Source organism: Antennarius striatus, chromosome 16 (assembly GCF_040054535.1).
Source record: "Antennarius striatus isolate MH-2024 chromosome 16, ASM4005453v1, whole genome shotgun sequence".
Taxonomy (NCBI): Eukaryota; Metazoa; Chordata; class Actinopteri; order Lophiiformes; family Antennariidae; genus Antennarius; species Antennarius striatus.
In genome coordinates this window covers 5,546,377-5,682,984 of record NC_090791.1, presented here as the reverse complement: position 1 = coordinate 5,682,984, position 136,608 = coordinate 5,546,377, and the positions used below count along the sequence as shown (strand labels likewise).

General features: G+C 39.4%; 19 protein-coding genes across 33 annotated transcripts in view; 9 read left to right on the top strand and 10 right to left on the bottom strand.

Annotated features, from left to right (window-relative positions):
• Positions 1-15,354, top strand: part of kank2 (KN motif and ankyrin repeat domains 2) — a 15,476-nt gene extending 122 nt beyond the window's left edge. Inside the window, exons 2-14 of one of the 4 annotated variants that reach the window (XM_068336416.1) lie at positions 4,212-4,314; positions 6,018-6,102; positions 8,612-8,690; positions 8,986-10,353; positions 10,491-10,700; positions 10,790-10,898; positions 11,037-11,642; positions 11,750-11,837; positions 12,234-12,453; positions 12,669-12,811; positions 13,008-13,208; positions 13,305-13,403; positions 13,822-15,354. In XM_068336416.1, the coding sequence (XP_068192517.1) occupies positions 8,654-8,690; positions 8,986-10,353; positions 10,491-10,700; positions 10,790-10,898; positions 11,037-11,642; positions 11,750-11,837; positions 12,234-12,453; positions 12,669-12,811; positions 13,008-13,208; positions 13,305-13,403; positions 13,822-13,878 (3,138 nt within the window). In that variant the 5' untranslated portion in view covers positions 4,212-4,314; positions 6,018-6,102; positions 8,612-8,653 and the 3' untranslated portion in view covers positions 13,879-15,354. Of the gene's footprint in view, positions 1-4,211; positions 4,315-4,393; positions 6,103-8,611; positions 8,691-8,985; positions 10,354-10,490; positions 10,701-10,789; positions 10,899-11,036; positions 11,643-11,749; positions 11,838-12,233; positions 12,454-12,668; positions 12,812-13,007; positions 13,209-13,304; positions 13,404-13,821 lie in introns of those variants that run through there. The other 3 variants (XM_068336414.1, XM_068336417.1, XM_068336415.1) reach the window with 3 other exon arrangements.
• A 1,428-nt stretch (positions 15,355-16,782) lies between these two features.
• On the bottom strand, positions 16,783-17,573 carry LOC137609412 (hemoglobin subunit beta-like). Its single transcript, XM_068336422.1, has 3 exons — positions 17,416-17,573; positions 17,092-17,314; positions 16,783-17,002 (listed from the first exon to the last, which is right to left on the bottom strand). Exons 1-3 carry the CDS (start codon positions 17,505-17,507, stop codon positions 16,874-16,876), a joined length of 444 nt encoding a protein of 147 aa, XP_068192523.1. The 5' UTR covers positions 17,508-17,573; the 3' UTR covers positions 16,783-16,873.
• Positions 17,574-23,134: 5,561 nt separating this feature from the next.
• Positions 23,135-24,143, top strand: LOC137609415 (hemoglobin embryonic subunit alpha-like). The gene is made up of 3 exons (XM_068336425.1): positions 23,135-23,293; positions 23,380-23,587; positions 23,853-24,143. Exons 1-3 carry the CDS (start codon positions 23,196-23,198, stop codon positions 23,979-23,981), a joined length of 435 nt encoding a protein of 144 aa, XP_068192526.1. The 5' UTR covers positions 23,135-23,195; the 3' UTR covers positions 23,982-24,143.
• Positions 24,144-25,736: 1,593 nt separating this feature from the next.
• Positions 25,737-26,544, bottom strand: LOC137609410 (hemoglobin subunit beta-like). Its single transcript, XM_068336418.1, has 3 exons — positions 26,386-26,544; positions 26,046-26,268; positions 25,737-25,956 (listed from the first exon to the last, which is right to left on the bottom strand). Exons 1-3 carry the CDS (start codon positions 26,475-26,477, stop codon positions 25,828-25,830), a joined length of 444 nt encoding a protein of 147 aa, XP_068192519.1. The 5' UTR covers positions 26,478-26,544; the 3' UTR covers positions 25,737-25,827.
• Positions 26,545-26,946: 402 nt separating this feature from the next.
• Positions 26,947-27,947, top strand: LOC137609413 (hemoglobin embryonic subunit alpha-like). Its single transcript, XM_068336423.1, has 3 exons — positions 26,947-27,105; positions 27,184-27,391; positions 27,657-27,947. The coding sequence occupies exons 1-3, from the start codon at positions 27,008-27,010 to the stop codon at positions 27,783-27,785; spliced, it is 435 nt and encodes a 144-aa protein (XP_068192524.1). The 5' UTR covers positions 26,947-27,007; the 3' UTR covers positions 27,786-27,947.
• A 1,591-nt stretch (positions 27,948-29,538) lies between these two features.
• Positions 29,539-30,370, bottom strand: LOC137609411 (hemoglobin subunit beta-like). The gene is made up of 3 exons (XM_068336419.1): positions 30,188-30,370; positions 29,848-30,070; positions 29,539-29,758 (listed from the first exon to the last, which is right to left on the bottom strand). The coding sequence occupies exons 1-3, from the start codon at positions 30,277-30,279 to the stop codon at positions 29,630-29,632; spliced, it is 444 nt and encodes a 147-aa protein (XP_068192520.1). The 5' UTR covers positions 30,280-30,370; the 3' UTR covers positions 29,539-29,629.
• A 378-nt stretch (positions 30,371-30,748) lies between these two features.
• LOC137609414 (hemoglobin embryonic subunit alpha-like) lies at positions 30,749-31,666 on the top strand. The gene is made up of 3 exons (XM_068336424.1): positions 30,749-30,907; positions 30,986-31,193; positions 31,459-31,666. The coding sequence occupies exons 1-3, from the start codon at positions 30,810-30,812 to the stop codon at positions 31,585-31,587; spliced, it is 435 nt and encodes a 144-aa protein (XP_068192525.1). The 5' UTR covers positions 30,749-30,809; the 3' UTR covers positions 31,588-31,666.
• Positions 31,667-39,031: 7,365 nt separating this feature from the next.
• Positions 39,032-39,835, bottom strand: LOC137609895 (hemoglobin subunit beta). Its single transcript, XM_068337243.1, has 3 exons — positions 39,678-39,835; positions 39,338-39,560; positions 39,032-39,249 (listed from the first exon to the last, which is right to left on the bottom strand). The coding sequence occupies exons 1-3, from the start codon at positions 39,767-39,769 to the stop codon at positions 39,121-39,123; spliced, it is 444 nt and encodes a 147-aa protein (XP_068193344.1). The 5' UTR covers positions 39,770-39,835; the 3' UTR covers positions 39,032-39,120.
• Positions 39,836-44,588: 4,753 nt separating this feature from the next.
• On the top strand, positions 44,589-45,519 carry LOC137609897 (hemoglobin embryonic subunit alpha-like). Its single transcript, XM_068337246.1, has 3 exons — positions 44,589-44,748; positions 44,835-45,042; positions 45,312-45,519. The coding sequence occupies exons 1-3, from the start codon at positions 44,651-44,653 to the stop codon at positions 45,438-45,440; spliced, it is 435 nt and encodes a 144-aa protein (XP_068193347.1). The 5' UTR covers positions 44,589-44,650; the 3' UTR covers positions 45,441-45,519.
• Positions 45,520-46,487: 968 nt separating this feature from the next.
• Positions 46,488-47,313, bottom strand: LOC137609896 (hemoglobin subunit beta-2-like). 2 transcript variants are annotated; one of them, XM_068337245.1, is made up of 3 exons: positions 47,156-47,313; positions 46,784-47,006; positions 46,488-46,699 (listed from the first exon to the last, which is right to left on the bottom strand). In XM_068337245.1, the coding sequence occupies exons 1-3, from the start codon at positions 47,245-47,247 to the stop codon at positions 46,571-46,573; spliced, it is 444 nt and encodes a 147-aa protein (XP_068193346.1). In that variant the 5' UTR covers positions 47,248-47,313; the 3' UTR covers positions 46,488-46,570. The 2 variants fall into 2 exon arrangements, with proteins under 2 accessions (XP_068193346.1, XP_068193345.1); XM_068337244.1 differs by having other exon boundaries at positions 46,488-47,006.
• A 2,090-nt stretch (positions 47,314-49,403) lies between these two features.
• nprl3 (NPR3-like, GATOR1 complex subunit) lies at positions 49,404-58,153 on the top strand. Of its 2 annotated transcripts, XM_068337890.1 has the most exons (14): positions 49,404-49,814; positions 50,199-50,268; positions 51,290-51,328; positions 52,014-52,146; positions 52,786-52,860; positions 53,535-53,688; positions 53,841-53,922; positions 54,216-54,353; positions 55,327-55,483; positions 55,682-55,788; positions 56,024-56,153; positions 56,739-56,928; positions 57,015-57,207; positions 57,806-58,153. In XM_068337890.1, the coding sequence occupies exons 1-14, from the start codon at positions 49,622-49,624 to the stop codon at positions 57,969-57,971; spliced, it is 1,827 nt and encodes a 608-aa protein (XP_068193991.1). In that variant the 5' UTR covers positions 49,404-49,621; the 3' UTR covers positions 57,972-58,153. The 2 variants fall into 2 exon arrangements, with proteins under 2 accessions (XP_068193991.1, XP_068193992.1); XM_068337891.1 differs by lacking the exon at positions 51,290-51,328 and having other exon boundaries at positions 57,806-58,152.
• A 300-nt stretch (positions 58,154-58,453) lies between these two features.
• mpg (N-methylpurine DNA glycosylase) lies at positions 58,454-60,517 on the bottom strand. The gene is made up of 3 exons (XM_068337892.1): positions 60,046-60,517; positions 59,429-59,633; positions 58,454-59,193 (listed from the first exon to the last, which is right to left on the bottom strand). The coding sequence occupies exons 1-3, from the start codon at positions 60,439-60,441 to the stop codon at positions 58,775-58,777; spliced, it is 1,020 nt and encodes a 339-aa protein (XP_068193993.1). The 5' UTR covers positions 60,442-60,517; the 3' UTR covers positions 58,454-58,774.
• A 6,559-nt stretch (positions 60,518-67,076) lies between these two features.
• On the top strand, positions 67,077-91,470 carry rhbdf1a (rhomboid 5 homolog 1a (Drosophila)). 4 transcript variants are annotated; one of them, XM_068336971.1, is made up of 19 exons: positions 67,077-67,452; positions 83,603-83,747; positions 83,833-83,972; positions 84,416-84,523; positions 85,813-86,026; positions 86,212-86,418; positions 86,559-86,681; positions 86,775-86,938; positions 87,025-87,276; positions 87,375-87,486; positions 87,597-87,671; positions 87,781-87,942; positions 88,050-88,150; positions 88,256-88,319; positions 88,868-88,962; positions 89,055-89,130; positions 89,371-89,471; positions 90,150-90,303; positions 90,428-91,470. In XM_068336971.1, exons 2-19 carry the CDS (start codon positions 83,631-83,633, stop codon positions 90,845-90,847), a joined length of 2,685 nt encoding a protein of 894 aa, XP_068193072.1. In that variant the 5' UTR covers positions 67,077-67,452; positions 83,603-83,630; the 3' UTR covers positions 90,848-91,470. The 4 variants fall into 4 exon arrangements, with proteins under 4 accessions (XP_068193072.1, XP_068193071.1, XP_068193070.1 ...); XM_068336970.1 differs by having other exon boundaries at positions 67,077-67,655; XM_068336969.1 differs by lacking the exon at positions 67,077-67,452 and adding an exon at positions 67,907-67,987.
• Positions 91,471-91,694: 224 nt separating this feature from the next.
• Positions 91,695-93,197, bottom strand: aanat2 (arylalkylamine N-acetyltransferase 2). Its single transcript, XM_068336974.1, has 3 exons — positions 93,041-93,197; positions 92,594-92,748; positions 91,695-92,474 (listed from the first exon to the last, which is right to left on the bottom strand). The coding sequence occupies exons 1-3, from the start codon at positions 93,195-93,197 to the stop codon at positions 92,169-92,171; spliced, it is 618 nt and encodes a 205-aa protein (XP_068193075.1). The 3' UTR covers positions 91,695-92,168.
• Positions 93,198-95,760: 2,563 nt separating this feature from the next.
• On the bottom strand, positions 95,761-103,292 carry mgrn1b (mahogunin, ring finger 1b). Of its 2 annotated transcripts, XM_068336328.1 has the most exons (17): positions 102,949-103,292; positions 102,056-102,174; positions 101,888-101,976; positions 101,629-101,775; positions 101,049-101,166; positions 100,800-100,866; positions 100,578-100,621; positions 100,432-100,479; positions 99,926-99,994; positions 99,673-99,832; positions 99,440-99,549; positions 99,009-99,223; positions 98,683-98,794; positions 98,254-98,299; positions 98,035-98,145; positions 97,665-97,708; positions 97,310-97,448 (listed from the first exon to the last, which is right to left on the bottom strand). In XM_068336328.1, exons 1-16 carry the CDS (start codon positions 103,034-103,036, stop codon positions 97,668-97,670), a joined length of 1,584 nt encoding a protein of 527 aa, XP_068192429.1. In that variant the 5' UTR covers positions 103,037-103,292; the 3' UTR covers positions 97,310-97,448; positions 97,665-97,667. The 2 variants fall into 2 exon arrangements, with proteins under 2 accessions (XP_068192428.1, XP_068192429.1); XM_068336327.1 differs by lacking the exon at positions 97,665-97,708 and having other exon boundaries at positions 95,761-97,448.
• A 1,528-nt stretch (positions 103,293-104,820) lies between these two features.
• cdip1 (cell death-inducing p53 target 1) lies at positions 104,821-108,409 on the top strand. Of its 2 annotated transcripts, none has more exons than XM_068335864.1 (5): positions 104,821-104,898; positions 106,196-106,331; positions 106,835-106,987; positions 107,242-107,518; positions 108,073-108,409. In XM_068335864.1, the coding sequence occupies exons 2-5, from the start codon at positions 106,256-106,258 to the stop codon at positions 108,182-108,184; spliced, it is 618 nt and encodes a 205-aa protein (XP_068191965.1). In that variant the 5' UTR covers positions 104,821-104,898; positions 106,196-106,255; the 3' UTR covers positions 108,185-108,409. The 2 variants fall into 2 exon arrangements, with proteins under 2 accessions (XP_068191965.1, XP_068191964.1); XM_068335863.1 differs by having other exon boundaries at positions 104,821-104,982.
• A 1,442-nt stretch (positions 108,410-109,851) lies between these two features.
• polr3k (polymerase (RNA) III (DNA directed) polypeptide K) lies at positions 109,852-111,430 on the bottom strand. Its single transcript, XM_068335866.1, has 3 exons — positions 111,201-111,430; positions 110,969-111,056; positions 109,852-110,236 (listed from the first exon to the last, which is right to left on the bottom strand). Exons 1-3 carry the CDS (start codon positions 111,309-111,311, stop codon positions 110,109-110,111), a joined length of 327 nt encoding a protein of 108 aa, XP_068191967.1. The 5' UTR covers positions 111,312-111,430; the 3' UTR covers positions 109,852-110,108.
• A 258-nt stretch (positions 111,431-111,688) lies between these two features.
• On the top strand, positions 111,689-116,608 carry snrnp25 (small nuclear ribonucleoprotein 25). Its single transcript, XM_068335865.1, has 5 exons — positions 111,689-112,092; positions 112,399-112,489; positions 112,686-112,791; positions 112,895-112,969; positions 113,070-116,608. Exons 1-5 carry the CDS (start codon positions 111,868-111,870, stop codon positions 113,125-113,127), a joined length of 555 nt encoding a protein of 184 aa, XP_068191966.1. The 5' UTR covers positions 111,689-111,867; the 3' UTR covers positions 113,128-116,608.
• Positions 116,609-116,747: 139 nt separating this feature from the next.
• mrtfbb (myocardin related transcription factor Bb) lies at positions 116,748-128,849 on the bottom strand. 5 transcript variants are annotated; one of them, XM_068335858.1, is made up of 14 exons: positions 128,631-128,849; positions 124,733-124,798; positions 123,386-123,441; positions 123,183-123,258; positions 122,776-122,925; positions 122,435-122,625; positions 121,860-121,991; positions 120,753-120,994; positions 120,279-120,414; positions 119,320-120,174; positions 118,642-118,731; positions 118,406-118,534; positions 118,260-118,320; positions 116,748-118,164 (listed from the first exon to the last, which is right to left on the bottom strand). In XM_068335858.1, exons 1-14 carry the CDS (start codon positions 128,728-128,730, stop codon positions 117,689-117,691), a joined length of 2,760 nt encoding a protein of 919 aa, XP_068191959.1. In that variant the 5' UTR covers positions 128,731-128,849; the 3' UTR covers positions 116,748-117,688. The 5 variants fall into 5 exon arrangements, with proteins under 5 accessions (XP_068191959.1, XP_068191958.1, XP_068191960.1 ...); XM_068335857.1 differs by having other exon boundaries at positions 121,860-121,994; positions 128,631-128,848; XM_068335859.1 differs by having other exon boundaries at positions 121,860-121,994; positions 128,646-128,848.
• Between the last annotated feature and the right edge of the window lie 7,759 nt (positions 128,850-136,608).

The window sequence follows — 136,608 nt, the reverse complement described above, 5'->3', positions numbered from 1 at the left end:
GCATTTTAAATCGCTTTCTCCGTGGCGCCTTTTTGAGAGTGTCACTTCTTTTGTAACGCGTCGGTCCTGCCCGTTCCCCTCCTCCGGTCCCTTCTCCCTTCGGTGTAACGGCGCCTTTATTCACCACAATCCCTCCACCTTCAGTCTGAATTTTATTACAGCCTAATTTTTTTTTAAATTATCACTAATTAGCTTCCTTTATTTCCAATCAGTGTTTCCTCACCTTGGGATGTGCGTCTCTCAGTCGCTCCCCTTTTTGTTCAGAGCATCATTGATCCACGCAGTGAGAAACACCGCGACCGAAAACCGTCTATAATTATTATTATTATTATCCTTATTATAATAAACCTCACGTTCCGACATTAACCGTAAAACATGTTTGCTGAGACCAAACGTGAATCAAATTGAAATGTAAATTTTCCGTGGGTACATCAGCAACATTAAAGGAAAATTTCCCCCGTTAAATCCATCACACCGTGATTTTCACTGAGGATTCATCGGGGGTGATTTTTTTTGCCACATGGCCTCAACTTTTGTGGTAATTGATTATTAAAGCACGACATGTCATTCCTAAACTAACACCACATTTGGGTGTGTTTATCTGTTTGGCTTCCATTATTAAACTTTCCCCCTCACGCCTCACACATGATCGTGTGGAACAATCGAGACACTTTAGAATTTCACCTAAAAAAAATTTTTTTTTGGGAAGAAAAAAAAAAAAAAACTCGGTGAAAACTCGCGGGAGAGGGTGGGTCCGAGCACTCTGCAAGTTTTCATGACTTCCAGATGTTCATCAGCTTTTGGTTGCCGCGTCTTGTCCTAAAATGTGCGCGTCTCGCCGCCTGAAGCTGGTCAGCGGCCAGTGGAGGGAGTGACCCCCGGACATCGGTCCTCAACAGACGGATGAGAGCTGATGGAGGCGCAGCAGGAGGGCAAACCACTCTAAAACTCTCTATATTAGACTTTTAATGAAATGTTAATTTACTTTCAAACTAATTTGATAGGTCTTGTGTTGAATCTGAATGTGTAACTGGGTTGTTGTTGTTTTTTAAATCAGACCTGGGTGTTGCTAGACATAAATCTGTGCAGAGGCACAGGCCCCCATGACTGACATCTTATTTTCCATCTTGAATACCTCCCAATGTGCAGATGTGCTGTGAAATCTAGCTGTTACCTCATAGAAAAGTGCTGCCAAAACTGAAATTACATGTTAAAAAAGTATTGATCCCTGTAAAAACATTATGATCAGAATGAATGTTACACTCTTTAAATGCCACTTTATTATCATTTTAAGTTAAATGGGTTAGTCCAATGAGTAACCATATGTTGGTTTAAAAATATCCAAATTTGTGTTGGTAACTTGAACAAAGCCTCGCCTTTTATATTCTCTAAACTTGCTTATAGGTTAGTTAAGGTTACGGTTATGCACTCTGGTTTGTTTCATCTCCAAATATGATCATCAGTAACACGCATTGATTTCAGGCTGAGCTACAGCAAGCATTCCTGTCCCATTACTATTGATATACATGAATCCACTGCCTTTTATAGGAGTTTGTTGAGTGTGACCTTTTACTGGGGTGGTGCCGCTCTATACTGGAGTCTATTGACAGCTGTGACATCTGGGATTGTTTCAAGATGAACTTTATGCATCGGGAAGTCAGTGAGGTTCACTGTACTGTTTCATCAGTAAACACATCATATGTTGTTTCGATGAGGGATGCGCGGAACTTAACAGGAAGTTGGGGTTTAGTCATCGGTCTGGTGGACTGTGTCACACAAGAAACCACTGTCCTGCTGTTGTGTAATGGGCTGCTGGCTGTATTAAATCACCGAAAAGTCAAAGTTTGCAGCAGCTGCCCGGCTGCAGATGGTCTCTGTCCTGTCAGTCATGTAGGTGCATATGCAGGTCTGTGGCTCCAGTGTTTTGTCTAACCCATAATGATGTGACACCGGTGGACAAATGAGAGTTTAAACAAAAAAACCTGTGAATCCTCACAAGGGTCTGGGTTACTAGAAGTCTTCGCTAGATTTTCACTTAGACACACATCTGAATCTGAATACCTCATAACATGATTACTTTGGGGAGCCCCTAGAGTCCTGTCAGAGATTCCTGGGGATCCCCAAGTTGGTAGCTGAGGAATTTTTCATCAGGTTTTTCAGCAGCTGGAGTTCCCTTTAGCCATTTTTAAGGGAGCTGGAATGTGATTGTCTCAAACCAGTGTTTGGACCGAGGGGTGCTTTGGTGGAATGCAGGGTTATAAACCCCATTTGCACACTAGGACACACGCAGGGCATTAAAATGGTTTAGCGGGGCTAATGAAATTACTGAGTCTTTATGAGACCGTCTAAGCTCTGACACTGATTAGATGGTTGTACTTCATAATGAATTAAGTGTTCTGTTAAAACCAATACAGAATATGATCATTTTTGCCACTTAAATGAAGATGTTTCCTGTTTTCTGCCATCTATAAATATTTATTTTTCACACCATCACACCCCTTTTTATGTTATCTCAAATTAATGTTATTTAGTTCTTAAAATAAAAATAAGATGCAGTGCAAAAGTAGCATCAGCCTACTTAACTCCATGGATTGAGCCAGAAATAATGTTTTTAGTGAACACATGGTTAATCTGGATTTGTAGGTAATTCTTTATGTGCTCAAGTAATCTCACTCAATCTCTTGTAATACATTGATACCCAGAAAAGCAAAATTGTCCAGTAAAGCACACTAACATTTTGGAGTTTCAGTGTTATGGATGTGTTCCCGGTCCCGTCTTATTGCCGAAAGAGTCCTTTGATCAGCAACAGGCACCGAATCAGGAAGTATTTAATAAGATTCCCTGGAGGGGCCTACTTTAACGATATTGTTGCTGCAGTGAGAATACTTCCTCTGCTCTGCCGTCCTGTCCCGATGGTACCACAGCATACGCTGACCTGAGCTTTTAACCCCAACCCTGCTCTGACCGTCTTGCAGCCGTCTGGACCTCGTCTTCTTCCTCTCCAGCACCACCCCCCCCCCAAGGCCTCCTCAAAGCACCGTGGCCTCTCTGTTCGGCATCATTTTTAATCCCCACCTCCGCAACAGCTCAGGAATTTTCTCCCAAAAGCCTCGTTTTTTTGTTCTTTTTTTTTTTTTTCCGGTGCTGCTCCTTACAGCTCAGCCCCACCCTTGCTTAGTTTCCTGTTGGAGGTTAGCACAGTGACCAATAGCAGACTGGCGGGTGTTTACTCTGCTCCTGCTCCAGGAGTAATGGGAGATGGCCGGCACCTCCCCTTGGCCATACTCTTGCCTGTACCATAGCACTAAGTCCAACACCATATGCTCCTCCACACCACCACCCAATGTAAAAAACTTTTTTTTTGAGTTCCAGAATGGACATCACACTGGGTTATGATTCCCCTATAAAGCACCAGCAGTAAGAGCAAACTGTATAGCCATTGTGCGATCACATGACCTATGGCGTTGTGATCTGTCAGGCAGTGATATCCAACATTTAGCCACTCAACGTAAGGCAACAAAAGACCATTTGCTGCGTCTGCATCAGTCATCATTTGGCTGCTGTGAAGAGAGGTCTGATACAGCTTTTATTAATTATTCATTGAGCACCAGTTGGCTGAATGAAGCCATCTGTGCTGCAGAGGAAGAACACGACGATTTAACAGACAGACCAACAACTGTGTCTTCTGTTCTGTCTATCTTTATGTAAGATTTAAAACTCATCTATATGTATATATATACATATATATTCAAATGTACTCTCAGGAAAAAAAAACAATAAGTTGTTTTCAGTCAGACCAAGTGCATCTTCTCATCAGCATTGTCTATTGTCAGCCTATTTTTAGGTGCGGAACGCACAATTCATGGTAATCTTTGAGGTGAAGTCATTTAAGATCAAGAGGAAAAGTCTTTTTGAAACTTTACGAACTCATTGTGTGATTGTTCTTGTGTTGTTTCTGCTGTGACGGCAGCAAATTACACTTTGGTGTCAGCATGAGTTTTTGCTGTGATTCATACTACTGGAGTCCAAAATCTTAAAACCAGTCATGGTCTTTTCATATTTGAGAATTTTCCATCTAAAACCATTATAACCATTTGAGTTTTCCTCCCTGCTCCTCTGGAACTTTTGCCTTCCATTCTCTCTTACCCTCCATCACATACTTCACCGCTCTCCTCAACATTCTCACTTTCTTATTCTTTTTTTTTTTTAAGGTTACTCTCTCCCTCTACTTGTTACTCTTTCTCCCGGGCTTGGAGGAAGTGACTGAGCTGTTTCTGGATCCTTTGGGAAAAGAAAGATGGAGCTCCCTTTCCTGTAACCCTTTCTTCATCAGACCACAGATTACTGCACCAGTTTGTCTGTTCTTCATCACATTAATTGTGCATGTGCTACCAAAATCTCACTGCTTATTTAGAGAATAGTAAATCAGAAATTTATCATCAGACTGTCAGATTAATCATCAGGAATACAGACAAATTAAAATCTCTTAAATCACTTAGGTGTCAAAACATTGCTGAATGAATTAATCAGTGAGTGGCTATAGCTGTCTGTGGAGCTGTGGGAGTTTTCAGGCGTTAGCCAGTGTTGATGTGTTGGGAGATGTGTGTTTTCATCTCTATCATGTGGGAGTCGATGGGAGTTTGAGTTGACTCTCGTAAAGTTTGGTATTACTCTTGCAAAAATATTTTCCATCTGCACCAACGCAGGGTTATAAGTACAATCTCCACATAGTTCACTGTCTTTAATCCTATCGTTGACAGTAGTTTTTGGCATTGATATATGTTCATAATATTGCGTTATCTTTCACTGTTAGAATCACAACCATCTTTGGACTCGTAGACACTCCTCGGTTTAGATGTTAATTACTTGGCCCGGCCCCTTTGTAATCCCAGGATCTGCCAGTGTGTGAGTCCATAACGGCATCTCATCTACTGTTTGTTTGTTTTGAGGTAAAAGTTTCTTGCTGCACCCGTTTGTCTCCATCTCCCTCTCTGAGACGCCCCTCCTCGCTTTATATTAGAACCAGCTGTGGAACTAGAGGCCGAATGAATGGCTCTTTGTGATTTGGCTGTCGTTCCAGTCTAAAAGGTCTGCTTCTCCTCCTACCCCTCCCATGACGAGGAGAGAGGGTATGGGGGGGGGGGGGTGACAACATGACAACAATTGACAACGATGTAAAACAATGGACAGAACAGAAAGTCTTATCGTGAAATTATGCAAAGGTCAACCACCGGTGTTTTCTGGGCCGTGAGATCCTTCTGACAAAATGTGGAGCAGGCTTTCAACAGCCTGAGCCAAGAATCAGCGCAGGCCGGGCAGCTTATCTGGTGGACGCACATGCAGTAGCTACAGCGAACCATTCAAATCCGTGTTGTCCATGAAAGGAGCACTTTATAAGACTCATGAAATCAGTCTTGGTTCAGGTCTTCAAAGCTGATCTGTGCAGATGACGGCTGTTCCCACAGAGTCTGGGGGGCGTGTGTCTGCCAGTGGATTTGGGAGTGTTAGTCACAGAAGCAAGAAAACAGAAAACATTGCCCAATCACATGACAGGGAGGCTCCAAACCTTGGATTGATTAGTGCCCTAAATTTGGGGGAGGAATGGGTTGGGGGAAGTCTTCCTTGACATCTGTGCGAGCAGCTATTCATGGCTGAGACTGGATTCAGGCTGTTCTACAAGGAGGTCAGGGTACGATTGCCGTTTAATGTCGGTATATCGTTCACAGCCGGCATGTCAGTCGAAACCACTGGATGTTTTGAAATGTTTTTTAACTGCCTGTTTAACCTGTGTTTACAAAAGAGTGGTCTAGTGTGGGAGACCACTCTTTTGTAACCTGTCAGAAGCCTGTGTTTGTCTCAGTCTGCAGAATTACATGCTTTGCAATGTTTACTGACGTCACCTGATGACTACTTGTCTGAATGTTTCCATTTATTTTTATGCAGTTTTTTCTGGGCTATGAAGTGCTACGACCAAATGCTGGGACCTCTAAAACTTTCATAGTTCTTGTGTCCCACAGGTGCTGTCTGTATAAGTAGAAGAAAGAGAAGGGACCATAACAAGCCCGGGGAGGAGAGAGCCCATCCTTGCAGCGCAAGCAGCTGGTATGAAGTGGAAAATAAATCCCCCTTTTCCTAATTCACAAACCATACCCAAGCTTGAACAGAATAGTAATCATGGACTGTCACAGCCTGTGAGGCAGTGGAAAAATCCATGAAGATCTTCTCTGGGAGGTGGGAAGTTTCTGAATGAGCAATATGGAGCTCTAATCCTTTGTAATAACAATAATAGAGATGTTTCTCAATGGATGGAAACAATAAATTTGATAAAGTTGGGAGAGCTGACCTCCAAATGAAGCATCAGATCTTCAAAGACTTCTCAGGGTGGTCCCAATCCTCCAAGATAGAGAGAGAAATCTGAGTTCATGCTGTATATTCAGATTTTAATCTTCCAGATTCTGGCATAGAAATTAATAAACCTTATGCTTCCTTGCATGTAGAGAAACCAAACATTTCATCAGTTGCTGTTGGAAGCCAAAGAACGAGTGTATTTTTCTCGTGACGTCTTACAGGACATACCACAGACATGCAATTTGTGCTGGATGACCTGAATCTTATCCCCAGAGGGTTGTCTTAATCCTAATGGCAGGGAATGGAGGGAGTAGACCAGGCAATGGTAACTTCCGTTGACATGGCGTGCAGCTGTTTACAGAGGTAGGGCGATAGTAACGGGGGCAAGGCATTTGTCCTCGATGAAGCCATCCCAGAGAAATTATCAGAAGAATGGCAGTGTGGCGCTGAGGAAAGGGCGCACACTGGCTTCTGTTCAGATGTCATCTGAAAGGAACTCTGTTTGAGAACTGGGCGAGAGGGAAGAAGGTCAACCGCACCACAGCCGCATGGATATACACACTCAGGGAGAGTATATTCACACCCAATGAGCCGCTGCTGGAGAGGCAGATGTGGAGAATCGTGACACGAGCATCTTGAGGGGATGATGTGGGAGGAAAGGCACCAATAACAGAAAAAGAGATAATTCAGGAACAGGGTATAGTGAGTTTTTGTGTGTTTGAGTATCACATGGAATATAAAAGGTAATCAGTTGGAAGGTGTTAGCCTTCCGGCCTGCAGGGCTTAGATGTTGAGTCGCCAAAGTGCAGATTCTAATTATATCTCATCAACTGTTCCCTGTCAGCACTGTCCTTCACCAGCCTGCACTAATACACCACTGAGTGGTTCTCACTTTCTCATGTATGCTGGCTGCCTGAGCAAAATGTAGCATATAATCAATGTGACACTTAGTTTTCACACTAGAGAAACATGATTACAACATTTGATGTCATTATTGTGGATCATTTACGGAACTTTAATGTGAGGAAGACTTAAAACTTACTCTTCAATGACATCTGGTAGATTCTTCAGCTGTATGCTGAAAAAAAATAAGTTGGCTTGGTGTCTGTGGCTCATAAATTTTTCATGTTTTAGTGTATTTAATTTTGACAGTGTGAGAATCCACATACAGTATTTCCTTCCCAGCGTGTCTGATGTGGGTATGAGGGGGTGATGAAGGGGCACAGATAAGGGGAATCGCTCCAGGACATTAAATTATCTACAGGACTTGGAAACACTGACTAACTTGACTTGGAATTTTTTTCAAGTGTCCTACTTTTCACAAATGAGCAAGCGCTGTGTAGAGTCACAAGACAGAGAGAAAGGGCTTGACTTAAAGAAGAGAGACACCGTGATTTCGGAAGAAACATTGAACAGCCTTGAAATCAGCTGAATGCACCAAAGAGAAACAGACAGGTTTCATCGTCTTTTGGCTAATACGCAAAGTTTCAATGACAAGTACCGAGGAAGGCTTAACCATTACATCCCCAGTTCCCACAAAGTGATGACCTAGAAAGTTAATCTTTTGCAGGAATACACTAACTGAAAGACAGCGGTGTTGTCGTCTCCCTGGGACTAAAACTCATCATTTAGTCACCGTCAGCAGTTCACTACGCTTTCTGTGTTGACGTAATGACAAGAAGATGGGGGGGAATGAGAGAGCCAGTGAACGCCTTAAATCTCGTGATTGTCAGCTGATGATGAAATGGTAGAGAGAGCATCAGAAAAACATTAGAAGAGGTCAAATAGAGCAGAAGCAGGAGGGGAAGGTGTGGAGAAAGTGAGGGAGAGAAAGAGGAGAGTATCTCCAAACCCCAAATCGAGAGGCAAAGCTAGTGCGCACATATGATTCCTAATAAGGTTGTAACTGGCAGTCTCAAACCTCTGTCCTAGAATTGGCTGCCAGGAAACTTTCCCCTGTAACTCCTCTGAATGCTAGGAACAGAAACAAACACACAATCCACTGTGACCCTACGCACTCTGAAAAAAAAAAGGAACAGATAAAATTAGAAAGGAGTGCAGGAGGGTGAAGTAGTGAAAGAAAAAGTAAAACTATTTCAGACCATACAAAAGAAACAATACAGTCACATTCATCATTTATTCTTAGCATACCAACTGTATATAAATTTATAGTATGTTGTTGGCTTATGAGTTGTCCGTATGATTTTGTCAGGGTCTTATATTTATGTTCATTTATAACTTTAACACATCTCTATCTATGTAGGTCCAAATTAGAGGGGGACTCGGTAGCCGCCAAAGGATCATCATGGCTCAGGTGCTGCACATGGACCCCAGCTTCCCAGGTGCAACTTCATTGTTTGCCTTATATTGCTCTTCATTATATTTAAGTTGTTTTATTATTATTATTAGTATTTTTATTGATTGATTTTATTCTGTTCTTGTAGTAATTTAATAGTTGTGTTATGCAGACACTTTGCATTGTTATGGTAGAATAACAGCACAGTTCTTTTTTGTTGCTAATTTGGCATTTGTTTGACAAATATGTTAAGCACAAAATTTAAACTTTTTTTCTAAAGTCTGAGCCCAAGATTAGATGCAGATTTCCGTTTGTTTACTTTTGAATTCCTTCCCTCTCAGGGAAACTCAATGTGCCTGTTCCCCCTTCCCTCCACGTGAAAGAAAAGGAGGCACCCTACTCTGTTGAGACCCCCTATGGCTACCGTCTGGACCTCGACTTCCTCAAATATGTCAACGACATTGAGAAGGGAAACACTATCAAGAAGGTGCCTATCCAGCGCCGGCCTCGCTATGGTTCCCTTCCCCGTGGCTACGGCTATGCTGGCTCCTGGTGGACTTCCACAGAGTCTCTCTGCTCCAATGCCAGCATGGACAGCCGGCACTCCTCCTTCTCCTACTGCGCCCCAGGGTACCACACGATGCAGAGGCCCAGCTTCAGCACCGCCCGGGTGGAGAAGACCCTGTTGGATGCACGCAGGAAGCTGGAAGAGGAGAAAGAGGGGCGGAGATTTTCCAACCTGGGAAGCATGCACAGCAGCGTAGCGGGGTCTAACACCTCTCTCAGCAGTGCACATAGCTTCAACAGAGCCCAGGGTGGAAGTGGATCCTTCACACCAATTAATTCTGGCCTGTCCACTCCAGTTACCCCAACACCAGCGCATCTGCAGCACGTCAGAGAGCAAATGGCTGCAGCCCTCAGGAAAATAAAGGAGCTGGAGGAGCAGGTGAAGACTATCCCTGTGCTGCAGGTAAAAATCTCCGTACTACAGGAAGAGAAACGGCAACTGAGTGTCCAGCTGAAGAGCCAGAAGTTTTTGGGCCACACGCTGGGTTTTAACCGAGGTCGTTCCAGAGGAGAACTTTACATCGACATTCCTGAAGAAGAGGGAAGCAATGGAGGAAAGAGTAGCGTCAAGCCAGCAGGGCCATTATCTCCCACAACACCTGAGGGCCTAAAGCAAGATTCAGGGTGTGAGATTGAGGACAGAGTGATTGTGAGTGGAGCACGACCAGATGCAAAGCTGGAAGTCCGCACTGTGGGAGTGGGACCGGAGGAGTCGAGGGGCAGTCGTCAGGTGGGAGTCGGGGTTCGGGAGGAAGATCTGGGTCTACTTCCTGAAACGGAGGCTCTCAAGAATCAAGTGGGTCAGCTTGAGGGCCAGCTAAAGAGGACGATGCAGGAGCTGCAGGCTGCACAGCACCAGGTTACCGCAGTCCAAAACAGCCCCCGGGCAGAGCATCCAGTTATGGCCACCAGCATGGGTTGGAAAGAGCCACAAGGCTGCAGCCTGCACACTCTGGTCAGCTTCACACAGCTGCCCCAACAGAAAGAACAGAGAACTGTGGGAATACAGGTATACACACTAGAGCAACCTACCGTCGTAGAGGTGGGCACTCTCCTCCGCGCAGAGACTTGCAGCTCCCTTCGACCGGTTGGATTGGTGGAGGAAGACCACAGAGGGCAACCTGAAGGTCTGTTTCCAGATGGTAATGGAGCCTGAAAATGTACAACGCTAAATCAGCTTTTCTGTGAAACTAAAGTATTACTTATATCTCAGGAAACCTTCATTTCTTAACAAGATATTGGATTCGTTGATGCTGAAAATGATATTTTTGTCTCACAGATGCCACTGTTGGGTTGCCGATTGCAATTAGCTCAAAGCAAGTACGTGATGTCCTGAAGAGTGAGCTGTCAACGTCAGAACCTGTAACTACTCCTATTGTCACTGTCGGCGTGTCTGGTAAGCAGGTCGGTCTGCTGCATTGTAAAGATGGAGAGTTACACCTGCCTACATCTACAGTGGTTGTCCAATCACACGAAGGCTTTAAGAAAGGTAAACGGACTGAACAAAACACGCCACATCCATCGAACTTTGTTCAAAGCGCTTCATGTTTCTATTGTATCCTTGATTGTGTTTTCTAGCCTCATCTCCACAGTCTTCTCTGAGATCCATCATGAAGCGAAAAGCAGAGGGTGAACCAGGATCTCCCTCCACAAAGAAAAACCTTCAGTTTGTTGGAGTCAATGGGGGGTAGGTTCCACTCCTCTGTCATTACTGCCCACTAATCAATCATTTCCTTTGGCAAATAAACTCATGGAAATGAAAAAATAGGCATGAGTCGCAGAGGCTTGGAGCTGTGACGTGGTGAGACATGTTCTTGTCTTTCAGCTATGAGTCTGAATCATCAGACGACAGCAGCACCGAAAGCTCAGAAGAGGGCAGCGACTCCAGTGAATATCATGAAGCCAGGGAAAAGCTACCAGAAGCAGCTATCCAGCACCAGCGAGTAACCCACTGCCAGGCTTCACAGCCTGCAGACCACAACATCATACCTCAGCAGACTGGTGCCAAACTACCAGCCGTCACTCCAGATGTGCAGCAGAGTTTGAACCGTTCCGGTACTGCGGACACGAGACGTCCAGACGTACCCCTCCATTCACCAGAGACGGACATTGTTGTGGGAAATTGTGCTTCGCAGCCGTCGGCCTCCACTCTTTGTCCAGCAAATGACTCTGCCTCTAAAGGAACTGTAAATCAGCCATCAGAAAAACACACAGTTACCCAGGAGATCATTGACATATCATCAAGCACTGATTCCACTCCTGAACAAAGCTTCATTAAGTCCTCTGTTACTTCATCACTGTGTGTCACTAAAACCTCAGAGGTTGCCAAGCAGCAACATGCCGTCCAGGCAGAAACAACTGCCCTGTCCAGCCAGTCAGAGTTAAAACCAGCAGCAAGTGAAATTGCCACAGCATCTGCCAAACAAATCAGGTAAACGTGATGTGTACTGGTGTAGTTGGTGCTATATAACATATATCATAACACTATGTAACATCTGTTTATGAACATCTGTGACTGATGTTGACTCACTGTCTCAGACTGGAGCTGAGTGACAGCCTGATGTCGGCACTTCATGCGCTACAGAACGCCCTCGGGGAACCCAATGCCTTCAGTCAACAAGGAGCAGTAGGTGTTCAGTTAGTTCACTTTATTTATGGCACTTTGTTTTAATTGTGGATCCCAGGAAATTAAAACAAAGAGCAGAAGCACAACCAAGCAGGAATGCGCCTTCATTCCTTATTTAGTTGATAAAACAGAGATTTTGGAATAAAAAAAGAGAAGTGTTTTCTTTGGTAAGAGTTAGACAATTTTTCTTGCATTTATTTCACCATTTTATCAGAAAGATAGACAGCATAGTTCCCTGTATTTCTGCAGAGATTTAGTTTCCAACACACCCGGGTCTCATTTTGTATTTTTTAAATGTGTGTCATGACAAGACTGAGTGCCAATGAAGTTCTATTTCTCCAGCAGTCTGTCAAACATTTGTGTATTTCTAATCACCTCCATTGTGTCTGATCTCAGAGAGCAGCTTACACCACCGTGCTACAGGAGTGGCTGCGTGTGTCCTGTCATAAAGCAGCGGACACGGCTGTGGTCAAGGCCTACATGAGTGCCTTCGCCTCCATCTCCCCTCAGCTCCTGGAGTTTGTGATCAACATGGCAGATGGCAACGGGAACACGGCGCTTCACTACACCGTCTCCCACTCCAACTTCCCTGTGGTGAAACTGCTGCTGGATACTGGTGAGCTTTTAGTTAAAGATAGTGACCAAAGAATTGAAAATCATTTATGTTAAAATTAAGCTCATCCAACTGAGTCACATGTTGAAGTCTTACCCTGTATACTGCCATCTATCACACAGTCTAAAAAATTCACTTCCCTCATGTCATGCGTCCGTGTCTTTGTGTATGATGCTGCTACATCACCTGTCAAACTGATTGCCCTATTTACCCTACAGGTCTGTGTAATGCTGACAAGCAGAACAAGGCGGGCTACACAGCCATTATGTTGACAGCTCTTGCTGCCTTCCACTCAGACAGCGACCTTCAAACTGTCCTGCAGCTGCTGCGTACTGGGGACGTGAATGCCAAGGCCAGCCAGGTGCGCCCTCTACTGCTCATTCATTTATCTGCACGACGATACACCATCAAGCCAATAATCGACCTTCACTAACAGAGTATTTACAGAGATGGAAAGATGTACGCCACAGCTTGTGGTCTGCCTGGCAGCAGTTTAGATTTGAAATTAAGATCTACACGATTTTTAATTTTTTTACACACGCAATTGATGTTCCTAGGCTGGCCAAACGGCACTGATGTTGGCTGTCAGCCATGGTCGAGGGGACATGGTACGGGCGCTGCTGTCATGTGGGGCACAGGTCAACATCCGTGATGATGATGGCTCCACAGCGCTTATGTGTGCCTGTGAACATGGCCACGTGGACATTGTGCGTCAGCTATTGTCTGTGCCAGGCTGTGATGCCACTCTCACTGATAATGTGAGTATAGGTTTCTCTGTCTTTCCTTCCTTCCTTTTTTATTTCCACAATTATTTTTAAACCCAGTGATCCAAATATTGTCCATTTTTCTTATAGGATGGTAGCACTGCTCTGTCCATTGCTCTGGAGGCCAGTCAGAATGACATTGCTGTGTTGCTTTATGCTCACCTGAACTTTGCAAAGCCTCCTTCCCCTGTGAGTACACCGATACACTACAAACACACATTAATTGTTCTAATAAGGGCCTTGTTTTTAGAGTAATCCTTTTCCACCAACATTCATCTTTCATACGTGGAAAAATCTGCAGCAGAGATTATTTAATAACATAGAGGCAGTTAATGCGAACCGAAGGTTTCAAAAGAAAATCAACACAATCAAAACTGCATTAAAATGGTGAAGCATCATAAATATTCATATAACTTTTATGAAACAATCATTCATACCTCTGAACTTTAAATTTTCTCCTATAAAATCTCACACATCAGATGTCCTTCTTTCCTGACAGCAGAGAATGGAACAATACCAATGTTTGCTTATGCTTACTCCCATTTTAACCTGAGCCTGCAATATTTTGCCTGTGGTTCGTAAACTAATACATTTTAACTTTTTATAGGTCTCACCGAAGTCTCCACTGTTGGGTTCTTCGCCCCCTGCCAGTGAAACAAGATAAAACCTGCAGACAACAGCAACCTGACAACCAAGTCACAGAAAAAATGTATCTTTCTAGTTTTCTTGAATGCAAACAATGAGTTTAAGTATAATTTTCACCGTCCACTACATTATAATTTGCAGATGATTATATGACAGCTTACACATCGTTGGTCACTACTTCTTTTTTTTCCTGAGACCATGGTCTAATTTTATTACAGTGGTGGTGGAAAACACAGATTTTTGTTGTGGTACCATGTGGCAAACTGAATATCTACTGCCTGTTTAAAGATCAGTCCAGTCTGTCACGATTATTTGCTCATACCTGTTTTTATTTACACTTTCAAGTCAAATCTGTATGCTCAATTTCATTATACAGTTACCGTAATTATTCTGCACATTTTTAATTTCATGTCTATTTGTTGTTGTTGTTGTTGTTTTTAGAGCATAGTGTTATCGTAATGTGTACAAAAGCTTTTACATACTATCACCATAATGTATCTGACCATCACATCCATTTTGTTTGGTATAACAAAACCCACTCCATTCATGCATAAGTGTCCTTGCACCAACTGGCTCACTGGTGCTAGAAAAATGTAATACAGAAATGCCCACTTAACTTTATATCAATATTTATACACAAATTGTATTTACTTAGAATATTTTTGATATTTTCATTTTTATTCCAACTAAATTCAGGGCCTCTGCTGATCAACATTTTTATTTCCCATGCAAATTAAACTCATTGTACCATTTTAATTGCAGAGAGAAAAAAGTACATGTATGTGTCAACCACAACTCCCAAAATAATCCCAAAGATGTATTTCTCCTTTCGACTCTGTGACACTGTATGATGTGGTGACTATCTTAACACGGGAATATCGTCGGTGTGAAGGGACAAAGATATTTGCAATACACCTTGAAGGCCATGTTTGCTATGATCTTTGTATTTTTATACATGAAGGCGTTTTGTTTGGTACTCTGGAAAGATTGGGGTGTATCTGTGTAATATTCTGTACTTTCAAGATTTTACAGGACTTAGTTGAATGACTGAAATGAAGTGACTTAAAGCACTGGTGAAGCCACTGGCGCTGTGGACATGTCAGTAGGATTTGTCAGGGAACCAGAAAGTGACTGACTGGAGTCTATTAAGGATGTGCCATGTAAGATGTGAATATCAAAATAATATATGTCAATATAAAGTGGTAGATATTATGCCTATAGTCCAATTCCTTGACAAAATGTGTGTAGGCTATTGATGTCAAAATTTCTATTTCTTTCTAAAGATTTTTTTCCACAATTTTCTTATTCACTTTTTAGCAATTAAATTTTTTATAAACATTGAAAGTTTTAATTTAAGTAACTATCTTTTTATACATTTAGGATTTTAAACCCTCACCTATGTAATCGCACAACTCTGTAGTTAACGGTTTTATTAAGATTTATGCAATTCTTTTGATTGTGTTTCTTAACTGATTAATAAATGTTGACCACACTGGTTCCGTTGCATTTATTCGGTGTTGCTGTAGAATGCAGTTGGAGTTGTTGGTTTTTTTTGTTTTTTGTAATTCTTTACAAATTTCAATATTACATATCACTACAGGTAATTCAATGGACCGGTAAGTAATGTCTCCTTAAGACAGTCCATGTGACCCCTGTAACCAGTCACTAAAAACTGTTTCAATCCGGTAAGTCTTCGCAATTCATTGTTTCTGTGTCTGCTTTATGTTGCATGCTGTACGTTGTCACCTATGTTACTGCCCTGTGCTTTTGTCTGCTTCTTGATGGTATAAATTGTAGATGACATGATGACTGCTTTGGTATTCTGACAGATTAATGGCAGATAACGTTAAAAATGTTGACAACATGCCTAAACTGTGTAATATGAAGCGAAGACTTGGATTTATATGTTTGCCGTCCCATTCGTGTCTGTAATGGTTTGGTTTCTTCAGTTTTACAAATGTTTGGTGGATTTGAATTGCGTGCTGTACTTCCTGGATTGCCGCTGGGCATCATGGGACCTGTAGTTTCTATTGTTGAAAGGTTGAATACTGCACACCCCTTGCAGTGACTTGTTGATGAATAATTATTTATATTTATATTATTTATATATTTTTGTTATATCCATCCACCCATAATAATAGTAGTATTTAATAATAATTTTGTATTTTCAAGATTATGAATAATATTGGTAGAGAATAAATCCAATCTATAACCAAATAATTGATTTCTTTAATTGTTTTTCTGTCCATGCTCAATGAAAATAGTCACATGATGAACTTTGGATGGTGAAGTCACATAATCTGTATGTACTTCTTTACCATTTGGGTTTTCCCTTCAGGGGTCGCCACAGCTTATCAGTTGCCTCCATCTGTATCCTCTTCTCTCACACCAACTACCTTCATGTCCTCTTTCACTATAAACCTCCTCTTTGGTCTTCCTCTAGGCCTCCTGTCTGGCAGTTCAAAACTCAGGATCCTTCTACCAATATATTCACCATCTCACCATATGTACTTCCAAACCATTAATCTATTAATGTGACTGTATTGGTGTCATTGTTTAATATCATTAGAAATTATTGTTTTTATTTCTATTACATTAAGTCAAATCATTACATTTTTCATCTGGAGTAACTTGTTTTAGATAATAAACCCATTTTTTTCACATTTGAGCATTATTGTTCCTCATCGTGTATCAAAACATCATTCCTGGGGACCAATTAATCAATATATTTTTTAATGCCCATTTCTATTAATTTTCATGATCTTTATGGTTAATCTATTGTTTTTAATCTGGAGAATATTTGTACATTTGTATATATTTCAGCAGCACTTTTAAATTATGTCTGAACATCACTCTAAAATATTGTTTTCATCTCAAACACATTATTTCCACCTTCTTTTGGTAATTAAGGACAAATAACTGGTTGAATTTGTTGATCCTTTTATTTACTTTAGAGACCAAGACAAAAAGCCTTTAATGAGATACTCTTCGTATAAAGGTTCTCTGTTGAAACTCTAGTGGTATTGTTTTCCCAGGGAGGACACCACCACACCCATGAACTTCTGAAAAGCTGCCTGCACATCACCAGTGAATGCTCTACCCAGCCGTGCAGCAAGCACAATGGTCAGACAGTCAGACAGCAGCTGCAACACAAGAGTCGGAAAACATTTAACATTTAGAGAGTTCCAGTACAATCATTAAATATTACAATGACACAGATCATCCAATTTACCCTAAAATTGTCGGGATCCACATGCAGTTTCTCGGAATGCAGCACACTCAGCTCAGCATAGGTGTCCTTGATGTTGTCCATGTTCTTCAAAGCCCGGTCCAGACCGTGGAGGATAGTAATTCCATGCTTTGCAATTAACGGATTTGTTGTGATGGCAATGGCATTGTAGAGGTTTCCAAAGTTGCCAAAATATCTCTGAGTCCATGGGTAGACGACCAGACACCTGAGGGAAACGTGGAAACAAACATGCTTCAAAGTCAGATGAAGCGACAAAATTCCCCCATAGAGTAATGATAATAATTATTAAGGGAATGCATGTCTCACCTGGACAGAGCCGCAGGTCCCACTTCCTCATAGTTCATGTTGTCAAAGAGCTTTTGGATGGTGTTGCGCTCAAAATCTGTCCATTCAACCATTTTGCTGGCTTTTGACTTTCCTGTGCAAGTTGGGAAATGTGTTCACTGACACCAGACGCAACTTTTAAAGCAGGGCCGTTCTCCTTCCAGAAGCATGTGACGAGCTTGGGTGGTGACTGAAGTCCATCTGCAGCATCAAGATAGTTTTTGAGACACACCTAAATACATTTTTATACATTTTTATTATTATGAAGTCCAATAAAACATCTGTTCAATAAGTGATAGCATAACCATAATAAGACTTTGATTTTAGAGATAGTATGAATATGATTACTGAAAAGTGAAATGTAATGGGGTTATGTGGGCTGCAGGCAATTGCAGAGATGGATGTCAAGTGTAGAAGCTTCATGAGGTAAATAGTGTGTTAATCTTTGTGTATCAGATTATTTTCTCACAATTGAGGAATGGAACATCTGTAAAAATGGAGCATATTAGGATAGAAACTGGTTTAAACGGAAGGCTACAATTTTATACACAAGTGGAAGAAAAATTATCATGACCTATGAAATTTTAGGTTTATCATCAAAATATTGTACTTAGCAGCTGTTTGTAATGAACAAATCACATGAGAAAATTTTGAAAAGCTTGGCAGATTCAACACAAAATGTGACAATGAATGATTGCACTCAAAATTATTTAACCTCCATCCTATGTGGTGTCCCTCATAAGAGCATATCTATTTAAAACGGGTGTGAAAATACTGTGCCAGCCTACACAGTGCTACTTTAGCAGGATGTTTCTTAGGTTCCATCTCTAAAAGATTTACATAAAGGCTCCATGCTTGAGCTTTAAGATGCACACCACTTCTGACCAAATATAGCTAAGAAACAGACATATTTAGGATACTGGTCTGTGGAGTGATGAAACCGTACCTTTTTGTGTCTGAGGAAGGAAGACCAAGGCATAGCAAAAAACAAAACAACTCACCATGCCTTCACTGAAGCATGATGTGGTCTTTGCTTCCTTAGGCACTGAACCCCTGCAGTAAATGGAGGGTAAGATGAATTCCATAAAGCATCAGGAAATTCATCCATCCATCCCTTTTCTGCCACTTCATCCGCCACAGCGGGTTACGGGGAGATAGCGCCTATCCCAGCTGGCATAAGGCATGAGGTGGGAGGATAATCTCTTGTCATCTGTGGGGTAACAAGGTTATACATCACTGGTCATTCTAAGGAAACAATTATTCTAAACATGTCCCAAGTCTGCTGAGACTTGGTTTCAGGACAATTCCGGGAAGAATCTAAAGTTACGTGACCTGAATCTCATAGAACATAGTTGTCGGGATTTGATGAACATGGTTGAAACATGGAAACTAAGGAATATTGTACAAATGGAGGCCATGGGGAATAGACCAAGATTCCCCAGGAACCGTACCAGAAGCTGGTACCTGGTAATGCATCACATTGACACATGCAGGTCGTAACAGCAGAAACCATCTCCCTAGTGCCAGATATATAGGACTTTACAGGTCGAATAAATTTAATTACAATAAAGTTAATTTTTCTTGTAGTCAAAACTTCAAAACAAAAGTTTTTTGGGTTTTTTTGGGAGAGGGGGTATTGGAAAAAACCTCCAAACAAAATCAGAATTGTATCTGAGTTTGTGCTGAAGTGACAGAAGTGGTAACAATCAGATAAGTGCTGATGTGTCTTTAAATTAAAAAATTCTCATTATTTGTCATCATTGGACAGGGAGACAGCTGGTTTGCATGGTTCTCTGATGAGGCCACCATTGCTCAACTTGGATTCTCACAAATGTCATTTTACATTGAATGAGTCAGCAGTTTGGAGTTGGATATCAGCACACACTTCTAATCTACATGTTCTTTTGTGCGGCTCCACCCTCACATCTGCAAGCTGCAGTGTAGTAGGGCAGATAAGGTTTGAGAACAAATCATAACATGAGTTGGCTGGAAACCTAGACTTAGGTAATAACCTTCAGGGGTCGCCACAGCGAATCAGTTGCCTCCATCTAACCGTGTCTTTTGCATCCTCTTCTCTCACACCAACTACCTTCATGTCCTCTTTCACTACATCCATAAACCTTCTCTTTGATCTTCCTCTAGGCCTCCTGCCTGGCAGTTCAAAACTCAGCATCCTTCTACCAATATATTCACTATCTCTCCTCTGGACATGTCCAAACCATCTCAGTCTGGCCTCTCTGACTTTATCTCCAAAACCTCTAACATGTGCTGTCCCTCTGATGTACTCATTCCTGATCCTATCCTTCCTGGTCACTCCCAGAGAGAACCTCAGCATCTTCATCTCTGCTACCTCCAGCTCTGTCTCCTGTCTTTTCTTCAGTGACACTGTCTCTAGACCAAACAACATCGCTGGTCTCACCACAGTTTTGTACACCTTTCCTTTCATTTTAGCTGAAACTCTTCTATCACACATCACACCTGACACTTTCCTCCATCCGTTCCATCCTGCCTGTACACGCTTCTTCACCTCTTTTCCACACTCTCCATTGCTGTGGACTGTTGATCCTAAGTACTTAAAATCCTCCACCTTCTTGATCTCTTCTCCCTGTAACCTCACTCTTCCACTTGGGTCCCTCTCATTCACACACATGTACTCTGTCTTACTGCGGCTAACCTTCATTCCTCTCCTTTCCAGGACAAACCTCCACCTCTCTAGCTTCTCCTCCACCTGTTCCCTGCTCTCATTGCAGATCACAATGTCATCTGCAAACATCATAGTCCATGGAGATTCCTGTCTAACCTCGTCTGTCATCCTGTCCATCACCATAACAAACAAGACGGGACTCAGAGCTGATCTCTGATGCAGTCCCACCTCCACCTTGAACTCCTCTGTCACACCTACAGCACACCTCACCACTGTCTTACAGTCCTCATACATGTCCTGCACCGCTCTAACATACTTCTCTGCCACTCCAGACTTCCTCATACAATACCACAGTTCCTCTCTGGGCACCCTGTCATAAGCTTTCTCCAGATCTACAAAAACACAATGCAGCTCCCTCTGTCCTTCTCTGTACTTCTCTATCAACATCCTCAAAGCAAATACTGCATCTGTAGTACTCTTCCATCTGTAGACTTGCGTAATAACATTATATCAAATTACTTTTAAAACTGTTAATATTACTTGATTGTAGACCTCAATTCCATTTTATCTTTAATGCATATGTTACATATAAACATATTGAACAGAGGAGAAACATATGCTTTATACTATGAGATTTCAATAACTGCATACTCTGAAAATGACTTTGAATTATGTAAGTCACCATATTTCTTTTCATCCAAACTATGAAAATGGTCAGAAATGGCACTTTCTCAAAGTGATCAAAATGAAATGTGAGGCTTTCCCCGCTGCAAAATTCTACCGTTTAGGCCAGTGGTGCCCAATACATATATCATGGTTAACTGGTCAATCACATACTGTATGTCATTGGTGGTTAGATCGCATGGCGTTAAAAAAATAGCTATTAGCCCATCATCTATCCCTGCTGTATTTGCTATTTGATTGATATAAGCCAAAGATCTCTCTTTTCTAACACGTGGGTTCATCACAAATGCATGGCTAAACCACATGCTTTATTTGTCTGACAAAATTACCTTATTAGCGACTCCTAATTTATTTCTTCCAAAAAAAGGATCTAAATATGCAACATCTCTTCTCAAAGCTGCAGCACTATGATTTGAGAAACTTCCAAAACCTCGCATCCGAACTGGCGACGCAACAGAAGTCATGTGCGCAAGTCGAGGTGAATTCTACACACAACAGGTTAACAATTGTCTGTCAGAGTTCGATGGACGCTTTCAAGACTCGGGCCAGTTGATACGTTCATGTGCAATCCATTTTGGGAAGATGATGAAGTTGATTCACTCACATCACAAATTTCACCACTGTTTCATCTGACCCCTTTTAGAGTGGAGAAGGAGATTTGGACTCTCCAGACTGACACTGAGCTGAGGTCCAGAGTTTATGCACAGTTTTGGAACTTGCTTACTGGGGAAAACAACCCAAACATGAGGACCTTCATGACTGTACCATTTTTTCATTTATGTGAATTATTCTTTTCCCACATAAAGAATATTAATCCCAAATACCATTACACCACGACTAATGATCATTTGGAAGTCTGTTTGAGGCCGGTATGAGCAGCCTCTGTCCGGCCTATGCATCCCTAGCTAATTCCTTTCAGTGCAAGTCATCAGATGGCGAAAAATGTACATAAATCTATTGCACCATATGGGTTCATGCTGGAATACAAGGTACACCAAAATATATTGTTAATATAAGTTATACTCTGTACATACATAAAAATATTTAATAATATTAAATATTAATATTTTTGCGTTAGTAGGTCATTTTTAAAGTGGCTCTCAAGCCAAAAAACTGGGCACCACTCATTTAGATAAAAATAATTGAACAATCTGTATTTTATGCTGACATCAGAACCACATTGTTGCCTTTTATTGGTGATAATTAAATCATACATGTTTGCTGTTCTAAGACTATAGTATGTTAGTGTATCCCAATGCTCTGTGTTTTCCACATGGGCATGAACAGGTGTTGTACATTTCTGTTTGTGTTAAAATTGTTAAATTATTTAAATTAAAGATTATCGTTGTTACAGTGCTTATTTTAGATATTATGTTGAAACTTTTTTCATTTTTCTTTCCCTTCTTTCTTTTATATCATCATGAAAATTAGGGTAGAGTTCATTTCGAATCATCAGGCTTCCTTATGACGAAAGCTATGTCCTATTCCTGTGCTTTTTAAAGTATCCAGCAGACCAACCAATGTACAGCTCACTGTGACACTCACTGGTAATGAAGGGATTTGTTATATGATTAAAATGTGGACTGCTGTTCCTTGTTTACAAAATGTAAGTTTTACTAAACTGGGCAGCAGGCTTGTTTTAATGGAAAAACAAATTGATTATTGAAATGTATTTGTCGTTTATGGAACATTAAAGGGTAATCTGAATGTTTGTGCTCTGCATCCTTTTCTAATTGTGAAGTGACACACAGGAGTAAATAAGCAAAAGAAGTAACAGAAAGAGTCAAAAAGAAGACAATAAACAATGTGTGTAGTGCAATTATCTGCAGCTACCTCAAGTACTTCATCTGGTGCTTGTCTGATATTTCCCAATTTGAGACAGCAACTGATCAAATACTGCAGACACTGTCATTTACATTAAAAATTTTCAGTTTCCCGAGGTAAGAAAAACGAGAACTTTTTCTTTGTTGATATCATAAACACTGAAAATGTCAGTAATCTGCTTTATATGCTGTAAATATAAAGCAGTTTACTGATAACAGTGTCATCAGTGTTATATTGCAAATTTGTGATAATGAAGTTTATATTTATTTCTAATTACATTCCAAATTACATTTAAAAAACAAGTACATTACTCTGTTTAAAATTGCAGCCAATTAATTAGGGTAAATTCAGAACTTTTGCAGCATTTTGACCTCCTATAGACATTTGTAAATAAGTAATTTTTGAAATGTGTTAATATATGCCTTTCTATTATAATTTGCAGTTTAATTCTAATTTTGTTTATCTCATATCAACTGTGTCGGATCTTTGGGCACGCCCTCTGCAGCTTGTAGTTTGTAGGTTGCTCAGGGTGTACCCATTTTCTGGTCGAACTATAAAAACCCACAGCTTTCTGCTCATCTCTGCATTTAGTCAAACACTCAATGACAAGATGACCAGTCTCACTGAAAAAGACAAGGCTAGAGTCAGGGCTTTCTGGAGCAAGATTGCCCCGAAGTCGGAAGACATCGGTGCTGAGGCAATTTGCAGGTAATTCTGAGAAAATACATCAGATGTTGGCCAAATCTGGTTTGACACAGATGAATTTATGAATTTTATGTTGTTTATTTTTTCAGGATGCTGACTGTGTACCCTCAAACCAAGACTTATTTTGACCACTGGACAGACAAGACCCCCAACTCTCCCCAGGCAAGGAAGCATGGAATTACTGTGATGGGTGGAGTTGCAGAGGCTGTGTCCAAAATCGATGACTTGAAAGGAGGTCTCCTGAGTCTCAGTGAGCTTCATGCCTTCACTCTGCGTGTGGACCCCGCCAACTTCAAGGTACTGAACCAGTGAGATGGAAGAATGTGAACGAATGATGTTTCTCCAGAGTCTCACCTGCTGGTGTCATTTAGAGTTTAAAGGTCTGATTTATAAATGGGACTTTTAAAACTTTAACTGGCTTCCAGGTTTATCTGTAAACATGCGAGCCGAAAGTTTCCCACCTTGTGGAGCGGACTATGAATTTTTAAGGAAACGTCTGACAGATTGATAGATGGAAAGTAAAAACTCCCTTGATATACCATCTGTTTGTCTTATTTCACAGATCGCCTCTCACTGCATCCTCGTGGTCATGGCCATCATGTTCCCCAACGACTTCACCCCTCAGGTCCATGTGGCCATGGACAAGTTCCTGGCTTCTCTGGCTCTGGCTCTGGCCGAGAAATACAGATAAACTACATCAGATGATGGAAACTGCAGCATTCACGAAAGAACTGCAGAATGATTAATAAATGCACGAAAGCTAAAATGTGTATTTGTTTTGATCTTTTCTTGTTGCTTTGATTATTTTGTCAAAAGTTACAATTTAGATATAATTAAAGAGAATTCCAGATAACTGGGTCATTTTTTAAATACTTTTCATTACCTGCTTTTATTTGATTAGAATTAAAGGGTTTCATAACAAATACACGCAAACTCAGCTGTTGAAAAACCAATAATAATAATATATCCAAGCCTTTGATCTAACAGGGATCTACGCGACTTGTCGCCTTAGTCCACTCCACTGCAGTGTAGCAGCCCAGGATGAATCGGTTTCACTATAAACTGGTTTCACTATAAACTGTTTCAATGCAGCCAATGGGTACCGGGTAGTCTTTGCAAATTAGTTGTTTCCGTGTCTGCTTTATGTTGCATGCTGTACGTTGTCTCTTATGTTACTGCACTGTGCTTTCGTCTGTGTCGGATGGCCGGTGCCTCACCGCAGGTCTCTCCTCCATATTTCAGCGGTAAGTGTAGAAAATTCAGCGATTTTCAGTAAAAAATAACCTAGAAATGGTGACGTCAAACAGAAAATAACTTTATAATACACAACACTGGATAAATAAAACCATTTAATTTATTTCTTCCATTTTCTTTTTTTTTCTTTTTTGTCATGACCGAACGTCACTGATTCTGACAGATTAGTGGCTGATAAAGTTAAAAATGTCGGCAACATGCCGTCCCATTCGTGTCTGTCATGGTTTGGTTTCTTCAGTTTTACAAATGTTTGTTGGATTTGAATTGCGTACTTTACTTCCTGAATTGCCGCCGGGCATCATGGGATCTGTAGTTTCTATTGTTGAAAGGTTGAATCCATTGACTTGTTGATAAATCATTACTGTATTTATATTTATATTATTTATATATTTTTGTAATATTCATTCATCCATAAAAGTAATATAAAATAATAATATAATTTTATATTTTCAAGATTATGAATAATGTGGGAAGAGAATAAATCCAATCAATAACCAAATAATTGATTTATTTAATTGTTTTTCTCTTCATGCGCAATGAAAATAGTCACATCATGAACTTTGGATGGTAAAATCATATATATGTACCGGTACTTCTTTTCCCTTCAGCTTTTCCCTTCAGGGGTCGCCACAGCGACTCGGTTGCCTCCATCTAACCCTGTCTTCTGCATCCTCTTCTCTCACACCAACTACCTTCATGTGCTCTTTCACTACATCCATAAACCTCCTCTTTGGTCTTCCTCTAGGCCTCCAGCCTGGCAGTTCAAAACTCAGCATCCTTCTACCAATATATTCACTATCTCATTATATGTACTTCCAAACCATTAATCTATTAATGTGACTGTATTGGTATCATTGTTCAATATCATTAGTATTTATTCTGTTTATATCACATTAAGTCACATTATTAGATTTTTCATCTGGAGTAACTTGTTTTAGATAATAAAACCATTGTTTAACATTTTAGCATTACTGTTCCTCATCATGTATCTAAAGATCGTTCCTGGGGACCACTTAATCGATATATTTTTTAATACCCATTTCTATCAATTTTCATAATATTTAAAAACAGTTAATCTACTGTTTTTAACCTGGAGAATATCTGTACATTTGTATGTACAGTATTTCAGCAGCACTTTCATCTCAAAGACATTATTTCCATCTTCTTTTGGTAATTAAGGACAAATAACTGGTTGAATTTGTTGATCCTTTTATTTACTTTAGAGACCAAGACAAAAAGCCTTTAATGAGATAATCTTCATATAAAGGTTCTCTGTTGAAACTCTAGTGGTATTGTTTTCCCAGGGAGGACACCACCACACCCACAAACTTCTGGAAAGCTGCCTGCACATCACCAGTGAATGCTCTACCCAGCCGTGCAGCAAGCACAATGGTCAGACAGTCAGACAGCAGCTGCAACACAAGAGTTGGAAAATATTTAACATTTAGAGAGTTCCAGTACAATCGTTAAATATTACAATGACACAGATCATCCAATTTACCCTAAAATTGTCGGGATCCACATGCAGTTTCTCGGAATGCAGCACACTCAGCTCAGCATAGGTGTCCTTGATGTTGTCCATGTTCTTCACAGCCCGGTCCAGACCGTGGAGGATAGTGATTCCATGCTTTGCAATTAACGGATTTGTTGTGATGGCAATGGCATTGTAGAGGTTTCCAAAGTTGCCAAAATATCTCTGAGTCCATGGGTAGACGACCAGACACCTGAGGGAAACGTGGAAACAAACATGCTGCCTAGTCAGATGAAGCGACAAAAGTCCCCCATAGACTAATGATAATAATAATTTGCTATTAATGCAACAAAGGGAATGCATGTCTCACCTGGACAGAGCCGCAGGTCCCACTTCCTCATAGTTCATGTTGTCAAAGAGCTTCTGGATGGTGTCGCGCTCAAAATCTGTCCATTCAACCATTTTGCTGGCTTTTGACTTTCCTGTGCAAGTCGGGAAATGTGTTCACTGACACCAGACGCAACTTTTAAAGCAGGGCCGTTCTCCTTCCAGAAGCATGTGACGAGCTTGGGTGGTGACTGAAGTCCATCTGCAGCATCAAGATAGTTTTTGAGACACACCTAAACACCTGATTATGAAGTCCAACAAAACATCTGTTCAATGAGTGATAGCATAAAGATAATTAGACTGCCCCAAATACTTTGATGTTAGAAACAGTACGAATAAGATTACTGATACGTGAAATGTAATTGGCTTTTATTTTAATGTGGGACGCAGGCAATTGCAGAGATGGATGTCAAGTATAGGACCTTCATGAGGTCATGCAGTTTAATTCTAATTTTGTTTATCTCATATCAACTGTGTCGGATCTTTGGGCACGCCCTCTGCAGCTTATCATGTAGGTTGCTCAGGGTGTACCCATTATCTGGTCAAACTATAAAACCCACAGCTTTCTGCTCATCTCTGCATTTAGTCAAACACTCAACGACAAGATGACCAGTCTCACTGAAAAAGACAAGGCTAGAGTCAGGGCTTTCTGGAGCAAGATTGCCCCAAAGTCGGAAGACATCGGTGCTGAGGCAATTTGCAGGTAATTCTGAGAAAATACATCCGATGTTGGCCAAATCTGGTTTGACACAGATGAATTTTATGTTGTTTATTTTTTCAGGATGCTGACTGTGTACCCTCAAACCAAGACTTACTTCGACCACTGGACAGACAAGACCCCCAACTCTCCCCAGGCAAGGAAGCATGGAATTACTGTGATGGGTGGAGTTGCAGAGGCTGTGTCCAAAATCGATGACTTGAAAGGAGGTCTCCTGAATCTCAGTGAGCTGCATGCCTTCACTCTGCGTGTGGACCCCGCTAACTTCAAGGTACTGAACCAGTGAGACGGAAGAATGTGAACGAATGATGTTTCTCCAGAGTCTCACCTGCTGGTGTCATTTAGAGTTTAAAGGTCTGATTTATAAATGGGACTTTTTAAACTTTAACTGGCTTCCAGGTTTATCTGTAAACATGCGAGCCGAAAGTTTCCCAACTTGTGGAGCGGACTATGAATTTTTAAGGAAACGTCTGACAGATTGATAGATGGAAAGTAAAAACTCCCTTGATATACCATCTGTTTGTCTTATTTCACAGATCGCCTCTCACTGCATCCTCGTGGTCATGGCCATCATGTTCCCCAACGACTTCACCCCTCAGGTCCATGTGGCCATGGACAAGTTCCTGGCTTCTCTGGCTCTGGCTCTGGCCGAGAAATACAGATAAACTACATCAGATGATGGAAACTGCAGCATTCACGAAAGAACTGCAGAATGATTAATAAATGCACGAAAGCTAAAATGTGTATTTGTTTTGATCTTTTCTTGTTGCTTTGATTATTTTGTCAAAAGTTACAATTTAGATATAATTAAAGAGAATTCCAGATAACTGGGTCATTTTTTATACTTTTCATTACCTGCTTTTATCTGATTAGAATTAAAGGGTTTCATAACAAATACACGCAAACTCGGCTGTTGGAAAACTAATAATAATAATATATCCAAGCCTTTAATCTAACAGGGATCTACGCGACTTGTCGCCTTAGTCCACTCCACTGCAGTGTAGCAGCCCAGGATGAATCGGTTTCACTATAAACTGGTTTCACTATAAATTGTTTCAATGCAGCCAATGGGTACCGGGTAGTCTTTGCAAATTAGTTGTTTCCGTGTCTGCTTTATGTTGCATGCTGTACGTTGTCTCTTATGTTACTGCACTGTGCTTTCGTCTGTGTCGGATGGCCGGTGCCTCACCGCAGGTCTCTCCTCCATATTTCAGCGGTAAGTGTAGAAAATTCAGCGATTTTCAGTAAAAAATAACCTAGAATTGGTGACGTCAAACAGAAAATAACTTTATAATACACAACACTGGATAAATAAAACCATTTAATTTATTTCTTCCATTTTCTTTTTTTTTCTTTTTTGTCATGACCGAACGTCACTGATTCTGACAGATTAGTGGCTGATAAAGTTAAAAATGTCGGCAACATGCCGTCCCATTCGTGTCTGTCATGGTTTGGTTTCTTCAGTTTTACAAATGTTTGTTGGATTTGAATTGCGTACTTTACTTCCTGAATTGCCGCCGGGCATCATGGGATCTGTAGTTTCTATTGTTGAAAGGTTGAATCCATTGACTTGTTGATAAATCATTACTGTATTTATATTTATATTATTTATATATTTTTGTAATATTCATTCATCCATAAAAGTAATATAAAATAATAATATAATTTTATATTTTCAAGATTATGAATAATGTGGGAAGAGAATAAATCCAATCAATAACCAAATAATTGATTTATTTAATTGTTTTTCTCTTCATGCGCAATGAAAATAGTCACATCATGAACTTTGGATGGTAAAATCATATATATGTACCGGTACTTCTTTTCCCTTCAGCTTTTCCCTTCAGGGGTCGCCACAGCGACTCGGTTGCCTCCATCTAACCCTGTCTTCTGCATCCTCTTCTCTCACACCAACTACCTTCATGTGCTCTTTCACTACATCCATAAACCTCCTCTTTGGTCTTCCTCTAGGCCTCCAGCCTGGCAGTTCAAAACTCAGCATCCTTCTACCAATATATTCACTATCTCATTATATGTACTTCCAAACCATTAATCTATTAATGTGACTGTATTGGTATCATTGTTCAATATCATTAGTATTTATTCTGTTTATATCACATTAAGTCACATTATTAGATTTTTCATCTGGAGTAACTTGTTTTAGATAATAAAACCATTGTTTAACATTTTAGCATTACTGTTTCTCATCATGTATCTAAAGATCGTTCCTGGGGACCACTTAATCGATATATTTTTTAATACCCATTTCTATCGATTTTCATGATATTTAAAAACAGTTAATCTACTGTTTTTAACCTGGAGAATATCTGTACATTTGTATGTACAGTATTTCAGCAGCACTTTCATCTCAAACACATTATTTCCATCTTCTTTTGGTAATTAAGGACAAATAACTGGTTGAATTTGTTGATCCTTTTATTTACTTTAGAGACCAAGACAAAAAGCCTTTAATGAGATAATCTTCATATAAAGGTTCTCTGTTGAAACTCTAGTGGTATTGTTTTCCCAGGGAGGACACCACCACACCCACAAACTTCTGGAAAGCTGCCTGCACATCACCAGTGAATGCTCTACCCAGCCGTGCAGCAAGCACAATGGTCAGACAGTCAGACAGCAGCTGCAACACACGAGTCGGAAAATATTTAACATTTAGAGAGTTCCAGTACAATCGTTAAATATTACAATGACACAGATCAACCAATTTACCCTAAAATTGTCGGGATCCACATGCAGTTTCTCGGAATGCAGCACACTCAGCTCAGCATAGGTCTCCTTGATGTTGTCCATGTTCTTCACAGCCCGGTCCAGACCGTGGAGGATAGTGATTCCATGCTTTGCAATTAACGGATTTGTTGTGATGGCAATGGCATTGTAGAGGTTTCCAAAGTTGCCAAAATATCTCTGAGTCCATGGGTAGACGACCAGACACCTGAGGGAAACGTGGAAACAAACATGCTGCCTAGTCAGATGAAGCGACAAAAGTCCCCCATAGACTAATGATAATAATTATTTGCTATTAATGCAACAAAGGGAATGCATGTCTCACCTGGACAGAGCCGCAGGTCCCACTTCCTCATAGTTCATGTTGTCAAAGAGCTTCTGGATGGTGTCGCGCTCAAAATCTGTCCATTCAACCATTTTGCTGGCTTTTGACTTTCCTGTGCAAGTCGGGAAATGTGTTCACTGACACCAGACGCAACTTTTAAAGCAGGGCCGTTCTCCTTCCAGAAGCATGTGACGAGCTTGGGTGGTGACTGAAGTCCATCTGCAGCATCAAGATTGTTTTTGAGACACACCTAAACACCTGATTATGAAGTCCAACAAAACATCTGTTCAATGAGTGATAGCATAAAGATAATTAGACTGCCCCAAATACTTTGATGTTAGAAACAGTACGAATAAGATTACTGATACGTGAAATGTAATTGGCTTTTATTTTAATGTGGGATGCAGGCAATTGCAGAGATGGATGTCAAGTATAGGACCTTCATGAGGTCATGCAGTTTAATTCTAATTTTGTTTATCTCATATCAACTGTGTCGGATCTTTGGGCACGCCCTCTGCAGCTTATCATGTAGGTTGCTCAGGGTGTACCCATTATCTGGTCAAACTATAAAACCCACAGCTTTCTGCTCATCTCTGCATTTAGTCAAACACTCAACGACAAGATGACCAGTCTCACTGAAAAAGACAAGGCTAGAGTCAGGGCTTTCTGGAGCAAGATTGCCCCAAAGTCGGAAGACATCGGTGCTGAGGCAATTTGCAGGTAATTCTGAGAAAATACATCCGATGTTGGCCAAATCTGGTTTGACACAGATGAATTTTATGTTGTTTATTTTTTCAGGATGCTGACTGTGTACCCTCAAACCAAGACTTACTTCGACCACTGGACAGACAAGACCCCCAACTCTCCCCAGGCAAGGAAGCATGGAATTACTGTGATGGGTGGAGTTGCAGAGGCTGTGTCCAAAATCGATGACTTGAAAGGAGGTCTCCTGAATCTCAGTGAGCTGCATGCCTTCACTCTGCGTGTGGACCCCGCTAACTTCAAGGTACTGAACCAGTGAGACGGAAGAATGTGAACGAATGATGTTTCTCCAGAGTCTCACCTGCTGGTGTCATTTAGAGTTTAAAGGTCTGATTTATAAATGGGACTTTTTAAACTTTAACTGGCTTCCAGGTTTATCTGTAAACATGCGAGCCGAAAGTTTCCCAACTTGTGGAGCGGACTATGAATTTTTAAGGAAACGTCTGACAGATTGATAGATGGAAAGTAAAAACTCCCTTGATATACCATCTGTTTGTCTTATTTCACAGATCGCCTCTCACTGCATCCTCGTGGTCATGGCCATCATGTTCCCCAACGACTTCACCCCTCAGGTCCATGTGGCCATGGACAAGTTCCTGGCTTCTCTGGCTCTGGCTCTGGCCGAGAAATACAGATAAACTACATCAGATGATGGAAACTGCAGCATTCACGAAAGAACTGCAGAATGATTAATAAATGCACGAAAGCTAAAATGTGTATTTGTTTTGATCTTTTCTTGTTGCTTTGATCATTCTTGTCAAAAGTTACAAGCCTTCTGTCTCTCCTCACATCTGTAATAGATTGTCTTCAGACACTTTTAATATACACTCTTAATTTTTCAAAGTCAGGCTAATGTATTGTTGTTACAGATTTAGTTTGTTGATTGCATAAAACCGCAATAACAACAGCACGAGGTTAGGAAGACTACACTTCCTTACCGAAGGGGGCGTAGAAGAGCACAACATTTCACGTTCCTGCCGTTCTTCTCCGAAGAGAAGTAGCGCTGCTGTTTCAAAATAAAGCGCGCAACTACAGTCTGTTCATTTAAAAATGTTGCTCTATATGAATGCCAAACATGGAAGATATGATACTTAAGAATTTCTGAGGTTATCTGGAAATTTCCCAGAATTTCTATCCATCCATCCATCCATTCATCCATCCATCACAAAAATACCATTACTTCCAAACTGCCACTTTCTAATAATTTAAAAATAAGTCAGCTCATGTTCATTGTTCATGTACATTGCACCACATTATTCAAGTAACACAAGTCATTAGAAAACATGAAACAGGTACGCACGCTGACTTTTTTAAACAAATTCAAATATTGAAATAACTCAATTTCAAAAATAAATGACAAATTAATATCATTATATTGGCTCTCTTATTATCCATTCATTTTCTCGAATCATTTCATCCACTTGCACGGGTCATGGGGAGCTGGAGCCTATCCCAGCTGACTAAGGGCGTGAGGCGGGGAGACTCCAGGCGCGAAGCCAGTGTGCCGCGACTTATATTATTATTATTATTATTATTATTATTATTATTATTATTAATGTAGCCACAAGGGGACACAAGCCAGTGTCTTATTGTGCCGGTCCCAAGCCCGGATAAATACAGTGGGTTGTGTATGGAAGGGCATTCGACGTAAAACTTTTGCCAAATCAACATGCAAATCAAACCTATGACTTCCATACCGGATTGGTCGAGGTCCGGGTTAACAACTACCACCACCGGTGCTGTTCACCTACAGGGTACCGGTGGAAATTAGACAACTGTTGGTCAATGAAGGAGAGGAGGAAAGTGTGTCCGTAGGAAGAGACAGAAGAGGAACACCAATAGTATAGGATTGAGAGTAGGGACTGTGAATGTTGGAACTATGAGAGGAAAAGGTAGAGAGTTGGTTGACATGATGCAGAGGTGGAAGTTAGACATACTGTGTGTCCAGGAGACCAGGTGGAAAGGTAGCAAGGTTAGAAGTTTAGGAGCAGGGTTCAAGTTGTTCTATCATGGTGTAGATAGGACAAGAAATGGAGTAGGAGTTATCTTGAAGGAGGAGTTTGTTAGGAATGTCCTTGTCAGATAGAGTGACTTTGATGAAGTGATGCAGAGCATGAGAGAATTGTCATTGGTGCAGACTTCAATGGACATGTTGGTGCAGGAAACAGGTGAAGAGGAGGTGATGGGCAGGTTTGGTATCCAGGAGAGGAATGCAGAAGGACAGTCGGTGGTTGACTTTGCACATTGGATGGAAATGGCTATAGTGAATGCTTTTGTTCCAGAAGAGGCAGGAACATAGGGTGACCTATTTTATTATTTTTAGTATTATTTATTCAGTTCTTTTTACTTCTTTCCAGACATGTTATTACAACATATTTAATTTTCATCAGTGCTGACACATCATCAACAACATCCGAAAAGGAAAAAAAAGGGTTAACGGGTAGAAGCCATTGGCTTGTAAGATTCCCGTCCCCTAAATCACCAACAAACATCTCTCTCATTAGAAATAAGCTATAACCTATAAGAGTGGACGTAGAAGCACACAGGTAGGCTACATCTTGTGTAGACGGTGTAATCTGAAGGAGATCAGTGACTGCAAAGTAGTGGTAGGCGATAGTCTAGCCAGACAGCAAAGGATGGTGGTGTGTAGGATGACTCTTGTGGTGAGGAAGATGAAGAAGACAAAGACAGAGCAGAGGACGAAATGGTGGAAGCTGAAAAAGGAAGAGTGTTGCATGACTTTTAGGAAGGAGTTAAGACAGGCTCTGGGTGGTCAGGAGGTGCTTCCAGATGATTGGACAACTACAGCTAATGTGATCAGGGAGACAGGTAGCAGAGTACTTGGTGTGTCATCTGGAAGGAAAGTAGATAAGGAGACTTGGTGGTGGAATGAGGAGGTACAGGAGTGTATACAGAGAAAGAGGTTAGCTAAGAAGAAGTGGGACACTGAGAGGACTGAGGAGAATAGACAGGAGTACAGAGAGATGCAGCGTAAGGTGAAAGTAGTGGTAGCAAAGGCCAAACAAGGGGCTTATGATGACTTGTATGCTAGGTTGGACATTAAGGAGGGAGAGACTGATCTATACAGGTTTGCAAGACAGAGAGACAGAGATGGGAAGGACGTGCAGCAGGTTAGGGTGATTAAGCATAGGGATGGAAGTCTATTGACAGGTGCCAGTAGTGTGATGGGAAGATGGAAAGAGTACTTTGAAGTGCTGATGAACGAGGAAAATGAGAGAGAGTAAAGACTAGAAGAGGTGACTGGTGTGGACCAGGATGTAGCAAAGATTAGTCAGGATGAAGTGAGGAGGGCAGGAATAGACAGGAATCTCCATGGACTATGATGTTTGCAGATGACATTGTGTTCTGCAGTGAGAGCAGGGGACAGGTGGAGGAGAAGCTAGAGAGGTGGAGGTTTGTCCTGGAAAGGAGAGGAATGAAGGTTAGCCTCAGTAAGACAGAGTACATGTGTGTGAATGAGATCACTGTGAATGAGATCACTGTCATCTAAGGCAGTGATTCTTAACCATAGGGCCGTGACCCAAACTTGGGCCGCGAGCGCCACCTAGAGGGCCGCAAAAAAATCTATTTTGTACGTGTGGGCCGCGGGACTGCATAGCAACTCCCAACTATGTGGTGGCACTAATGCATTAGTTGTTACTTTAACCAGCTCCGTAAATAAGGAGAAAAAGACAAAGCTAAAAAAAGTATTTTAAACAAAGAATGAAGACGACACCCTGCGCAAGTACAATCCTGACTTTATCATGTACGGCTTCGTAAACGGAGGTAGCGAGGCAGTCCTGAGAGCCCAACGTGTGGAGTGTGGGTTAACTCTTTCCAACGAAGCACTTAAGCCCTCAAAACTACAGCGGCACCTAGAGACCAAGCATCTGACGCGTGTAGGAAAGCTGGTGGAATTTTTTAAGGGAAAAGAAGATGGGCTGCAGAAAAGATCTATCGTTTCACTGAGTGTAAACTCTAAATGCGCATTGAAAGCAAGCTACCTTGTAGCTAGACGTGTGGCACAGAGTAAGAAAGCATTCATCATCGCCGAGGAGTTGGTTCTGCCTGCTGCTGTTGATATGTGCCGTGAGATGGTCGGAGCGGCCGCTGCAAAGAAGCTGGTGACCATCCCGCTCTCAAACGACACTGTGAGTCACCTTATCACTGACATGGCCTTGGACATACAGCAACTACTCATTGAAAGAGTAAGAAGTAGCCCATCATTTTCTTTGCAACTTGACGAGTCCACCGATGTAACGAATGCTGCACTGCTGTTGGTATTTGTTCGCTATCGCTGGGACAGTAGTTTGCACAAAGACATACTGTTTTGCGGAGAGCTACTAACAAGAGCTACGGCTCAGGAATGTTTCTGCTGTTTGGATAACTACTTCAGTGAGAATGGTGTCATCAGACATACTCGATCATGCACCAGAAGCTAAAGGGACACACTGTTTTCTCCACAGCGAAAGCCATGCAGTAAAAATTATGTCACCAGAGTTCCACGAGGTGACATCTGGATGTAAGTGTAAAAACCACAAAGAAGATTATTATAAACAATGCTGTGAACTCCAGATGTTTAGCAACTCTGGAGACTACTCTGAGAGTGAGCCTATCCCCCATTCCACTCAGACTGGATCTGATTGTGTCTCAGAGGCAGGCCCAAGTGTCTCATTAAGTGGTGAAGATAAAAAGGAAGTTACATAATTTTTATTATTGTTGTTATTGTTCGTATGTTACAGATATAACAATTCTTCTGGTTCTGCCATGCACAAATATAGTTTCATTTGCACTTTATTTCAATTTTATTTACAGTTTATTTTATTGAAAAACAACATTATTTTGAATGTATTTATTTAATCACCAGCTTTTTTATTGATTGATTTATATGCTTTTATTACATTTTATTCTGAATCCTTCCTTTTGTAAGTAAAATTGAATTATTGGTCTTTTTTATTAACAATTTTATCTTTTATTAACTGAAGTGTGTGCACACACACACTTAAGGCTTGATGTGTGATTTGAAGTGCTGAGATATATTCTGTTATTGTTACATTGACATGTTTAACATTGACATTGTTAATATTCACATGACATGTTCAATAAAAGTCTTTGTGAGGACCATATTTTATTGTCATTTTATTTGACAAGGTTGGTTTATTATTTAATACAAATCAAACCAAGAGTGAGATCATTTTAAACCTATACAGTTTTAATATTTAATGGGCCCTGTGCCACTTTGTACTGAAAAAAATGGGCCTCAACATCAAAAAGGTTAAGAACCCCTGGTCTAGAGACAGTGTCACTGAGGAAAAGACAGGAGACAGAGCTGGAGGTAGCAGAGATGAAGATGCTGAGGTTCTCTCTGAGAGTGACCAGGAAGGATAGGATCAGGAATGACTACATCAGAGGGACAAAACATGTTAGAGGTTTTGGAGATAAAGTCAGAGAAGCCAGACTGAGATGGTTTGGACATATCCAGAGGAGAGATAGTGAATATATTGGTAGAAGGATGCTGAGTTTTGAACTGCCAGGCAGGAGGCCTAGAGGACGACCAAAGAGGAGGCTTATGGATGTAGAGAAATAGGACATGAAGGTAGTTGGTGTGAGAGAAGAGGATGCAGAAGACAGGGTTAGAAGGGAAAAGCCAAAAGGAAAACAAGAGGAAGAAGATTATTATAGGAAAAGAAGATTATGATTATTATTATGATTATTATTACTATGATTATGATTACTATGATTATGATTAGTCGTACCTCAACAGAGCACCTCTGCTGAATGACTTTTATTCTCGAGAGGTCAATAATTCAATAAATAACAGCCAGGGTGTGACAGTTTTATTACAGGTATATCTGTATTCTACATTGCTGGCACCAACTTTCAACCTGACCCGAATTGTCGGCAGTCTCGATGTCCGTGAATGTCCACAACTGAACATTCTTCTTTTCATTGCAGTTTAATGGGCCAAACGTGCGTTCGTTCCCTGCTCAGAAGCTCGCAGAGATGTCTGTCTGCCTGTCTGTCTGTCCGTCCTAAATCCTCTTGCCATGTTCACGTGATCGGCCCTTATCCATTGTTTTGAAGCCTAATTGGAACATCTTTCACATCGTGGATGGCGCAGGAAATTACATTTTCCTCACCTTCGTAAATTTGTATAAATTATGAAGGTTCAGCGTTTTAGGCTCATAGGGCATAACATTAACTTAAAAATAATTAGGCCTGTTGATTGCTTATTTTTTTATGATTAAATAAAAACAAAACACTGCCCCCCCCCCGTTTTTTAGACAAAACTCACCTTTATTATTATTAGTAGTAGTAGTAGGAGTAGGAGTAGTAGCAATAGTAGTAGCAGTAATAGTAGTAGCTGTAATAATAGTAGTAATAGCAGTAGTAGTAGCAGCAGTAGTATTTGACTATACTGTATTTCGGCTGATAAATAACGACGGAGCCCACACCTTCACGCAGATAGAATGCATAACTTGCCCATAGATTAATATCAGTCAGATAAATATAATTATCAATGATGAATACCTCACCTGGCCGAAGTGCTTCAGCATTGTGCAGCGTTCCAATTCCTTACTTCCACTATATCGCCACAATGAATGTGTTCACAGGCCCCAGATGTCGTTTTTAAAGCAGTTCTACGCTCCTCCCAGAAGCACGTGACAGGTATGGGCGGTGACTGAGCCTCGACTTCACCTGTTCTGAGACGCACCTAAACACTTATTTCAGCGTGAAGTTCCAAAAAACACATCTGTTTCCTGATTTTCAGCATACAGGTATTATATCCTAAATAATTTAATGGTAGAATTTGTATGAATACAACTATTGATATAAAAAAGCAATTGCCTTTATTTAATGTGACCCGTAGTCAAATGCAGAGACAGTTATAATGAAACACAAACCTCAATTCACCAGCAGAGGACGCTTCAGACCATGACTGGGCCGAGCGTATTTCTTGTCATTCATTTACACTACGATGAACGACAAGAAATACAGTAGTAAGAAATAAGAACGTAATACTAAAATCAGAAATAATAGACTGCACGAAATAGGCGTGTTATTATTATTTTTATTATTATTTGAAATAGTATTTCTCATTTGATATATAGGACGCCAACGCACAGTATAGCCTACAATTTATAATACAGTAATAGATAAAAAATTATACCTTCAATTATTTTTCTCTCCGTGTTTAGTATAAATACATCATGACCACTGGATGGTAAAATCATGTACACTACCAAGATCCTAATGTACAGTTATGGTGACATATTTTAATACCATTGATAACTGTTGTGTTCATTTATTTCTATCACATTAAGACACATTTTTATATTTTTCATCTGGGGGAATTTTTTCCAGATAATACATCCACTTTTACCACATTTTAGCATTGTTGTTCCTTATCTTCTATCTAAAGATCATTCCTGGGAATTTCCTAACCCTTTTTTTTCTCCAAAATTCAATCAATTGATTGAATTTGGGCGGCAGTGGCTCAGCGGTAGAGTAGATGTCTTGAAGACGGATTGCCCGGCCATCGGTGGATCGATTCCGGCTCCCGCCATGACATCCCTTGGAGTGTGAGCTGACAATGGGAAGTGTCAGCTCACCTTCCAGCCACTGCCGAGGCGCCCTTGAGCAAGGCGCCGTCCCCACCGCACGCTGCTCATTTGGGGTTGCGACCTCCATGCGCGACCCGTCACTCTTCCTCCCCTGGACTAACAGCATGATTACAGGCCCCTAGTGTGCTGTGTTTCAGGGGCCTTGTTCACAACACTGTGTGATGTGCTAAAAACTAACACAAAAATATGCATGTACTGAGAGTGAAAAGAAAATTTCCCCTCTGGGAATCAATAAAGTTTGAATTATCGTTATCATTATCAATTATCAATTATCATGTTATTTCTGGTTAGTGTCTACTGTTTTTCACCTGGGGACTATATTTCAGCAGCAGTTTCAGATTATGTGTCTGAACATCACTCTAGAATACAGTACTGTACTGTATTCTCAAATACACCGTGTCCATCTTCTTTTGGTGATAAATGACAAACATCCGATTGAATAAATTACAACCAACTGTTGGGTGTGCTGATGATTTTATTTGCTTTAAAGACAGATAACGAGCTTTTAAGAAATCGAGAAACATGTGATGGTTCTCTGTTGAAACTCTAGTGGTATTGTCTTCCCAGAGAAGACACCACCACACCCAGGAACTTCTGGAAAGCTGCCTGCACATCACCAGTGAACGCTTTACCCAGCCTGGAAGCGAGCACGATGGTCAGACAGTCAGACAGCAGCTGCAACACAAGAGTCGGAAAACATTAACATCTAGAGATATCCAAAACAATTGGGAAATACTGCAATGACACAGATCATCCAATTTACCTTGAAATTGTCTGGATCCACATGCAGTTTCTCGGAATGCAGCATACTCAGCTCAGCATAGGTCTCCTTGATGTTGTCCATGTTCTTCACAGCCCGGTCCAGACCGTGGAGGATAGTAATGCCGTGCTGTGCAATCTTTGGATTTGTTGCGATGGCAACGGCATTGTAGAGGTTTCCAAAGTTGCCAAAATATCTCTGAGTCCATGGGTAGACGACCAGACACCTGAGGGAAACGTGGAAACAAACATGCTGCAAAGTCAGATGAAGCGACAAAATTCCCCCATAGACTAATGATAATAATTATTTGCTATTAATGCAACAAAGGGAATGCATGTCTCACCTGGCCAGAGCTGCAGGTCCCACGTCCTCATAGTTCATGTTTGCGAAGAGTTTCTGGATGGTGTCGCGCTCGAAATCGGTCCATTCAACCATCTTGCCGGCTTTAGACGTTCCTGTGTCGTGACTGCATCCACTGGCACCAGACGCGAAAGTTAAAGCGCTCCTGCGCTCCTCCCAGTACCACGTGACCGGCTTGGGTGGTTCTGGGACGACAACCGCCCAGGTACAGATGTGTTTCTGAGTTAAAACCAGAAGCTTTTCCTCGTTTTTATTTTTAATTCAACACGGAGATGTAATTACTCTTTGATTTAATTGTGAAGTTCCACAAAAACTTCTGTGTCCTGAAATCACTGAGCTCTATAAATCGTTCATATGTGATTTGATGATCGTCCTTTTCCATGCATTTTAGTACCGGTTTCAGCTTTTCTTCCAGCTTTTTATCAAAGTCAGTCCTTACCTTATCAAAGTCTCTCTTTAACAACTCGCTCTTCAAATCCTCCACAGAAGAGACCATCCAGTCTAGAGTATCTTTCATATTTTTGTTCTCATACTCCTCCGATTTTCCTCTTCCTCTCGTCATTTTGCAGACAATCAGTGAGAACCAGAGAATCAGCGAGAGTCAGTATGAGTATGAGTCATACTCTCTCGCTGATGGGTGGTTAGGAAACTTTTGGCAAATTTCTATCTATATTTGTCAATTCCACCATAATTATTCAACATGGAGGAATTGGGTGGCAATGTATTTCTTGCATATAGCTTCCATTCAACCCTCACACAAAATGTAGGATGATGAAAAAACATCACACTAGTAAAATGAAGCCATACATGCTTTTCTCCTACTGTCCGTTTTTTTTTTCATATGTGACCCAGCGACACTCAAATAGACCACTATCCTAAATCCGATATGCATCTGATTTATGCTCATGTGACAGAAGTATAAACAATCGCAAGAATTGATGTGACTTCAAATTGAATCAGTACTGATCAATTGCCATTAATGGCGAAACAAGTCAAATATGGATGATCTTAAAGACAGCTGGGAGAAAAAGAATTTATCAAAAAATAGTGCAGACTATAGTCTCAGTGTAAAATTCCTTATAAGATCAAATGCAGTGAATGATTGAAGTTTTTACTTTGACTATAGACTGTTGTAATTACAGTGTTTTCTATTATTCCTAAACTTGCTCATGAATGTGACGTCACTTTGTGGATCTCAAGGACACATAATTTCTTTTCTTTTTAAAAAGCTGAACTAAACTGACAAGGTCTGCGTGAGATGTACAAATATTTTGTGTGCTTTATATCAATATTGCTGTACTTTCGAAAATACAGTATATCTTGTTCCCCTTTGAGCATATCCACCCTGCAGGCACCAGACCTCCCCTCTGATAAGCACAAAATTGTTACAGGAAACTTCACCTTAAATGACTCCTGCCTTCACATAATTGTCAATTGAAAGATAATAATTTCCAATAATTGCGCATGCAGCCTAAATTTTGGATCAGAATGCCTACCTGTCAGACCGCAGGTCAGAGGTTAAGGGACTTGAATTTACTTTTAATCAAAATGTGAAGGAAAAAACATCTATAATGAAGCTTCAAAAATCTTTCATTTCAGTTTGTCATTGCTGATGAGTCAGGAATGGTTCAAACTGATCAGATATTTGACTACAAAGTTTCAAGTGGCATCATACTTATACAGTCAAATATTATAACAAGAATCATTTAATTTGTAATCTTAAATGCAATATCCTAATACACACTGAATTTATATCCCTTTTTGAAATTTATGTGTGAAGATTGCTCCACTTATGATGTCTTTGACTCTGTTTTCCCATTCAAACTTTTAAGGTCATCATGTGTCCTTTATCTCATGCAAGCTGTAGTGTAAAAGCTGGTACCCCCCAAAGATAGGCCACTAAGCCTATCTTGGGGGGCTGTTCGGGTGTGTCCACATAATGTCAGATTTAGATTGAGACTTCAGGATCTTGACGACTCCAATAGGGTAAATATCACAAACTCCTCACCTGCTGTTCAGAACTAAAAAAGTCTCTTGGATGAGAGGCAAAATGCCTTCATGTATTTCCTACAAGTCCAGTTGTTTTTATTGAACACAGAACTGTTAATTTAATTAAATATGAACACATTTTTTATGAAAGCTCAACTTAACGTTGTCCTTAACATTTGTAGTACTGGGATTTTTACAAGCATCAGATTCAGATCATCATTGTCATCCTAAAGACAAACTTAATGAATTTTTATCTTCTTTTTTTTTTAATGCCGAAGTGGGAAAAATTGTTTTGTTTTTTTAATGAAATGATCAGAATGTGATTTTCAGCTTCATCTCTCTACTGTCCTCCCAGCAAACATAACAATATGACCAGGAATTTCGGAAAACTGCCCAGACTTCATCAGTTAAGGATGTACACATTGTTTAAGCAACCATGATGGTCAGGAAATCACACAAAAGCTGCAAAAAAAGATCCACATAATATAAATGTAACAGAACTTTATGAAGAGATTGTTGAATAGACTTGAAATATTGCTTTGCTTTTAATTTGTCTGAGGTTTTTTTGTTTGTTTATTTGTTTTGTTTATTTGTATTTGTTTTGTTGTTGTTTCTTTTTAACTTGTCATGTTCAGAAGCTCATTGCTGGAGAATTCCAGCTGAGTTAGAAAGGGGTTTGGGCATTTCTGGGAGTTATGTCTTTCCCCAAAATTCTTCAAATTACTCTTTTAGAGCCTCAGTGTATAGGTAATCCGTTCCATTACGAAAATTTCAGCAGCTGGCCGAGCTTGAGTGGTGGCACTTCTGAACAGGCGTAATAAAATATCTGCAAACTGTCTTTCAATCAAATGCTCTCCATTGGGATGAACTTAATATCCATCATTTAAATTCACACAGTCTAAACCAAACTTCTTGTGTAATACTGCTATTTGCTTCCTGTTCCCATTTTTGCTTAATATAGCTGCTGTTTGCTTCCTCCAATCCCAGAAGTCCTTCGTATATTCTTGATATTATTTTACGGCCTGGGTCTGCCCCATAAGCAGTAAAAAAGACTTTCAGTAAATTATTTTTAAATACTTTTTGACCTTTTGGCAGTTCATCATTTATATAGTGGCACAGCTGAAGGAATCTGTATTATTTAGCCAATGTAATCTTTTCAGTATCGAAATCATTTGGTGTCCCGTGTCTAATAAAAGCACTGTATGAGTAGAGACCCTGTTTAGCCCATCCCTCATAACTTGCATCCAACTTATGTGGAGTGAAATCAATATCACAGGGGCATCATCTCAAATTTCATCCATCAAATTGTATTTAGTGATGGTATAGTCAACCATGTTTTCAATTATAAATTAATCAATTTACTACCCTTTTCCATGATGTTTTTAATACGTTTTAATAAGTTATCAATAAGTATTTTATCCCCTAACCTTGCCTGAATTGGGATTGGCCTATATTCATTTCCATATCTTTCCATCTAGCTTGGTACTTACACCGACACAATAAAATCATCAGATGCAATGAAAAATATAATAGTTCTTCAGGCATGGGAGTGCATATCCTCCCTCTTTTTTAGCCTATTGAAGAGTTTGAAATCTGATCCTTGGTTTTTTCCTTTGCCGGATAAAGCGTGAAATCAATGTATCCCATTCCTTGAATTGTCTATTCAACTTCAATTGGGAGAGTTTGAAACAAATATAACATTCTGGGCAAGATGTTCACTGACACTGTATCAATCCTTGAGTTTAATATGGGTAATACATTCCATCTCTATTTAATGCCTTAAAATTTAGTGCATATAATTTTATTAGGTCTTTTGGAATATTGACCCCTAGATATTTTATATAATCCAGATTCCAATTCAGGTCAAAGCCAGTTTTTAGGATTTGGCTAGGTATTTAATTGAAGCTTAAAATTTAAGTCTTTGAAATGTTTAATTTATATTCTGAGACGCAGCCAAAAGCATTAAGGAATGACATTACAGTAGTTTTAAAAAGAACCTTTCTGGGTTTGACAAAGTAATTAGGTCGTTGTCCGCAAATAAAGAGGTTTTATGTTGTTGAGCTAATATTTCTATACCTACAATATTTTTTATCTTGAGTAATACCTTGGCTTAGTCCTTCAATGAACAGAGCAAACAGTAAAGGACTCATATGACAGTGTTTTCTGGTGCCGCTCTCCAGGTCAAATGAGTTTGATATGGCTCCATTTATTCTTGCTGTTATACAAAGGTTTAATAATTTTAATGAAGGTCTGACTTACAAAAATATTTTATTCGTACGAGGAAAAAAGTCAGACATGGATCAGCGCACCATCCTGCAAATTTATTCAACCATAACAATTGCGAAAATTCAGGTTGTGATAATGAACAGGGCAAATCTTCTTTTCCTTTCGGCTTTTCCCGTCAGGGGTCGCCTCAGCGAATCAATTGCCTCCATCTAACCCTGTCTTCTGCATCCTCTTTTCTCACACCAACTACCTTCATGTCCTCTTTCTCTACATCCATAAACCTCCTCTTTGGTCTTCCTCTAGGCCTCCTGCCTGGCAGTTCAAAACTCAGCATCCTTCTACCAATATATTCACTATCTCTACCAATATATTCACTATTCACACTTTGCCCTGTTCAAATACTGCTCTGTATTTGAACAGGGCAGTATTTTTACAGAGCAGTAAAAGAGGAGGACAAGTTTTCATTTCAGTTTGGATAGAGCCCCGAAACTTCGCCCGTCCCGACCTGACTATCACACACATATTAATTTTGAATTTCTCAGATATTTATCTAATTGCACCAATGTCGAGAAATTTCTTTCTCTACATCCCACCCAAGCAAAGTTGACCATGTCTGATCTCTTGGCACACCCTCTACAGCTTATCTTGTAGGTTGGTCGGGGTGTGCCCATGATCGGTTTAAACCATAAAAACCACGGGTTCCTGTTGATTTCTGCATTCAGTCGAACACTCAACAACAAGATGACCAGTCTCACTCAAAAAGACAAGGCTATAGTCAGAGCTTTCTGGAGCAAGATCGCTCCGAAGTCGGAAGACATCGGTGCCGAGGCACTGTGCAGGTAATGCTGAGAAAATACATCCGATGTTGGCCAAATCTTGTCTGGCACTGATTAATTTAGAAATTTTATGTTGCTGTTTTTTTCAGGATGCTGACTGTGTACCCTCAAACCAAGACTTACTTCGACCACTGGACAGACAAGACCCCCAACTCTCCCCAGGCGAAGAAGCATGGAATTACTGTGATGGGTGGAGTTGCAGAGGCTGTGTCCAAAATCGATGACATGAAAGGAGGTCTCCTGAGTCTCAGTGAGCTGCATGCCTTCACTCTGCGTGTGGACCCCGCTAACTTCAAGGTACTGAACCAGTGAGATGGAAGAATGTAAATTGATTATGCTTCCTCACAGTCCCACTTGCTGGTGTCATTTGGAATTTAAAGGTCTGATTTATAAATGGGACCTTTTAAATTTTAACTGGTTTCCAGGTTTATCTATAAACATGCAAGCCGAAAGATTCCCATCTTGTGGAGCGGACTACGAATTTTTAAGTAAAAGTCTGAGAGATTGATGGATTGAGGGAGAGTAAAAAGTCGTTAAATATAACATCTGTTTGTCTTCTTTCACAGATCCTCTCTCACTGCATCCTCGTGGTCATGGCCGTCATGTACCCCAACGACTTCACCCCTCAGGTCCATGTGGCCATGGACAAGTTTCTGGCTTCTGTGGCTCTGGCTCTGGCCGAGAAATACAGATAAACTACATCAGAAGAGGATGGAACCTGCAGCATTCACTCGAAATGCAGAATGATTAATAAATGCATGACAGCAAAATTGAGCAGTTGGTGGTTGTTTTTTTTTGCCTTCTTACTTCTTTACGACATGTGTCAAAAGATACAATCTTGAGATGAACGGAATTTCAGTTAACTGGGTCCAATTTTGCACTTAACATTACATTTGTATATAGCATTTTTGTGATCATCAAATGTAACCCATTTGAAAGATTTTTATAAATGTGAGTGTCAGGTCATTTTGAATTATCAACATTTTCTAAGACACATTACATTTTAGAAAGAATAGAGACTAAATAATTGACTGATTAATTTTCAAGACAATCAGCGCAGTAACCGCAAGACAAAATTCTCACTAGTTGCAAACTGCCTCTTTCCAGTGAAACGAAAATAAATTACAGACAATAGAAAACATGAAATGAATCACACACCGTCTCTTTCTTACAAACTTAAATTATTTTTAAAAATTTAATAATTAATAAATGTCATTATTGTATTAAGCCCTATAATATTCTTCATTATTGCATTATTAATTACTCAGTTAAGATAAACATATAAAATTAATAACCTTTAACAGCATTATTTTTTTTTAAATTTCATTTTCTCAATATTCAGTGAAAATAGTCATATCATGAACGATGGATGATAAAATAATGTGTCTATTAATGTGACTGTTATGGTGACACTGTTATCCAAAGCTGTTTAAGTCAATCCACTGGACGTTAAGAGAGTTTTTGAAGACGTTTCGTCTCTCATCCAAGAGACTTTTTCAGTTCTGACAACCTACACAGACATCTGGTGACACTGTTTGGCAATATGTATATAAAGTTCATTCCAGGGGATTTCTTGACCCTTATATATTAAACCAAATTCTGTCAGTTTTCATGTTATTTCTAGTTACTCGTCTATTTCAACGACCCTTTCAGATCATGTATTGGAACATCACTCTAAAATATTCTTTTCATCTCAAAAACACTAATTCAATCTCCTTTGATAACTAATGACAAACAACACGTTTGAATTTGCTGATCGTTTTATTTGCTTTAAAGACCAGGATAACGAACTTTTAAGGAATACAGATGGTTCTCTGTTGCAGCTCTAGTGGTACTGTCTCCCCAGGGCGGACACCACCACACCCATGAACTTCTGGAAAGCTGCCTGCACATCACCAGTGAACGCTGAACCCAGCCTGGAAGCGAGCACGATGGTCAGACAGTCAGACAGCAGCTGCAACACAAGAGTCGGAAAACATTTAACATTAACGTTAAAACAATCGATAAATATTATAATGACACAGTCAATCCAATTTACCCTGAAATTGTCTGGATCCACATGCAGTTTCTCGGAATGCAGCTCACTCAGCTCAGTATAGGTGTCCTTGATGTTGTCCATGTTCTTCACAGCCCGGTCCAGACCGTGGAGGATAGTAATTCCGTGCTTTGCAATGTTTGGATTTGTTGCGATGGCAACGGCATTGTAGAGGTTTCCAAAGTTGCCAAAATATCTCTGAGTCCATGGGTAGACGACCAGACACCTGAGGGAAACGTGGAAACAAATATGCTGCAAAGTCAGATGAAACAGTGAGATATGGCCACAGATCATTATTATTTGATAATGGATAAGTCGATATAGCGGAAAAATATAACCGCTCATTAGTTAAGCAACAAAACATTCATGTCTCACCTGGACAGAGCCGCAGGTCCCACTTCCTCATAGTTCATGTTTGCGAAGAGTTTCTGGATGGTGTCGCGCTCGAAATCGGTCCATTCAACCATCTTGCCGGCTTTAGACTTTCCTGTGCGGTAAATGTGTTCATTGACGCCAGACGCGACATTTAAAGCGGTCCTGCGCTCCTCCCAGAACCACGTGACCGGCTTGGGTGGCGGCTGAACCTGATGGTTTCGGAGACAACCCCTGACGCTTCAATGTGTTTGAATTGAACAAGCTTCTTGCATGAAAGAGGAAAACACTCTTCAAGCTTTTCCTACAAATCCAGTTGATTTCTTTCAGAGATCAGTTTACATAATAATTTAATTGTGAAGTTCCGCATGAACTTCACTGAAATTCAGCATCAGAATGTCACATGTAATGGGAAGGGGGAAAAAAGCCTATAATGAAGCTTTAAAAATAATTCATTTTCGTCTGTCATTGCTGATGAGTCTGGGAATGGTTCACACTGATCAGATGTTTGACTACACTGCTTCAAATGTCATCATACATGCAGGTACAGCAGCCAAATACAGTATTATGTTCATTTAATTTAGAATATTAAATGCCACTAGGCCTATCTCAGGGGCTGCCCGGGTGTGTCCATGTTAAGTCAGAGTTAGATTGAGACTTGACGATCTCGACGACTCCCACCAGACATTCAGAACTGAAGAAGCCTCTTCAATCAATACGCTTTAACATTTATTCCATGTTCAGTGACACATTGCTTGGGAATTTTAGTAGAAATCCACTTCTTTGTGTGAGTGCGCCTTTTACCACAGTGGCTTCGAATTCACCAGAAAAATTTAACATGAATTCACCGCTCAGTCAGTTAAATCGCTAAGAATTTATGTTAAACTCAACTAAATGCACATATAAGACCTTCTGCTCACTCTCAATCACAACCACTACCTGCTGTGGAAACGCAAGCTTCATTGCCAGTGAAAGTCTGACAAATCCAGTATGCTTCTGGAAATCAGGAGTCTTTGAGGTCGTTGCATCACTGAGATGAAGCATGACTGTCTCGATAAAATAAACTGTTTTCTTGCTTTTATAGCCATAAAATTTTGTTTTCTTACTTTTATAGCCATTCGTGTCACCTACACGAATGACAACGGGTAAATGAGTACGTACCCAAAGAAACATCCGCAAATCTCAACGTTCACTTCATTAATTTCTATTTCATTATTAGATTTAGTAAATGTATACAGTCATTCAAAATCTTTTCATCATTCTTTCTCTTTTGTGCAGCAATTTTTTTTTGTAAATTTATACTAGATTTTGCATGTAAAAAAGAAACGTGTTTTTACATTTTTTAAGATTTAAAAATTGGCATGAATGTTTGCATTGATAGAACAATTGAACATTTAAAAAAAATTGAGCAGCAAGTACAAAAGATATTGCAGTCCAACGGTAGGCAAGTCACTCGTCAATCAAGTGGGCTACGAGCGCACTGTTGAGCAAGTTTAAATAAATAATTATTACGAAATAAGAGTGTTGCGTTTTGATTTCCATATTTCTCTTCACCCATAATTAAACACCCGTAACTTGTATTTGGGTAGTCTTCTCAGCTGCAGCGGCATACACTCTCAGCAAAGGTACAACACACCTGCCAAAAGTCACGTATCCCATCTGATGTAAGCAAACAAAGGGCAACATAAAGTCCATAAAACTAAAACATAAATACAGCAGCTAATGAGAGCTTCCCCCAATATTATAATATAAATGTAAATAAAGATTAATGAGATCACATATCTTAACAAATAGCTTGTGGTGATTCTGTTAGTAACTGCATCACAGCAAACAGATGTAATGATTTTTTTTCCGTTAGTCCATGACAGAGTTCTGATGACTTTTTAATTGTTTTGTTTTTTTTTATTTCTTCTTCGTTGTTGACAAACACGTTTGTCGTGCGCTGATTTGATTCTAATGTAGTTTCACTGCCACTATAACTTCCGGTGGTGTTGCGGTGTTTCAAGATGAACTAGAAAGCTGCCCCCTCCTGTTGTTGCACTGGGCTCTTTTTGTTCATTCTCCACGTATTGATATTGAAAGTGTCGTTTATTTATTAAGTTGGACCAAGTCTAGAAATAACTTTTATTGACTTTAGCAACGTCAACTAAATACATGTTATTGCCTTGCATTGCGGCCTCTATTTGAATCAATAGGAATCTTATATACGTCTCTAGTTTCCAACCGAACAGATTTCTAAGTGGCACAAAACAATCGCATGGATGGAAAATGATGCTATAGCTACGACTGTCTAGGCCTCAGTTCATAAAGTGTGGGACTATTTTTTGGTCAGTTGACGGGTTTTAGTTTATGGCGTACATTAATATTAGCTTTACGTTTAATCATCTAACTTTATCTGCCAGGACATTTTGCTCGCGACCGACTTCATTGTGTCGCAGCTAACGCAAAGTTAGCGAGAATGCTAATATTATGTTCAACCCATTAGCCGGGTTACCTGACGACCAACAATCAATGTACAGTCGTTCTCAAAATAGCGTGTTTAAATGTGGCGATAAAACAAGCCCCATAAGCGTCATACTGGTTAGTTCTGGGAGTCGAGGAAACAAACTACTTTTTAGATACCCTTTTCAAAGAGTGTCAGAATGTCCCTCATCTCATTCAGGTAAGGCACTAGTTAAGATTTGTTTGTGCTTCCACCAGTGAATCGCAGTGAAAGTTTGTCGATTCTCGGAATTCCACGATTTGAGATCTCTCTGTTAGTTTAAAACATCAGTTATTCAAACAGTTGAAAAAATGAGCAGCGTACCTGAGATATAAATATACTGTATATCATTTATAAGTTTCGTGGTAATGTGATTAGTGAAAATTAACAGAGACCTTAATTGGGTTTATAAAATTAGTGCCAGACACTACAAATCAAAGATACACCTGACGCGTTGTACATTTTAGATGGTGCTTAATATCTTCTTTGTCGTGAGCTTCAGGGATATCTTCTATTAATTTCAAGAATCGTGTGAGCTAATGCTATTTCTTGTGTTCATAAAAGCAAAACAACGGAGTCCTTATGCGCTGAACACAACCGGGGAGGGTCTTGGAGATCAAGATGGTGATTCAAGGTATTTTCATTCCACATTTCTGGGCTTGGAAACTCATGACAGAGATATTAACAGAGCTGCACTATGGGCCACTTGCTTGCAAGTGTTTACTCCCTATTGTACTGGATTTTATTTTAATTTTTCAAATTCTTCAAAAGGAATGAAGGAAAAACAAGTGTTCTAACCAGTGTAACTTAGCTGTGTAAAGGGTTTCTCAATTAATGTATGTATAGTGCTCAATAAAATGCTCTCCATGTCCCTCCAAACTTGTTCATTGTCCCAACTGCAGTTTGCTTGACTCAGCAATGAACATGAACTTGTAAACCTTTAGATTAGGTTTTAGTGACCTACATTATTGATAAAATTAGCACTATATTCATAAATAAAGCTCACTTAACATATGATTAAACTACATCAGACGTTCTCTAAGCTCATCCTGCATGTTTTGTCCAGAAGTCACCAATCTTTGCATACTTTAGGTCATAAATTGGTCATACATTTAAAAATGGGATAGTGCCTGTTGGCATCATTTCATGGTTTTGCTCATGCTGAGAAAATAATAGAGAGGGGATAGCTTGTTTATCCACTGAGTCAAAGAAATTAGAGGCAATGTTGGATGGAGCTGGATGAAACAACAACTTTTTTCAATTTTAATATGGATGCCAATTTTGATCAGTTTTAAAGACGTTGATGCTATTTTTTAAAAAATACAAAATTTTGAGGGATTAAACTGGGCCATGGATCTATAAACAATACAAGAGAATATACGTGGTTATTACTCAATAAGCTAGTTTTATTTCTTTTGATGAAAACATTACTAATATTTAAATGCATATATTGTCATTAATTACAAAAGGTTGGCTTACTCAGGTTTAAGTGATAACGCACTTTATGTAGCAAACAGACCAGGGTTTTTCACATGGCACTCCCGGCTGTTTGTTCAGGTTGTTTTGATGTCTATTTTATGCGTTCAGCCCAACTGTGTGTTGTATTTTTCTTTTGTTTGCTTTTTCCTTCTGTTTACGGCCCATTCCCATTTCAGAGAACATTCTCCACTAACTGATGAACAGTTGGTAGCAGGGTAAGACCAAATCATTCTAAACCACCTTTCCTTTGCTTAGATCACCAATGTCCATTTTCAATACCTTTCTTTCCTATTTTGTGTCCTGTATGGAACTCCACCCCCAATCTCGGTGAAGTCCTTTTTAATTATAGGGAATGGATCCAGCCAGTGCGTTGGTTAATTCTGGGTTTCATTTTTACTTAGCTCTTTACTGTATATTTTTTATGGCAAAAATCACAGTTTGAATTCAAACCATAATTATTTTTAATTGACATTGATTATATTGCTGCTGACATGAAGAAAAATGCTGATCACTACTAAAACAACTTCTATTTGTGGGAGTAATCTATTGTGTGTTTAGTGTCAAAAAATTTTGGAAGACAATGGCTTAATTTTCATCTAATCTTACTGAAATAAAAGTAGCATGAGTCGGTGACATTCTTTATTCAAACGGTGATCTCACTGTGTCAGCACAAAGGTCTCTTCCTCTTTTTTCTATTGTAGCCACACAAGCTTTTTTTGTGTGTTTAATAATATTGCAGGCAGATGCATCTGATTGATGTAACTACTGTTATAAGCAGGAATGTCAAAAAGAAAATTTCAGCTAATTTGAACACCATTTACTTGCGTCAGGTATCTATTCTGTCGCTTTATATCTCATCTAGTGCACTTTTCTTATTGAGTCTGTTCTTCCTTCTTAAAGGTTCTCTGACATTGTCCTCTCCACCATCCTGGCCACCAAATCTGACATGTGTGGAAAGAAGTTTGAACTGAAGATAGACAATGTTCGATTTGTGGGTCACCCGACTCTGCTCCAGCATCCCCCTATTATTCAGGCATGTAGAAAAATGGCTGGTGCTGAAAACGTCTCAAGTCATGCTTGGTTTGAAATGAAGTGAATTCTTGAAGTCATGTCCCACATGTCCCACATGTTATCCGAGGAGTAACAACGTACCTCATGAGTGCTTGTGACTTTTGTGTTGCTTTTCTTTATCATTGTTTACATATATATAATTAACTATGCACGGATAAACTATGCATGTCTACTGCTTTATGAAGTTTTTTTAAATAATTTAGGGAGTTTGGGGCTTTTTTTTACAAGGCTGTAATGGATTAAAAGGATTTAAGTTAATTGGGGAAATTTATTTTGAGTTCAGAGCAGATCGACTAATGAGCTCAGTCACGAAACAAGGTACTACTGTATAAATCAATTTTTAGTCAGTGTATATAATATAGTGTATATAAAATATTTTTCAAGATTTTAAACATTGACAGATTTTTTCTAAATATCAGCAATGTTTGCTTTGTTTTCACAGTGAGGGAAAATACATGAAATAGAATGCAATTCAACATAATATATTTTAAAAACATTTTAACATAGCATTATGATAGTTTTTACGTAATAATTATTTAACAAAACAGTTAAGGGTAAAAGATCATATTAAAAAGTCACTGAAAAAATCTTCTTTTTCTAGGTTTCAAAGACTGATCCTTCACCTAAGAGAGAAATGCCCACGATGATCTTGTTTAATGTGGTGTTTGCTCTAAGGGTATGAAAAAAACAAAACTTTTTAACTGTTTAATCTTTTTTTATTTTATTTTGTGCTGTATGCTCTCTTGCTGATTTAAGAAAAAAATATATTTTGTTATCAATATGTTATCCAATATTTGTCATTTAGATAGCTCAACTAAGTCAGATGACTGTGGGTGAGGCACAGTTCCTGTTAATCTGTTTCATGATAATATTCCAATATACACTATCAGTGAGTACATTAAAACTTTTGGAGGGTGGAGAGGCAAATTTATAATGCTTAGTCATGCTATGAATTCTGTGCCCATGCTGAGTCACACTACCAAGTTTTTATCTAAGTACAGTTGAGATGTGGCAAGAAATCCTCACTCATGTTTTGTTAATGTTTGCCAAGCAACTGAGGCATCGATTGGTTTGACATTACATTTGAATGGATTCCCAATTTATCTTTGTACACCAGTATACTATTTTAGATTGCTCTAGTGTGTATGCAAATATATTTGATTTTTAGTTAATTTTTTTGTTTTTAAATTGTCAAACAGTGTCAACGCATTATTGATTAATTTTGTGTGACGGGAATATTAAGACTCCCTCCAAGTAAAGCACATATTTGGTAATATATGAGTTTAATAAGTATCAATAACAATTGTTGCTAAAAGACAAATCTTGACCTGTTGTTTTTGGTCTCTACAGGCAAATGCTGATTCGTCTGTTATCAGCTGCATGCATAACCTCTCACGCCGCATCGCAATAGCCCTGCAACACGAGGAGCGGCGCTGCCAGTACCTGACTAGGGAGGCAAAACTGATGTTAGCTGTTCAGGAGGAAATTACTACCATGACTGAAAGTAAGATACGAGTTTGTCACACTTCCTGTTGATGACAATACTGTATACAGCTCTGTTACATTCTCTATTATGAGCACACAACATTGTGATTTTGCACTGTAGTTAAGATCTTAAAATACAATATATTATGTTTCTGTTTTTCCTGATGGAAGCTGATGGAAGCCCCCAGTCCCCATTTAGACAAATTCTACCCAAATGCAAACTGGCCAAAGACCTGACGGAAGCGTATGACAGGTGTGTGATAAAAGCACATGTTTATCTGTCTGTGCTTAACCATGGAATGTATATTGCAAGCTACAAACACAAATTTTACCAGTTTCTGCACATATTTTAATCACTATATCTAATTGTTCCTTTCAAAGTTTTTTGAAAGCAAACTTTTTTGAATTTGTCATGCACTCTATAAGATAAAACCAAAACAATACACATCACACAACCAAAAAGAAGAAGGATATGTTGTCTTCAGATGATTTGTGTTTTGCTATGCACACTGGATCATGTTCTTTCCACCAATATTGTTCTTGCAGCCTTTGTACAACTGGTGTAGTACGACTCCATATTAACAACTGGCTTGAGGTGAGCTTCTGTTTACCACACAAGATTCACAGGATTGGTGGCAACTATATTCCCTTAGAGGCATTAGAGCGCAGCCTCAAAGCTATAAGGTGAGTTTTTTCTTTTAAGTAAGGTTTTTTTGTATGTTTTGCACTCATATATTATAGGCAGAATCTCTGGACATTCATACTTACTGTATGAAGAAATACAGAACATTTACTTTATGTCATCATCATTATTTTTTGTGTGAGTGTGGGCGTGGAATGTATGGGGTTGTTGCACACAGGTGTGTGAAGCTATTGGGGCCTTTATTTTCTGATTATTCTTGTATGTTTTCGCTGCTTTGTTTGTTCTCTGTATTTTATTATTATTGTGACCTGCCAAGGGACTACAGATGTGAAATAGCTTAAAACTATAATCTGGTGCAGTGCATCAAATGGCAACATTTATGTTTGAACTGTACGCCGTGCCTTTCAAATAAATTAACATCAGAAATTGAAATTGACTATCGATAATAGAACATTTATTTTTATTTGAACTGAATGTAAGAAATGTTAAGTTTGTTAATCTAATTAGGCTGCAAGTCATACAAAATGTAGCGGAATACTTAAAGTCCACCTGGGTGAGGAATAAGAACTGCAAAGTGTGATAAACCAACACTTATGCATGTACATCAGACTGCTTTTTAAAATAAATAAATACAGATAATATGTTAAACGTATTGTTTGTCTTATCGTCTCTCATTCATATCAAGTCATGAAAAGGTTTCCGTGGACCACACTGCCACCTGCTGGTAAATCAGCAAACATACATCTTCTGTCATTTCTATCTTTCGGGCATAATCAACATATGCAAATGTAAAAATTAGTGCAAGAGTATTTAAATTATAAAACTAAACATAGCTATATAGTGAAATATTTTAATTTTAGTTACTCAGGGATCCGTTTCAGTGTGAAGCACAGTTCAGACTGAAACATGCAAATTGTTGTGCTGGTACTAAAGCAGATGTCTTTTAGCATCTGTTAAAGTGGTTTGATGAGTTCTACTGATTCACACACTGTCATATGTTTCTTCATCCTCCAGACCCTATCATGCTCTACTACTGCTAGAAAGTGAAAAATCACTGCTGAGCCAGCTACCTCTGGACTGTTCGCCTGCCATGGTGCGGCTCATCAAGACCTGCTCAGCAGTAAAAAATTTGCAGCAACTTGCACAAGATGCTGACCTGGCCCTACTTCAGGTGCTTACTAAAGATTTTAGTTCTTTATTTACTGAATATCAATTTAAAATTGCATACAACTGTTAAAGTAATGTGAAAACAAATCTGACTACACAAGTCTGAGAAGTTCTTCGTCTCTCTAATGGGATTTTTAATTGCAAAACATTTTGTACAGTGTAATTTCATGAAATGTATTTTATTTATAAAAAAAACTCCCAGATCTTTCAAATTGCTGCTCATTTGGTGTACTGGGGCAAAGCAATCATCATCTATCCCCTGTGTGAGAACAACGTGTATATGCTGTCTCCACATGCCAACATCAGCCTGTGAGTGTTAATATATGGATGTTACTTTGCTATACTTGCTAGTTTGGTAATAATGAACTATAATAATTAAAGAACACCCTTCTATACGTTGCATCATATATACAAGCCTCAAAAATATCCTCATTTTTATTTTCGTTCAATTCAGATTTTAATCACACTGAAATTTATCTTGATAGAATTGGCAACGCATATCATAGCCTTTTCATCACAATGCATCCCATGTCATTTTGGATAGATACGCACCTTTGGCTGAGCAGTTTGCTCAACAGTTTCCTGGTAACGACCTGCCTTCCATACTAGCAAAGTTCTCACTGCCCGTGTCATTGGCTGAGTTCAGAAACCCCCTGGAAGCCCCCGCACAGGAGGTAAATGACCTTACTCTTCCACCATAAACACTACATATATATGTACCTGTGGTAATAAAGTCCTTAAATACGAATAATGATATTAAGCAGAAAATAAAGTACTGTTGGGACTGTGAAAACCCTTCGTCCAAACAACTTGCAAAACACTTATCGCTCACCCCAGGTGATATCTGACTCATCTAGAACACTGGTCTCTGGAAATGTTCTCAAATTTTTAGAAAATACAGAATAAAAAAAAAGCCTTGATCAGGAAAAGAATATTTTAATGAATTCCGGTACCTAACTGTTGCATTTTTAAGGCATTAGTGTACAATTCATAAGCAAGGGAAATTTTTTAGCTTTCTGGCAAAATTTTAACACAGATAGTTATTACTGTAAATGTAAGAACAGGTTTGTAAAAGCAGAACAATCTGATGTTCTGTTCTTAAATGTTTTGTTCCAACAGATGCTTGAGTGTTGATTTATAAATAATAAAGGGACATCAGCTCCACTATCTGCAGTTCTCATTTTTCATGAGAATAAGACCAGTTTTGTATGCTATCTACAACATGTATGACCGTTGTATGTTGCTCTGCTCCTGACCAGATCCAACTGATCCAGATGGTGGTGTGGATGCTCCAGCGCCGCCTGCTGATCCAGTTGCACACTTATGTCTGCTTGTTGGTACCACCCAGTGAGGAGGAGCCTGGTTTGAGGGATGAAGACCCTCCTTTGGCTGCCCGAGTAGGAGGCCGGAGTCTGAGCACTCCTAGCGCTCTCAGTTTCGGTTCCCCAAGTATATATCCTCACTTACTCCTCTAACTAACAAATAACAACAGTAACAAATAATATATCATCATATGTCTGCTTGTTTTGATACAGCCAGCAGTGATGACATGACCCTCACCAGCCCCAGCATGGATAACTCCAGTGCAGAACTGCTGCCCGGTGGGGATTCTCCACTCAATAAAAGGATGACAGAGACATTACTTGCCAGCCTGTCAGAGCATGAGAGACAGGTTATTCTTAACATCCCTTCTGCACAAAATCAAGAAGATCTGCGGATGTTTGCCAGGTAATTAACCCCCCCTATGACAGGATCCTAGTTAATCTGGCTCTTTTAGGGCATTAAATATTTCTCAGCTTTCTATTATTTCAAGAGACTTCAAGAGATGAATATTGAAATGTGTCAAAATATGCAGCCATCAATTCCCAACATTGATACTATACTAGATCATGTCGTGAGACAGTACCCCCGATTGCCTATTTGGAGCTATGGTGACCAAATACAGGCAGTGTCAGAGAGTTCTCACCACCATGATATACTCATACAAACTCAACCAATTGGAATGTAACATGTATACATTATTACAATTATTACAATTGTATTACAATTGTTCGCACAATAAGAAATGCCTCAAAATTATACTGTACATCCTGGATGAGAAAGAAGGAAACTTCAAATGTAATTAATAATCACAATTATTTAGATTTAGTAAGTTTATGCAATAAATCTATTTTTTTTGTATCCACATTACTTTAATCGTATGAAAACAGGAAATTTTATGGAAAAGTTAGTCCGTAGAGTTTATACAAGCAGCAGATATCCAGATTTTCTCAGCTAATGATTCATTATAACTCAAGCCATTTTCCATCATGTTGACTGTCTCCAGGCTACTTCATTATTTCCAAGGACATCACCACCTGGAAGAAATTATGTACAATGAGAACATGAGGCGCTCCCAGCTAAAGACACTGTTTGACAAGTTCCGCAGCGTTCTTGTGGTGACAAACCATGAGGATCCTATTATTTCAATCTTTCAATCACCCATGGAGTAATGGCAAAGAAACTGGATCAGCTATCTGTGAGTTGACAAGATGCCAGTTTGAGAGCATTTAATAGACTACTGTGCTCACAGCTAAGTGCTGCATCTAACAACTTCGTTTTAAAATGAACTATTTTGCATGAATGTACACAAGTGCTTTTCCTCTTAATGAGCCAATGCGTGTTTACAATATTAAATTATTTTGGACATAATGCCTCAGGTATTTATTGAAGGACTTGGGTGGCTGTAACATCATCTGCACTGACCATAGAGGGGCACATGGAGAAATGATCATTCCAGATGTCCAGCTACCTCCCCTCAGGAATCCCAGAAGTGGGAAAAGAAAGACAGCATGACTCCAAACATCAGACAGGCTGTTTTTGCTTTGAGGAAAGACAAAAACCATTCCAAACATCTGTGAAATCACTGAACACATTTCTCAAGTGTCTTTATTAAAAAACACAGATGGGAAACCTAAAAAAAGGTATTAAAATCATTTTTAATACTTTTTTCATAACTTATGTCTCATTCTAGCCTTGAGCTATTAGTTTTTGAGCAGCTTTTGTATCAGTGTCATAGATGATGCTCAAGCACGGAATAATTTAGCCCTTCAACATAAGAGGTTATTGTATTATACTACTGTAAAACATTGGAATTATTTCAAGTAGTTATAATTTCAAATACATAAAAAGATTATCTGAACAGAGAAAACTTGTTTTTATGCTGCATAAATGGTGGAGTTGACAAAGGAAACAGATGGCAGAATAGTTTCAGGAATATTCCTTTCAAGTCCTTTTGACTTTGTGCTTTTCCCTGTCAGACTGCATCTGAGGTACTGAAATCGTTTATCTCATTTCCAGACAGAGACTGTCTTTCGGCCACTTTATTCACTACGCTAACACAGGGGTGTCCACAAAGATAAAACCGCCATGGCTTCTTGGCCCATTCACCATGGGACTCAATTCCTATTCTGGTTGCTGAGACTATGTTATAGGGTTCTTCTGAATTTGCATTGGGGTCATTTTCCAACCACATGTCTGGGTCTGAGGCTAGGTCTCGACGGTCAAAATAACGTGATACATCCAGAGCCTGGCACAGCTTTGAAGGTCCGTTGCAAAGGTCTTTGTCCTTCACCCGACAAGCTCCCTCTTTGCGTCTTGCTGCTCTCAGCTCCCTCATGACGGGCAGACCCTGTAGGGGTTCAAGGGCACGCAGCAGGACGGCAGCACCCTCCCCTGTGGAACACAATATGCATCTGTCACCAAGGTTCCACTCAATCTCCTTCCTTTTACCAGCTATCCAATGATGATAGAAAACACTACTGTGTAGTTAAAATGTTAAATGCTATGCAATTGGTGTAAAGAAACTTCAACACATAGGCTTCATTATATTTTCTCTCTTTGCATGTATTTTTAGGCAGAATGTACACCTTAGCACATTTATTCCTGTTCTATTATTTTATTATCTCACCTTCACTAGACACGTTCATACAGAGGTAGATACCATAGATTGGATACACATAAATTGTGCCAGCTTTCATGAACATAGCGGTATTCCTTTTGGTTCTTTTGCCTCCTGCTGAGTGTGAAGCCTTGTCCTCAGCCCCAGGGTAGGCTTCGGTTTCAATAATCTTCCCTCGCAGCTCAGTACCATCTGCACATCTGCGGGTCAGCACCTGCAGGAATGAGGAAAAATACCGATCACATTTCATAAACTTAGACTGAGTAGTTTGAGGAAGAACTGTCAGAAATTCACTGGTAAATGTCGTAAAATGTCAATTCAAACCTGAGCATGTGCCCTGGGAATATGAGCACATTTTGTTATTTGTTCATAATTATTACAAATGAATAATCTATAGCTGTAATTCTATAGTTAGGTAGATTGATGTGTTCTAATTAAGGGTAAATAACTTGAAATAGTATACAGTGACTGAATGAACTATGTAAATGACCCAGTCACCAGAAAATACAAGATTTTCAGATAAGTCCATATAGCACTTTTCAAACCTACTGATTACATGATCACACATGATAAATTATCTTAACAACATACACGGATAGTGAGATAGAAGTACAGTACAGTATTACCTTGCCCAGGAGTGCTTTAGCCAAACTGATACAAGGCTGGTTGAAAAACTGTTCTCCCAGTCTTTGCTGATTATCCATGAAGTAATGGCTTCTGTCTGACCCGACGCCTTTTTCACACCCGCTGGCTTTAGTGAGCTTGATCGGTGTTCCTTGTGGTTTCAAATCTGACACGCTGTTACGTTTGTTTACATTTTCAGGCGCTCCAGCGACGGCTAATGCTAGCATCTTTCGTTTTGTTCCAGCCATAATGTCCCCGCGAGGAACTAAAAAGCAAAACCAATCACTAAAACACCACTGTCCCGTCACTGACACCACTATTTTAAGCACAGTATGCAGTATATTTTTAAAAATCGTAAACACATGGATCTCATGCTGTATGGACATTAATGCTAACATACAGGAAATACGGGTATCTCTTAAAGGGACAGTACATCAGAGTGACGGATACGTCACTTCCGCCAATGACAGCCGGAGGAGATCAATGCTGTTCTTTTATAATGTTCTTTACATTTCAGTGTGCTTTCTTGTAAGTGTTAATAACGAAAATAAATGTATTTTGCATTCGTCACGTTTTATTCACAACAGGATTGGCAGAAGCATGTAATCAATAAGTGCCATTGTTGTAATAATTATTATCTTTTAAATTATTCTTTACTGCTTAAGCAAGGGGAAAGGTTTTCACAAAACAATAGCAATAAGTTTACCTATACAGTTAAAATAAAGTCTCATAAACAGTGGCCTTTTCTTGCTGCTGTCTTTATCTTTTCAGCCTCATTTGAAAACAGTTCTGTCTAATAAGAGTTTATAAATAGAACTGATGTGCATGCCTGCTTGTGCCCAGGAAGTAGATGGCGCCAGTTTGGCTCGATGCACTGTGAGTGCATTTGGATTTCGAGAAGAAAACAATCTGTGACATGGTACCAATCTAAAGACCACAGCTTTATCAGCTAAGAGCAGGTTTTCTATGTAGTGTTCTGGAAGCACTACACTAATCCTAAAACCTATGTCTACATACACTAACCAATAATTGATAGACAAATGGATGGAGTTGAAACATGTACATTTGATAAATGGATATTTTAAAATGTATTATATGAGGTCTTAAGTTCCTTAGATTTTTTTTGCTTTCGTTTCAAAGCAAGAAGGTTCCAGGTTTGAGTCCTTTCTGAGCGTAGTTGGTATGTTCTCCACATGTCTGTGTGGGTTCTGTCTGGGTTCTCCGGCTTCCTCCCATCTGCAAAAACCTTTAATTTAGGTGAATTGATAAATCTAAATTAACTGTAGGTGTGACTGTGTGTATTTAGTGGTTGTTTGTCTTTCATGTGACTCCAAAATGCGCTGGCAGCACGTCCGGAGTATTCCCTGCCTCTTGCCCACAGTCAGCTGGGATAGGCTCCAGCAACACCCATGACATTTATGACATTGTTCTACACAGATCTGCCTAATGACAAATTAAGCCATGCCAATTCCCTGGTCCCGATTATCAACTCCTAGCATTTATAATTGGTTTACCATTAGTAGTTTATGACTCTGTGACTCAAGAATGAATGATTTTGCACAATCTTTTTCCGCCACAATCCTATTCATAAAAATACATAAATAGCAACATTGCTATAAACAGAAATAAATAAAAGACAAAACTTTTTCTCTCTCAGAGGCCTCTCTCCTTTAGTTGGTCAGATATTTGGAGAGGTGCCAGAGAGAGCAGCATACTTGTGAAGTGACAGACTTATGTATGCAGTACAGTTCTATGTGTGTGGCATAACAGAAATAGATGGAGGGTATACATCATTGGATTTAGGGTAAGTCTATATATTGCAGCAACATAAAGAGTGCAATAAAAATTGTTTGAATATCTCGATATTCATTAGATGCCAAGGTCTCTGTGTTATTGCTTGCCTTGTATTTAGATGGAACAGCAAAATTTTTAATAGTCAACAATGTGTAAATTTAAAATAATGAAAATATTTATCATAGCTCAAAGCAATTGCTTATTTTCAAATAGCAAGTAACATGTTACAGCAGTATCAGTTCTAATGGAAACCAGTTGTCCTGTAATCATGGACATAATGACCAAGTAGTGATTTATAGAGCTGGAATCCTGACGGAAATCTGCTGAGCGTAGTCAGTAAAATAGTCCTGGAATGAGTTGTTGACTTTGTCATGCCTGGTGGATAGCTGAAGGCCCTTGTTTGCTTTGACTATGTTTCCACTGCCTATCAGCAGTGATGGTGAAGTCTGGGCTGAGCTGCTTTCATTGTCGCTGCCACTGATAATCTTAGTAGCTACAGCTTGGGAGCAGCATTGCAATCTGGATCTCTTTCAACTCCAGCAGTCCCTGGAGCGATAGTGGAGTTGAATAGGGATGCCACAGACTGTGTGCAGATGGGCTAGAGGAACACAGACTGAAAATATCTTACTTCAGAATGAGTCAGAAAATCCTACGAAGAATAAGGGTTGATTTGCTCAGTGCTGCATCGTCTCATCATCTAGTGTTTCGAAAGGAAGAAGAAAGTTATTGATTTATTTTGTTGATGTAGATATACAGTATATATATAAACAAGTTGAGGCATATGAAAATATATATATTTTTACTTTAGGTTAGATTCACTGCAGGGCATTGATGCACAGTACACCATTAAAATGAATTGACCAAAATAATCTTAATTATTTGTCTTGCCATAGTTAAAATATATTTGGAATGAATGTCCCATTATTGCAAATATGAAAATGGTCGTCTGTTGAAACAAATTTTTACGTTACTATTTTTAATATGTATTTGTTTGCTTTTCCCTTGATGATTTATTCTGTTGTCACAAATTATACAATAACACAAAAAACAAAATAATAAATTTATATATAAAAATTATTACATCACTGCTTCTTTAAGCAGGAACTGTATTCCTCTACATTATTTTCTTATTTATAATCCTATGAAAATCCAGTCCATCCATCCATCCATCCATCCATCCATCCATCCATCCATCCATCCATCCATCTTCAACTGCTTCTCTGAGGCCCGGGTCATGGGGGCAACAGTCTCAGCAGGGATGCCCATACTTCCCTCTCCCCAGACACCTCTTCCAGGTCTTTCCAAAGGGATCCCGGAGCATTGCCAGGCCAGCCGAGATACACATTCTCTCCAGGTCTTCCCCAAGGTTTCCTTCCGGTTGGACATGCTCGGAACACCTCCCCAGGGAGGCCTCCAGGAGGCATCAAGAAAAGATGCCTGAGCCAGTGTACACCCTGTGCACATCCAGAAAAATCACATTGATTAGAAAATTAAATACTACAATATTGAGATGTTCATAAGAAACCAAATGTTTTTCTCAACAGATTCCACAATGATTTCTGGGGAACCTTTCCAGGAGCATTTTCATCCAAGATTTTTTGTGACTGCTTCTCTAATTGAGACGATGAATAATTGAGCCTGGTAGTCATCTGCTTCATCATCGTTGATAAGATAAACTATAAATAGATGACAATTAAATATTTATGAGTCTCTTAGTAGCTTCACATGTGTGATGTTTACAGCTTAGTTGGGGTGAGGAAGTAGGAGGATCACTCTCAATGAGATCCTGCTCCCACACCTGCATAACAAATATGTTCATATAGTGAAACAGTCTTTTTGCACCTCTGGGTATTACAAGAACAAAATACAGTTTAGGGAATATGCATGAATGTGGCTAATGTGCTTGTTTTTCATGCATGTTTTTAGACCGCATTAATAATTTTCATGAGAAACTACCATATAAACTAACCCATTGTAGTTTTTTTTTTTAATACTATAAAGCGATTCCCTACACGAGAGTCCAAAAACTATGTGAGGACTGTTTAATTAGTTCATTAAAAAAGAAAAAAAATGATTTTCTAGCTGTTTGGTTTACTGATTGAGCCATCTGTAAACTTTTGCTGGTCTGCTCTGATAATAGTTTCCTTGTGTTGGCTAATACCTGTGGGTCTCGCAGAGAGCAACTGCTAAGTCAGACAGGAAGACTGTATGCTGGATTTACTGCTCGTATCACAAAAACGAGGGAGGACAAATCTGTTCCACAAAGCAAAACTTTGTTGACCCTGTTTGAATTCTTCTCTCTTTTTGCTGTGGTGTGCAGGCGTGGGTTGTTTTTTCTCAGTGAGGTGGTTTATAATTGAGTAAAAAAAACATGCTGTTTTATAAATATTTGAATTTATTGCTACTTCATTGATTGTCTGATCAGTGCTAAGTTAACACCCTACACAATGGATTAAAAAGTCTTATTAAATACGATCAGCTCTGACACAATATAGACATTTCTTGTTGAAGGCAAGGCGAATAATCCATTAAAGCCTCCTTATAAAGTGAGTTTCTGGCTTCTGTGGTGTTATCCGTGGATGAATAAAAACCTGTCTGAGGTCTCCTCTGAATCTCTGTTTGTCTGAAGAAGGAGGAAACCATTTACGGACCCACTGACACTGATCTTTTGGTTTATATTGCCCTTGCACTCAACCCTTTTATCTGTCCCTGATTGATGGGCCTCTGGTGGGCTTTCAGTGCTCCTGCAGGTTCTGCCTTGCTTAGCAATTGGTGCCTTGCCCATGTCTTAACCCTACACTATCCCAGGAGAAAATTTGCCGTTAATTACTAGGATTACTTGTTCTACCTTCTGCCTACATCAGGAGTATGTCTCTAAATCAACTTGAATTGCAGTGCGGCAATCAGTCATGCTAGCAGGGATGACACCCATGGGTGAAAGATGGAGAGGAGACATGACCTAGAAGGAAGCTCCAGCCTTCTGTGTTGTGAGATACATGCAAGATTGACTGCTGTGTGTCTGTTGTGTTTTGTTTTAGCCTTCCATTTGATCTGACAAAAGTCAGCATAATTGAACAGATCAGTTGAAAATAAAACAGGATGTTTTCTAGGTATTTTAATGACCCACAGGCAGGAGAGGTGCTGAATGGCATTCAGCTGTGGAGGAGGTGTTAAAGGTATCTCAAAACACCACTTTTAACACTTGTTATATTTTCTGCAGTAAGAATTGTGCTAGTTGTGATAATAGTATGGCAAAATTAAAATAAAGGATGAAATGAGATTGTATTATGTCTTCAATTTTGCTAATCAAAATGTACTGTCTGCATTATTTAAATGGAAAGTATGCTAATCAAGAAGCACATTAAAGCAGCCATGAAGGAGACTATTCCAGGAACCTGAGCTGTTTGTGCCCCAAAATGTTATCTGGGAAAACTTACAACTTGGTGCCTCCTGTCAGCACCTCAGAAACCTCCTGCTTCCTAACATTCATCTCTTTACAGGAGGATATTCCCAGATGGACATGAATTTCTCTGCAACCATGACGGAATGCACAGAAACAGCTTGTTGTTAGATTGGCCAGCAGCATATTCTACTTGATGTAGTAGAAACATTCGTGATATTGCGAAAGTCTTTGCTTTACCACCACAAAGCAAAGTACAGTATTAAAATTTTAGTTCCTGCTGTTTATGAAACTTAATGTATGACACTTATTTGTCCCATATGCAACTGAAGAAGTAAAGACTTGTGGTTTCACAGATGCTTTGAAAATGCATCTGAAGCAGTTTCTTTAAAGAATCAATTGATTGATCAATTGATCCTACACACCTACTTACTCACTGACAACAACTGACCTAGTTCTTGTTATTAACTAACCTGAAAAGCCTGTGGAATGATGTTGGACATGTACAAAGAAAGTGGTCAGGCTCAACTTATCCAATATGCGTCATCACTGACATTAACATCCACAGACCCAAACCTCAGGCTCATATGACACTGGGGAAGTAATAGATCATCAGTTCTTTATTTGACTGAGTAATAAAGCAGGCTAGTATGATTTAAATGAAAAATGAAATTGTGTAAGAAGAGGGTACTTGATTTGTTGCTGAGTGAAATCATGTGATGCCACAATCGTCATTCTGTCATGTAGCAAAATTGCATGGTTTGTCAAAAAGTGGCTGAAGTCTGAAAATTTTCCATGCCATCTGTACCTGTTCACACAATGTATTTATTATAACTTTTGCAGTCATAATGAAATATGTTTCTGAAACCAATGAAAAGCACCACTTGTTTTGTCATGGGATGTCATCATGACTATGTCATGAGAGAAGCCATCCCACTTTGAAGGGATTGGTGAAATAGTATTTTTCTTGACTGATCATAAAACAATAATGATATCAATATGACTACAGGGTTAGTTTTCATATTCGGTAACTGATATTATGAAGGTCAATCTATCATGGGACTATTGCCTTTAGGTGTAGCGACATAATGGGAAAACAGCAGCTTTAGCAGAAGCTTTAGCTCACAGAGTGTTTGTCTAATTTGACACAGCCTATCCAGTGTGTCTTTGCAGTGTTCTGATATAGATATTCATTCATTCATTCATTCATTCATTCATTCATCGTCTACCACTTTATCCCCTGTGGTGGGTGAGAGGAGCCAGAACCTATCCCAGCTGACTTAGGGCGTGAGGCGGGGGAAACTCTGGGCGTGACGCCAGTGCACCGCGGAGCCACACAGAGACACAGACAACCATGCACGCACACACTCACATTTGGAACAGCCAATTAAACCTGAAGAGCATGTTTTCTTTCTTTCATTCATTCATGCATTCATTCATTCATTCATTTCAAATAAAAATAAAATCTCTGGCATTTCAGAGAAATCACTGACAGCAATCACTACAGTATTTTTCTACAAAAATGTTAGCAGTTAAAAGTGATTTGCAACCAATTAATATGAAGTGATTTTCTTCAAATGCATTTCCTTATGTTGTCATTATTATTTTTACTTTTATCATTATTATCACTAATTCAACTAGCATGGCCTCTTGTGCAATGTAGCAAGGAATAAAAAAAAAAATTACTGGAAATTACTGTAATGAAGGCAATGAATGAAGACTAGTGCTGAGCAGTTTAGGTGAGACAAAAACAAACAATACAAAAATACGTACAGTAGTTCCATTGTGGAGACGTTACTGAATTGTTTCTATTACATGTGACATTAAATGAATGAAAGAATGTGCGGGATTAATCATCTAACACTGATTTAAAGAGCCAGACTGGAGTGGCTCCGGGTTGGACCCCGGGCCGCTCTGAGGATATCGCTTAGTCACCGCTGTTACCCAGGCGCAGCAGCGCCTCCCTGTGTGCGCAGCCATTGGCTGGCGATCTTGACGGCCTTGCCTTCCTCACAAGCCCGTCTCCAGTCCAGGGCGGGGCTGCCTCTCCGTCAAACTGAATTAGGGTTCAGCCGGCAGAAGAAAACTTAGCCCGGGTTGATCTATGGAGCAGTGTGGGAATGCTGTATCCGTAGGTGGGAAGCGGAGAACCGGACGGGCAGCCACGTTTCCTCCACATCACCCCGGTCGGCCACTGCTGCTGGTGTGATCAGAAGTGAGCAGATCTAACCCCACGGCACCGAGCTGGGCTCTAATACATCTGCTGGGTGGGGAAAAGACGCGCGTTTATTCCTGCGCTGCTCGTAAGGAGGATGTGAAAAGAATAACTTATCCGCTGCCTGGGGGGAAGAGAAAAAAAAAAAAATCAGTGAAACCACAGATTTCACCAGTGGGGGACATCTGAGCTTGGCTATAAGGGTGAGTTGTTGGTGTTTCCTGATCGTGTCCTCTGGTCGCCCATACGGGAAGGTGGAGGAAGCGCTCGCGCGTCGTGATCAAGGAGTGCTCACGAGCTCGAACGCGACTGGTGGATTCAAGCGCGAGTGGGTTGATTGTCCGACATTGGAATCATTAACGTAGTGCAGCGCATCAGTCAGGACGCGGATCGGCAGCCCTGTCACTCCGCTTGGAGGAGTTTTGATGGTAAATGTAGAGGATTGGAAGTAGAATAACTATCTGACTCACTTTTAGGGCCTTGTTACATCATTAATAATGGACACTCAATTTCATAAACTTGGAATTACTCAACGGTGAGTATGAAGTGTCAGACACATTATCATCATCGTCATCCTCCTTGTTCCTCTTTTTCCCACCCTCTTCTGGTCACCAGCATCATCATCTTTCTCAAAATCAGTCGTTCATGCGAGTTTCTGTGATTCAGCATCACACCTTTGCTGTGTCACAAGTTTTGAAAAAAACAAGCAACTAGTTCTTTTACCTGTTTGTATCATCACAATGCAATCCACCACTTTGAATCTGAATGCATTGTTCATCCTGCCATCTCTGAGTTTGTGGATTTCATGAACTAAACCCACAGTGACTCAAGGTGACTCATAGCAAGCAAACAAAGAAGGACACAAATTCCACAAAATGCATGGAAGTGCCACTGAATGTGTAGGTTTGACTCATCAAAGCTTAAAAGCTCCAGGACAGTAGCTGACATATTCGCAAACTGCATGTTGACACCAGAAAGGCTGCATGCGTTAGTGCCCCACAATACCTGGACACCCTGGAGTGAAACTACAGACATACTGTATTAGAAATTGCTGAGTTATTTTGGCACTGCTGAGTTATTTTGGCAGACAGGACATGAGAGCACATGGCCTGATTTGTGTGCCCAGTGTTCCTGAAACCTTATCACATGGAGGGAGGAGGGATCATGGTTGTGGGTGATGTAATCGCACCGAAAAGGAAGGACCCTGATGTGTGACAGTCTCAGTCGTGCTCATCCACCGCATCGTCTCCACCTCTACCCACGAGAGAGTATTCCCGGTGTGTGTGTGGGTTTGCAAATGTATGTGGGTACATGTGGGTACGTGATACTAGGGAGCCTGGAGTAGCTCTGCTGAGGCAGGTGGACTGTCCAGGCTGGCCTGTGTTGACTAGCTGGTATGCAAGTTTTTAATGGGGCTGCTGCTGAGGGGGCCATACTGTAGCCATGGCCGCATGACTCACGTCGCGGTATCTGTCTGTCTGTCTGGCCAAGTGAACAGTCCTGTACAAGTGCTTCATAATGTTGCCCTCAAAAGAACCATAGCACAGGGTTTTATGTAATTGGCCTATCTTTCTGCATTGCCATTCCATAGAAAATTATAGCCATTCATTTAAAATTATGAAAGAGAGAAATCAACTTTATCAGTTCAAACAGGGAAAATTATTTGTTCATTCTCATGTTATTGCTAATCGCACACACACACACACACACACACACACACACACACACACACACACACACACACACAAACAGTAAGAGAGGTAGGGCGGCGGGCAGCTCCTTTGGAAGCGGACAATGCCTTGCTCAACAGGCACCTCTCCACTGCCAGTTCACACTCCTAAACTTTTAGTCCACCTGGACCTCGAACTGGCCACCCTCTGGTCCCCAGCCCAAGACCTAGTGGACTGAGCTACTGCTGCCTTTATAATGCATCACTGTCCAATAGCACAATGCTTTTCATGTGTCCTAGTTAGTTTAAGATGATGCATTCGCCAAAAGGACACAGCTTTTAAGTTCAGAATGGACTATTTTTGATGATTGTATGCTTTGCTGATATGATTATAGAGTCTTCAAATCAGACTACAAAGAAGGGTTTGAATTCCAGGAAGAAGCTGCTTTAAATCTGTTTTTTCTCGAAAATCGGTGGGCTCTTTTCAGCAACATTTTCCTCAAGCTTTAGATAGAGCCCTGACTATACAGTACGTTAAAATTACTAGACTAGATATAACCAGGTATGCAGAACATAAGCGTCTATAAATAACCTTGGGTCATTTCACTAGCTAACATACAGTATCTATGTGACAAGTTGAAAATTTTGTTCATTTTAGATTACTGTTTCCCAAGTGAGGTAAAGGTCACATGTTACTGACTGTACTGTAAAGGAGTAATTCCAAAATAATGAAGATGTATAATACCATATTAAGTTTCATTTTCTTAGAGCCTACTAAATCAGTATCTATCCTTTAGGATATTGTAACAACTGCATGCTTGTCATTTCACATGCCCATTAAACACAAGACACTGATTTTCCCATACACTTTCTTTTCTTGCATAAAAATGCCACATAATTCCATATTCTGCAATTGCTGTGTCAAATGATCCCATCACGTGGTATTATTATAGGAGGTTTGTGCAATTCTATGTTGCCTTTGCAAAAATCTTGCTTGAGATACGGTATTTGGTTTTCTTTGTAACTTTTGGTTTTTGAATTGAAGTCATTATTACTGTACAATTGAAATGTATTACGTATTTGTCTTAGACTTTAAAGGTGTCTGTTTTGTGTCAAAATATTCTCTGGGTTGATTGGAGAATGTGGGGCATGGCAGCATTATCTACAGAGGTTAAACATGTTAACCAACTCGTTCTACTACTTTAGAAACAATGAGGACTTGACTTGCTGCTAAATATATTAGTTACAAATGCTTCCACTACTGAACTCTGTCAGGGATTAGCACAAAAAACTTGTCAGTTTTGTGTTACAGGGGACTGATGGTGACAGAGCCCACAGGCGGTGATTGCTGTAGTCCTTGCTGGTACTCGCTAGGCTAGTACCTGTTCCACTTTGATGTGGCTACGGTTTTGAGTAAGTTGTCAGGAATCGGAAACTGGATTTTTGTCACACGTCAAACGATGTGGTATTTGTGGGGAAAACAGAAACCAAGCTGTGTCTCAATCGTCTGGCATGTATTGCAGTGTAAGCAGGTATTGTTTGTGTTATTATGGGAGGAGAAGACAAAGAATCAAAATATGTATTGGTTGCACTGCTTTGGTTTAGCTTGAGGTTTGTTACGTGTACTGACTATGCCATAACTATTTGTTTGTCAGTATGAAACTAAAGCACACAGAGTATTACAGGACCTCATGGTGTTTCCCCTGTTCACAGCTCGGTTTGTGTGACTCACTGACATAACATTCAATTGTTCAGGTCCCATGACATCTCAGTGGTGGATGATGCAGCGGGAGCTATGTCAGTGAAGTCAGTTGTGATGTAATGCTGTAATGCAGAAGCAGGGCTATTTCAGGTCTACCTCTGAGCCTCCAAGGAGTCCTTCTGCCAGCATACATGCTGGCAGACCCTGTCCCTCTCTCAGTCAGCAACACATCTGTCATGAGCCAGATAGCCATACGTGGACTGGTATTCTTACAATTTACTAGAAAACTAAATTGTAAATACAAGTTAACATGAATTATATTCCCGTTAATTTAGTTTTGACAAAAATGAAAGAAAAAGTAATCCATAATCAGTATATTAGGGTGTTTTTGGTCATATAGCTTGTGTTATCAATGTCACAGTGTCTGGGACTGTTTAACCACTAGACAAACCTTATTTTCAGCCCCGTGGGAATGCTGTGTGTGTTTTCCTGTGAGGCTGGTGCTAACAGGCGTGCAATGACTCCTTGAACTTTGATCTTCTTCTTTTAGTGCGAAGAGGTCTCAGAGGGAGTGCCTGAAGATAAACCGATCAATGTGTTTCTTTTTACCAGGTGCTTCAAGGCAGAAATGTATACGTCAGATACAATTGCCTGTTTTTACATCACAGAGGATTTTGTTTCAAAGCTTACACATGCTTGCACTATGAGAAGTAAAACGTGATTTTTGACTTATTAAAAATCAGTGCATTTTTTATTATTATTATGAGAAAACTTACAGCCTTTTTTGAAGATGTGATTTATTTTTGTATTTGTACTTTTATTAGAAGCACGCAAAAAATAATTGATGGACTTTCCTGAAACTTTGTAGGATAGTTGGGCATGTAGCCAGGCAGATTCCTTTAAATTTCCAAGTAGATGAAATAAAGAAGAGGTTTCAGTTCAGATCACAAATCTATGGAAAGCCATTTTAATGGTACACATGTCTAGACTGGTGTGCTTTCTAGTATTCAAAATGCATTCATTGAATTTTTTGCATGTTGCTAATCTTTGTCGTAGATTGCGGTGCAAGGTTTTGACTGCATTAATGACAGCAATGTGTTTTGCCTAATTTACATTTACCTCAGATAACCCTTACATTAGTGATAAGATTGCAGTTTTGAATAAAATAGCATTCCCCCTGGTCCCTTCCTCTATTTTTGGCATAATTGGTCATCATACCCAGAGGCTGTGAATCATAATTGTGTATCAGACTGTTAAACTCAAGCTGACTGTTCCCTGAATGGAGCTGCAGTTATATCTGGACAGTTTCAAGAGTCCCACCAACATTACATACCATGCACCAAACTCACTCCAGCAGTCTTCCCAGAAATGAGGGTGTGTTTTGGAATCCTCTGTGACTTCTCTTTTACTGGCTTTTTTTCAGAGGAGGTGGATTTCACTGACTTTGGATGTTATTTTCTTTTGACTAAGCATTTTTAAAAATCCCAGTATTGGGAGTATGCCCATAGCTGATCTGAAATCCTGTTTTATTGTTGAGTTAAAAATTTTTTTTTGTACAAACAGATTTGGCTTAATCTGTTGGACTGTATAAAGTTAATCATACCAAGCCCTGTTGGCATATTTGAACAACTACCTGGTCCTAGAGCTTTCAATTTTCCTTTTCTAATGCCACTACATTTCTTCACATCAGTGCCAACTTTCCCTTCCATTTGCTGGTGGAGCTTGTAATGCTGTGTGCCAAGGAAAATGATGTAAAGCCTTTCATTTATGTTGCCCAGTCACGCCTGAATTGAAGGCATTGCTCCTGAAGTCTAATATGTGGTGAACCATATTTACTTAGAACTAGGCAAAAGTAAACAAGAACAGTAATACAACTCAAAAATAATTTTCTCGAGGCTTATACTCCTAGTAGTTTCACTTTTAGTTAGACACTGTGTCTCACCTTCAATAATTAGCTTTCTCAGGGATTTTTTTTTGTCTCTTGCATGTTATGTATGCTTGTTCACAAATCATTAGCAGAGAAAGGAAGTGTTCCTACATGTGATCTCGGTGACACAGAGGGAAAATCTGACTTTTTTCCATATACAAAGACTCTGTGTGTTTTCTTAAGTCATGACTGAGAAGCCCTCCCCCTCGCTGGGGCTGTGACTGTCCCAGAGGACCTGACCCACCTTTGTCGGGAGTTTTCCATAGATCTCTGAGCCCAGCTGCATGGCTTCATTCTTCCTTCTTCCTCCCCGTCAACCTTGCTTTCATTTCTGTGTCACCAAGCTCAGATACCCCAGCTTCCCCCTGGGTATTTCCCTGAATTTGCCTTTGCTTCCTCCATGTCTATGTCATGGTATAGATTATTATTTAATATGCATGCAGCTATCATATCAAGGGTAATACATCTATGCGGACAAGTGTCTTGTACATGAGGTTAATCTGCTGTTATCACTAGAGTAGCATCTTTGAATAATAACACTTAAAAAGTGAACATGGACGCAATATGACAGCAGTTGTCCACAGATTCAGTCTCCTTTGATGTTGACAGAAGAAGTACACAAGAGTTTGGCTTTGGGCCGAAACAATTCTCATTGCAGAGAATGCTGAAATAGACACTGTATGTTAAGGGTTAGGGTTAGGGTTAGGAACTTCTCGTTTCTGTTTTGCTCTTCTTGATTTACCGAGACCTTAATTTTCTTTTAATTACTTTTTTTTTTTTTTTTTAATTTTTTTTTTTTTTAAATGAGAACCTAAATAGATATATAGATATTTTTATTGATCTGGAGGCCTCGGGGTATTTGGGGAATGTTTTTCTGAGTGTTTTTTTTAATGATTTGTCATGGAAATTTGCTTCCTGTCATTGAAACACCATCGTCTTGATTCTTAATGTACGGAACCTTTGCTAAACTGTATTGTGACCTACATTTGTGTCCCAGCCCTGTGACAGAGTAACCCTCAGACAGGTCTCCCCAAACGTCAGAGACTCTACACAATCTTTGCAATGTTTTATCTTTTCCTTTTTTCAACAAGGCATGAGGCTAAATTGTTTTTCTGGGATTGATGTATGCTCTTCCCACCAAATGCAGTGCTGGGAAGTAGAACACATACTTAAGCTGTGAATTATCTGTAGGTCAAACCACTTTATCTTCATGCCCAACCTGATAAACATTATAAACAAGAGACTCATTTTTTAAATAACTCTCTGCCCTTTCTTTACCTGCATTTGTCTGTGTAAGGAAGGACCAATATTCAGTCATTTAAAAGTGTTTTTTAATTATTGGGTTATTCTGTATAAATCACATCAGTTCCATCTCCCTCCAATCTAGTGAAAATTACTTCAGTTAATAATGTCAACATTGGGCTGTTGTAGATTTGCAAATCTTTCAGGCATTCTCCGAAGCTGCCTGTGAAGGTTTCATCTATCAGAGGCATGTGAATAATTTAATCAAGTGCAAAAAACTAAATGTTTGAAAGATTTAAAGGTAAAGACCTTAATTAGACCTTGTTATGAAGGTTACACTCATCTATGATATTATCTTACAGGGTTTGATTTAAAATACTTCAACAGTTGTGGATAATTTGTGAATCATGCAGAAAATATTGTGATAGTGAATATCCTAACATTATATTAAATGAGTGATCTGCTGTGTTCATGACTAGTGAATCTAAACTGCCCCTAACAATATTTTTAATGCAGTGTTTTTACCGTGATTTTAAAAATGTTTGTGCGTTTGAAATCACACAATGTTTTTATCTTACATCCTTCATATGTCTGATCCTCCTCGCCCACTGATACAATTTCACTTTGGCGTACTTTCTGAAAGGTTTAGCAACATGGAAAACCACTTTCTGCTGCCAACAAAAGAAGAACTGAGGGGTTTTCCAACCTGCTCAGTTCTATTTGACAAATTCACAGAAAGAAATACATTTTATTGTTAATTATTGTTTTTCAAACTGTTGGCCTGATTTTAATCAAAAGTATAATGAGTGAGCATGTTTTGGAAAATCCCTTTAAATAATTTTATTACCTCTGAAGTCCTGTCTTTGTGCTACTGATTACTTGACATTTTAACAAGCACCATTATTTAAGTAAGAAGTCGCTTTATTCAATAATTTCATATTGCCTTTGAAACATTCTTCCCAAGACAAATCATATATCTATGACATGAAATACTAGATAGTATTTCATTTAATCTGTCAGCTTCGGTGTCACACTACATTGAGATCTTCTCTCTGACTGCTCTACGCCGTGCCAGACTGGGACGGCAGGCCCGACTCAAAGAGGGCCTATTACTTTCTGCACTCTGGGACGTGCGCTTCGTCATGTCGATGGTCGGGATGCGTATGTTTACTCGTGCTGTGTGGATGTGATCCTGCGCATGCAAGTAAATGTATGTTGTTTCCGTGGTTTTATGAACAGGACGTGGATATTGCTCCTGGTCGTCAGTGTGTTTCCTGCTTCAGCATAGACATCTCCTCATACTCTGGTTTGCACTTCCTTCCCTCCAGCACTGTTTGGTAAAATAAGCAGTAACATGACCTCTCTCCTTGCTGGTGGTCTCCCACAGAGGATGTGAGAAGACGGAGCTGATGTCTCTGTTTTGTGGAGTATTTTAAACCCTACTAATTGGTCAGATTACAAATATAAACCTATTTTCGTAGTGACTTGAAACTGTGCATTTCAATCATAACATGACACCTTACCTCAGATGTAGGTTTTTTCTTTAATCGTGCTAAGGGGTGAACATAAGGTGAGGAGATAACCCACCCTCAGCTATTATCTAGAGTGGGAATTTGCCTAGTTTGCCATATTTAATGATGGACCAATGAAAACTCCAGGCTTCTTTTTTTTTTCTTTACTCTGAGCAGTCTCCACAATGACTGTCGTTCAACCCAGTACCCATCAGGCAATACAATACAGCCATTTGTAGGCATGATTTAGGCTGATATCATGCTGGAAACTATTTAGATGGGGATCACATGTTGTTATTGCACACTGTGTCTGAGATTCTTCTCTTACTCACTTAACGAGAAAATGTCAAACCTCTGGTAGACAATGAGGTGTTTGTAAGTAGTTGCAGGACACAGCATGGAGAACTAGGCATTGCACAAAAATGATGGCTTACCTCTCTTGTTGTCTCTTAGTAAACCATGAATGAAAATTAAGAGTTTATGTCAAGGCAGGTTAAAGGGTGAAAAGTACATTACAATCTTGTCAGGAAGTTGGATGCTTATCTTCATCATATCATTATTGTCTGGTGCAAGAAGAGATTGGTGATATTTACTTTTAATGTTATTTACTAGCGCACTAAAATTACTTTCATGCTATAATCTACCATTATGTCTTAACAGTTTGAAATTATTACTATTATAAACGTAAGACGCGTTAGTGTATTAGCTTAATCAAATTGCTTTTTATCCCTGTTAGCATAAAAAATGTAATATTGTAGGGGAGACATACTGTTTCACTGGAGGGCCAGATGTACAACTGCAACCCTATAATTCTGTCTCCGTAGCTGTTGGTTTTATACACCAACCACAGCTCTCTGATTGCCTTTGAGATTATGTCAGGTGTCTGGAGTATCGTAAGACTGTTGAAATTCATTGTTTATAATGCATCTTCTCTTTACCCCCCAGTGCGGAGTTGTACAGTTGGCTTTGGAGGCTGCTGGGCTCAACTAGATTGAGGTAAACAGTGAGTTTCCTCATAGGGTCCAGCTGGAAACTGTAAGTTGAAGATAAGTTCTCTGGTAAACAAAGAGGTTTCAGGTCTGGTTGCTGTCCCAGCCTAAACTGGGTTCTTATCAACAGCTTTGTACCAGAGTGGTGAAGGCTGCTTTGCTGTGAGCTGATTCAACAGGGTGTTACCAGATCTAATAGAATGCACACACACACACACACACACACACACACACACACACACACACACACACACACACACACACACACACACACACACACACACACACACACACACACACACACACACACAGCTCTGTTTTTGTTGTGAGGAAACATATCTAGTTGTGTCGGTCTGTGAAGTATATATAGCATAAACTGTCAGCGTCTTCCTTAAGTTTAGAGATATAAATGTTCTTTGGACAGAGACATAATGCAGATTTAGTAAGTGTGTGTTATTCTTCCACTGAAGGGAAGAGAAGTCTTTACTATCTGTTGTAAACTGAAACGGGCCCGTTAATAATCTTCAGAAAGAAGCCAGGGGACCTCTACCGTGTAAACAGCAGGCTGAGAGGGAAAGATGTAGTAAATAATTCACCTGTGCGGCATCAATAAATAATTCAAGTGTTGAATTAGCTACACATGCAATAAAGTTTGACCTGAAAGTACAACGCAAGAAATTTTGTCTGAAGCAGAGGTGATGTTCTTCTGTAAACACACCGAGATTAAAGTAATTATATATTTTGATGTCTGTGCCATGATAACACATCTCACCTAGCCTCCGTACTGATTTCCTGTGCAGGATATTGCTGCACATAGAAAGTCTGGGTTGTGCTGATAAAATAGCAAAGTGCAATTTTCTAGGACCTACATTTGTTTGGCGAACTGCAAGTTTCGTCGAGAAAAGACAGGAAACAGTGCAGGGAACATGGTGGTAAAAACACATATTGCTTTTGGTGGATAGATATTGTAGAGATAAATAGACGCAGTTTCATCAAGCTACTTTGATGTGCGCAGCTTTTGAGAGGTGTAGTGATGATTGCTTTTGACAGTAAACAACCCGCTGTGCGATCTGAAGAAGCGTGTTTTTCATTTTGAGCTTCAGTTTTATCCCGATGCACATTTGCATTTTGGCCCTATAAATAGACCACATGCGTGTACCCTGCACTTAGGTTGGCATTTATACTTTCATGAGCTATTCATATCTCTGGCATTCAGTCTTGTCATTTAGTAAACACTGTTATGACAGTGCAGGAGCCTTCCAAGCGACCTGATAGAAACTGGCCCTCCTGACTGAAACCAAATGTCCATTGTAAAATCGTCACAGCCAGCCTGAGCTGTGAAAAATATGGGAAAAGCTAAAAAGCCACAAACTACCCCGCCCTTCTGTCAACCATGCCAACTATCAACCACCCACCTTGCCGCCCGCTGAAGCTCCAACCACCCACCGTGCTCATCCCTCAGCTGGCTGTGACACTTGATCCTAGGGTCAGCTGTGATGGATATATCTGCTGTGTGTGTTTTTTAATGTCGTAAGGGCTCGTTTGGTGTGACAGCCTGTCACATGTCACCGGGGTCAACTGAGATGACTGCAGATGCATTCTGCTCTCTGTTCTTCGACTGGTCTGGGGTAGTTTAGTTCCTGCAAAGATGCCTTCAAAGAGAGAAGCCCTAAGGATGGTCTGTGGACACTGATCAAGTTTATATTCAATCATATTCTTAGCATAAATTTATCATGTGATTTGGAATTAGTTTCAGCTCTCTAGTATCATACAATTATTTTAGTGCATGTGTCATGTCATCTTGCCAAAATGAAATCTCTAGCTTTGTAGTTTTGTCATCTTAAGGAAGTGAGATGTGCTTTAAAAAGATCAGAAGCATTGTTCTGCAATCAATCTGCAGATGTGCCTCAGACGCCTGTAGAACCTACTGAAAACACACGCCTGCAGTGTTAAGTACAAATGATTTATGTTTCAATTGTCTGACGGGCTGAAGTGCCAGATGTGGTGTGTCTTTGTAATGTTTCCCACATGGCTCCGCCCATTCCCCCAGAAACACTTTGTGGTCACGAATTTCTGTTCATCGTTACAAAATCACATTCAGGGGAACCACAGCTACTGTACATTGAGGTTAGTTTCACAATGACTGTATTAAATGCGATTGAATTGGCACGCTAGAGAAGGAAGTCCTTGAATTGCATATACAGTGCATTCGCGCGTCAACGCTCGCAACTTCACCTCATTGCGGATTTTTGGTCGGCAATCACGTGATACCGTACGCGCATTCTATTGGCTGACTGCATCTGGAAGGGCGCTGTGTTCCGTGAGTCTCAGACTAATTTGAGATGTAAAAGTGCTTTAAACAGTCTATCAGAGTGTGGGAATAGGTAATACAGATAGAAGGTGGTTTAATATCAGTATGGGGAGGGTTCATAAATGTTTAAATTACCGTTAATAATGAGATAAATAGTTTGTTGCTCTATCGCAGAATTTGTTAATCGTGTGTGGCACTGTATTGGAAAAAACCTTTACCAACATATTTTTGTGTTACGTCAGTGAGAGAAGGACTCCGTGAGAGTGACTTTATGAATGGCCTAGTTTCCCTCCTTTGTTTCTTGTCAAGAATTGTGACCAGCATTGAATAAAACATGAGAAACAATGGACAGTATATGAACAAAATTGTATTACTACCAAGTGTTAAAATATAGCAAAATTCAAATATGCTGTAGTCCTTTTGTGCCATACTCTTTTCAGAAAGTCAACAATCTGTTTGCCAATATGTAATTTGTAACATCTGATATTTTAAAAACATTGCCATTACATTGAAAAATGTAGAAAACAGTTCATAAGCTAAGTGGTCTAAATTTGACTTTTGCTTGACAAACATGAAGATGTAACGTGCAGGAAGAAAAGGAGGATAAAAGCGGGAGGAACAAAAGCCTGAAGCCAGGAAGTGCCACATCTCTGAAGAATGAGGTATATTAATGAGGTCATCCATCGTGGCGCCTAGCTTAGCCAGCATACTGCAGTTCTTATTGTCTTATTGTCCTTCCTGACTCTATCCATGCTTGGATCAGGCATGGACAGCCACTTCAGCATTGACCGATCTCAGTGACATAACTCCATCAGCCGGCTTCACTGTGGCTCCTGTGGAGAAGCACATAGCAGCAGAGTAAACAGAGTTCCCGGAAACCAGTCTCCTCCTGTCCATAGTAGTTAGACTTCATGTGGTTTCCCTCTCTGCCATTTCAGCTTGTTACAATTTCCACCACAGATGTTGAGGAATGTGACCGTGGCATGTTCAGAGATCAGAATTAGAACAATTGGAAATAGTAATCACCAGAATATTTCAGTATGTTCAAAATGTTTACAGTATGTAAACATTACATTAAAGCATTGTATCTGTTTGTAAAAAAGTGATATGGTAGACATGCACTTAATTTTCTTTGTTTTCTGTGGAGAAGAGGAAGTATCAAACAGATGACAGAGGCATAAAAAAGAACAATTCCAAAGTTGAAGAGACTACATCCAGATGAAAAGGCTCAACTGTGAGAAAACTTGGAGAAAACTGTCATATTGTACACAGTAAACTGCACAGATGAAGCAGTACTGAAACCCCCACCCTTATTAGGCTTTTTTAGTTTGTTTTGAGTGTATTCAAGTGTATTCCATCCTTCGAGCCGATCTGTGATCTGACTTTTAGCCTCACCTGTAACAGACGGGCCTCTGTTATCTTAAGTCTGGGTCTTCTTGTGTGACTGGAGATCATTATATTAAATGGTGATACAGAAAACTTCAAGGTTTTAGTTTGTATTCAGAATGTATTCCAGGGCATTAAACCTTCCCAGACAAACAGAATGCTAGCTATGCCTGTCAACCTCAGTCATAATGGCCCATTGGGCATTTCTGCACCTGGAGAGTTTTCAGTGTCGTCTCTGCTTAATGGAGGGAAAGCGTTGCATGGAGCAGCGATGTCAGCCCCAGACAATCCATGAAGGGTAGTAATGGGTTTCATGGTTGAGTAGAAAATGCTAGATTCAGCAAGGGCAAAATGACAGCAGGAAGCCTTCGAGGCACGGCATAAAGTTATGATGTCAAATCTTTTGGAGAAACTATTTTCGATCATAGCGATCTAAAGAATATCAACTGCAAATCAGCTCTAGGAATGTTAGCATTGTGGCGAAAAATACAACACACTTTTAATAGTTGACTTACGTGAAATTTCAACCAGAAAAAAAATCACTATCACGTATAATGGTGCAGTGGTGAAGAAGCTGCTCTGTTTGAAGGTTTCAAAAAGTAGAATTGTAACACACTAAACAACTTTTTTTACCAATAATTTTCTTTTGCCATTGAACTTGAATGCAGTGATTTCCAATACAGTATTTTCCGCACTATAAGGCACACCTTCAATGAATGGACTATTTTAAAACTTTTTTCATATATAAGTGCACTGGATTATCAGGCGCACTGTCGGTTTTTGAGAAAATCAAAGGCTTCTTGGTGCGCATATATATAATATATATTCATATATATATATATATATGAGTGCAAAAAATACTGTAATTACTAGATGGAGAAATAACTGATTAATTCAGTGCTGCTTCAAATGAGAAATGAATCGGTGGCAGTTTTGAGTTGTAGCCATGCTTGCATCTGATTACTGACTATGCCAGTTCAGCTCCTCCTAAGACAGGAGACACAAGCCCACACCACTTCATTTGAACAGAGGAAGAAGCAAGACAAAGAGTGACATAGACTTTTAATGTGTCTGACTTTGTTTGTCCTCTGGTGTCTGTTTTGTTGAAGCTGTCGGATATTTTAGCTACTCTCACTTCATTTACGCAGTTTGAGTGGTTCTCAAGTCTGGTCATGGGTGTTTAATCTGGCCAGAAAATAGACAAGAGACATAAAGAAAGCACGAAATTGTAATTGCCTGTAAATAGCAGTCACTCACACAGTCGGAGGTCGAATGCAAGTAAGGATGAAAGTAGTTTGCGATGGTAAACCGGAAAAAAAGCCTAAGGCAGGAAGAGAAGCGTATATATGTTTGTTTGTTTTTGTTTGTTCTATAACTTGTGTTTTCTTCTCTGGAGGGGTGACACAATGTAATTAAAGCAAGAGGAGATAAAGCTTAAACAATGAAACATGTTTAACAGGGAGGAAAATAAGGTCCTTTCACTATCTGCACTTAGTTTAGATCCTGTTTGCTCCAATCAACTAACCAGAAGCTGAGGGCCCCATCCTGTGCTGATCTGCATCAGATGCCATGCTGCTTCAGCTAATAGCGAATGTTGTTAAATAATGGTTCTTCTACCTTGGGGAAAAAGAGGGAAATCAGAAATCAGAACTTTCTTAAATTTAGCAGCAGATCCAGAAGAGAAATTAAGCCTGTGGTAACTCCTCTAGGCACGTTTAAAGTGAGACGACTTGTACTGATCCTTATCCATCTACCTGAGTAACTGACCCTGCATCAGACGGCTTTGGTCAACTCAGTCCTGCTAATCTGGTATCCCAGATGTCATCGGAAGTTGAACCAGATTTCGTGTATGGAGTATAATACACAAAGACTCATTGCAAATGAACCAACAACTTGAACCTGTTTGAAACATCCTATCTACTGTCCCTGTCAGTTGTAGCACCTTAATTAACATAATTGTGGCAGTAATGTCAGGTAATGATAAAGTAACTGAGATAAACTATGTCTGGGTTGATTCATCCAAACTATAATTATATATCAACACATTGGTGGTGACCACTGCTGCCCGTAGTCTGAGGTTTTCCTTCCGTCTCTGCTGAGATCCACAAAATGGCAATGAAAAGCAGATGTGGTCACGACTGTTTTTATGCAGCAGGATTCATAAGAATGGTGGTGGGAACAAGAATTGTTGTGACTGCCAGCTCAGGGCCCCTGATCTCACAGTGGGACCCAACAACAGGATGCTGCCATCTTGAGAGGCATTTTAACTAAAAGTGCCTTTAAAACAAAAATAACTTATGCTCTATTGACACACTTACACTTTTATTTTAGTATTCCTCTTGTGTACACAGTGAAAGTTTAAAAAAAATACAGCCGATTTAAAGACACAAAACACAGCATTTCTGTATTAAAACATCTAAAACAAAGACAATTTGTTTTACGTTAATTTGCAGACATGCATTTTGATAAAATATTTCCCAGGGAATCACAATTTTATTTTGTGGATTTCATTTGATTGTCCGTCACTAGAGTTCAGAGAAAGCCAGTGAATATGTCTATTCGAAACTAAAATGAAACTTTATAAAAATCTTCGCGTTTGTGAATATTCTTGCCTGAGTTACAGGCACTTTAATAGATCAGATAGAATTTGATTGAGTCAAGAATGGTCGTATTGTGATGCACTATTTTGTTACATCATCAAACTCTATGGTTTCCCTTGTTTTGATTGAGGGATCTGACGTAGCAGAAAGCACATGCTTTCTATTAAAGGGGGTGAAGGAGTTTAGTATTTCGCGGGAATGAAGATAATGAAAGAAAATGCCAGGAAATTAACCACCAGGCCCAGAGGGGTGAAGTTAGACGGCGGGATAAAAAAGAGGGCTTGGTTATAACGATTCTTCAACTACTGGCAGGCTTTTGCTGAGGTTTATTGTTCACCTCCTCATGCCCACAGGCGTCGTTACAGGAATACATCCAGTCATCAGTCTCTCATTGATGTCTTCTGGAAGCAAAGCAACTCTTAACCACAAGATCACATTTAACTGTAGAATTAAGGGATTCCTTTTCAGGCTGCAAACTTCCTGACTTTCCAGGACAAAAAGTAGTGTTTTTTTTTGTTTTTGTTTTTTTAAATGGTTTCAAGAACTGTTTTAAGAAGGGGTAAACCACTGAAAATTATTCCCACTGGTTTCACTTTTACTACCTTATGATAGGAAATATGTGAACACCCATTGGTGAATCAAAATAAGGCCTTAGTAACCTTTTGTGAAACAACTTTGTGGCTCCAAATTATTGTGAATCTGTTTATTGCAAACAATGCCTTGACATTATTTTTGTGTGTTTCACTGGGATTTAGATAAGATTTTGTGTAATATGAATTTTTAAATGATATCTTTGCTTTCTGTTTTGGTTAGCTGGCAGCCCTGGGGTGGAACAGTGAACATGGCTGAAACACGGCGGGAGAGTACCAGCAGCCTGCAGAGGAAGAAACCTCCGTGGCTCAGACTGGATATTCCCACAGCACAGATGTCTCTTGATGAGCCTCCCACTTTTGTTCAGGTATTCATTCTTGCTGAATTCCATTGTCATTTCTATCCTGATTTCTCTTTAAACTTCTCGTTTTATATGCTGTTTTTTAATGTAGCCTGTAAAGAGGCAGGGATTCCTGCGCAGCATTAGCATGCCAGTGGAGACCTATCACCTCCAGTCCCCGCCCCGCGACCTCTTTGACACCCGGCGGCCCGTCTTACAGCGGCAGTCATCCATCACTCAAACCATAAAGAGGTAAAGATCATTAGCAATGCAATGGATTTATACAGTGAGGTGTTTGTGTATGTTTTTACCTGTGTCATGACATGCCTTTTTTGCAGTGGCATGTAAATATTACTGTATTATATTTTTACTTTGATCGGCTGCACTATGTCTTTAGAATATAAGTAATATATTCTTATACAAGATTCATTGAGGATGCTGGCAGCTAGTTTTTTCTAATGACCTTTTTCCAACTGCAAAGCTCTTTTAAAGAAGAAATTCTGACTTTAACAACTTTCCTTATATTTAAAAAAACCCAAAACTTAACCTTACAGTGTGCTTTGCTCTGTTTGCATGATAGCTACACCACTGTCCAGCTGCACTTTTCCTTCTCACTTCCTGTTGTTGTCTTTTCTCTTTCCTCCTTCCTTGCGTTCCTTCTCGCCACCTTCTGGCCCTGCTCTGCCTGGTCACAGCAGCAGAAGGGTGCACTTTGAGCGGATTAACACGGTGCCCGTTAAGGGGCAACGGGCTGCTCGTCGCAGCACCAGGAAACACCACTCACTCTCCAGAACCCTGCTCAGGTACCGCAGGAAGTCGCTCACATGACTACAAGGGTTGGGATCAGGAGACAGATGCGTACACTTTCATGTTTACTGTGAGGATATAAGTGAGTTTATCTGTAGTTAACTTTAATTTTGACATGATTTTTGTGACCATTGCAGCTGTGTTTCATTACCACAAAGGCTTATTTTTAAAGGAATCAGAAGAGGAACTGAAACCAAAACCTGTTACACATTTTTTTTTATTCAGTAATGACCCAGACGGCCAGTGGGAGAGTCCCCATTTTTCCCTACACATACAGTATGTCGGCATTCTTTACGAGAAGTTGCTGCTTCTGAGTGTTGCCTGTGTGATGGCTTCTTTAGCGGAAACTGATTTAATAATTCTAGGCCATGGCTATGTTCAAACGTACTCATAGAAACCAGGCATGGCGATGAAATTCCAAGTGCTGTGAAGAAAAAGGTGCATACAGTATTTGCTAGACCGCTATAATCGTGACACATATTTTTGAGAACAGAGAACCAACAAAACATGGCCACCGAAAGAACAATTGAGCTGAGCTAGTGAGAAATAGACTTTAAACAAACTTCACTGAGCATTCACTCCAGTGCTGGTAATTAGTTTATACAGAGTGAGCTTGCTTGAACTTTCCTTTGAAGAATGTTTCGACTTCCACTTCCTGCCCTTGGGGTGCAGTAACATTGTTTGCTCTGGTACTCATTAGGCTTCAACTTCAACAGTGTGATTGCAAGTATGCTCATTAAGGAGTGCAGAGTAGGGCATGATTGAAATATCGGAAAAAAATAGATGCATTTGAGTGAAGAATATCTTAATATGTTTTTTATTCTTTATTTTATGTGCAGTGCTAGAACTCTGCTAATCTCTCTCCGGCTCTTTGTTTCTCAAATTGTGCACCGTGTGACACCCAGAGTGTGTTAGAGTGTGTTAGAGTGTGTTAGAGTGTGTTAGAGTGTGTTAGAGTGTGTTAGAGTGTGTTAGAGTGTGTTAGAGTGTGTTAGAGTGTGTTAGAGTGCTTGTACCTAGCTTTCTGTTTGCGTCTGGACAAACACATGTCTAGGCTTGTTCCCTCTACTTTGCACTTTAAGTCCATGGAAGCCGGTTTTATTGTCCCACACATATTTGCTGATCCACTCCTCTATATATAATGCTCTTCAGAGAATCTTCCGTCGCTGTGTTCATGTCTTTTGGCAGGTTTTTCTATACCAAGAAAGAATTTAAGTATTTTGTGAGAGAAATGAAGTGAGTGTTTTGTGACCTCGAGCTGAACGGTCAGTATTTATGGTGGTAGGGGAACAGCGGACTGGTTTGGGGTCAGTAAGGACGGCGATACCACCCAGAAATGGCAGAGGAAAAGCCTTCGCCACTGCAGCCTGCGCTACGGCAAGCTGAAGCCACAGGTGATGAGAGAGATGGATCTTCCCAGCCAGGACAACATCTCATTAACCAGCACTGAGACCCCTCCTCCTCTCTACGTCCCCTCCTCACAGCATGGCATGCAAAAGGTAGAGAAGTTTATTTATTCAAATGATCCGTCTTTTTTTTTAATGAAATGTGCGATAAATTCAAAACTGATAAAATGGAACATCAATCTACAATGCGTCTGTATCAAATGTTGAATCGATATTTAACAGCATAAAAAATGATCACCTCTTTCTGCCTCCCACTTGTTGATGTCATGTTTGTTCAGATTGTGGACCCACTGGCACGAGGGCGAGCCTTTCGTATGGTGGAGGAGGTGGATGGCTACAGTGTGCCTCAGACCCCCATCACACCTGGAGCCACCTCGCTTTGCTCGTTCACCAGCTCCCGCTCAGGTCTCAACCGACTGCCTCGCCGACGCAAGAGGGAGTCTGTGGCCAAGATGAGCTTCAGGGCTGCAGCAGCACTAGTCAAGGTTAGCTTTCACAAACAAATGTCAAACCAAGTAAACCTAAGTGCTTGTTTTGTGCCTTCTCCTTTCTCCGCTTGTATTAGATTTAGTTTGTACTTTTGCAGTCTACTATGAGTGCATCTGAGTAAATGTGTGTGTTTCAGGGTCGCTCATTACGGGAAAGCACTCTAAGACGAGCCCAAAGACGCAGCTTCACTCCAGCCAGCTTCATCGAGGAGGACATGATTGACTTCCCTGATGAACTGGACACATCTTTCTTTGCCCGAGTAAGGCTGAAATAAACAAGGCTTTTTAGTTTTCTCATTTTCAGATTTCACATACATGTACCACATATTTAATTACTGTTATGATATTTCTAGGATATTCTGATGCAGGAAGAGTTATCCACGTATGCAGATGAGGTGTTTGAGTCTCCCTCTGAGGCTGACATGAAAGAGGCAGAGCCAAGCAGTAAGAAGGATGAGACGGAGCTGACAGGCAGTGCCCTAGATAAGACTGAGCTGGAGAGGAGTCACCTCATGCTGTAAGTTGCTATACCATGACCACAGTAATAGTTTGACCTTAGGGAAATATAAAAGTTATAATTACAACCAAATTACACTCCTCTAGGCCTTTGGAGCGAGGGTGGCGTAAAGCCAAAGAAGGAACTCCAGGACCACCGAAGGTGCCCTTGCGGCAGGAGGTGGTGAGTGTCACCGGACAGCGGCGTGGACAGCGCATTGTTGTTCCTGTCAAAAAGCTGTTTGCCCGTGAGAAGAGGCCTTATGGTCTGGGCATGGTAGGGAAGCTCACGAACCGCACCTACCGAAAGCGCATCGACAGCTATGTCAAGAGGCAGATAGAGGACATGGACGATCATCGGTATGACTCATTCCTAGCTATTTGTTAGTGCGCTCATTAGTGAATAACACTGATGGATGGAAGTATTTTAAATCTAGATACTCTCTTGTCTTCTATAGGCCTTTTTTTACGTACTGGATCACATTTGTCCATTTGCTCATCACCATCCTGGCTGTATGCATCTATGGTATTGCACCGGTAGGCTTCTCCCAGCATGAGACAGTTGATTCTGTGAGTATGAACAACTCAGTCGTGATGAGTTTTTTTGTACAAGTCTTCACAGTATTTTACTCACTAAAGTTCCCTTAATGTTGTTTGTGATTTTATGTTTTCTGATGTAGGTTTTAAGAAACAAAGGTGTGTATGAAAATGTAAAGTTTGTACAGCAAGAGAACTTCTGGATTGGACCAGGTTCGGTAAGTATTATATTTATTTTCTCAAGATTATCAAACAATAGAAATTCTTGATATAAATAACAAAACATTAAATTCAATATATTTATCCCCTTCTTTTGCCTGATATTAGGAATATCTGATTCATTTGGGGGCCAAATACTCTCCATGCATGCGGCAGGATCAGCAGGTGCATGATCTTATCAGGGAAAAGAGAGCCATCGAACGCAACTCTGCCTGCTGCGTGCGGAACGATCGCTCTGGCTGTGTCCAAACCTCGGAGGAGGAATGCTCAGTATGTACACAAAACCATTTTTTACTTGTGCTCCTTGACTGTAATAATTCAATGAGAGAAAAACTGGAGTCTGTTCTAAATTAAAAAATATGTATATATATTCCTAGAGTACTCTAGCTGTGTGGGTGAAGTGGCCGAGGCATCCCAGTACTCCTCAGTTAAATGGTAAAGACAGGCAGTATGGCTCTGTGTGCCATCAGGATCCCAGGTAAGACATAATAGAAGTGTCCGCATTTTTCAAAACTTGCAATATTGATTTACTGATACTGTTTGGTGAGTATAATGTGTGTATGTTTTTTTTTTCTAATCACAGGATATGCTTAGAGCCAGCTTCTGTATCACCTCACGAATGGGCTGATGATATCACCAAGTGGCCAGTGAGTACAGTATAACTTTGTAATGCTTACACATAAAGTGGAGCATCAAGAAAAGCATTAAATGAAAAAATAAACCATAAATGATCATTCTCTTTTTATCTTACTTTAAATATTTAGAAGAATGAGTCATTACAGCATATTTATTTTGCAAAGTTTTGACTTCTCTGAAGGAACAGTTATAGTCACTAAACATGAGGTAACATAGTTACAAAAAATGAAATGTAAGCACAATCATGAAATTTTCTTTTTTTTAATGTTAGCAGGAACATATTTCAGTTTTGTATTTTATTTCTTCCTAGGTCTTTGTTGGTTAGTCCTCTTTTTCTAGCAAATATAAGTGCTGTAGTCTTTTATCAGCTCACCCACATTTTGACATGCCAGGTTCTCACTGCTGTAACAGTTTATATAAAAATTGTAATTGAAGATGAATGTCTACAAATTTTTTTAAATGTAAAGGATGGCATTTCCGTCCATTTTGATTAATACAGATATTTTGTATGTGTTCAGAAGTAACTTAGATGAAAATGGTTTTCTGGTTTGGTTTTCAGATTTGTACCAGATACAATACAGGGAACCACACCAACCTGCCTCATATAGACTGTACCATCACAGGCCGACCATGCTGCATTGGAACAAAAGGAAGGTGAGAAAAGCAGAAGTAAGAACACCTACACACTATGATTAATACACTTTCCTAAATGACTTATTTGGTAATAATTACTTCTGTTTGTCAAGGTGTGAAATCACATCTCGTGAATATTGTGACTTCATGAAGGGATACTTCCATGAAGAGGCTACTCTCTGCTCTCAAGTAAGCAACTTTTTCCTTATTATATAACAATAACACATTGTGCCGCATCTATTACTACTATATTTTAATATTTTATAGGTATTTCCATTTTTTATACTTTCCGAACAGGAAAACAAATCTAGTGACAGCTGATGAATTATTTATGTGTTCAAATATGACAAGTCATTCTAGATATTATACATATGTTAGTATAGTATATTAGTATATGTGGTAACACATTCTTTTCTGTTTCTTCTCCAGGTACACTGCATGGATGATGTATGTGGACTGTTGCCTTTCCTCAACCCTGAAATTCCAGATCAGTTTTATAGGCTCTGGCTTTCACTATTCCTTCATGCTGGGTGAGTCGGCAGCTATCATGCTCGTAGGAAATGCTTCTTATTCTGACATGTGTCTTGCAAAAGAAACGGACATAAGTAAAAGGAGATGTATTAGTTGTTGACAGTTATATTCGAAGTATTTTGTAAGATATATTTTATGTAATGTAGTTACTTTTTTAGCTAAAGAAAGAAAAATATGTAAAGCTCTAACTATGTACTTGGTCATGCTAATAAAACCAATTGTACAACCAGGATTTTAGCAGTTCGGGAATATATTAAAGAAAATATGGAACCAAGGTCAAGATATAAATTATGTATGTGTAGATAAATAATGCTTTATAGGAAGACTAAATCCACATCAGTGGCTATCAGAATTAACTGGCAAAAGAAAGTACTTTCAAATTCTTCTGATAATGTGAGGTCTGTCAGTCAGCACAAAGAGCTGACCTTACTTTTGAAAGGACCAGCGCTTCATCTTCGTGCTTTCTGTTAACTGTCTCCAGGGTAATTAAATAAAGTGCCCTTTCTACACAACTCATTAATTCTCAGTGAGATAAAGGACCTGTTGGAGGATTTACCTCTTCTCCACAGTGGAATTATCTTCTCAACACTTTCAGCTTTTCGCTCTTATAGACACACACGCACACATTACTTACACTGCATGCACGTGAGCGCCATGTCCCGTTTCTGTGTTCCTAGGATCCTTCACTGCCTGGTGTCGGTTGCATTCCAGATGACTATCCTGAGGGACCTGGAGAAGCTGGCTGGTTGGCTGCGCATCTCAATCATTTATATCCTCAGTGGCATCACAGGCAACTTAGCTTCAGCCATCTTCCTGCCCTACAGAGCAGAGGTGATCAACACACTGGCATAATGCAGACTTAACTAAGTGCATCAGGAACACCTTGTAATAATGTATGTTTTATGATGCGTTATACTACAGGCTTATCTTTTACTTCATTTATTTTTTGTCCCAGGTGGGGCCAGCTGGCTCTCAGTTTGGGATTCTGGCCTGCCTGTTTGTGGAGCTGTTCCAGAGCTGGCAGATTCTTGCCCAGCCATGGAGGGCATTCACCAAGCTGCTGTGTGTTGTGCTCTTCCTGTTTGCCTTTGGGCTGTTGCCCTGGATTGACAACTTCGCCCACATTTGCGGCTTCATCTCCGGGTTCTTCTTGTCCTTCGCCTTCTTACCCTACATCAGCTTCGGCCGCATGGACCTGTACCGTAAACGCTGTCAGATCATTGTCTTCCTGCTGGTGTTTGTCGGACTCTTTTCAGGCCTCGTGGTGCTCTTCTATGTCTACCCAATCAAGTGCGACTGGTGTGAGTTGCTCACCTGCATCCCTTTCACGGACAAATTCTGCGAGAAGTACGACCTTAACGCTCACCTCCATTGAAAAGCAGACAGAGTGAGCGGGAAAAGCATCAGGTCTAAAGGTGCTGACCAACAGATGATGTCAGCCACTCTGTGTCTTCTGCCCACTTGAGTGACTGGGGTGCTGTCCCCTTTTCTGTGAACAATGAAAATATAGTTGTATTTTTTACCCTGTCTGTACAAATACCTATGTCATTCATTATAAGGACATCTTTATTCACCTCCCTGTTTGCCGGCAGTCATTGTCACCCCCTCAGTGTCCAGTGAATCAAAGACATGGCGCTTCTGAACTTCATCAAAACTTCCAGCTACCCTTTACAAGAATTAGAGAAACCAGCACTGCTACACGGAGAAGGATTCTTTTACATTCACACTCCAGACAAAGTTTATTATTATTATTATTATTCAGGCGACCGCATACAGAAGCAGGGACAGATATCTATTGTTGATGCCTTTGGTGCCTTGTTGATAGATGTACCAACTACTGCCATATTTTTGTTACAGTATTCTGAGCACTCCGGTCTTTTCTTTCATTTATTTATTGCTTCTCAAGAAGTGATGATTGGTTTGAATATGGTAGTGTTTTAGCTACCTGTCTACTCACATGTAACTGAAATCTACAGTAAAAGAAAGTCTACAATTGAATGTAGTCTGTGACTTAATCTCAATAACCAGTCAATGCCTACCGAATGACGAATTTTAGTTCATTCATATTGTGCAATGAAGAAATTTCTGCTGCAATTTTTCAATAGAAATAGTTTTATTGTCACTGCAGTTAATATTCACAGCGTTAAAGAACTCACATTTACATTAATAACTAAGTTCAGTTCATGTTAAATTTACCAAAATAGAACAGTATTTACACCATGTGTAGGGCTTTAAATATTATACATCTAAAATATAAATATTTTACATAGATTTAAAACATTTCAAATAAATCAATAATCTCAATTTCACTACAATGTACTTTGAATAATCTGACAAATTGATGGAAACTAATACATGAATGCAAAAAACAACATCAAGATTACACAGTCAAAGCTGAATTATTAAATATAATTTGATGTCTGATAAGTCAAATGATCTTGTATGGACCCCCTTGTGGTCTCTGCCCTCATGCAGTCTTCATTCTTCGTTTTGGTTGGATACAGTGAAGTGCTGACAGTAGGAGGTCAAGTAGGACCTTTTTTTTTTTTTTTTTAACCAATATCTAACCCAGACTGCTGGCACATGCTTGCTCCATGCCTTTATCTGTCCGTCTGCCAGCTATGTTTTGTTGATCATTTCTGTTTGGAGTCCATGTTAGCTGTAAGTTGAAGACGTTTAGGGTAGGTGATGATGGCCTAACAACCACTGTTCCGCCTTGCGTATGCTTGACCTGCGAGCATGTACTCCATTTCTTGGAAGTGCATGTTGGATATGGAGATGGCTGATGGCCCTTTCTCCTTGAAGCCCGCCTTGAGATAGAAGGGCACTAGGAAGTCCTCGCAAATCAGCAGGGCTCGGCGAAGTCCTGGCATGCAGCGCAGGTACTGCAGGTAGCGCCACAACAGGATGGAGCCTTTGCCTTGTTGCCGACAGTGGCGGTGCACCGACAGCACGTGGATGTGCACAGTGGGGGTGTCTGGGATGTGCTGGGTCATTGCTTCCTTTAGAAATAAAAATATATTACATGATTAAGAGTACATTAATCAAGCCAAGGAAAGTCTGACAAACTTGTGATTAACATGGAAAACAATGGTTTTACTTGTACACCGTCTTTTCACACCTGTGAAAGCCTCTCGTTGCCCCAGCCTGAGCCGATGATAAAGGCTACCAGCTGCCCTTCCTCAAACCAACCCAACGACAGCTCAGGACACTGACCCAGGAAGTTTAGCACCTCATTCAGGGTAAGTGGACACTCTCCAGACACAGAGACAAATGCTGTATGGGTAAAAAAAAACAAAAAACCCCAGTTCTGACAGTGTCTTCTCCTGAGAGAACTAATGTAGGATGAAAAATATATGCAATGAAAGAAAACTTCATTTATGGTAAATGTTAAACACCAAAATACAATATTTTAGATGTACATTTATACAATCTGAAACAAAATGAAAATGTTGTCTATTCCTTTCTTTCTTGATCAAATGGTGTTAAATAACATTTAAGGTTTAACTGCATAGCATCTGATGTTTAAGAATTTGGCCAATTATCAGCAAAAAACCCCACAGCTTACCTTCCCTCTCAATCTCAAACACACTGATTGCATCCTGTGGTGTGAGGTTCCTGAACTCGCTGGCTGGAAGCGTGTGTCGTCTCTGTCGTAGAGGACTGACCGGCGTCTTCAAAAAGAATGGCTTGAGGAACGGTGAACCGATGACCTGCTGTGTCATGATGCCTCGATGATACAAGAAGTTCTGAAAAATAGTCTTCTCTGCCAGCACTTTTGAAATAATACTTTTATATTAATAATATCAGTGATGCAGCCAAAGTAAGTCAAGTCCTGACAGCGATACTTTCTGTATTCTTGGGTTGCCCTGACTGCCGTGCAGCTCCAGTCGCCAAGGTACTGACCTTCAGGTCTCTCCTCCTCCACCTCTTCCTCTCTGATCTCATACTAGAGGGTGATCGTCTCAAAGAATAGCTGTCTGTGCACCTATCTCTAAATCCCCTGCTTTCAAATGACAGGCATTTGTTCTTGGCTTAGTTTTTAAATATATACTTTTTTAAAAAAGCATCCTACTTCAGAAACATAATTATGTGAGTGTATATTTGTATAGTGCAAATAAAAAGTATAATAAGTACGGCTAACCTCAGTTTTGCATGTTGATAGCATAGGTGTGTTGACACTTTCATTTAGATATTTATGCTGTGAATATCTAGATTAAAAACAAATTAGGATTAGTGTTCACACTGTCTGTGTATCTTAGCACATGTGATTCCAGTACACTTGGGCTTATGCTATTTTGAGGTCGGGGATGAACGAGACCAGGTCTGACTAGGTGGCGTGATAGGCTCATGTGGATTCATGTAACTTTACAGAATGAAGGGGGATTTCATGCTTCAAAGAGGTTTAGCACATTCTAATTAAATGAGAGCACTTGTTTTTACAGCCCTGGGGTAAACCTGTTTACACAGACTTTTTTTGACTGTCAATACACAGGCCAGTCCTTGATGTTTAATGTATTTGTATACACTTTAAACTCCTATCCAATAGACAATGTGTTTCTGATTTCAGTATTGTAGAAATGTCTAATAATTGAAAGTAGATACTTGGTTATTTATTTACAAAATGTTGGATCTTATTTATTTTCCATCATTTAGATTCCATTAGTGCCTTTTTAAATAGTAGGAAACACTCTAAAACGGGACATAGTGTGAATCCATTTGACTACAGAACTTTCTCGTTTTATTTCCACTTCATATTTTTTCTTCCGCCTGCTGTCCCAGTTTTTCTTTTTTCAGTAAACAAGCTGGCCTGTTTTTCAGTGCTCTAATCTTCACATCGCAATCACTTGGCTTGAGGCTTAGCACTCAAATTGTAAAAATATATCCTTATAAATGTAGCCTCACGAGATCAAACCCAAATGGCATCGTTTGAAGGTTTATTGTTTCACCTCACTACTTTCTTCTAGCTTTCACTACAGTGATGAGTGGGAAATCTTACTGGGCAACTGGACAATCACAAATAAAAAACAGAAGTCAGAAACAAAAATACAGTATTCATGCATTGAAACAGATTTTCTCACAGTATCTCTTGATCTGTCAGGGCTGTGACTAAAAATTCCTCGAAACCTCTTTAAGCAGCCTAGTAAATGATAAAGGTGACTTTTGAGAATCACAGATGGATTACTATTATCCAGCTATTAAATTTAAAGTAGGTTTTCTCTGGCTTTTGAGACTGTTGAGGCCGACTAACTTTTTATGCATATACAGTATAAAACTTAATTTAGTAACAATCCCTTTCTTCGTGTCATAAATCTTAATCTGATTTACAGCGTGTGTGTTCCCACCAACACTTGAACACATATTTCACAGTGTATTATGTTTTTACAGACAACCTCAAGGATTCAGTGTGACCACGTGACCAAGTCCTCATTAAACTTCCCAGTGAGCAACAACTGACCAACAGAGGAGCATCATTATTTTGGAAATCCAAGAGTTTTCACAGTTTCAAAATAAAAGTAAGTATGGACTTGTTCAAATATGAGACATAATACTATGAAACCAAGAGATATCTATAAATCAATTAATATGACAATATAGGGAAATTATTATATTAATAAATGATATTAGTTATTACAGATATTGCAGATATCACAATCCCATGTAAATTATATTTGCCAGGCTTATTTTAAAAACACAAAACCAGCACACTGTTAGCCTGTGTTTCAAAATTTATCATAATAAAATTTCATAAAAAAGTTTTTCAACTTATTCTGATGAATAAAAAACATTTAACAGCATTGTGAAATAGAAATACGCAATCATTTTAAGATGGCCGTGTAGATTCTCAGTTATCCAGGTCATGGTTATCCAAAGCTGTTTAAATCAATCCACTGGACTTTAAGAAAGTTTCTTGAAAACATTTTGTCTCTCTTCAGTTATATAACAGATATATTTCCCTTTAGGATGTGTTTAGCTATTATGCATAGCTATTTGGCAAGCTAACCACACATCCGACTAGAAGATTGAACTGCACATCTTCAAGGATTAACAATCCATTTAAATTAAATTAACCTCTAAATTATAAGTAACGCCCTGTTAATCTCTGAGCGCATAATCACTACAAAAAAATTTACATAACTATCAGTGCACTTTATTCATCTTTTTGAAGATGAGATGATCATGACAGTCTCATATTCAAGAAAATGAGGAATGAGTAAGTGAATCGTTGCATTTCAATGCAAAAAGAGTAAATATTTTGATGGACCAGAAAAAGACAAGCAGTTGAATTACTCTTTGTTCTTTATTGTTACACACATGCTGCTACACACATGAGGACAGGCGGTTATTGATTTTACAGAGCCACAAACCCCCCTTCTGTGGATTTATCCTGGATACCAGGTCAATAGTGGTCAGAACAGCAAAAGGAAGGCACAGAGTCAAGTTGAAATGACACAGGATGATGTGGAAACACAAAAATAACCATGTTTCTTAAAAGCCTCAACAAATTAACATGCAAAATCTATCCCAATTAGTAAAAAGCAATGTTTGCATTTATTGCATTGGATGTAATCCTTCCAATAAAAATTACATAAGGACATATATTTATATATTTACATTTTGCAACGAGAAGAAATGTTTTCTGGTAGTGTATAGTATGCGATAGAAAAAAAAAGGTGTGTTTCACCATCAGAAGTCTTGCCTGTGGGCTGAAAGCTTGTACAGTATATTGTAGCATTTAAATAAATCTCATGTCCAATGCAACAAGCAAGCAGCCATATCAATTCAAGGCACATATATCTATATGGCGCTAAACATAAATGACAATGGTAAATAAATGCGTTGCGGCCACAGAAACACAACTCCTCTTTTTTGTTATATCACATATGCAGAATTTTAGCGTAGCCACAAAGTCTGTACAGAAATGTACAACAAGCACAATAACTGTGCATACCGAGTCAGCACATGTAGCTGGAGCGTCTATGCTTGTTGGAGGCTTTAACTATTTTTGTGTTCAGCTGTTTAGGATGTGAATCTGTAGCTCTTAACAATATAATAACGTGCACCTTAACTGAATGGAGTTCTTTTACTTCACTGTTATTTTTTCATACATAATATGCAAGTATATAATTTTATAAGAAACTACGCAAGATTCTATTATAATACATAGATAGATCACATAGTGTGGAATAAAAAAAAGTGACATGTAAATATTTAAGACTGCATACGGTTTAAACTAATCTCACCATAGTTCCATGTTATAAAGAATGGATTATGAAGAATTCAGTGTGCAAAATCACTTCAAAAGAACACACACATATTTTCAAATGTGAGCTCATAGCCAAACTTAACCTTACTGGAAAACAAGTTAATGTCTAATGATGAATATTGTACTATAGTTAATTATACAATGAATTTATGAATTCTTCTGAATTTATCATCAAGCTGTTGGTAGTTAATTTAAAATAAGTGTGCTTAAAAGCACCACCATGACAGGCAGTAAAAAAATCTCCACATTACTAAATCAAAACTCTCACTGGGACACAAGACGAACCATCTTACAGTTAATGAAATGTTTTCAATGCCAGAATAATGAGACTTTTTTTTTTTTTAAAATATCAGTCATATAGTGACGTTTCTTTGCAGGAATAAATTGTCGTCGTCCCCCCCCCAATGTCAGAGACACTGATGGAATAAACTGAGTCCTTAATGCATGATCCTGACAGGCGTCCTTTCAGGGCCGCTGTTAGTTCTGATTGCAACTGTAGAGGAATGGACTAGAGTGTAAAAGGTATAGATAAATCGAATGATCTTTAAAAAGCAAAATGTGTTCCATTAGACGGGAGAGAAAAGGTTGGATGAGAGTCAGGGGTTGAGGTGTTCATCCTCCATGTGAAGGCTGCTTGAGGGAGACAGGAGAGGCTGGCTGGAGCAGTTTGTGCTCTGACTTTTCAGGCTTTCTGTCGACTCTGAAGAACCTGGTGAGGAAAGAGCAACATCAGTGCATTTTCCAGTCAGTCTATGGAAACAGTGATCATTTTTGATGTACTAAAACGGCCTTATCACAGGAAATCCACTTTTTTATTACCTGTTGAATTGTTTAGTTTTTCTAGCTGCGAAATTGATAAATGGAAATTAATTGACAGTAAGCGCTAAGCCCCAGAGAAGCAGAATTTAGAGGAAAGCCTACATACCAGTTATTCCTCCATACCAATAGAGCAGGCATCAGGACCTAAAGCTGACCACAGTGAGGTGGCACGAAGGGACAGAACCGCAGGAAATAGAAGTGTTAGGAAACAGAGAACTACAAAAGCATCCTGGTTAGATGCTTCAAGCAGGAAATCAGTCTTGAGTCTCAGATTAACAAAGAGAAATGTTAGAGGACAACAGATTTATTAGCCAGAAAGAAGATAAGTAAGAATCAGGAAATGTCTACCTCTTAAGTATGGAGACATTTAGCAATAAAACATTTGCACATAAACATTTGTTTCCTTCTTATTAGGAAGGTCCTATTAATTTTTTTGCAGACAGTTACTTCTACTTTATTGCTGCCAGGAGACTCACCTGGTAGAGACAAATCCCCTGGGGGGTCACTTTCTGTTTTGGTCAAGCTGCTGTGTTCACTGCTGCAGTCGTGCAGAATGTCTCCCCCAGAATGCATCCTGTCCTCTGGGTCTGCCATGTGAATAACAGTCAATGAATCAATTTCTCTCTGACAGCACATATCGATCAGTGTCATATCATTAATGAACGGTTCGGCTGAGGAGCAAACAACAAACTCACCATCATCCGGGGACAGGGATTCGGCCACATCCTCTGTTGCTGTGGCCTGAAAGAAGGTAAAGGAACCAGTTAAAGTCTTTGTTTGCTGCAGTGTTACACTTTTAAATCAGGGGTGCTCAAAATGATCTAACTACTACAAAAAAGCAAAACATCTATGTATAAATGTTGTACCTTGCATAACTGCATGAAAAAATGACCAAAATGTCATAGTGAAAAAAAGTCCTCCACATGCGCGGTGCCGGGCCTAGTGCCGCTGTTTGTTCATGCACGGTGACCTAAATTCAAGACATCGACTTTTTTTTAATGTCATGCGATCACCTAAACTACCGTTGCAATCGACCAGAACTACATTAGGGATCGATCGTTCAATTGCAATCGACTGATTGAGCACCCCTGCTTTAAATGTTCAGAGGTGAGACGGCAGCTTACGTCTGTGGGGGCTGGGCTGCTGGACAGCATGGTGTGTGGTTGGGCATCAGACATCTCAGAAAGCTTCTCCTCATCTTCCTCTTGGATAGGAGAGGAAGGAGATCTGAGGGTGCTAGTGGGTACAAGAAAGTTAAACTGGTGTTATAACAATTATCATCTTTTTTTGTTGTTGTTATTTTACTGTGGACAACAAAAATGCAACATGCATAAACAATACAAAGCGGTTTTTGACTCGTCATCTGATCTTGTTTCTGTGCTAACCCGATGACATACAATAATATTTGTGTACATGTACACGCACATCTTTTTCACACTAATCAGATTACCTGTCAGGAGATTTGCTGACTTTGCCTTTCTGCAGACTTCCATCACTTAAATGCTCAGGGGAACTCAGCTGTCGGCCGTCGCCTCCCAGACCACCAGAGAAGTTGATTTCATCATAGAGTGGAGCTGATGGGATGGCAGGAGACACTGAGCGAAGTCCATTCAGTGCCTCCAACAGTGAGATGGGTTCAAAGCCAGGAGGAACTGAGTCTGTGCTCTGCAAAGAGAACGAGTCAGGCAACTGTAGGGTCAATGCAAATTTTATCAACATCATTTAAGGAAGATCTATCTTTGTGGTAGCGAAAAATATTACAAAGATGAAAATTAAGATGTTATGTAGCCTTAATTTATGCAATTTCTCCTTAGTGTTGCTTTATATCTTTGCCAATTTCAGCATACTTTAGCTGGTAACACAGACGTGCATGAGACATACCGAGTGTTCGTCATGGTCCATAGTCTGAGCCAAAACTGGGCTGAAGGACACTGGGGAAAGTGCACCGGGCTTTTTTCTGACAGCTCTGATCTGCAGCAACGCTCTGAAGGCTGATAGAAGGAACACAGGTTCAGTTAAAACATGATAATTTAATATGTCAAATGTTGAATAACCTTCAACTAGTATAACCCAATAAAAAGCAGAACGTCGTAAAATATTGTCACACAACTCACGCAGCCTGCAGATTGGACAGTTGTTAGCCTGGTAACGCAGAGTGTCTGCACAGGAGTTGCAGAGACACAGATGCCTGCAAGGTAGGATGAGTGTATCTCGCAGGTCAGACAGACACACAACACACTCATTGCTGTTGTCGCTGTTTTCATCATCCGATGGCTGGAAAAAGACAAGAAAAAACAACACAATGAAAGCATTCATTACGATTTTGCAGAATGGTGATTCATGCATGCGGTAATATTTCCACTGCACCTTGGTTTCTTGGTTGTTTTTGTTCTCAATCCCGTAGATCTCCTGTAGGAGGTAGCTCACACGGTCCACCTACAGAGATTGAGTAAGAATTTCAACTTCCTGATTGAGCAATAAAAGTCAACAAACACGTCAAGTTCCACAAGAGATTCCAAGACAAATTTCAAGCATGTCTTGTTTCATCCTCTTTTATTTTTTTAAGTATAGAAAAAGCTGAAAGCAGCTGTAAATCTGATTTGTTATATTTAACTTGTGAGTATTTACAATTACAGTACAAACTGAAATTCATTTAAGGTCCTTGTGATCTAACCTTACGTTGGAGATCTAATTATTACCAGATGTAAACATCTTGCAAGCACAGTATGCATTTTACTCTGTGATGATTTGGATTTGTGGTGATTATCAGCAAGGTGATTGAGTCAGAGTGAGAGAGAATTTATGACATTTCACTTTAAATGTAAATTATTTCCAATTAAATTTTAGAAAAACATTTTGTAATAAGAACTTACAATCTGTTTCTGCTTCAGAGGTTTGACGGAGAAACTGCCATCGACATGCTGCAGGTAAAAGAAACAAAAAATTATTAAGCTTATAAAAACCTGTTAAAGACTGAAACCATTTAATGTTATTTTGATAAATGATTTGATATACATACTCTCTCAAAGGCTGCCAGAAGTACGTGAGCATGTCCAAGGCAATCTTGAAAAGGAAACAGTACACTGGTCAACGTTGAAACAAATTTAAATTTATGTTTATATGTCAAAATGGAAATATTCTCCAATTCCTCATAACATTTGAACTATTTTTTTACCTTAGCATATTATCTATTTCATTTTTGTGTCTTTTGTGCAGCAAGTCTCAGTGACTGTTAACCTACCATCCCCTTCATCAACCACAGCCTGAATCACCATGGGAAACACTCCTCGGTCAAGGTCAAAGTTGAGCTTTAAAGACAAAGACACATTAATCCTTCACTAGCACACAACAACAGAGAACATACACAGGAAACATACAATAAATGTGCAAGACCTTATTTACAAACACAAACACACACCCGTAGAGACCATCTGTATTTATGACGTGTGATACACGTTGGATGTGTCAGCCAACTGCTGCGGACACTTACGTCTTCCTCTTTCCACTCGCTGAAATCTATTTTGAAAGCTGGCATGGAGAACTGCTGGCTCACCCCACGCTTGTAATGAACAGTTTCAGAGGCCAGCGACGGAGTCTTTGGGCTGTACCTGTACATGGGGGGGGGGGGTGTCAGATGAGAGACTTGCTTTCCTGTTTCCCAAAATCCTTTAGGGTTTTTTTTCCCCATGCCTGCTGCTTGAGTCGTTTGGTTTGTATTCCTCTCATTCGCATAGAAAAAGACATGGTTTGAGCAAATTAATTTTAAAATTGATCCATAAACACTTTTTTTTATAAGCAGTAGCATTTATTAGGATTTGGGTTTTTGAAAGAAAGCTTAAATCACATCAGCTGACATAAAATTCTATCACCTACTTCTATTCCTTCACACCACTACCTCCTCAGTTCTAAGTAAACAGAGACCACATTTCCCTGAGGTGATCTCATAGCACCTGTGTTGCTATGCAAGTGTCTGTTTTTGCCTAGTTCACGTACAGTAAGCACAACATTTTATAATATTAACTACATTATTCATTACTACTATTGTTTAATTTAAAGGATTAAATTCTTACACTGCCATCCCATTGGAGAACTCTTCAAAAGCTTGGCAGTAGAGGGTGATGGCCACTCGTGCATCAGCATCAAAGGTGAACTCCACACCGTATTGAACCTTTGGCTTTGCACCATCCTCCACCAGCGGGTCAGAGTCATCTTTATACCTACAACAAAAATTTTGATAAACTCAGTATGAAGAGTAGAAACGCTATTTATCAAAAACAGTTCTTTACTTTAACTGGGCTTAATGTTACAATATTGCCAAGCTAGCTTTACCTGACCAAACGAAGAGAGTCCTTTCTGATGTTAACTAGACTCCTCAAGGTTTTGACAGGCTCATGGGGTGCAGGCGTCACATACGGAAACTACTCAAATAAAAACAATAGTGTGAAAAACGGTGCATCACATTGGATTTAAAGCAGTGGAAAATATATCTGTACTGACCTGCACTGGCCTATTTCCAAGAAAATTCAGGTCCATGTTTTCCCCAAAAAGGTACCCCTCGGGGTGCGGTGTGTCAAATTTCTCTCCTCCCATGAAGAAGTGGCTCGCAAAATAATTCCCTGAGCATTAAAACAAACAAATATAAGCAACGAACTAAGCAATAAATCAGTTGCTTTGCCATGACAAGAATACGATTGGCCTTATGTTTAATGATGAAATAATTTCAGGAGAACGTCAAAATTTAAACATCCAATTTTATTTTACGCTCTTCTTCTTTTTCTTTTCTGTTTTGCATTTATTCCAAGTTTATTAGTTTAGATGTTGAAATGAGGTAAAAACAACCCAAATTTGAGGTGCATCAGTAATTCTCACAAAACCATGCCACTGTTTTACATCAAGACCCAAGACCAAACATGTCCCCATAAACGTGCTCACATGTAAATACTATGAAATACAGAAATGACTTGAGGATCTCATGTCTGTCCATACCGTCATTATCTAATAATGTAGAGACAGCACCATTTATACATTCTCTGATTATTGTTCAGATTATATGCGTGCAAAAAAAAACAGCTTAAATTGAACGGATTCCCCAACTCACGTTATTGTTATGATCGGTAGAAATGTTAGCGCGACGTCGAACACTTATCTACAGTATATATACAGTATATATGACACAGAATGAGTGTAACCTATCGGTAGCAGTCCTTTACGATTATTGATTATGCAACGACATCTATTATATGATGATGTCGATAATTAACGAAAAGAAAATCAAATGTAATCTATGGTTGACTGAAGCTAGCAAATGCGTGCTAGGCGTCTCTTGCTGGATAACAAATGTTTACGGGTTAGCCCAATTCAGTCAACAGATACCGGTGAGAGATAATTACCAGATTTAGGTGGAAATCGATACGCAGAGTTAGCCTGGATGTCGATATCTTCAACACCAGCGATTCTGCGGCTGAGGATAGACCCCATCTTCTTCTGTTGGATCGCCGACGTGAACTAGTGTTACAGTTAGCAGGAGGCTAACAGCGCTTCAGCAGCTCCGATTAGCTCTGCCCTGTAGCGGAAGCTAACGTCCAAAGTTACAACAACCAGATATAAACGCTTAATATGACATTTTTACGGTTGGTTATCCGTGGCTAGCCTGTAAATGTTACTGTACACACAGTACGCTAGCTTAAAGGACTGCTGTTTGGTCAGACCTGAGCTAATGTTGCAGACAGATGATTGGCTGTCTCCAAGTGTTTCCAGAAATTCTGGGCATGCGCAGTATGTGACGGGCCCGCCCCGGACAGAGGTCAGAGAGAGAGTCAACCCAATGGTATCCCTTACTTTTATTAATTTTAGAGAAGAAAATTAATAATGCCTGCAATATCGCCAGAATTGCAACACGACCATAATTGTTGGAAAGATTTTCCTCATTTCCTTTGAACCACTATCAAAAAAAGAAAAAAAGAAACAATAAAATAAATCAAACCACTAAACAATAAAAATTAATCAGTTCAGTCGTTTCTTAACGGTAGCAATCGCGTATAAGCGTGTTGCGAGTGTAACGTAGTGATAACGACTTAATCCAACAACGTAAGTCTTGGAGGACGACAAACAGCTCCCAAGAGAACCTGACTGATATTTTTAAGCACAATAAGAAACACCATTAGAACTTTGCTCGGTCAGCTAATTGAAGCGCTACTAAAATCTGCCCTCTACTGGTGAAAACGAATAACTACAAGACAATAAATAATCAAGCTATATAAAGTACTTAATGTGCTTCCGGGTGTAGTTTTCAAAATTAAATACGACAAAAATAGACAATTATAAACAAAAAATACGATTTAACATTATACCGTACTATAACTATTGTGACTGAAGAGTCTGTTAAAATACAGTAGTTCGAAGTGGTTGGAAGTATTTTTTCTGGACAATACACGGTTGATGTGGGAAGCATGTTCACAAGAAACAAATCTTCAAGCCGAGATTTGAGAGCACTGTGAAGTTTACCACAGAGTAGTTCTTCTCGCAGAGAACTACCCTGTGACGACCAGACACACATAGCACGTGTCATGGCAATAATGGTTCACAGGGTAATTTGGTGGGGACCCAGGGGGCCAGAGAGAGGAAGATGAGGAGGATAATATGTGGATGAAAGATATATTATAATATACTGTATATTCGGCTTTTCCCGTCAGGGGTCGCCATAACGAATCAGTTGCCTCCATCTAACCCTGTCTTCTGCATCCTCTTCTCTCACACCAACTACCTTCGTGTCCTCTTTCTCTACATCCATAAACCTCCTCTTTGGTCTTCTTTTAAGCGTAATGTTGGCGACAAATTCGTGTGCGATGCTGCAGTTGCGCGTTACGACCATCGGAGGGCAGTCACAGCCCGTGTTAGCGATATACTCAACCTAACCGCAATCTCCCATGTTAAAGTTTTATTAGTGAAACAGACTGTCAGTAAAAGTAAAATTTCTTTAGACAAATACAGGTATTATTATTACATCCTGCTTCAAAGCGGAGATGTATTGTAATTGTCAGTGTTTGTTCGTTCGTATGTATGCTCACCAAAGATCTTCGCAACTGTTGCAGATAAGAAGATGAAATAAAAAGCACATTAAGAGCAAATATATTTCACGCAATATTTTTTTTTTTTTTCAATGGACCGAACCGTGTAACGTCATAATAATCACACGTCCTTTTCTTTTTGAGCTATAAAACATCGTGACGTCGGGCGTAAATCCCGTCTCAGCGGATATTGACTCCCATCAGGACGGTCGGGTCCAACGTCCAGTAGCTTCTGTTGCAGCGCCGTCAGTCTGCATCTCTCCCAACATCGAGGTGATTTTCATACAGTGACAGCCAGAAGGATCCGGATTCAATAGTGTTATTATATGTTTAAAACTTAGAACATTCATTCGCAAGGTATGGACATTAGCTTCACTTTGAGGTTTTTATTATATTGAATGACGACGCTAGTTAGCTAGCTATCTTGCTAATGACAGCTAACGTTAGCAAAATATATTGTTATTATGTCTCTATTGCTGTTAGTTAGATAATAAAGTCACCGTTTTATTCTTAGTTATCTAATCGAAACGAGGTAAAATAAAATAAAATAAAATAAAATAAAATAAAAAAAACACTCGCTGACAGTCGTTTCTCAACACATCTAAGCCAGCTATGGGAATTATTTGTGACCTGCCAATTAGCCAACACTGTTGACGTAAAGTCCAGTGTTCCCTGCTACAGCCACCATGTCAACAAAGGGTGTTGTTAATCTGAGATGTTCGCACTAGATACACGTGTAAATGTAAATAAGATACACTAGATACACTTGTAAATGTAAATAACACCGGGGCCGGTCTCTGCTAGCTGCCATTACATAACCAAGTTATTTGTGGTTAGTTGTACAAGTAGCTTTGAGCTGGATTATCTGGGGAAGGAATTAAAAAAAAAAAAACACCACATAGCGCTAGGAGAGATGAGAAGCACAAGCGTTTATTGAGGGTTTTTTATTTATTTATTTGTTTGCAACAACAACCACAATTAGGACAGTGATTACTTGCAGTAACATTTGATTTTTGTGTTTTTGCCTACCTCTGCTGCTTGCCTTTATTAACATAGATCATACATAGTTCTGTTGAGTGGACAGAACCGCAGTCATTCAAGTTATATTCTATATTACTGTAATTACCATTCATTAAAATTATAAAACGCGCTCTAGTAGAATCTCATGAATTTCATGAAGTTTTATTCCAGGGTCTCCGATTGTACACAGGCCTTCTGTAGCTGACCTGGTGTACACTTACGGTATGCATAAAATACTTGAGTGTGTAGGTGTGAATGCGGGGGCCTTGGATCAGAGAGCCTCTGTCTTTTGTCTGTAAAAAAAACACTTGCTTCCGTGAACATAATTTTCAGCCATATTTTATGCAGTTTACAAATATATTTCAATAGTATTTCGTGAATTTGTTGAAAATTCCGATGTAACATGCATTATATAACAAATGAAGAGATGTGCACAGTGACATCAGCAGATACACAAAGTACACTGACCCCTTTTTCTGTTATTGCCGTTGAACATTACACATTAACAATGAGGCAAGGCACTGAAAATGTGTCTTTTTTATGTTCACAGAATAAAAGTCCAGGGGGTAGCTGTGTCCAACTCCTTTCCCCAAACAGACATCCGGCCAGTATGTCCAGTGACCCTCCTCCTCCGTACCCCGGGGGTCCCACTGCTCCTCTTATGGTGGAGAAGAATGGACAACCTGGTAATTAATCTGAACTTGCAGTATTGTATGGAATGTCACTAAGCACACACAGTATTAATGCCTCTTTACATCACCTGATGAGTGTTTCCCATATGTTGACAGATTTTTGTAGGGTGGAGTGATGTATTTTCCATAACTGTTACCATCTTTTGTGCAATGTAACCAGATAGGTATCAAAGCTATCTGGTTAGCTCAATGCTTTTGAACAATGTCATCACTGAAACAAGTCTTTACTAACATTACAGCAATGAATAAACAAAATCTCAGTCAGAGCAGAACATGAAAACTTCATTTTTGAAACCTATTAGGTCAGGTCTGAAAAAAAATGGAGAAAGTTGTGAAAGGCATCAAAAAACACGTGTTTGAAACTTTACACAAATTAACAATTTAACTGAACAGAAGATAATATCATGTGGATTAAAAGTCCATCCTTGAATTGTAGTTGTTGACTCTGACTGGAACCTGCATCAAATATAATTTTCTCTTTTTTATGTGTTTAACAGTAAGAACTGCCCCTCCGCAGGGACATCCTTTGCCTCCGGAATATGGTCCTCCACCCTATGAGGCTCCACAACCTGGCTTCCTTCCCCCACATGTCCCTGGAGAAGGGCCGATGCCCATGCCAATGCCCATGCCAATGTCTCATCCACCTCCAGGTATGGCAGACGTCTGCACTGAAAACATCATGAACACAATTAAACAAAGATAAATCGACAACTGCATACTACATGAACATGTTGAGGCTGATACTTTAGCAAACAATTTCATTATTTACACTACGCAACATATTTTATCTATTTTTTTTGATGGTGAAATGTTTTTTTTTCTCCCTTGCCAAGGGACAGTGTCAAAAATTCTGGACATAAAGTCGTGTAAACATATGTATGATGGGTCATTTTCTCCTCTACAGGTGGCCCTTACCCTCCTCCGCCCGGTCACTTTCCTCACCCGATTCCAGGACAGATGGGTCCCGGTCCCAGCCACTTTGTCCACATGGGGGGTCACACGGCAACTGTCCTTGCCCCTCCAGGAGCAGCCACTACTGTAACTGTACTGCAGGGGGAAATGTTCCAGACCTCGCCGGTTCAGACTGTGTGTCCGCACTGTCAGCAGGCAATCGTCACCCGCATCTCCCATCACGTCGGGCTCATGAACACCCTCTTCTGCCTCTTCTGCGTCTTTGTAGGGTGAGTAGCTCACAGGTCAGATATTTGATGCTTATTGCAGTACGATGCCTGAGAAAACGAAGTTCTCTTTCCCCTATTTTTTGGTTGTCGGTTCTGTTATTTTTGGGTCTCTCAGGAATTTCTTCAAAATATTCAATTAGATCTTGGAATGAATATTTACATCCACTTGGGTGTACTGATTATAAATTGGTGGTCAGAGGTCACTGTGTAATTAGTATTAGAAAACTGCATGTCAACTTTGCCATGACATTTTAATGTTGTACAAGAATAAGTTCTCTTGTTATTGTCTATCAACCTAATTCAGGAAAGCAAGAAAAGATTGTGACCGTATTTGGTCAAATGCTGCATTGGTGACACTAATCGTGGGTGACCATCTTCAAACTAGGGTGATAGTGTTTGTGTTCTATGTTGCTAGGATGAAGTTATGAGAATGACATGTAGTGCATTTAGAAAATTTTTAACTTCTTTAGCAAAATTTATTATGAAAGTAAACATTTTTTGACACTCACAGTGGTGCGCAAGTCATTGAATTGTGACATTTTGTCTGTTTCCAGGTGTGATCTCGGCTGCTGCTTGATTCCCTGTCTGATTGATGACCTCAAGGATGTGACACACACCTGCCCTTATTGTAAGGGCTACATTTACACATACAAGCGAATATGCTAACCACCGACACATTTTCGATATACCGTACACATGTGTAAAGTCACATCTCCTGCTGGTAGTCGGAGGTTTTCCCCTACTATCTTTTTGCATAGTGTTGTGCAGCCCTCTTAAGGGCAGTTTTCTTTCTCATGAGTTCACATCACATTTTTTATATATATATATATATAAATACACACACACACACACACACACACAGACATACACACACATATATTTATATATATATATATATATATATATATATATATATATATATATATATTTAATTACAATGAGTATAAACATGTAGGTCACTGAAAACATCCACTGAGACATGATCAGGCCACATCGGAACATGTATGCAAACCTGGAGAAAATGTTTGTGATGTTACATGTTAATGGAAACAGAGGCTCCAGGCAGAGAAACATGTTCAGATGGTTTGAAGTCATCTGTGAATCGTGAGAATCAACTGTACTGAATTCAAACATGCTGCATTAGGATTTTTTTTCATTTTACATGTTTTGTTCTTTATGTTAACAAGTTGTTATTGATTACTGTGAATATTTTTGTCCACGTCTGATACTCGTGTTTTAACTCACTGTTCCTTTTATTTTTATTCCTTTTTGAATGTGAACATACTAAGAGACCATTTTCAGCACATAAACTGATGCATTTGCTTGTTTGGGAATGCTTAAGGTTCATGATACTTTATTTATTCATCTTCTAGGGTTCAGTCATAAGGCACAAAACATTGAGTGCCCTCTGTCTTTGATACACGTAATTTTGATAAAGGTTTGCACTTTAAGTTGAAATTCACATATCCCCTTCTGATGCAATGAAAACAATGAACATTAGCATTTCTTTTGAAATGGGTGGCTCTTGTGAAAATAATGTGATTTATAGTTTAATCTCAAGTCAAAGCAGTGTTTGATCTTGGTTATACCTGGGTTTGTTTTTAGCGACATGAATCCCATTAAAAATGCACTTCTTATAGTAGCTATGTATTAGAGCCAAACTGGAGCTGCCATACTGACCTTCGTTTCTGGGTTAGTCATCTTGTTTCGGCTCCACACGTCATCTTCTCACTGATGCAGCAAGTGTTGATATATTCAAGATGATTATTGCTTTCACCATGAACAGGTAGCTAATTTAAAATAGATATGACATGAGGTTCCATTTTCAATTTAAGTTTAAACTGCAACACTCCTAAAAAAGCATCGGGCACATGAAGAGTACCTGCACTGCTCACATGCATGTTAGCTTACAAGGATGTCTTGACTAATGTACAATGTTGACCTCTGTTATTAAGCTTCAAATACATGATTGTATCAAATCTTGCAAAATGACAAGAGCCATTGTTCCACAAAAGCATGCTCAACTGCCATTAATCACAAAGTGCAGTCTGTCTGCGTAAGCGACATCAAAATGAATAATTCTCACTTGCTCACTCTTTGACATGTGAATTTAATTTTTTTTTTCCTTTTGGGGGTTTGCTAACATGTGAAGGAAAACTAAATTTTTAGTTGAAGAATTGCATTGAACTTTTAATACAAGATACTGTATGCCATTGTTGTGGATAATGCTGGTCTGCATTGCTCTCTAAATGTCGGTGATATGTTTAAATATGTAAGTCAACATATGTTTGACTGCTGTATATGAGTATTATTTTATCAATAAAAAATGAGAACAATATTTTTCTTTTTTATTGGAAAACAAAATGTCTGGGATGGGAATAATGAAAGTTAAAAGGATCTGCAAAGAAAATGAGGAAATAAAAACATTCTTCAGCTCAGTCTTTAAGCAGAACAGAAGCTGAAAAACTGGAAATCATCAGAAAAGTTTCTGAAATGTTCATAGAGCTTATTTTTAATAAATATGGACTCGAATGACTGAATTAATATATGCTACACAAGTACTAAGTACATTTAAAAATGTGCAAAGTTTTCAGTCTCTCCATCTGTGTCCACACTGGGCATTGCAGCATTTGTAGAAAGTTGTCATTGGTTCATCAGCTGATCTGGTCTGAATTTGCATGAAATATGCCCGGGGGTGCTCACACTTCGGACAAGTTTCTGTAGACAGATAAATGTAAAAAGTTAGTTTGGAAAGACTTGAAATTCTGGAATTACAATATCTGGATTATATTGTAATATGTAAAAGATCATATACATGCAATAAATGGACTTAATGTTCTGTTAATAAAGATTAAAAACGTATATCTGTGTGTAGCCTTTAGTTGAGTTAGGCCTCACAAATCAGAGCAACTTTGACAACTAAAACAGGTAATAAAGGAATTGGAGGTTTTACTACACAGTTAAAGCAATACTGATATAATGTAGAGCCTATTCATAATGCTGTGAAAAATTAAGGTACACCCTTGTGTTTTTGTAAAGCTTCATATTCAACAAAATACTACGTTTACTTCTACTACGTTTATTCTATTTCACTTTTAATTAAAAATATAAACTGCGTGTAGATTTCCCAGTTTGGGATCATTAAAGTATATCTTATCTAATCTTAAATAAATAAATAATAAATTAATATAAACTGCAATAGTGCACGCAGAGTAATGTACACCTTTTGTGTTTTTGGCTTTGAAATACAGTATTAATAATTTTAATATGATTACAAAGTTATTTTATATAGAGTATTGTCAGTTTTGAAAAAATATTTTTATACTAACCTGAAAAGATGTGTCAACGAATCACAAAAATAATATAAGGACAAACATGGAAATTGGAACAATGAATGCATTTTACTAGTTTAAAATAATTCCTTCGTTTCCATATCCTCACATCACTTACCAGCAGTTGAGTCCACGTTTTCCCAAGCAGCAGCACCACCAAGCACATCATCGACCTCTTTCATCTTAGGATACTTTCTGTTATTTACCTGCAGAGAAATGAAAATTTGAGTGAAGCTAATGTTACTAATGGAAAACAATGCAAATCTTTTGAGCCAAATTTTGAACGGCGAGACTTCAAAGAAATTCATGTAACATAAAGTGTACCGTGGTCTTTCTCATGTATAACTCACCTTTCTTGTGATGTTGTGTACGTAAGGACAAGTGTTACAGGCGAATCTCAAACATTTCTGTCCTTCTTCTACTATTAAAACATTCCCACAGGTTGGACAAAAAAGAAGCATGTTACTCGGGCAACATTTGTAGCTAACAGCTACAATCTAACACAGCAAAAATACCTAGAAATAAATCACACTACAAACTTCCGTCTTTGTCTTCTTTAGCATTAAACAATTGGGTTGCTCTGAAGAGCGGAAGTGAACGTGATGCGAGCTGGTCCTACAGCTTTTATCAGTCGGTGGCAAACAAAAGTTTAAAGTGTACCTCACTTAATCAATCCGACACCAAAAAAGAACATCGATTAATGATATCAATAACAAACATTTTGACTGTATGTACTTTTAAATATTGTATCACATTATATGAATTTTCAAGCGAACTTATGACTAGAAATAGACGTTTACTAACAGGACCATTTTTACTGAGACAGTTTTGCTTCCGGTAGATATTTTTTGCGGAACGTATCGATTTTGTTTTTATCTCGTGGTTTTTGCCCCAAATTAGATTTCAGTTAAAATGTATCAAATAAAGTCCCCCAGTAACTTTGTTACACACTGTTTTTAACATCGTAAAAACCACAGGTAGTTTCGCCTGTGGCTGTTTTTGGAATAACTTAATTACATGAAAATGGAGGCGGAAAGTCTGGATACTGTTCGCGGAGAAGGACAATATGTAAAAGTCGAAGAGGTGGAAAACATGAACGAAACAGACAAAACTGATGTGGCAACTCCAGACGCGGGGGAGGAAGACGACGAAGCTCTTCCTCACTCGGAGATCTTAGACATTTTCGAAGAGGGACTTGCTCGACTTGTGCAGGACCCTTTACTCTGTGATCTACCAATCCAGGTTAGATTGATTTGCCCTTAATATGAATACACGAAATGATAAAATGTGTAGCGTTGAAAGATATTGATATCACATTTACAGGCAATATGTGCTCACAGTCATAACTGCATAATTGTATTATTCTTTACTTGACATTCATCATGCTTACTGAAATCTTTCTGTAACTTAAGATAGTTTTTGGGACTCTTCTGGGACAATCGCTAGTTCTGTGATTTTATTTAAAAACGAAGTTAACAGAATCTCCTCTAATAGTTAAAAGAAGTTTTGTAAATTTCCCTCAAACCTGATCTTAATCTTTGTCCGTAGGTGACTCTGGAGGAGGTCAATTCTCAGATTGCCTTAGAGTATGGCCAGGCAATGACTGTGAGGGTATTAAAGGCAGATGGTGAAGTAATGCGTAAGTGTTGAAATCTCTGTTTCCTTTTGGAACAAAAAAAGTGAATGTGCTGTATATGTAATTATACTGTGCAATCTATATTCAGATAATGTTAATAGTAACATTAACATACCCTGGAGTTGAATTATTGTTATTTCATTTAAGAATTATACAGTATTTTGATTAACCATTATTTGAAAACTCATTCATTTTGAAGCCATAGTGGTGGTGCAAAATGCCACTGTCCTTGACCTGAAAAAGGCCATTTGCAGATTCATGGAGCTGAAACAACAGCGCGAAGGTGGAGTGAAACATGTCAGCTGGTAAACACACCCACAAACTCACAAAGTCACATTCACAAAAACATATTTAATGTAGACTATTGAATTTGTTTCATGCACACTGTTTATCTCTTCTTATTTACAGGAGGTATGTTTGGAGAACTTATCATTTAGTATTTCAAGGGGAAAGGCTTGAATATGATAAGATGAGACTTAAAGAGTAAGTGCATGAAATAACCACCTCCCTCTCTTTCAAAGCTGTTATCACCAGCACTGGTTCACTATTTTTTTTTTCTGTCTGCATTCCTTTCTATGTTTAGCTATGGCATCAGGAACAGAGACGAAGTCACGTTTATGAAGAGACTCAGGAAAAAGTGAAATGTAACCACCAACATTAAATATATTAGATTGACCTGTTTTTGTTCAGTGATGATGAGTGTTGTCTGCTAGACTTGCATAACTTGAAGTGTTTGGGGATGGCATGATAGGATATCTTTATATGCTTTATAAACCCCAAAATATTTTTTGCGGAAACTCACTTGATAAACTAAGCTGCATCTCTTGCAGTTTACATGTAAATATGATATCTAAAGATATTAAGCCCACATTTGACTGCTACTTTGTGATTTTTAAAAAAATAAACTACATTATTTTATTATGTGCATGTCTTTGTGTTATTAATTGAGCTAGCACCTTAACCGAGTTCTGATACTGTCAATGTTGCAGTTGTAAGCCAAGCAGCTAACCAAAACTGTACTTTCTTTGAAAAACCTACTATCAATTTTACCCACTAAAGATACACTAATTTATCTTCTTGCAAATGTATTGCGTTGTTAACTCATGTTACAAACACATTTGGGCCATAAACTGAAAGGAAACCATGAACATATTAGTTGTCAATTACCATCAGGATTTAATATTGTTATTTATGAGGAATCCTGGTTATTATTGTATGCTACCTGGATAGATGTAGTTCCGTCTATTCCTTTCAGTGATGAGTGGTGAAATGTAAATGGCAAAGTAGTCATGAACCTACTCTGAAAATCCAAACTAGATTTATAAACTTTGTTCATATTAAAGTTATCACAATATTGTAAATCAAGAGTTTTCTCGGAGCCTGTATAGTGTATGAAACACTCTATCCCTAGACCCCTGACTCAAATTTGGAGGGGGGAAGCAAAAGAGGAAGAAACCTTTTTCAAGAATGAGAAGAAATGGTGTCGTGTGCACAGAATTGACCAATACAGTAAGCAACAGTAAGGACAATCAGAATGGAAAACAAAATAAGTATTTCAGAAGCAAAGCTCAAACACATAACTCACAGAGATAGGACAAATTCCCCAACACATAGAAAGAGTGACAAAGGAAAACATATACATATGGGAGATGGAGAGACAAGATGAGAGGTCGAATCTCCTGGAGGACAAAGACCCAGAACATTTGGAGACATTAACAACTAAGCAAGACAGAAAAAACCCAGGATGTTTGATGATTCAGTACTTAGTAAAAACAGCACAACGAAGATAAGCTAAGAAGAGAGAGTGAGTGAGCTTGGATTTGTGTTTATGGGAAAACAAACAGAGAGCAAGGAAGATGCAGTGCTTGAAAGTTCTACTCTTCAACAGGACATACTGTACATGCAAGATAGACTTAGCTGATTCATTTATGAATGGAAGGTCAATAGCAAAATGAAGGGCTACAAGGACCGAAGTAATAACAGAACAAGCATCTTGTAGAAAACCAAGGTGAAAAGATTAGATTCAAATTTGTTATTCAAGGTCTCAAGAGTGGCTTTGTCTGATTAAAAAGGGAGGTTTGTCAAGAAATGCTGCTTGTAAGACATCAGAAACACTTTTAATGAAACAAGTTCTGAGAGCAAACACTGGTTCTCTAGGTGGGATTTCATAAGCAGGGGTTTCTACAGGCCTCTAAAATGTAGTAGGGACAGAGCCAGTCACAAGTCATAAATCAGTGATAATCAGCATGGGTCCCACAAATACAGATCTTTAGAGAAAGTTTAGAGTACAGTCTTGGTGATGAGTTATATCTGCTATAGAATAGACAAAATATTTCTTATTCCATCACATAGTCCATTTTAAAATGTGACATTTGGACTGCTGACCATGGCACTACTGTGTTGAGAGGAAAAGAAGAATTGTTCCTATGATGAATTGAATATTGTTTTTAGATCTTCATATAAAATATCTTTACAGGCTGAGAGCCACAAGCATGTCTTAAACTCAGATCAAGTCATCAGTGCAGTGATGTTTAGCTCACAGAAACTCTTCTTCTGTGACACGTCATGTGATCATTCAAGGTAAATGTCGTGATCTAATTTTCATCCCCTTGACTCCCTGAGTATAATGCCTTTTATTTCATCTTTCTATCTTATACGGTTCCTGAGATATGTGCAAAAAAATGTACAAAAGTTGAAATTGGACCTTTTCCCAGTTTTCTAAAAGTCTCAGTCATCATCTTATTTTCATCCCATTTGCCGCCAGAGTAATGTGCTTCTTCTCTCATCTTTCTGTCTGCAACGATTGTGAAGATATTTGGTAGACGGACAGATGAACACACAAACACACACAATTACAACACATCTCCGTTTCATGGGATGTAAAAACCAGAGCTTTGAACCGGTTCATGGAACGAAAACATAAACCGGAAACGTTTGGTATATTGGCAGGAACGAAAATGAAAACGAAAACTTTATATTTTTAAATGTTCTAGAACAAAAATCGGAACAGAAAACAATTGTAAACCGGTTAATACCGGGTTTTTGTTTTTTTTTTCGTTCTTGAAAAAAAATATTTGACCTCATGTTTCACTTCCTGGACGCCGGATGAGAGCGGAGAGAAGTAGCAGCTGTTAAATGACGGAGTTTATTTTATTTCTGTGCTTTAACCGGACATAAGGCGCACCTTATTGTTCGGTGCATGCTGGCTGACAGAAGCAAAAAGGTGACTGTGGTTGAACTGTGTTGTACTACGTGTTTTTTTTCTTCTATATTTTTGATAAATCTGTGCTAAATCCTTCGAAGTCCCCATCTTCGGTCTGCATTGAATAGCTCGGTAATTTTACTATGGCTGACCGTCACGTTTCCGGGTGTCTGTCCGGTAATGATGCCGGCTTTAGCGTCCTGGTGAACGTGTGTTCACGTCTCTCATCCATCGCTCCACGACACACGCAGCTTAACTTTAAAGGCTCTGTTCACACCGATGTCCAGCGGTTGGAGTTGATCCTCCAGGATGATGGCAAGCTCCGAATTCAACCGCTTGACGTGGTTTTTGACGGAAGCGGTGGTGTGTGTGTGGGGGGGGGCATGGAGTCACAGATCAAGAGAGATGGCGAAGCGTGAAAAAAGCCCCCCGGTCTCTTTACGTGAACCGGAACAACCGGAACTGATAGCTTGGAGTTTACATGTTGCGTCGTAAGCGTGTCTCTTCGCTGACGTCATTGTCGGGGGTCTTTAGCCAATCAAATGTGGTTACCAGCATACCTGCGGTACAGTACCAGCATACTCCCTACACCGGTAACTTCCGGGGGTGTGCCGGACGTAGCCTCGCGTCACGTTCTCTAATTGGTCCATCGCTGCCGGCGTACGCAGTGACGTAATACGTCCTATAGTCGGCGGACAATGGCCGATCTGGCGGATCGCTGACTAAAGTCAAAAACATTTTTACAGATTTTGGAACCAAATGAACACATAAGACGCTTAATGTTAAAAGGCGCAGCGTTGATTTTTGAGAAATTTTAAAGCTTTTACGCGCGTCTTATGGTGCGCAAAATACGGCACCTACATATTTATATTTACAAGGAACGTTATTAACCGGTTCAGGAACGTCAGTTTGGGTGGAACGCGAAACCGGAAACGTTATAATTCCGTTTCTGTTCAGAACGAACCGATTGTCAAAAAATCCTGGTAAAAACACACTTGGCTTGATAAAGCTGATTTAGTTCAGATGTGACCAGCAGGTGTCACTGCAATACAAATGGAATGTAACGCATTTGTGTATTTTTTTTTAATAACCAGTGAAAGAGAAGAATGGGCAGTGGTTCATATGAATAATGTTATTTATGCAGTTTCTGCCTGTCTGTTGATACATTGCAATGCTGTGCACAGACTTGTTGGTCTGGTATGGTCTACCATCCAATAAAGTACTTAACATAAACCGAAGACATTTTCAATACATTTTCAATACATTTTTTACTCCCCCCAAGAATCAATCTGCCATTATTGTTAATGTTAATGAAGCAGCAAGAACAAATCTTCATTACCTATTGGAACAAATTCTTGTTGAACAGAATTATTCTGTATTTTATCCTGGCTAAATTTACAAGAAACAAACACTGTTTTACAAAGTGCATAGACAAACATTGGGGATGCAGGAGTAAAGATTTGGTTGATGAGCAAATTCTCTCTTGGTGGTAAGTGGTGCTGCACCGAAGCTATAATTCAGCACTATTGTATACTGATACCACATTTATGCTCCCAAATTAGTTTGCCCATCTAGCAAATGTGGGAGAATTTTGACATATGCCAGGATTCGTAATGTTTTTTTGCTCATTATGACATTAACAAACTGATAGATTGATAAAGAATGATGTAGCATAATTTAAGGTTGAAATGTTAGAAGCTAATCCCACTGTCTGCACAATCAATCAGTACCAAGTCCAGTTCATATCAGTCTCTCCAAACAATGTCAAACATTTCAGGTTCAAAGGCCTGAAATGAAGCAATGCAGCAATGTCTAAACTGACACTGCAGAATAGGTTTACTACTGAGCTGATTTATTTGGCCAGAGAGCAAAACAGAGCTGCTCCAAAACCCAGAGGCTCCTATATTTTTACAAAGGAAATATAAGCAATCCTCTTTTGCATAGAAAAGTAAATTCATCTGTAATAATCTGATGGGTGTAAGCATTCACCTGAACAACATTCAGTCCCAGTTCAATTGAAGTTCACTGGAGTCCAGGAAGTCGGAAGAAAAGACACCCGCTGGCGTTGACATGTCTAATGAGCTGACCCCCCCTGCTTGCACAGACAGGTTAAGGTCCAGCCAATCCATACTGTCTATATTGGCGCTGTGCAGGTTCATAGAGGAAGGTGGCATGTTTTCAATAGTGTCTACCTCCATGGTAACCAATGGTGATTGTAGCTCCTCTATCAGCTTTAGCGTTGGTGGCTCAGCATGAGTGTTCAGGATGCCATCCAGGAGAGATTTAAGCTGTGTATCAGAGGTCAGGACTTCCAAGCTTGCTGACGGGTTCATTTGTGCCGGAGGCAGCTGGGCGACTTGGACCACAGGTGGAGGGCGAGATAAAACCGTGTTGATGGGAAGGGTGGTCACACTGGCTGTCACTGGGAGAGGCTTGTCCTGACTGGGAGGATTTTGTCTGATGAACGGAGATATCTCTGGAAGATATAATCAGAACATTAAAACATTAAAATGAGAACTATAGAATTACTTCAACTTCATATTTTTTCCTCTAATTTGCAGTATTACCCACCACCACTCTCGATTAACACGTCAAACAGGTCGTCCATTTGCTGACTGGATGCAGTTGGAATCTGCAAATAAATAAAATATTTAAATGAACAGGCGTTTGCTAACTACTTGAAGGATATACTGAACAGAAGTGTATTTAATTGTTACCTGAACAGCTACTGGTATGCTGCGTGTCTGTTTGATTGCATCCTCATACCGGGGCGGATCTTTACACTTTGGCAAGTGGTTTGTAAATTTTGACTGCTGAGAGAAGGCTTGCTGGGTGGGATGGAGAGCCTATTGAACAGGAAGATGATATTCCCTTACATAAAATGACAAACGGCTTAAATCTAGTAAATCAGCAAGCAAACCATTTTAGATAAGAGCGTAAGATCATTCTCTACCTCATTTGTAGGTCTTTTAGGACCATCTTGGCAAGAGGATGATCCCACATGACATTCACTTGTTGGAAATGTGCTCTCCATCCTCCATGTCTGCAGAGAAGTCAGTCCAGAAGCATTAATGAGTAGCTTTAATGCCGTCAAACACGGTTGCTTCAAATTTTTTGTGCAAGCAATAAACACATTTGTTAAATAATAAAGGAGGGAATTGCAGAACCTAAATGAAAATACATGTCAACGCCGCTTGCTGTGTAGTACACGTCACGTGAGCAATCTCCTCAGTTAGTATCAAGTTGTTTTTTTAGATGCTAATTCTGGATGGGTTTTTGGCTCTGAGCAAAGGGACAACAGAGGGCAGTCGGGCCACTACTGTCAGCCTTCACTCAGCACCTGCTCCAGCAACCCAAGTTTCCACAGGCCTTGCTTTGATATGAGTAGGGAGTCATTTCAGCATCCAAATGAAGCCTGTTATTACTGTGGCAACAAGAAAGAAACACTACCCCTGACGTAAAAAACAAAACAAAAATGTCTGATGGGTGGCAGTGGCATCGAACTCACTCCACCAGATAACTGATGTGGAACGTAATATAAATTTCCTGCACAGAAAACACAGTCGCAGATAAGAATGATTACAGTAATAAAGCTGACTAAGGTGGTTATTACTGTGCTTTCTTACTGTACCTTCGTCAGTAGCTGACTGCTGCATTGTAATGCTGATGAGGACTCTATTGTTTGTGGCAACTGTCCAGAAGTCTGGATGAGGCTTGTGTCTGCACTGCTAGCAGCAGCGTGTAATTTAATGCCATTGGCAGGGAGTGGAATAGTTGCTGCTGAGGCAGGAAGGGATGCCTGACGGAGGATCTGAGCTCCAACCTGGACAGGCTGCAAAGTTTCAGCCGGCTTCACAGTCTTGTGGCTTTTGTTGAACCTATTGTAAGGGAGTAAGTGGCACTGATCCTCAATCTCCTCCTGTTTGACCATCACTGGTACACCAGGAGAACTGCAGGATGCTGAGCAGTCTGAAGGGGTTTTGTTTTCCTCTTTGACCTGGACAGGAGGAAGAGGGCTGAGGTGAGGTGGTGAATTGCCCTGCTGACTCATCTTCTCAACCTCCAGCTGCATCTTCAGCTCCTCCACCAACCTCTGCTCCTGCTCCAGTTTCCTGATCAGCTCCTCAATCTGACGCTCCTTCTCATGGAGACGTTTGTCCTTCTCAGAGTTCTTCTCATTGGACCTTGTTTCTGTGGAACACTCCCCCTGTGGATTTCTTTGTGTGGAATTCACTGAATGCTTGGTGGTGCTGTCCGTCATAATGCTGTCCTCTAAGCCTAGAGTAGACACCTTAGAAGCGATAGGGGACACAGGCGGTGTTAATTTTTTACTTTCAGACTGTGAAGCTGCTGTGACAGCTGTTGTCTCAATGGCCGTCAGGGTATTAGAGTCCTCCAGATACAACTTTAGCCTCTCGATTAGATCTGTCTTTGTTCCGGAAACCGGCAAAGATCTGAGTTTTAGTTCCATTTTCAGCTCAGCAACCTGTAAAGATAACGGATGATTTAAAACATTTCTCAAAATTCAGCTTTTGCCTTTCTATAGCACGAGGTGCATAGTCAGATTGTGTGCAGGAAACAGTGTGTCACCTTCATCTCATCCAGTTTAGCTGGTAAATGATCCAGCTTGCGGTTTCTCTTAGTGTGCCGGGGGTGCACCGGGTTAGAGGCAGCATTCTCACTTAAAACAGCAGTGGAACAGCTGGTTTTTACCTCCGCTGTTGGTCTGTTTGTTTAAGATAGAAGAAAAAGGGAGTACAGACAAGTGAGGGAATTGTTCTTGTTCTATGATCAACAGCTTCTGTGTAGAATGTAGACAGCAAATGTGATGCACTGGAGCCACTTCAGCTGTTGCTTGACAGCTAATAGGAGTTATCAAATCAAGTTTGAATTTTTAGATTTTTGTAGACGATAAATATTCAATTAATTGAACTCAAAAGGAAGCAAAATGAACATAGAAATATCAGAAATATCAGTCTGTTATCATAAGAGTAAAACTGGGCTTGAGCAAAATAATATCCGAGTGAATGAAAAGTTTACTTGTGTTGCTAAATGCAGTCATACTTGATTGTTGAAGGCGCCACAGCTTGGTAGTTGTACTGCTGCTGACTTAAGATTTGGAGTTGAAGGAATTGCTGCTGCTGCTGCAAGAGGCGAGCATAAGCCGAGTCCATCTGCACTTCATTGAGCTCCAGCTTCTGGTCTGGGGGAATATACTGATGATACTTTAACTTTTTCACCCGTGGTTTGGGCTCTTTGCTCCTTTTGCTGCGACTTTTATCACTGGACAGCTTGGGCAGGCTTTGCTGCAAAGCACAACACAGAGAAGGAGTATGTACAACCAGAGTGGACCATCTGGAGGATAAATGATCCCGCTGACTGATCTCAGTCCAGTTTATCTGGGAATGCAGTTAGCATTGCCAGTACCAACACCACAAGACTTTGTATTGAGACTGGACTTTTATAGCTGGAAGTGTTAAGGTGGAACATTGTTCTGACACTTGATGAAAACAGCAGGATGAGGAAACTTGAAAATTTGACCCTCATTGTTTTACCACCTGTGGTTGCAGGATAAAAACGAGAAAGATTTGGCATATGAGCAGCAGGGTAGGTATGAAATCAGAAATTTAAGCTGGGTTAAGAAAGCACACACCCTCCAATTGGTAAAGATCATTCCCCTATCATATTTCATGTGAGGGAGTTTGTTGGATGACAAGTTGATAAATGCACAAGTTACTGCTTCACTCCCATCCCTTGGTTTTTGGCTTACTTTTTACACAGCCTCACTGAGGAGGGCCTGTCATTTGACCCTAATTGAAGACAAACCGTGGCTGGCAGAGATTTAAGCTCGAGGATTTGTGAAATGACTTTAAGCCCTGTTGTTCTTTGAACTGTGTTTGACTTGGCAGAATAATGACACTCAGTTCAACCACAAACTGATGTGACATTCACTATGACAAAACACAGACAATATGTCTTCTGACATCACACCACCACATCACCACTTTTCCAAAAGAAACAACAACCGAGAAAGGACAGTTCATAAATCACAAACACTGAGCGAGTAAGAAAGGTCAAGACTGAGATGGAAAAAAAACAACAACAACAATGGCGGTATGTTTAAGAACAGTTTGATGAAATTTGAAGCAGATAAAAATACTGAAAGCTCACCTTCACAAGAACTGACCCCGTTGTGATTTTGGAAGCAACATAGGTTGTTGGCTGAGGTGAAGATGCTTGTTGATTGCTTTGTTGCTCTCTAGTGGAGATAAGGCTTATGGAGTCAGAGGATTGAGAGTTAGCCTGCTAAAAGAAAAGAAGAGACACGGAGAAAGCACATGATCCTTTCTGTAAGAACAGCAAAGTCAATACACCTGTTAATCATCATTTCTCTCTGGGAAAAAAGGCCTTCGGAATGGAAAAATATAACCAAAAACAGTTTGATAAAGAGTCAGAGGATAACAGCACGGCTAATAAATATTTCAAAAAAATTATAAATATACAGTAAAAAAGAAGACTCACAGAGACAAACATTCAAAAACACATTTATACTTAGATTAGCTATTTACCTCTTAGAATTAAGAACATACAAAAATGCAGACAGAAATCCACCAGGCATGGATCTGAACCCCAAACTCTCTGCGAATGAGGCATTTTAATGTCCAGCTGTTCATGAATTAAAAAAAAGACTGTGCAACTCTTTGTTGGTCACTATGACAGCTCAAGTTTTGTGACTATTAGTGTACCTGTATGGGAGTATTTGTGTTGGAGCAAATCACGACGGCTTCAATTCCTCCAGACTCATTTGGTGAGGTGGAAGTAGAGCTTGGAGACTGTTGTCTAGAAGGCTGTTCTGGTGATAAGGCATCGCTGCTGTCCTCCTCAAAGCTGTAAATATCTGGTGGCTTAGAGTAGATTACCTTATCACCTGTGGGGCCTGCATCACACATAAGCAAATATGGATTATTTTCTTTTTTTATACTTTCTGAAAATCAAAGTGTGTGATGATGATGGTGATAGGCTAAAAAAATACAATTGGCTCAGGTCTTCTAACAGTTATGGTATGACAGTATTTTTTAGTATCTACCATGGACGACCTCGTCAACAGGCAGGATGTTCTTCTCTACCAGCTCCATTGGTCCTGGCCTCTGCGCAATTTTCTCATTGAGGTCATCGGTCAGTCTCGCTCTTTTCAGCTTCATCTGTGTGGCCTGCAGGGAGGGTTCAGCCTGTGTCTCTGATAAATACACAGAGGATCATTAGATGTGAACTCAGCCAGCATCAGTCAGCCTCTTAGTTTTTTTGTTTTGGTGACTCATTGCAAAGTCAGACCTCACAAACTTATGTCAACCTCAATTTCATATTGCATATCTGCCTATGACTTTGTAAAACAAATTTAAACAGGCAGAGAGTGTGATTCGATGAATAAGCACCTTATTCATTTCAGTTATCTAGATGTGTTACCCAGCATGAACACATAGGAAGATAAATTACCTTGTAGTATGTGCATACGGACAAGCTCCGAGCGCTGTGGTCTGCTGCAGAGCTTATGCTTTAAGAAATTTCCAGTCTGAAAAAAAATAAAAAATTAGACATGCGCTGTCTGAAACATTTTTTAAACAGCTTATGCACTGTCTAAGACAGCTTATACAGTGCAAGATTGAAATCATGCACAGTGATATTAGATGAAGACCTACCCTGGCTCTCTCTAGGTTGCGGATCTGCTCATGAAATGCAACAGGTGTTTTCAGAGCTGTCAAAAGGTTAAAAAAAACAAAACAAAACAACACAATTCATAACTTTTCATGGTCAAAATATTGTATTTCTACACTTAAGTTAACTATTCCTTGCATTTCAAGATGAACAAACATTTATTTGACTACGGAACCATGCACTGTAAGAGTCATATCCAAAATAACGAAATAATCTAAATCACTTCTGACTGGACATAAGTTTTACTCTGTAACTCTTTGTATGCATTAATCAGGCATCCTTCAGAGTTTAAAGACATCCAATAAAAAAAATACAGAATAGTGAAGAGATAAAATCATAAGACAACTTGATGAATTGAGGAATTGTACAAATTGGACTTAGGTACCTATCTTTATTTTTCATGGGCTTGTTGTTGTGTAAGTGTCTGACATTATTAAGGAGAGCGTCATGGGAGTTAAACAGGAACTGCCGGCTTTACTGACCCAAGCAGAGAGAATGTTCCATGCAGAGAGTTACTCTTTGATCTCACGGAATAAAATCGTCCTGCTTCACTGACTGGGCTATGATGAGCTCTGTTTGATTTAAGGACCCATCAGCCGAGGGGGCGCTCTGAGGAGTGTGTCAGAGAACAAAGCAAAACATTCCTGCTCGTCACCAGAACCTCACCGCATACTTAAGTAAACCTGCAAGTGTAGGAGCAGCAGAAATGCTAATGTGGAGAATAGTTTGGGAGGCTTGTGTGCTGGTCAGGGGATGACTGACCTCCAGTTAGGGCTCAGCCGATGAATCATGTTCCGGTGTGGAGCTGAAGAAAACCTGACTACAAGGACGGAGGTCTCTATCTCTTTTCTCTTTCTTCCATTTGAGCTACCAACATGGCTTTGTCTCAGATTCAGCTCATCTTTCAAGGGGGGTTCTGCTTGTGTCCCATCACATTAGGAATGGACTAAAGTAGAAGTTAATTTGGTGTGCTGTTTTAAGGCTTCTGTTTTTAACATTGAGTCATTTTTATATGAGCGCTCTTAGCAACCATATATAGGATGACATGTCTCAAACTTTCTGGAATAAAGCAGCTGATTTATGTGGAAGTTCATGTTGTAATTTATGCTCTACACACAAATACAGTTTATGTTCCGTTTATTTTAACTATGATGAGGTCCAACATCTGTCACTTGTAATAATTAAGGACTGCTATACATGTTCTTGTGCATGAAACCTGTACTTACGAATGCAATAAATCTAATAAGGAATAAGAACAACAGAAGGTAGTTAGTAAAAAAGTACAGAAAAAAATAACTGACGACTTATAGATTACAAAAATGGGAACTCACGTGGCATGATGCCTTGCTCCACAAGCTGCTCGCGGGTTCTCCTCTGCTGCAGACGGAGCTGCAGGACTGTGAGAGAGCAGACACTGAGGTCAGAGTTGAGCCTTGAAGAGCCAAGTTCACTGAGTCAGCTGACAACCATCTCTGGCTTTAATAGCAAAACCTGCTAAACTTCAACTAAAATAAAATACTTATTATTTCCCAATCAATATGCAACTCAAAAAAACCGCAGTCAACCCACTCTACCGCCACAGACATCCTTTTCACTTCCTGTATGGTTTTTTATGATACCACAGCTTTTACAACATCATATTCCAACAGGGCGATGCAATTGGTCGAGAGCCCTCCCAATGAGAGTCGATATCGCTGTGTGGGATGCAAATACTTAGAAGTCAAACAAAGTGAGTGCTGTGCAGAACACAGGTAAATGAGGGTTCAGTGTGAGGGATGCAGTCTTGATAAAGATCAATGGTTATGCCATCAGTGAAAGCCAAGAGAGTTGCATCAACTGGGTGAATTGCTTTTAAATTGTAATGTTGCTCTGGGTGGATGATGGCACTGTGCCATTTTGCCACTGTGTCATTTAAAAGAAAAGACTAACTCCTTACAGAAACTGTTGAGTCCTGCATGCAGGCCCCACATACAGTACTTGAATGATCATCAGTGTTACTTTCACATCAATGTAAACTGAAGTAAGATCCCAGTTTAAACATTTACAAACAAGTGAGCGTGGTTGTGTTGTTTTAGTAGAATAACACTGCGTCATGCAGAAAAAAACAGTTTGAAGAGGAGCTTAATGGGTGATGGTGACAAATGAGGCGCCTTTGTGAAGAGCATGAGGCTCTTATCGTCACCACTGTGGTGAAGTCAGTTTCTCTAGAACTACTCAGTGGCATAGGGAAAACAGCTACTCCCACTCAGATACAAACACACACATATACACACACACACAACACAGACCTGTTCAACTCTCCTGGGACATGCTGCGTCTGTACAGGCCTCTGTGACTCACGCTAGCAAAAATAAACCAGGCAGCTGTGAGAACATGGCCTGGGAACCAAGAAATTTGGGGGTAGTTAAGGGGGTGGGATGTCCACTAGTATGCAGAGCAAAGTCGATGCTCATGGGCTTCTATTGGTAGGCAGGGGGACACAGAATGACAAGTGCTGAGCCAAAGGGTGGGAGGTTGATTCTACTCTCAAAACAGCCCATAAACACTGAGGCAGAGGACACAGTGTGCCTGCCTCGCCTGCTTTGTTTCCTATTACAATCCCAGACCAGTGGTGTAATGATCATTTCGAGACAGATAATACCGAGAGATTGTAAAAAATTGCTGCTGTGATTTGTCTCATTATTCATGTCCACTGTGTATGTCCACAGTCAAGAAGATTTATAACAAACACTGCATATCAATAACATGAAAAGTTGTCCACAAGAGAATGCAGGGTTCAATGTGACCATCCGTGTGGGGTGGCAGCTCATGCCCGGGTTCCTCCTCACTTTGTGTCATCTTGTGTTTCACCTGAAACCTTGATAACTTCTTGGTGATGTGAACTGGCGCTACTCGCTAACTCACCAATAGAGCATAAACAGTGGTTGTTAGAGAAATAGAGGAAAGGCTCTGCTGAAATCCCTGCCTACTGATGTAATCTCTAATCAGACCCATGTTGTTCTCAACAAATCGTCCCCGGAGGTATCCCATTTTATTTGAATTTCTTTTTTTTCTCAACCTGCAAAAAAAACTGTCTGGTGTTCCTACAGATACTTCTTGTTCAAAGTTGAATTTAATTTAGAAAAATACATGCTGGGTTGTGTTGTCTTTACGGTTATAAATACCACAGAGTCTAAACAGAGTCTCATTTTTTGTAAGCTTTAAAATCGAGCCATCTATATTCAGAGGTAGACTAGACCACAAATATTCCGATTACATTAAATTATAAAAACAAGAGCTGTCAGTAGATGACATAATCCCCACTGGCCCCTGTGATACCAAACTGAGCATATGTGCATGGTAACAAACTTTTTTATATTAGCAGTCAGATAGAAATAAATGATCAAAATTTTGTTGATGAAAGCTAAAACCGTCTGTAAAAAATATTATAGAAACAACACTTAATGTACAGGATTTACAAGTACTTTCTTCATTTAAATGAACACAGTTCTTCTTTTTTAAGGAAGGGAATTGTAAAGAAGACTTCCTGTTTGTGTCTTGATAACAAATACAGTCAGGTCCTTTTAAGCAAAGTCAAACAACAAAATGTTGCCATGGAAAAGAAAAATCAATTAAAATAATGTAATGTGACTAGATCAATCAATCAACTTTTATTTTATATAGCGCTTAATCACATCTGAAGACATTTCAAAGTGCTTTATAGATAGAAAGCCAACAATGCCCTCCAGAGCAAGCATAAGCGACGATGGCGGGGAAAAACTCCCTCATTGAGAAAGAAACTCCGGGCAGGACCCAGGCTCTGGAGGGCGGTCATCCGCCTTGACCAATAATAATAGATGTGCTTCACAGAAAGAAGTCTTTTGTTAAGAATGGGAATAAGTTGTTGCCATGGAATCAAATTAAATGGCAATTGTTTTTTTTATAACAAAATGTGCATATCCAGCTTTTGGTATGTACATATGTACGTTGAAACAGCTTCAAAGATATGATCAAGACAGACACTACGTATGTTAGAAATCACAAATCACCTCTCTCATATTTGCTTAATGTGTTTGCCAAGTTTCATGAAATAACATTGAATGGATTGTGAGTTATGCCACAGACAAAATGTTTATAGACAGGCAAACAGATGTGCGATGATTCTACCGCCCCATCACCATCCACCCCCACAGACACACACAAATTACATTATGGATTCAAAGTGAAGAATAGCAAAAAGTTTAACACTGTTAATATCAAACAGACTAAAACTACAGCATTTTCCAATTTTAAAACTCTACTAGCACCATACTAACTGAAGATGAAATGGAGAAAAAAATCTGCTGTTTGAGGTGTATAGAACTCTTAATGTGCACATATTTGCAACCATGTCTCAGTGATGTATTAGTTTTTTCTAAAACAGAAAGGTCTAAGAGAGAAAAAAAATCCCCACATCTGCCTTCCTCTTTATGAATGCACATGTCATAATGCTGATGAAAAAAAGGTCGTAGTCTGTTCAGTAAGTAATATTTACGTAACAAAACCTGTTATGCATGCAAATTTGGCATGAAGGAATTCATTGCCCATACTTTGCGTGACATACAAATCATTTGAGTACTGTGATGTAGCATCACAAGTGAAAGCATCTCTTCTGCCATTTTTGTAAAATGCAAATATTTATCTCAACATGCAGCATTGTTGCCGCGTGAAAGCTGGAGGTTTGCAAATTATTTTCATCAAAGTTGAATTCACAAACATAACACTAAATTACCCATACCATACCATGTTATAACCTTAAAAACTGACAGACAAGATTGTATGTAATTAAGGATGCAATCCACAGCTATCAGCTTCTGAGGACAGCAGACAACATTTTAATGTATAAATAGTGCCACTAAAAACTGATGAAAAACTTATGTTTGCATCACACAAACTACAACAGTGTAAGAGAGGCGATACAGTCACATATTGTCAGAAGTGATGAGTATTGTGTCGTAGATCATCCACAAATTCTGTGATCTTTTCTAGGAGTTTGATTTATCACCCATAACAATACAATATGTTCTCCTATGAGGATAATGAAGATCAAGGATCTTTACAGCTATCATTTCCTGTTACTACAGGATCCTGCCTAAAGCTGGCTACTCCTTCCAGAAACAGTTATATTGACGAGTGTTAAATACATGTGTTTATTCAAAACAAATGATGGACTACATTTCAAGATTAGACATGAAACAGAAAAAAAAGCACCTGATTTGAATTTACCCATGCAGATGGACGGGGTTTCCACATCGAGGCAGGCCATAGAGGACAGTGGTGATGAGTTTGGCGTCCAGGTCTGGAGTCCCATGGAGCGCTTGGATCAGTGGAGAAAGGGGAGTCAGGAAGAGAGAAGATCCAGCTCTGCGTAAACGACAACTAGCTCTTGGAGCTGCACTCGGTCCCTCCTCTCTGGCTCTGGTGTGTTGGCCTCAGCTGAGAAAGTACGTGTGTGTGCATGTGTGTGTGTGTGTGTGTGTGTGTGCGTGCTTAGTCAATGTCAGGAGGAGGGAACACTGCGCTGCTGATTTTAACCCTCGCTAGGTCATTTTACTCCATGGGCTCATTAGACTACAGTACAGCAACTAAGCTGAACTTTTAATTTCTCTTTTTTAATAATTAGGAGCTTTGAGATGTTTGTTGGTCAGTAATACATATTCGAGGGGGAGCGGGGGGTGGGGTCCACATTTTTTTCTTCTATAAATATTTATAGTACTAAGTTCCAAAGACAAGAACAAATTCATCTGGACTTCAGGGACATGAAAGTCCCTTAGAGGTGCTCAGAATTCAAAGATAGGACAAAAGCAGTCAATTGTGATGGCTCACACAAAACACAGGTTTAATCGGGGCTTACATTGATGGTCAAATGACGTTCATTACTACGAACACTAACCGGAAGTGAGATAAAAGAGAGTCATGCTAATTGTAATAAGAGGATTGGAGTGTCTCAGTGGAACAAGGAGTTCGAACATAAGTCATAGCTAAAGAGCTGACGTCTAGTCCAGCAGAGGATCTGATGTCAAGCTGAAGCTGCAGGATGCTCTGAGACCTCCAGTTGTTCCTCTACTGGAGGAAATAGAACTGCTGTGTTCTTGATTAAATGTTCAGTTGTGGAATCAAGAAATATGCATGTCAAAAAGCACTGGGGCAGGGGAAACATGTAGCCGTTAAAGTGAATGGACAGTCAGGCACAATGTTAATATGTTGTGCCTGACTTACAGCTTACTGCTGGGATGGAATGATGTTAAGCAGGATCATAAAAATATGTGAGTAGATGGAGTATTCGGAATGTGGAAAAACATCTTACCACATGTCACAGCGTCTGTAAATATACTGGGTTCCTTTTACATCTTGCAGGTGTGTTGGCAAAAGAGACAAAACCACAGATTTTACAAATGCCTTATACACCTGTTTTGTCCCACAATCAAAACCTCTCTTCTACATCAAAGTTTATTGTGGTTTCATCCTCAGTAAAACATTCATGTCCTAAACTATAACGGTATTTTTACATTTGTCTTGTCTGGTTTTATGTGCATATACTGTATGTATTTGCCCAAATAAAAAGTTTGAGTCCACCAAGATACTTTCTGTCTTACTTCCAGTGCAATATATTTGGACGTTCCAATGACATAATAAGAATAAGAATAAAGCTCTCATAGTTCATACTGTACATCTAGCTTTGCCTTCTGTGTACCTATTTTTTGTACCAGTAGACACCTGGAGCTTTAAAAGCAACATCTGCTCAGCATTACCTCTGATTTACCTACCAGAAACACTGACTCCACATTATTGACAATAAATCATCACACTCATCTTTTCATTACAGCTAATTTATAACACTGATGGGTTCTGGCCAGCTAATGAGAACCTGGATACTTTGTGGAGACACAGAGTCAAAATACTTTTACTTCCAAAGACAAAAAAATTTCAATGATGCACTAATGCAAGAAAGCTGTACTTACAAAAAAAGACCAAATCCATGTTCCGCAGGAAAAAAATTTGTTAAAAAATTATTAAAGCTGTGATTATTCATTGGCTTCTAGATGCGGTATTCATGTAATTCATTCAACTATATTCCATAAAAACATCACTTATTTACTTATTTCAAGTAACAGTTAATGTAAGTGTTAACCTGAGATATGTGTGATTTTGATTGTACTTTTGACGATGTCAAGCTTTTATCATTCGACTACAATCACTCATACAAGCACTTTACTGTAACTTTACAGTAAAGTGCTTGTATGAGTAAGTAACTTTACTGTTACTCTCTCAAAGCAGACCGCATATGACTGCAGGATAAACATGTAAACAACAGAAAGCAGTTTACTGTAATATAAAATATACATTTGATTAATTGCTATGATGTGCATTTTTAAAAACTGTCAAGACCTTTATTCTTAAGAACTTTGGTCCATATGAGCACAGCATTTTACTATATTCTGTGCATACTGTGTAATATTTTTAATTTTTTAATTCCTACTGCCTTAGACTAGTATTTTGTGTGTTCATGTGAAAAAGAGAAGAATAGTGATGGTGGGATGAGTAACTTCAGTGACACAGAGCCAAACATTGTGCAGTCTGATCCTCCCACTCTGGATGATTAACTCTTTATCACGAGTTACACAAAACCAAACGGTGGATGATGGTTGTCTCATCTGTCTCGTTAACACAATGTAAAAATTCTCCAACCAGTTGTATTACATGGTTCTTGATGATGTCTTCTTCTTCTGAGGTTAATTATTACATGAACATCTCATACATTTAATAGAGTTTGACAAGTAAAGAAATTATGACCTGGTATTAGGAAGAGAAAGAAATGAAAAAAAGGGGCTGTAATTATTAGTGTACAAAACAGAGTCGTCAATGTGTTGGTACATGTTAAAACAAGTATTTCATTCTCAACGCCATTATTCACACACACACACACACACACACACACACACACACACACACACACACACACACACACATACACACACACACACACACACACACACACACACACACGCACGCACACTACCTTTAGTATGCAAAATGTCCTGGCAGCTCTGTGAAAGAGCTGCAGCCATGGAGCAGCAGCCCAGGCTCCAAGACATAATAAGGAAGACTAACAAACTATATGTAGTTTGCCTATTGAAAACTAAAAAACTTATGAAATAACCAAAAATACATTATTACAAGTTTCCTGTGTTTTGTTTTTTTCACCAAGGGCATCAGGTACATTTTGTTCTGTTGTGCTGTCCTAATATTGTCCAAGAGAAAAAAGTGTGCTCTCACACATCACAGTTATCCCAGCAGTCTCGTTAGAATCTTGACCCTTAGGGCCAAAGTATTCTTCAGAAAATGGACACGTCTTTCTTCCCAGATAAAAAAAATCTTTTAGCATCAAAGTACCTTCTAACAACAAGGTCCATGTGGATGGCTTCAAACTAACACACACTCAGACTTAAACACATGTTTTGGATCACAGTGGAATCAAGGTCAAACAAAATTGAGGAACAAACACTGGAGTTAATTTGTGACGCAAAGCAAGAAGAACAATACTAAAGGTCAAACCACACTTAAAGGAGTTGCTCTGCTGAAATGTGTGATGGACACATTATAATCAAATTCAGGAGCACAAGGATGAAGGAGTCATGTGTACTGTCCCTCAAAGTTCACGTAGATATTTCAGCTGAAAGTGAAGACTGTGAAAAATTCTATGTGGATTTTCACTGGGTTGATTCCATCGAATCAATGACTCACACAAGCACGTTATCGAATATATGCTTCCTCATAAAGGACATAAATAGATTCATCAGTATCAAGTGTTCGGTTGTGTGTGCAAATTACAGGGTTATATACCACTGACACCTCAATCGTTAGAGTTATTTATCAAGGTAATAAATTGTCTGGATGGCTGCCGTGATGTTATCTTCAATACAGGCAAAGGTTGTATCGTGTTGCACCTGGATCTAAATTTAATCTGAGAAAATAAATCAAGAATGTGCTGCAGTTATCAAATGCAAGCCCAAAATTCTGCACATGGGCTAATACCCTCTATTAGCCCTCTATTAGCATCTAAATATATCAAGATAAATAAATACATTAATGTAAAAATAATAATACTGTGTAAAAATTTAAATGAGAGAAAACGCATGCATTGAAAGTACTGTAGTTAAATGAATGCACATTGGGGAGGATCACCCACAAACATCACAGCCCATGTAGTCCTCTGCAGATGGTGGGAAATCCAGAAGGAAATCCCTGTAGGCCTTCATTTTTCTTTGAAGCTAAGCTACATGCAGCAGCCACAAGATGCTAAAAAAGGCAGGCCTGTGGCAGCTTTAATCACATTAATATCACCACCAAAAACAACTAATGGCATGTTCTTTGTAGAAATACAGATATCCCTCATAGTTGCCTAAAGGCAAACTACAATTACATTTGAGTCCATGCATAAACATACATATAGCCAAACATCATTTGTATTTGGTCTTTTGAATAATTACAGGACCATGAGCATTCACTTAAATTTCTTCCCATGAGCTCCCATATTTGAAATATTTAAAAATCAATATTTAACTTGAAAATCTATAATGTTTTTTCCATGACGTCAAATACCATGGCATTTAAACTGGACTAATTTACCAAGCATATGAATGACATACTGTGAGGCAATACATCCGGTCCATCCCTTAGTCATGCCACAGCGTCATGCATTTTTTCTCAGTAACATCTGCTTTTGGTTACTGTCTAATCTCCATGTTTACTCTTTTACACTCACAGACAAAAAAGCAATTCTTTGAACTTTGTGTTCAAAGTCACCAAATCCATTACTGAGTGATAACAATGCTACAACTAGAGAACCAATGTTATTCTAGTAACATATTCTAAAAAAAAAGTTTTGTGTTAATATATACGAGTCTGTCTTCTTTTTTGAACTGGATGATGATGAGGTGGTGGTGGTAGGGATGTGTGTGTGTGCGTGTGTGTGTATTTGTGTGTGTGTGCGTGTGTGTGTGTGTGTGTGCGTGTGTGTATGGGGAGCAATAACTTGAAAGCATAAGCAAATATATGAAAAGATGAGGGAGTGGTGTACGCAGCTATAAAGAGCAGAAAAGACAGCTTTAAAAGGAGGTAAAAATACCTTATGGTGAACAAAACGTACAACATTAATCAACAGTAGAGCACAGGCACAGAATATGTTGCTAAAAATAGGTGATCGTAGAGCCAGGAGAAGCAACTGGATGAGGAAAAAAAGATCTTTTCCACCTGGGTCTGAGGCTACAGAATAATGACTGCAATCTGGTCATCACGCAAGAAAACAAAATCTTACAATTACAGCACAGTGAGGGGTGGGCAACTTCTTTGCACTTCCTCTAACATTCCCTGATTTCAACAGCCATTACTTTCCCCAGTCTAATTAACCCTTCAGTGGTTGTTATGTAGAGTGGTCACACACAACACGAGACCTCCCTGCTGTCCTCCTGGGTGCACCCAAGCTGCAGTGTGTCCGATAAAGGGGTCAGATGGGGGTCGATCACAGACAGAAATAACCTCTTGTTTGCTCGCTGTATTCTCCATCTCATGGTGTTGTTTTGGGAGCTGGGCAATGTTTTTGTCCTGTATCATATCAAATCCTTAAAAGCAAGTGATAATGGGTATTTAATGTTGCAAAATGTCTTGGTTGAGTCCTTTAAAAGAAATTATATCATTGTTATATCTGTATCTTAGAGTGCAGAAGAAAAGGATAGATGGAAAAAAAAGAGTTCTTAAAAGGCAATTATTCTAAGAAATGATGTGTAATATAATGACAGCAACTCTGCTGACTCCAGGGGAAAAGTGTCTGACTTGATGACAACTGTATTCTTCACATTGCATTAAATGTATGTGCTTTAAATTTAAATTACTTTAGCAGAAACCTGGTTTTAGAATCTGGCTCAGGCACGGGGCCGTTGTGACGATCCCAGCGGAAAACCAGAGGCTAGAAAATCCAGATGTGTGGAAAAAGTCATTAATCCATATTACTTTTATTGAATTGCCTTACACAGGAACACATAACTTTTTTACATGATAGTTTGAAGTAAAAACATTTTTATGTACTTAGTACAGGATATTTGAATAGCTCTACAACAAAAAACAATGTAGAAAAATGATTACATTTTAATTTTTAAGGCACAAATCAGCATTTAGATGCCTCTTGAAAAATGAAAACTACAATGCAATTCATCAACACACAGCCAGAGTGTGCTTGCCATTTCTGTACACTCAGGCAGCATTTGGTCATTGGAATAACAGGTAATAAAAACAGTGTAAGCATGGCCTCAGTCTCAGGAGGAATGGACTACATGGTCCAGAACACAAGGGAAGCATTAGCTGCTCCATAAACGTTAGGACTATGAAGTGGACAATGCTGTGTTTAAAAAAACAACAACTATGTATAGTGTAAAACTATTCCCTACGGGCCACATTGATGTAATGTAATGTGGTATCAATCCTATTTTAAAAATTTAATATAATACTATATACTGAGCTGAACTTTGACACAAACCAAAAATCTAAGGCTTACTTAAGAGCGGTCCTTTTTTGTTTATTGTCTGTTATATATGCTCCCTCCATTCATGTACTGTCATCTCCATGCAACCAATTTACTTCCTGACTCAACTATGGGAAACAGTGAAGTTACCCTGATTGCAGACATTTCCTTCCTCCACCATTCACAGCAATGCCTGGAATGGCTACACTATTTACTCAGGCCCACAGCAGTAAACTGCAAATCCCACACCCACATGGCATGTACATCATTGGCTCTAAAGGCCAAGGGTTCCTGGGAGAGAAGTTCTCCTGATTTGAAACATGAAAAAATGTTTTCTTTAGCCCGTAACATGATGCAATTCAATAATCTGATCAAGGTAGTTGGCATTTCACAAGCATTTGCTGTGGATGAATCCTCTGGGACCCCTGTCTAGACACAAAACTTGATTTACTCTACAGAACTGAACGATAGTACATTGCCTTTGCAAGTAGCCCCCTCTGGCACGGGGCTCCCTGAAACTCCCCAAATTTGCTTCAAATAGTGAGTGCTATTTTTGGAACCTAAATAACTTTTCATGCTGACTTGTTTTTTAAAAATCCCCTGTGAATACCATTCCTTGTAGCTGGATGTTGAGCTAACCCCAGCATGGACGGTAACGCTGACAGGAAAAACAAACAAAAGAAAACAAGACAAAAACAATCCCTTCACAATACAGTACCGTGATATAATTTGTTTTCAGATACAGATACAGATAGATCTACATAAATGCAAGAATGCACGTGCGTGCGCGCGCACACACACTCACACACAGACACACACACACAGACACGCACACTCACACACAGTCAATAAACTACTGGCTTCAGGATAATGAACCAGTTTGTACTGAAATATATCATCGGATAAAAACGCAACAGGACTTTTGCAGGCCACTAATGTGACCTCGCCAGCAGGGGGCATCATGAGCTCATATTATTTGTGAAATTATAACATGACTATGTTAATATGGCATGCAGAATGTATGCATCCCTGTGACATATGCATATTATCCACCCTCTCATGGTGAGTAATTACTATAGGGCTCCTATAAGGAGCAATGAGAACTCTGATAAATGCATAATCATAAAAATAAAAATAATAAAAATAATACCTTTATATTATAATTGTATAATAAATTATATTTATATAAATCACAAACATAATTATATAATATTATTTCATAATAGGGGTGCAGAGGGTTGTCATCTATTTTGTTGACTCTAACCAAAATGTCAGCAGTGATGCTGGGATTGACTGGGTGTATAACACTGCCATCTAGTGAAAACAAAGAAGACAATAATAAATGCCTTTGTCTATTTTTCTAGTATAATTTAAATCTATAGTTATCTTTCCATTTCATACAGCGACAAGAAAATGAATGAGGATAAATGCAATAAAGTTTGACGTCAAAGCTCTGATTGTCTCAAGTAATTATTCACAAAACAAACCTTTAACCTGAAAGGTGAGCTCCATAGTCAAATGTGAACTGAACAAATTAAAATTTATTCCTCCTTATAGTCATGAAAAGAAGGTCAAAATAATAGCTTTGAATTAATTACAAGCACAGGGGGCAGTCGTCTTTTCGTGGAAAACAGCTTCTCAGATCGCTCCTTTGAAAGTCTGAGGTTAAAA

Bases quoted from the DNA above. Each gene is read 5' to 3' on its own strand.
- LOC137609412 (XM_068336422.1), bottom strand. From the start codon at position 17,507: ATGGTTGAATGGACAGATTTTGAGCGCAACACCATCCAAAAGCTCTTT. The intron at 17,315-17,415 runs GTGAGACATGCA...CGTTTCCCTCAG, and splicing joins GGACCTGCGGCTCTGTCCAG to GTGTCTGGTCGTCTACCCAT. The intron at 17,003-17,091 runs GTAAATTGGATG...CTTGTGTTGCAG, and splicing joins TGGATCCCGACAATTTTAGG to CTGCTGTCTGACTGTCTGAC.
- LOC137609415 (XM_068336425.1), top strand. From the start codon at position 23,196: ATGACCAGTCTCACTGAAAAAGACAAGGCTAGAGTCAGGGCTTTCTGG. The intron at 23,294-23,379 runs GTAATTCTGAGA...TTATTTTTTCAG, and splicing joins GGTGCTGAGGCAATTTGCAG to GATGCTGACTGTGTACCCTC. The intron at 23,588-23,852 runs GTACTGAACCAG...CTTATTTCACAG, and splicing joins TGGACCCCGCCAACTTCAAG to ATCGCCTCTCACTGCATCCT.
- LOC137609410 (XM_068336418.1), bottom strand. From the start codon at position 26,477: ATGGTTGAATGGACAGATTTTGAGCGCGACACCATCCAGAAGCTCTTT. The intron at 26,269-26,385 runs GTGAGACATGCA...CGTTTCCCTCAG, and splicing joins GGACCTGCGGCTCTGTCCAG to GTGTCTGGTCGTCTACCCAT. The intron at 25,957-26,045 runs GTAAATTGGATG...CTTGTGTTGCAG, and splicing joins TGGATCCCGACAATTTTAGG to CTGCTGTCTGACTGTCTGAC.
- LOC137609413 (XM_068336423.1), top strand. From the start codon at position 27,008: ATGACCAGTCTCACTGAAAAAGACAAGGCTAGAGTCAGGGCTTTCTGG. The intron at 27,106-27,183 runs GTAATTCTGAGA...TTATTTTTTCAG, and splicing joins GGTGCTGAGGCAATTTGCAG to GATGCTGACTGTGTACCCTC. The intron at 27,392-27,656 runs GTACTGAACCAG...CTTATTTCACAG, and splicing joins TGGACCCCGCTAACTTCAAG to ATCGCCTCTCACTGCATCCT.
- LOC137609411 (XM_068336419.1), bottom strand. From the start codon at position 30,279: ATGGTTGAATGGACAGATTTTGAGCGCGACACCATCCAGAAGCTCTTT. The intron at 30,071-30,187 runs GTGAGACATGCA...CGTTTCCCTCAG, and splicing joins GGACCTGCGGCTCTGTCCAG to GTGTCTGGTCGTCTACCCAT. The intron at 29,759-29,847 runs GTAAATTGGTTG...CGTGTGTTGCAG, and splicing joins TGGATCCCGACAATTTTAGG to CTGCTGTCTGACTGTCTGAC.
- LOC137609414 (XM_068336424.1), top strand. From the start codon at position 30,810: ATGACCAGTCTCACTGAAAAAGACAAGGCTAGAGTCAGGGCTTTCTGG. The intron at 30,908-30,985 runs GTAATTCTGAGA...TTATTTTTTCAG, and splicing joins GGTGCTGAGGCAATTTGCAG to GATGCTGACTGTGTACCCTC. The intron at 31,194-31,458 runs GTACTGAACCAG...CTTATTTCACAG, and splicing joins TGGACCCCGCTAACTTCAAG to ATCGCCTCTCACTGCATCCT.
- LOC137609895 (XM_068337243.1), bottom strand. From the start codon at position 39,769: ATGGTTGAATGGACCGATTTCGAGCGCGACACCATCCAGAAACTCTTC. The intron at 39,561-39,677 runs GTGAGACATGCA...CGTTTCCCTCAG, and splicing joins GGACCTGCAGCTCTGGCCAG to GTGTCTGGTCGTCTACCCAT. The intron at 39,250-39,337 runs GTAAATTGGATG...CTTGTGTTGCAG, and splicing joins TGGATCCAGACAATTTCAAG to CTGCTGTCTGACTGTCTGAC.
- LOC137609897 (XM_068337246.1), top strand. From the start codon at position 44,651: ATGACCAGTCTCACTCAAAAAGACAAGGCTATAGTCAGAGCTTTCTGG. The intron at 44,749-44,834 runs GTAATGCTGAGA...TGTTTTTTTCAG, and splicing joins GGTGCCGAGGCACTGTGCAG to GATGCTGACTGTGTACCCTC. The intron at 45,043-45,311 runs GTACTGAACCAG...CTTCTTTCACAG, and splicing joins TGGACCCCGCTAACTTCAAG to ATCCTCTCTCACTGCATCCT.
- LOC137609896 (XM_068337244.1), bottom strand. From the start codon at position 47,247: ATGGTTGAATGGACCGATTTCGAGCGCGACACCATCCAGAAACTCTTC. The intron at 47,007-47,155 runs GTGAGACATGAA...CGTTTCCCTCAG, and splicing joins GGACCTGCGGCTCTGTCCAG to GTGTCTGGTCGTCTACCCAT.
- nprl3 (XM_068337890.1), top strand. From the start codon at position 49,622: ATGTTCAACCCATTAGCCGGGTTACCTGACGACCAACAATCAATGTAC. The intron at 49,815-50,198 runs GTAAGGCACTAG...TGTTCATAAAAG, and splicing joins ATGTCCCTCATCTCATTCAG to CAAAACAACGGAGTCCTTAT. The intron at 53,689-53,840 runs GTAAGATACGAG...TCCTGATGGAAG, and splicing joins AATTACTACCATGACTGAAA to CTGATGGAAGCCCCCAGTCC.
- mpg (XM_068337892.1), bottom strand. From the start codon at position 60,441: ATGTTAGCATTAATGTCCATACAGCATGAGATCCATGTGTTTACGATT. The intron at 59,634-60,045 runs GTAATACTGTAC...TCATTCCTGCAG, and splicing joins CTAAAGCACTCCTGGGCAAG to GTGCTGACCCGCAGATGTGC. The intron at 59,194-59,428 runs GTGAGATAATAA...TGTGTTCCACAG, and splicing joins TATGAACGTGTCTAGTGAAG to GGGAGGGTGCTGCCGTCCTG.
- rhbdf1a (XM_068336969.1), top strand. From the start codon at position 67,950: ATGGACACTCAATTTCATAAACTTGGAATTACTCAACG. The intron at 87,672-87,780 runs GTAAGTATTATA...GCCTGATATTAG, and splicing joins TCTGGATTGGACCAGGTTCG to GAATATCTGATTCATTTGGG. The intron at 87,943-88,049 runs GTATGTACACAA...ATATATTCCTAG, and splicing joins CCTCGGAGGAGGAATGCTCA to AGTACTCTAGCTGTGTGGGT.
- aanat2 (XM_068336974.1), bottom strand. From the start codon at position 93,197: ATGACACAGCAGGTCATCGGTTCACCGTTCCTCAAGCCATTCTTTTTG. The intron at 92,749-93,040 runs GTAAGCTGTGGG...TTACCCATACAG, and splicing joins GTTTGAGATTGAGAGGGAAG to CATTTGTCTCTGTGTCTGGA. The intron at 92,475-92,593 runs GTGTGAAAAGAC...TTATTTCTAAAG, and splicing joins GCAACGAGAGGCTTTCACAG to GAAGCAATGACCCAGCACAT.
- mgrn1b (XM_068336327.1), bottom strand. From the start codon at position 103,036: ATGGGGTCTATCCTCAGCCGCAGAATCGCTGGTGTTGAAGATATCGAC. The intron at 101,977-102,055 runs GTCAGTACAGAT...TTATTTGAGTAG, and splicing joins TTGGAAATAGGCCAGTGCAG to TTTCCGTATGTGACGCCTGC. The intron at 100,622-100,799 runs GTAGGTTAACAG...TTCCTTTTCAAG, and splicing joins TGTGGTTGATGAAGGGGATG to ATTGCCTTGGACATGCTCAC.
- cdip1 (XM_068335864.1), top strand. From the start codon at position 106,256: ATGTCCAGTGACCCTCCTCCTCCGTACCCCGGGGGTCCCACTGCTCCT. The intron at 106,332-106,834 runs GTAATTAATCTG...TGTGTTTAACAG, and splicing joins GGAGAAGAATGGACAACCTG to TAAGAACTGCCCCTCCGCAG. The intron at 106,988-107,241 runs GTATGGCAGACG...TCTCCTCTACAG, and splicing joins AATGTCTCATCCACCTCCAG to GTGGCCCTTACCCTCCTCCG.
- polr3k (XM_068335866.1), bottom strand. From the start codon at position 111,311: ATGCTTCTTTTTTGTCCAACCTGTGGGAATGTTTTAATAGTAGAAGAA. The intron at 111,057-111,200 runs GTGAGTTATACA...ATTTCTCTGCAG, and splicing joins TACACAACATCACAAGAAAG to GTAAATAACAGAAAGTATCC. The intron at 110,237-110,968 runs GTAAGTGATGTG...ATCTGTCTACAG, and splicing joins AAACGTGGACTCAACTGCTG to AAACTTGTCCGAAGTGTGAG.
- snrnp25 (XM_068335865.1), top strand. From the start codon at position 111,868: ATGAAAATGGAGGCGGAAAGTCTGGATACTGTTCGCGGAGAAGGACAA. The intron at 112,093-112,398 runs GTTAGATTGATT...CTTTGTCCGTAG, and splicing joins TCTGTGATCTACCAATCCAG to GTGACTCTGGAGGAGGTCAA. The intron at 112,490-112,685 runs GTAAGTGTTGAA...TTCATTTTGAAG, and splicing joins GGCAGATGGTGAAGTAATGC to CCATAGTGGTGGTGCAAAAT.
- mrtfbb (XM_068335857.1), bottom strand. From the start codon at position 128,730: ATGGGACTCCAGACCTGGACGCCAAACTCATCACCACTGTCCTCTATG. The intron at 121,995-122,434 runs GTACACTAATAG...CTTTTCTTTTAG, and splicing joins ACACAAATACTCCCATACAG to CAGGCTAACTCTCAATCCTC. The intron at 118,321-118,405 runs GTAACAATTAAA...ATTTATTTGCAG, and splicing joins GCATACCAGTAGCTGTTCAG to ATTCCAACTGCATCCAGTCA.